The 144,179-nt window shown below is 39.6% G+C and overlaps 2 protein-coding genes across 4 annotated transcripts; both read right to left on the bottom strand.

The window, feature by feature from the left end:
- Positions 1–41,554: 41,554 nt before the first annotated feature.
- Positions 41,555–105,049, bottom strand: LOC143854471 (uncharacterized). 2 transcript variants are annotated; one of them, XM_077364465.1, is made up of 14 exons: positions 104,639–105,049; positions 75,860–75,938; positions 75,663–75,752; positions 75,540–75,584; positions 63,385–63,420; positions 61,952–61,987; positions 61,763–61,862; positions 61,441–61,505; positions 59,722–59,832; positions 59,443–59,582; positions 59,297–59,336; positions 51,909–51,971; positions 51,621–51,817; positions 41,555–42,237 (listed from the first exon to the last, which is right to left on the bottom strand). In XM_077364465.1, exons 1-14 carry the CDS (start codon positions 105,007–105,009, stop codon positions 41,745–41,747), a joined length of 1,866 nt encoding a protein of 621 aa, XP_077220580.1. In that variant the 5' UTR covers positions 105,010–105,049; the 3' UTR covers positions 41,555–41,744. The 2 variants fall into 2 exon arrangements, with proteins under 2 accessions (XP_077220580.1, XP_077220581.1); XM_077364466.1 differs by having other exon boundaries at positions 61,763–61,859.
- A 4,251-nt stretch (positions 105,050–109,300) lies between these two features.
- LOC143854389 (uncharacterized) lies at positions 109,301–132,213 on the bottom strand. 2 transcript variants are annotated; one of them, XM_077364341.1, is made up of 8 exons: positions 131,632–132,212; positions 129,390–129,468; positions 129,187–129,276; positions 129,064–129,108; positions 110,133–110,285; positions 109,978–110,049; positions 109,649–109,873; positions 109,301–109,544 (listed from the first exon to the last, which is right to left on the bottom strand). In XM_077364341.1, exons 1-8 carry the CDS (start codon positions 132,036–132,038, stop codon positions 109,521–109,523), a joined length of 1,095 nt encoding a protein of 364 aa, XP_077220456.1. In that variant the 5' UTR covers positions 132,039–132,212; the 3' UTR covers positions 109,301–109,520. The 2 variants fall into 2 exon arrangements, with proteins under 2 accessions (XP_077220456.1, XP_077220457.1); XM_077364342.1 differs by lacking the exon at positions 109,301–109,544 and having other exon boundaries at positions 109,674–109,836; positions 131,632–132,213.
- Between the last annotated feature and the right edge of the window lie 11,966 nt (positions 132,214–144,179).

The following is a 144,179-nucleotide window of genomic DNA, read 5'->3' as shown; positions in this document are numbered from 1 at the left end:
GGAACCCTTGGGCTAGCATTATCAAATACATTAATGAGAAGAAACAAATATTAAAGCACAAACTCTAACAGGACAAAAAAACTAACCTTTCTCTCCATTCTTTTTGTTTCACGCATTAATGGGGAATGGTGAAGTGAGAGGGGAGGTCAACATGGTGGGTGGAAAAAGGAAGAGAAAAGGTTTTCTTGTTTACCGTGTCCTTTTTGGATGGAGGGGTATTTAGGTAAAGTGAAATGTCAGGAAAAGTAAAATGGACCAATTCCACAAGTTTTAAAAGTGGTGTCCCTATTTCACCTATTTTTTGTCCCCATATGGCAATTTTTCCTTATTTTATTGGCTGTCGTTCCTCTAACCTGAGAAATTATACGACCTTATGGACACGTAAAAGTGGTAGGGTAAAGGTACCACCCTTGATATTTGATCCAACAGCAGCTCCTCAAAAAGTGAGCTGTTGTTGGATCAAATATCAAGGATGGGATGATTACGTGTTCATAGGCCCCTTCGTCATATAATTTCTCGCTCTAACAATCCATTCAATTGTTCACCTTGGTTGATAATGTAGATAGGAGCTCCATCAACAAGGGATGGAGATTACCAAAGATGAGTGCTATTTGTACACTTAAAAGATCATGATTTTTATTGTTATCAAGGCGAGATCCTCCTACTAGTTGATCTCTTTTTTGGATATTTGTCATAAACCCATTGTATACATGTCAGATTAACAACTTTCCAAAAAAAACATTTAGGGCACATCATGCCCAAAAATTTGATCCAATGCCCAAAAATTACTAGGAAAGTAATATGATCCTATATTGTATTGTGAGAAAAATAAAAATTGAAGAGAAAGGGATGAGAAATAGGCAATAGAGGGGCTAGGCCTCCTTAGTTCAAAACGTTTCATTCACTGAATTTCTCTCTACAGCCAAGTCCAATCAATATAACAACTAACGGTAATGAAAAAACATAACTACTAGCTAGTAAGGATAGAAAGATAACTAAGATAAGGATAAAGATAATTATAAAGTAGGTTAACTTCATAGAATGGCCCCCCTACTGATTCAACCGGTCGGGGAGGCAGCTTCAGGATCAGAGGTGGGGGATCCATCAGAGTGAGAATCTCTCTACGGACGGCGTTGATCTGGGGCGAGGTAGGAGGGTTTTTTTGGTTTATCCTTATCCGACAAATCATCAACTTTGATAGGGCCGGAGAAGTCTCAGCTGTCTCCGGTTGATCGACAGCAGGTACTCTCCCACTTCCTGAACCGATTGACTTCTCCTTCCGGTCAGGTCGAGACACTGCTTTCGAATCCATTGATTCCCAACCCGTAGCTGCTGTGCCATAGTTGATCCCAGTCGCCTTGTTCTTGGCCCCCTCCTCCTGACCGGCAGCATCTCCGACCTTTCTCATTGAAACATCTCGGCAGCACCTAAAAAAGTGAGATGCTATTGGATCAAATATTAAGGATGGGATGATGAGCACGTGTTCATAAGGCCCTTCATCATATAATTTATCCCTCTTAACAATCCATTCAATTGTTTGCTTTGGTTGATCGTGTGGATGGGCTCTCCATTAGCAAGGGATGGAGATCACCAAATATGAGTGCTACTTGTACGCTAAAAGATCATGATTTTTATTGTTATCAAGGCGAGACCCTCCTACTAGTGATCTCTTTGTTAGATATTTGTCATAAACCCATTGTATAACATGTGCATGTGAGGTTAACAACTTTCCAAAAAACAAATTAGGGCTTATCTTGCCCAATAATCTGATCCAATGCCCAAAAATTACTAGGAAAGTAATATGATCCAAGATTGTATTGTGAAAAAAATAAAAATTGAAGATAAAGGGATGAGAAATAGACAATAGAGGGGCTAGTTTCTCCTTAGTTTAGGGCCTTCTTAGTTTAAAACACTTCATTCACTGAATTTCTCTTTACAGCAAGTCCAATAAATATAATAACTAACGGTAATGAAAAAAGATAACTACTAGCTACTAAGGATAAAGATAACTAAGATAAGGATAAAGATAACTATAAACTAAGCTAATAAAACAACTAATTAGCAGGTGAATGGATAGCCGTGTTGACAGAGGACGCTGAAAAGTAGAGTCGTATCATTCCCCGTCCTTGAAAACACCCTTGTCCTCAAGGGTTGAAGTTGGGAAACCTGGACAGTCTCCTTGTAATCCTCCCGGTCTTGAGGGTCGACTGCTTGATTTGAATTGTTACCGCTCTCACTGTCTTCTTATGCGTGCCCGATTACTATGGTAAGATGTGCCTTACACTGTGACCCGACCTTTATTATTCGTCGCAATTATAGCAAAGCCCTTTTCTTCTACGTTCGTCCATCTTGGCCAGCGTCATTCATTGAATTGGAGGGGTCTCATCTTTTACTGTAGAATTAGATGGACTACCAATAAACTTTGGTACACTTGGATGATTAAAACAACGTTGTGCAGATATGGCTTCTTCATGCAATGTGGCTAGTTGGAAGGCTTGTTTTAGAGTAGTCGGCTGTGAAATTCTTACACCTGCACAGATATCTTTTCAAAGACCGGATATGAAACACCGTACCAAAAATGATTCTAGTAAGCGCGAGGTGCAATTCGCCATGTGTTCGAACTATGACTAATAGGCTCGAACCATCGAAGTTTGCTTGAGTTTCGCAAGTTCCCCACTTGGATCTTCCTATTCACTCGCCCCGAACCGCGTGCATAGAGCATGAGCTGAATTTTTTCTATTTCATCTTGCCAATACTGTGTCGCATCGACTGGTACCAAGGGATGGCATCACCGGTGAGATTGATTGTAGCCAGATCTATCGTCTAATCACCCATAATATTGTTAAGATCTATGATTTGTTCAGCATTGAAAACCCATCCAGATGGATCATATTTTATCGAATCATAGAAAATCGAGTTTAACTGACCGATGATATGGGGTTGGCCGAGGTGGTCCATCAATTTTGTTAGCGTTTTGGCTAACTCTACCATGCAGGTTGTGATCATGATCGGTTGCTTCAAGGGAGGCTGATCATGATTGATTCTTTGGAGAATCAATTTCTTCATTGACAGATGTCACTAATTGATAAATCGTGTTAGCCCAAGGGTTCAATAAGTACTCCTATTGATATGTTTCGATGATTAACAAACCCAACTTGTCATAAAATAGTTTTATGTATGTAGACACCCCATTTTGACCTAGCCCAAATTTCCCAAATCGAATAAATTCCCGAGACCAAATAAAATTCCGATTCCCAAATATCCCGAAACTTGAGTCTTAAAGTCAACCTCAGAATCTCCCGAAAGCCAAGTTTCAAATTCCAAAATCCGCAAAGAATCAAACCCAAATGCGAAGGAACCCCAAAGTTATGTTGGGCCCCGGTGCTCCGTAATTTATACAAATTTTCCCAGGGTGGTTAACCTCTCCGAGGGTGTCCCTACAAATTTTAGAAGAGTTGGACAAGAAATGGAAGAAAGGACAAACAGGTTAGTGCGGCTATCAAAGCATGGTAGTGTTGATGCTATCTCCCTTTATTGCAAAAGAGGGGGTGAACTAGCATAACAAAGGTGCCCATTGATAGGAACAAAAGGCCAGTAGAGCCTAAGGGTAGGAGGGTGTAAAATCACCTTGTCCTAGGTGTATTTTAATAAAATGAGTGTCACTTCCTTTGCAAGCAATAAACATGGGCTGTAGGATAAAAAAAAAAGTGAAGTGTAGGGCTTGGATTAGATTAGAGCCTTCTAGATTTTTAGGGTTTCTAAAAGGGCACTAAGGCTAGCAGAAGAAAAGGGATGGCTGAGATGAGAAGGCAGCAAATGGAGTGTAGGGATTAGAGTAAGAAAAATCATGAGTATAAAATACAAGAGAGCTCGTGAGAAAGGGGAGGAGGGTTCTTCATTTTTCTAAAAAGCTTGCAGAAAGAGAGGGAAAAAAGAAAACGGAGAGCTGGTTGCCACCTTATTGCCGCCGACCGAACCACCATCTTCGTCTTCCCCGACGATCCTCGTCAGAATCCGGCAAGCCCCATCACTTCTGACCAACTCCTCCCCACCCAGATTTATCCCCCTCTAATCCAAACCCTCTCCACCACCACCGAGCCGCCATTACAACCCAGATCTCTCCAACCCATATCCAGCAGGGCCTAAACCCACCTCATTTCTAAATCCCATTCTATTCCTCTTCTCCGGTAACCTTGCCGGAATCTGGCAAGCCTCCTCCATAGAAATCCACCTCATCTTCTTCACCCTCTTCTCAAACCACCATCTCTCCACCATCCTTAAACCCATTTCACCCTCACCTCTGCAATTTTCCCCCAACCGCCAGCCATCTCCGACCAAACGGCCATGAATCCGACCCAATCCGGAATCTGTGAAACCCATTCACCTCTACACCATAAAAATCAAATAGTAAAAATCCAAATACAACATAAAATCTCAGGGTGTCCAAGTCTTTATATTGTTCTATTGCCGTGACCGTTGGATCCCATGAGTCTGGGAAGCATCTCAAGAGTCTTTGGACCAATTCATAATTTGTATATGTCTTTTCTAAAGCATTCAACTCATTTACAATATTACTAAACCTTGTGAACATGTTGGAGATAGACTCTCCTTCATGCATCTCATAGACTCTCTCTCTCTCTCTCTCTCCAGTAGTAGTTCTCTATTGAATACATAAATCCACAATTTTATTTTCTGCTAAATTTTATACAATCATCCTTTTTCTCCGTTTTTAATCCTAACTACATAAATAGATATAATTGAAGACAAAAGAGATCATATCAATGTTTAAAAATGCAGATGGGTCAAAATGCAGCCAAGAAAAATCATGTCAACTCAGCACGGACGTGGTAAAGAACGTGTGGTTGACGAGGTCACAACTCGAGAGAGTCAAAGGAGCTTTTATTGACTCTATAGGGCAAAATGCGGAACCCGGCCAAGGGAAAAGGGAGTCGCTCGACTCGGGCTGGAGTCCCAGATGACGAAGGGGGGGGAGTTCTATATGGGTTAGATGATAAAAAAATAAACCATTGAAGAGAGCATCTCCTAACATGATGTGTTCAATCAAAAGAGCATGAGATACCCATGAACCATCGTAATGAAAGGTGATAATTGAATTTCTGTCTCTCTACCATTTGATCATGGGTGTAGGTGAGGAAGTGATCACCCCACATGCTTGGGTGATACACTTCTGATTTAGGGTTGGGTTGTGGCTTCTCATCTTCCAGTGGATCGAAGTAAGAACCAAAATAAGAGGTTGGAATTACAAGATCCATAGGAATGGAAAGGGTGTGAAATTAGACAAAGGAAGACAAGGGAGGTATTGTATTTTGGGATGGAGAGGCACATGAATCATTATTTATAGGCATGAAAAGGAGGCCTGCTATATTTAAACATAAAAATGGTAGAGAAATAAGATAATGACATCGACTATACACATGACCTAACAAATAAGAAAAGAAAATGAGAGGGCGAGAAAGACTAACGTGACCAGAAAATAAATATTTTATACGTGTTCTAGTTGATTCCCCTTACACCTTTTAGATACTTGACTTCATTCACGTGAAAGACATTTGGTTAGATTTTTTTTTTTAAACCTGGAATTAAAGGCCCTGGGACGCACCAAATATATTGATAATATGGCTGAAATGGGGGGACAAGCCACCTAAAATGGCCAAAACAAGGTGACTACAGCCCCTAGACATAAATGAGTATGCAAACCATATGCACTAGAGTATTGCGGTAAACTGATAAAAGGGAGACCGTGAGCATAGTCCATAACAAGAGGGATCATCCCTGCAGAATTCCACGCACATTTTCACATATCCATGCAGAATTACACCCACATTTTCCCCATACAACTGCTTAGATATACAACCGAATATGTACAAATCAAATATAAATATTGAAAAACGTGTTTGTCAAGTGCATGGAAGTTTTAACTATGGCGACAATAATAGATAATCTATACCATTCATTTTTGTGGTCCACATAATACGTAGGCAGTTGGGGAAAAAAGGTGGATCATAAGAGTATCTAACCCTTTAAGTGAAAGACATGTGCTTACATATGTATAAATAGTGATAAATTAACCCCCTCTAGTATAAATTCACCCCCCCTCTCCCTTCCACAACCGGTCCACGATAGTACAACCAGTACCCTTTCTTACTCTCTCCAACTTGAACACTTGGCGGGGCCAACAATTGATTTGTTTAAATCTTTGGGCAAGGTAGGCCCTTTGATGGACTGTGTGCCACCCACACCATGGGATGATCCAAACCATCCATTTGATGTCCTGCAACGTAAATACGGTGTGCCCCAAAAAATCATTTTCATGCATGTTACAAGCCCTCGATATATATATATATATATATATATATATATATATATATAGAGAGAGAGAGAGAGAGAGAGAGAGAGAAACTGTGTAATATGGAGTGACCGTGCATCTATTATCCCTCTTAACGCTATTACATGTTACATACAACAGTAATAAGATAATCAATATTGCTTTATTCAAGCACATCTAAACCTTAAAAATAAGTAAACCGCATCTATTCTTAAAAGGCAATCGGATCAACAAACAATGAGGTGATACGCTCTTTGGTCTTGCCATTGGAAAAGGTGTATCCATCTTCATCTTTGTATAGTACTTCCATAACACGTGCGAGATTGACGATTCTCATAAGAAGAGTAAGGGAGACAGGATGGCCAAGGCATGCTTGATTTATGTCTTTCCATGCAATCACTACCAATTCTCGAAGCTTATCGCATGCCCCCTGCTCTAAGATGCCATGCTCCTTGACAAAAAATTGGATTGATGATGCAACATGCCCTCGTTCTTGTTCAAACTTCAAATGTCAATAATACATAAAAATAATGTTAAACTCAATAAAAAGTAATTACATATTTTATCATCTTATTGTAACTTCGATAGGTGATGCTTGCATTATGATTTTTTGCTTCTTTTTTTTTGGTAAAAAGGCTATTTTTAAATGATAACCTAATGGCTGGACATAAAACACGACATAAAACACATTCTGACAAAGATATAGGCCACAACCCTAAGTTTTTTTTTTAGTTGGATTAGTTTATTAACTTTAGTAGGTTTAGCAATCTCTTAAGAAATAAGTGGTAGTTAGTTGGTTTGGATAAGTAAGTTCTTTTATTGAGAAAGTTGTTAGTCATTAAAATTGTCATTGTCACACTCCGGCCCCACTGTGTATGTCACGCCCCGACCACACTGTGTATGTCACGCCCCGACCACACTGTGTAGATATTGTCCGGTTCTGGGTCATCTACCCTCCCCGGTTTTGTTTTCCAGCAGCACTAACCGTGCCCGACCCACTCCGCGGAGCCTGCCCCTTAGAGATGCTGAAAACACATCTACACAGGGAGAGGGGAAATCCACATATATAGCCCAGTAACTTTTCCTCCCTTTCCGATGTGGGATCTCACAATCCACCCCCCTTAGGGTCCAGCGTCCTCGCTGGCACACCGTACTGGATGGGAGGTCCCGCTCTGATACCATTATGTCACACCCCGACCCCACTGTGTAGATATTGTCTGGTTCTGGGTCATCTACCCTCCCCGATTTTGTTTTCCAGCAAGGGCGGGCCCCACGGAGTGGGTCGGGCACGATTATTGCTGCTGGAAAACAAAACCTGGGAGGGTAGATGACCCAGAACCGGACAATATCTACACAATGGGGTTAGGGTGTGACATAATGGTATCAGAGCAGGATCTCCCATCCAGTACGGTGTGCCAGCAGGACACTGGGTCCTAAGGGGGGTGGATTGAAAGATCCCACATCGGAAAGGGAGGAAAAGTTACTTGGCTATATATGTGGATTTCTCCTCTTCCTATGTAGACACATTTTTAGCATCTCCAAGGGGTGGGTCCTACAGAGTGGGTCGAGCACGATTAGTGCTGCAGGGAAACAAAACCTGGGAGGGTAGATGACCAAGAACCGGACAATATCTACACAGTGGGGTCGGGGCGTGGAAATAACTTTTGTTTTCCAACAGCACTAACCGTGCCCGACCCACTTCGCGGGGCCCACTCCTTGGAGATGCTGAAAACGCATCTACATAGGAAGAAGAGAAATCCACATATATAGCCAAGTAACTTTTTCCTCCCTTTCCGATGTGGGATCTCAAATAGAGGGTGTGAAATCAGACAAAGGAAGACAAGGGAGGTATTGTATTTTGGGATGGTGAGTCACGTGAATCGTTATTTATAGGCATCAAAAGGAGGCCTGCTATATTTAAACATAAAAATGGTATAGAAAGAAGATAATGACATCGACTATACACATGAACTGACAAATAAGAAAAGAAAATGAGAGGGTGAGAAAGAGTAACGTGACCAGAAAATAAATATTTTCTACATGTTCGGGTTGATGCCTCGTACACCTTCTAGATACTTGACTTCATTCACGTGAAAGGCATTTGCATAGATTTTATTTTTTTAAAACCTGGAATTAAAGGCCCCGAGGCGCACCTAATGATAATATGGATGAAATGGGGGGACAAGCCAACTAAAATGGCCAAAACAAGGTGACTATAGCCCCTAGACATAAATAAGTATGCAAACCATATGCACTAGAGTATTGCGGTAAACTGATAAAAGGGAGACCATGAGCATAGTCCATAACAGGAGTGATCATCCCTGCAGAATTCCACGCACATTTTCACATATCCATGGAGAATTACACCCACATTTTCCCCATACAACTGCTTAGATATACAACCGGATATGTACAAATCAAATATAAATATTGAAAAACGTGTTTGTCAAGTACATGGAAGTTTTAACTATGGCGACAATAGTAGATAATCTATACCATTCATTTTTGTGGTCCACATAATACGTAGGCAGTTGGGGAAAAAAGGTGGATCATAAGATTATCTAACCCTTTAACTGAAAGACGTGTGCTTATATATGTATAAATAGTGATAAATTAACCCCCTTCAAGTATAAATTCACCCCCTCCCTCTTAACTGCTGGCTGTGAAGCCACAACCGGTCCACGATAGTACAACCAGTACCCCTTTCTTACTCTCTCCAACTTGAACACTTGGCGGGGCCAACAATTGATTTGTTTAAATCTTTGGGCAAGGTAGGCCCTTTGATGGACTGTGTGCCACCCACACCATGGGATGATCCAAACCATCCATTTGATGGGCTGCAACGTAAATGTGTTGTGCCTCAAAAAATCATTTCCATAGCATGTTACAAGCCCTCGATCAATAGAGAAACTGCGTAATATGGAAACCACTATAGATCGGAGAATTGGGATCATCCTATGGAAATGATTCTTGGGGCACAACCAATTTACATTGTGGCCCATCAAATGGACGTTTTGGATCATCCTATGGTGTGGGACGTGTAAAGCCCATTTTGAAAACACATGAGTGTTGGAAATTTTCAAAAATGTTTTGGGTTAAGTCAAAATACTTGAAAGTGTTTTATCAAAATAAAAGAGAAAATTAAAACAAATTTTCAGACAGGGCAGGTCGACAGGATTCCTGGGCGACCGCGGATTGGAATCTGGAAATGTATGTGATTTCAAGAAAGATATGGCCAGTCGACCACGGTTCATTGGATCGTAAAAATAAAATGAACAAAAACATGCCGACGGGCGACCGCAGTAGCCCGGTCAATCACGACTATTTGAAAATCTATTCGTTGGGAGAAAATAGACGTGGCTTTTTACTTATGTTTTTCAACCTTTCTACATGTCTTTTGCTTCCCAACAGTCATGGATGATTTTCAAACACAAGGGACACCTTGTGGATGATCCAAAACTTTTAAATCGCAAAGAGGAGCGATCGAATGGTTATTATTCAAAGCATCCCAGAGGTGTTTTGAAGGGATGTTTTCCTTAATGAATAGACATCTAATACTCTATAAAAAGAGAAGAAAATCTAAAAATCTTCCTTTTTATAGTTAGTTATTGCTGGACTTTTCTCTCATGATATTCCCCTATTTTCTTGTTTAAATCTCTTGTTTTAGAAGATTGAGTTTTATACAAAATTGTACACTAAAAATTGTTTTACTGCAGAAACAGTTTTAGTGAATTTCTCTAAGGCTTGTAATTCTTAAAGGGTGTTTTGGGTTTGATTCAGCTTGTGCAAAGCGTCGTCGGACATTTGTAGGACATTTCTACAAGGCTTCATTGTATCTTGGAGGCAGTTCGCGGATCCATGTTGCACACTTCTGGTGGGGGTGAATATTGTCTTAAGGAAAGCAAATACGCGCCTTGAAGCATCATTACTTTTTTATCTTAAATCTCCATCAGCCACAAATACCACCAACAATGACTATACCGGCTAACACAATATACAACTCGATTGTCACAACCATAGTTAGCAAAATGACGTTTTAAACTACGTTTTTTCATAATAAAAACATGTTTTAATGGTTTACCATTTCTTACTCAGTTTAAAACTTTTATTGTCTGGCTTTTTAGGAAAACACTATAGACACGTTGAAAATGTATTTTGTTGTGTTTCCATTTTGTTTACCACTTTTTTTTTAACCAATACCACATTAAAATCAAACCTTTACCATCTTTTTTTTTGTTCGAATCACGTTTTTGCTAATTATGTTCACAACTCTCTCTCTCTCCCTCTCTCCCTCTCTCTCTCTCTCTCTCCCTCTCTCCCTCTCTCCCTCTGTCTGAACACGAAACCTTAGTGGGGCCTAGCAATTAATGGTTTAGATCTTTGAAGAAGTTTGACAACATAAACATGTATTTCTACTAAAAAAAATCACTTGGTCTTACTTATGTTTGAAGATCCAAGCCATTCATTTGTTCCGACCCAATGTCAAAAGGCCATATCCCAAAAAAATATCCCTAGGATATCCTAAAACTTCAATCGAAGGAGATACATACATATGTATGGTGTCGTCGTATTAGATTGGAGGTCTATGATCATCGAGATGAGTTTTGGGGCACATGCTATTTACATTGAAGCACAACAAATGAATGGTTTGGAACTTCGAACAAAGTGGCTCAGTGAATTTTCTAAAAAATATGGCGGGGTGGGCCCAGTGTAAACTGCGTTTGTTGTTGTGCCTTAATGTTTCTAGAATGTGCCTCAAAAATCAGCTCGATCGTGCCCTTTTAATAATTACATAAACTACACCATATAGAAAAATCTACACATCGAAGAGCTTGGATCATCCAAAGGAGATGATTTTCATGGTACGATCATTTAATTTAGGGCCCACCAACTAAATGGTTTAGATCTTTGTACAAGGTGGTGAATAATGAAAGGGTGGGATGATGCATGAAAAGATAGGGAAAAAAGTTTCTTGTTTAAAATAAGATTTTTTTTTCATCATTTTCCCATTACTGAAATACAGGTGTGACAACCCAAGAGAGGAGGTGAATTGGTCAATTAAAAATTCTCCGCTTAATTAGGTGGATTATTAAAGTTAATTTTCTAATTAAGCATCAATTAGTCAAACCCTTGTTCAAATAATCAATATAATGAAATCTAGGGTTTAGATGTTACTTTAAACCTATATACTCTAACATTTGTTTTAATAAAGCATAAATACAAGAAAATGGTAGAGTTTACCAATCACCACAATGTGCAAAGGAAAGGAGGAGAAAAAGCATCCACAAGGCGTAAGATTTATAGTGGTTCGGTCTATCACAAGACCTACTCCACTCTTCCAAGTTTACCTCCTTGGGACGCTCCACTAAAACAATGAGATTCTTCAAAGGGCGAATCTCGAAGCCGTACAACCAACTCCTCCAATCTCCAAAAGGAACAAACCCTTTTTGCACTAAGCCTTGCCGAAGGGTCACATCCTCTTACAATGTCTTCACTTTTGTTAACGGGCCGAAGAGTAGACCCTCGAGTACAATGAAGAAAATAAAAAAATAAAAGAACTCTCTTGCCTCTTGATAGGCAGATTACAAACTTTGTTGCTCACAAACACTCCAAGGTAAGATACAAATGTAAATCCTAAGGAGTTCCTCTTGATAAAATGTAAATATCAAGTTAAAAAAGGTTTAGCTTTTGATAGAAGGTTTTAGCTCAAAGGAAAATGAGATTTGATCTTTCTAAACTGTTCAAAAGCTTGATTAGATAGGTTTATATGATGTAGATATAGTGTATTTGAAAATAGGACCATTTGAGGGTAAAACTATAAAAAACGGGGTTGAAAAATTCAACATGCACAAGCCTCAACGGCTAGTTTGCCCGACCGTCGCCCGCCCCTATTGGGCGCCCTTTTTTATTTTCAAATTTCTTACCGTCGCGGTCAATCGGCCCATGGCGGTTGCCCGGCGAGGGCTACTTGTTTGCTCAAAAATTTGGCTCATAAACCTATCCGCGGTCGACCGACCCATGGCGGTCGCCCGACCCAAATCATGCTAGAATAGTTTTGTTTCAACAGAACTCATTCCGCGGTCGCCAGTCCCACTATTTTTCCGCAAGTGCTGGAATTCAAGCAAGCTTGCCGCGGTGGCTCGGTATACCCCGGTCGACCGGCCCCGTGTAAAATTCCATTTTAACTTTAAAAGTCAGGGGCTTTTGGGCCTGGTCTTTGGGCTTAAGTCATAGGTTTTCAAACACATTTTTGGGTGTTTTGATTATTTCCAAAGAAGTAAAAATTTAGGTATGAAAATTATTTGAAAACCTATTGAAAGTGCAATTTTACATAAAATCAAGAGGACTATAAATACATTATAAAAATGATACCGTTGAGTCTTCCTGGAATGTATCGGCTCCATTGCACTTCCTTAGACTTCTTCGGCTTGAGTGAACATTTTGAACTTGTCTTGGCTCTTGTGACTCCCTCCAATCTTCAATGTATGTTGAATGGTTCATGAGTTGTCACCGTGACATGTTCAACTCCAAGCTCCTTCTTGACACTTGCTAGGAACTTGTGGGATCTTCATATTCGAGCTTCTTGACTGAACATCTTCAAATAAGAATGTCTTCACTGTAGGTGCAGGCTCTTGGTTCTTTTGCTTCTTGATCCACAAGTCATGTGTTGAAATGAGTTGTGTAGGCTATTATGACATGAAAATCCTGTATATAACACAACACTTCAAAGCAACACATTAGTCGATAAATGCTAAATAATTTGGTTTGCTAGCATCAAAACAAGAAGGCAAGGTGAATGATTAGACCCATGAGAACCCTTGGGCATACATTCTCCCCCTTTTTTATGATGGCAAACAAATTGATTAGGAGGGCAGGAGATATTAAACAAATAATGAATAAGCATTTAAATACTATAAACAATGAAGCAATGCTCCCCCTCACTATATGCACAAGTGTAATGCATGAATGTAAAGCATATGGTGCATACAAAATATGGACTACCTAATCAATTCCCAAAACTCTCCCCCTTTTGGCAACAGGAAAAAGGTAGAGATATGCAAGTGAAAGTGCAAGTGGGGTGTCAAGATGCTTAATAGCTTATCTAAGTTATGTATGGATGGCGATTGCCAGGTCACTCGAAGCCCTCTTTTCATTCCATTTCCAGTTTTCATCGTGGTTTTCCGGTTTTCATCGATTTTCTGACGTTTTATCGGGTTTTGGGACGGGCGATGACGTAGCGTGGTCCCTTCATAGGGATTGTCCTCGCTGAGCCCAACGATATGGTCATGACGATCGCGAGACTTGTCCGATCTTCAGCAGATTAGGATCGCTGGGCTTGATTCCTTTTGAATCGCCCTCTGAGCCTATCGTGTGTTCCATTTTCTTTTTCCTGACAGTTTTTGGTTTTCGCATACCGATAGTTTTCTGATTCTTTTCTTTTCTTGCATCTTTTAGCTTGTCGTGTGCTTGCCTCAGATTTCTTATGCATCCCTTCTAGTTTGTTTGCTTCTCAAGCACGCGATTGTTTGTTATGTTCTTAGCCTTATCTCTCGCATAGGTTCGCATGTTAGTGTGATTACTTTACTGCTTTGGTTGCTTAGCTATATCGTTTATTCATTTGTCTTATCTTGATTATTTGTCTAAACTTAGATATTTGCTTTCCTTATCTCATTATATCTATCGTTATCTGCTTAGCTGTAGCTATGCATGCGATTGTTTATTGCTTTCTTAGATGTGATGAGTTAGGATTTGGATGTTCATTTTCTTCGCCCATTCCCGGGTCATGCATGCTTAGATAGACATTTTCTCGGAGATGATTGTTCCCATTTCACATGATTTTTGCCCAAGGCTCTTCAAAGTTAATTAAAAATGGCATAAGAGACCAAGTGCTTGTACTTGGGCGAATTGGGGGTGCTCTTCAGATCTTCCTCATTCGTCACCAGGCACGGACCTTTGCATCTCTGGTTATCCTTTGTAACAGAGTATTTTATGGGGTTCCAGGGCCAGCTCCCCTGGATGGCGACTCTGAGTTATTTTAGGTGCGTCTTGGTTTTGAGGCTCCTGTCTCCGGATCAAGAGGTATCTCATACATATACATCGCCACCCATGCTGTGAGTGGCATCGTTTCGAGAGTTCCTTGGTAGAGCTCTCCTTCACATTGTGGAGGTCCCAGAGGGTTGACGGGGGATCTCGCGTCCCTCGCTCACCATCCTCGGGATCAGGGGTCCACAATGTACTAACGATCTTCTATGTCTAAGTGAATGTTTCAAGCATTAGTACCTTCAAGATTGCACAATCAAGGATCAATTCATTCAAGCTCTAAGTGAAATCAAAGACATGAAGAAGGCATCAACAACACAAAGGCATCTTCAATGCAAGGTCATTCAAAGGCAAGATCAAAATCAAGCCCATCATGATGGAAATCAACTCAAAGGCAAAAGCTATGCTCAAGCATCAATGGAGTTGATAAAAGACAAGTCAAAGCTCCTTCAAAGTGCCAACAAGATCGAAGATCAAGCTAAAATTAGGTTGTATAGGGTCAATCATGAATCACTAGGTTAAAGGCACAAAAGAGAGATTAAAACCAACCCATAATTGAACTTAATTGGTTAGTGAATGATCATGGTGGTGCCCGTACATATTTGGACCCACATAACATTCCATTTAACAAGATACAAGTGAATTCGGAAGGCCCAAAGAAAATCAGTAACCAAAACTTGAAACATTGCTGAAATAGCCTTCTCGAAATTCCGAGAAAAAAGCTTGGAATTCTGAGAAAGTTTCTCGGAACTCTGAGAAAGTCCCTGTTTGAAAAAATTTAACACATAACGGTCAACTCGGAATTCCGAGCGACAACTCCGAGATGACCGTTGTGGAGTCAAAAAAAGGCATATATTTGTGTCCCCTATATATATAGACTCTTGGGCCTTAAGGAAAATACTTAATGACTAAACCTAACATTCCTTGAGCATTTATAAGGATATTTACTACATTCTAACAAGGAAATCACTCTACTATTCTCTCTTGTCCTTAATCTTTGCTAGTTCTTTAAAGACCTTAGGAATCTAACTTGTTTATTTTTTCTTGAGTGAGAGTGAGTGTGATTTGCATGTCATTAGCCTCTTAAGAGGCAACTGTGCTACATTACTTCTTCTCTACATTGTACTTGGTAACGAAGGGCGCCACAGTTAAGACCCTTGGAGCTTTGGAGCTCAAATTGTACTTGGTGGAAGGAACGCCTTATTTAAGTTCCTTGGAAGAAGATAGTAGAATCCTCAAGAAGACTAACTTGAGAAGAGTGGAGTAGGTCTTGGGTTTAAGACCGAACCACTATAAGAACCCTTGTGTCAATCTTCTTGTCTCTTCCTCTCTTCTCTTGTGGTAAGTGCATAACTCTTATCTTTGAACTTTAGTTTTAATTTTCTAATCAAATTAAAACTAGTACAAACTAAGTTCCTAAATCCTTAAAATTTCAAAAGACACCCAATTCACCCCTTTCTTGGGTTGCTAAGTGGAATTTCACTTGGTATGAGAGCTTAGGCTCTTACATAGAATTTCTCTTGAAAACCTACAACGGAAAAATCCAAATGGCAACCTATTATCAAAGTAGTGAGGGGCAATCCACTACTAGACTTCCCTTCTTCAATGGCTTAAATTATCCCTATTGGAAAGCTAGGGTGAGTCTTTTTAAAATCCTTAGATTTTGAAGTATGGAGAAGCATTCAAAATGGATATAAGGAACCTAGCATTGACATGGAACTATGGGATGACAATGAAAAGAAAGAATCTACCATTAATGCTAAAGCCATGAATACCTCGATTTGTGCCTTATCTACCGAGGAGTTCAACCGAGTTTCTACTTTTGAAACAGCTAAGGAGATTTGGGATATGCTAGAAGTAGCTCATGAAGGGACAAATCAAGTCAAAGAGTCCAAGATGAATCTTCTCTTTAGGGAATATGAACTCTTTATGATGAACTCTAATGAAACCATTGCGGAAATGCACATTGGGTTCACAAACATAGCCAATTGTTTGAAATCCTTAGGTAAACAAATGTCGAACAAGGAATTACTTACTAAAATACTTAGGTCACTACCTAAATATTGGGATCATAAGGACACCGCCATTGAAGAAGCAAAAGGTGTATCAAAGATGGGCTTAGAAGACTTAATAGGATCTTTGATAACGTTTGAAATGGTTTTAAAAGGAAGAGAAACTTTAAACAAACAAAAAGAAGATACTAAAAAGAAAGGGATAGCTTTCAAAGCAAGAGTTTAGAGCGAAGAAGAGAGTGAAGAAGACACACAAGATGATGATAATCTTGCTCTCTTCACGAAAAGATTCAAGAAATTTCTCAAGTACAAGAAAGGAGGCAACTCTAACCAAGGAAGAAATAGACCTTCAAGCAGAGAGGAGATGAGATGCTACAATTGCAAGAAGGTAGGACACGTAAGGCCAAATTGCCGACTCAATAAGAATGATGACAAATACAAGAAAGGTAGAAGAAATGGCAAGAAGGCTTTGTGTGTGGCGGCTTGGGATGAAGGGAGTGCTTTATCCGGAAATGAATCAAATGAAAAAGAGGAAGATGACCTTTGCTTCATGGGACTTGCCGAGATGACAAATGACATCTCCATTTCCGAGGTAAATGATCTTGATGGTATTTCTCATGAATTTTCAAATGAAGAATTGTTGATTGCATGTGAAAAACTTCATGAAAACTTGGATTTGCAACTTGCCAAAAACAAAACAATGAAAAAGCCCTTACATGATATAACTAGAGATTTTGGATTTTTGAAAAAGGAATTTGATTTACAAACCTTTGAATGAAGAAGTTGACAAATTAATTCTTGAAAACAAGAGCTTGAAAGAGAAAAATGAAAAACTTGTTTTGAAATGCAAGGAACTAGATCTATCATTTAGAAAATTCTTATGTGGAAAAAGCAAGTTGGATGAATTTCTTGAGAACAAGCTTGTCTCTTTAGAAAAAGTTGGTCTTGGATACCAACCATTTTCCCAAAGAAGAAGCCTCATTCAAGAATAACTGTAAGCCCAAGGGTTTCCATGGGTTAATCATTCACCTTACCTTCTTGTATTGATGCTAGAAAACTAAATTGATTAGAATTTATGGACTGATGTGTTGCTTTGAGGTATTGTGTTATATACAGGAATTTCATGTCATAATCGTCATTACACAACTTCACAACACATGGCTTGTGGATCAAGGAGCAAAGGACCCAAGAGCTTGCACCTACAGTGAAGACATCCTCATTTGAAGATGTTCAAATCAAGAAATTCATCATGAAGATTCCACAAGTTCCTAAGCAAGTGTAAAGAAGAAGGAGCTTGGAGTTGAACTAGCCATTGGTGACACCTCATGGACCTCAACATGCATTGAAGATTAGAGAAAAAGTCACAAGAGCCAAGACAAGGTCAAGATGTTCACCCAAGTAGAAGAAGTCCAAGAAAGTGCAAAGCAGCCAAGACATTGCAAGAAGACTCAAGGTTCTTCTTTTTAGAATGTATTTGGAGTCCTCTTTATTTTATGTTTAAATGAACTTTCAAAAGGTTTTCAAATAGTTTTCATGCTTAACTTTTTACATCTTTGAAAACCATACACACACCCTAAAATGTGTTTGAAAACCCAGGACTTAAGCCCAAGACCATGGCCCAAAAGCTCCTGAAATGGAATTTCACACAGGGCCGGTCGACCTGGCTTTACCGGGCGACCGCGAGCTGGAACCTGGAAGTCCAAGACATCTCGAAATTCATCGGGCCGGTCGACCGGGCCAATCTGGTTGACCGCGGATTGATTTTCTGGAAATCCAGACAAACATCCAGGTTGGGCTTGGCGGACGACCGCGGATAGGTTTTTTACCGAATTTTTGAGCTAACGGCTTAGCCTCGCTGGACGACCGCCATGGGGCCGGTTGACCGCGACAGTAAGAAATTTGAAAATATAAAAGGGCGCTTGATAGGGGCGGGCGACTGCGGTGGCTCGGTAGACCGCGACAGTCAAGCAAACTAGCTGTTGGGGCATTTTCAGCTTGACTCTTTCAAGCCAGTTATTTACAGTTTTACCCCAAACGGTCATATTTGTAAAGACACTATATATACATGATTAAAACCTATCTCTAGCAGCTTTTGAATATTTTTTAAAAGATCAAATCCCATTTCTTTGAGCTAAAACCTTTCTATCAAAAGCTAAACCTCTTTGATCTTGCATTTGCACATTCTATCAAGGGGTACTCCATAGGCTTTACATTTTATCTTTCCTTGGAGTGTTGGTGAGCTATTAAAGTTTGTAATCTGCCTATCTAAAGAGGAATTGAGAATTTTTCATTTATTTCTTCATTTGTATTTGAGGGTCTTCTCTTCGGCCCGGTAACAAAGGTGAAGACGTTGTGTGGGTCTACTCTTCGGCCCGTTAAGAAAGGAGAAGACATTGTAAGAGGGTGTGATCCCTCATCAAGGCTTCGTGCGAAAAAGGGTGTGTTCGCTTTGGAGTTGAAGGAGTTGGTGTACGGCTTGGAGATTCGCCCGTTGAAGAATCTTATATTTTAGTGGAGATCCCAAGGAGGTAAACTTGGAAGAGTGGAGTAGTCATAGTAGTTTATTTTGGAATGCATGTGTCCAAGGTGTTTATCACTTGATATTCTCTTGAAATCCTTGGATTATTATCTACTGTTCTAAATGAATATTTTCTTCCAATTTATGAAACTCAGTTGAGTGAAATTAAAAATGTCATAGGAATCTAGTATCATTGTTGGGCACTAACACATTATGGTGGTTGACATACAATGCATTGTGATGGGAACACTTGTCTCCCATACATTTTGATTTTCCATGGGATTATGCACTTAGTGATTAATACCCTACTTTTATATGGTGGTTTGTAGAAGTAAGCATAGTTGTTTGGACCATGAAACTTATGAGTCATGTCACTTGGGTCCAAACATTGTAGACTATCCATGGAGGCTTAAAATGTCATATCTTGCTCATGTTTACTCATAAGTGATATATTATCACTTGCATAAGCAATGGATGTCTCTCTCAGACATAATCCTTTATAATCTACCTTTCATTTGTCTGAGTCCTATAGATTTATGCTAAATAGACATATGTATATAATCTATAGTTAATTCCCCTTATGTGGCATTAGCTACATGGTAAAGATGGCAAACCTAAAGTAAAAAATCACTCAATTGGTACTCTTAGTCCTCTTACCTAGTAAGATGGAGAGTGTACACTCACTTTAATTAAAACATTTAATCTCTTTGGCTTTTAGCCAACATCTTCACCATGACAAGCCATATGTGCATTGAAGTGTCTATATATATGATATATATATATATATATATGTGCACATAATTAGGGGGTGCATGATCTGCTAGGCTATCATTTCTTTTGGTATTACTTGAGTACTCCTAGCTATCATGCATTTGTAGCCCAAGGGTTGTTTATCAATCATTCACCCCAAAATCCCTTGGTGCTTGTGGTTAGGACAGCCCTTTGGATTCATACCTTGTATGAGTCTCTAACAAAGGGGGAGCTATATATGTAATATTTGTCCTATACATCTTATCATATGTAGTTTGATATAGGTATCACACTACATGTGATGAGTTCACTCATATGAAGCTTTATTGCTTCATATGTGTGGTAGTTGGGATTTGTCTTATGCTTACATTTTGAGATCATCTCTCATTTTTGACAAAATCCCTTAGCCTGTGCTTCAGTGCCATATATTCTTTGGCTTTATACTTATCTTGGATATATTCTTATTGTTTCATCATTGCTAATGATAAGTATCATGTTCTAGAGTTTCAAAAATCTCTAGAACTATCCTTTATAGGATAGTGCTTGAGCTGTTCATCTCATTGCCAATGAAGTGTGTCTCTTATCATAAGTTTTTGAAGGAAAACATATCATTCATCATGATAAGATCCAATGGCTATACTTTTACAGTTATAACTATAACCATTCTGTATTGGCATGCCTTACCTTATAGGTTCTATCAAAGGCCAATGACAAATTCTTGGGAGAAAGTATATTCTTTGAGCTGATAAAGTATTAAAAATAATTTTGAGCTTATCATGTCTCATCATCTCTTCTAAGATTTTAGCTTTGAAGGACTAAAGTTGATTGATTTCAGATAATCAGTCATTCATAGCTTGTCTAAAGTACTTGTCTCCTTCTATCTGCCAGATGTAATAAGATGGTAGATGTACATAATTTTCCTCTGTCCAATCCTGTATCCACGGTGAAGGATGAACAGAGACTAAGAAAATTGAAGATTCATAGCTGGCATGTGCATATCCTGAATCCTACCATCGATAATCTTTTGATGAAAGATAAGATTTAAGACAAGTACTTAATCTCTCAATCCGAAAAGATTTGTCAAAAGATGCTCCCTTACATGGAAGAAAGGGTCAAGCATTGATCTAAGCTCTTCTAAACATTCATTTGTAGAAGAGTTCCGAATAGAAGAAAAGAAGTTTAGTTTTACTTCTTTCGAGAGATTTCTAAATACATCTTTTATCATTTCTCGAAGTGATAAAAGAAATGTGGTATTAATCTTCCATTTTGATCATGTATATTGAGCTTTATGGTTCTTATCTATGTATACATGATCTAGGGCTGGCAATTTCACCCGGGAAAGCGGGGATCCGCCCCGCTTGGGGAGGGGATTCCCCGATTTGAGTGGGGAAGGGGAAGGGGATTTAAAAAATTCCCCGGTGCGGGGAAGGGGAGGAGAAGGGGATGGAGTTGGCCCCGCCCCGCATTAATGCCATTTTTTTCTTGTATTTTTTAAGTGTTTTTTTTTTTGGGAAAACTACTAGAAACCCCTTTGAATCAAAACATATCTACAAGATTCCACCAGAATTTTCATAATTTCCATTACTACAGTTTTGTCCCTGAAATAGCTTTTTATGTTTTCTTTTACCCATAATCCATTGGGCATTGTCCCTCATTATATTAGTATATTATCCTTAGAAATCCCTAAAATCTCTCCATCGAACCATCACTGTAAGGCAACATTAAATTCTTTGAAAATCTCCCTCCCCCAAATAAAGGCAACATCTCTCTGATGAGTGATGAGATTTTATATGGTGTGTGCTCGTATAGTCCATTATTTTTCAAAAAGTAATGTATGGGCTACGCCATAGGATGATCCAAACCGTCCATTTGATAGGCTACAATTTAAAAGTACTTTACAGGCCACACCATAGATCATCCAAACCGTCCATTTGATGGGCCACAATGTAAATAAATTGCGGCCCAAAAATCATTTCCATAGGATGATTGCAACCCTCCGATCTATAGAAGGTACCATAATATGGAATTCCTCTATAGATCAGATGGTTGGGATTATCATATGGAAATGATTTTTGGGCCACAACCTAGTTACGTTGCGGCCCATCAAATGGACAGTTTGGATCATCCTACAATGTGCCCATCAAGTGGAAGGTTTGGATCATCCTATGCTTATGGTAGTATGGTGTGCCCATCAAATGGACGGTTTGGATATTCCTATGGTGTGGCACGTACAGTACTTTTTAGCAAGTGGGATTGGGAATTAGGGATCTGCTAGGGACTATTGATCAATTAAATGAATCTGAGAGCAACCAACTTTGTCCCCAGGTTAATAAAATGAATATGACAAAATCTTAGCCTATGTGTGAGTTGTGTGGCTACTCTCACATGCAATAGCCAAGCCACAACATGCCTGAAGTGATTGTCCCTAGCAAATCTTTAGTTTTAAACCTAACATTTAACAAAGTAAAGTGAGAAAGTAAAGTGATTGTCCCCGAAGGATGCAGGGCAGGGAAGGGGAGGGGATGGGGATTAGATATTCCCCGTGGGGAGGGGAGGGGGATTCCCCACCATCCCCGCAGTGGGGAGGGGAAGGGGAGGGGGAAAATTCCCCGCAAAGGGGAAGGAGTAGGGGACCCCAACATCCGGCCCCGACCCGCCCCGTTGCCAGCCCTAACATGATCTTTTGGTTGCCATGGATATGTACCTCATTGATTTCATTCTTGTATCTATGTGTTTATTAGACTATATTCTCTTCATTGCCATATCTCATGTCTAATAATCATCCATTCCAATTCATATGTGACTATCAATTGAATGGAGCAACTCAAAATGGTTAAAGGTGATTAGACTTGAATCAAGGGCTTATGTGCTAGAACTCTAACATTTATATTAGACGCACACAGTCAGGGGGAGCTTTCATTTTGATATGTGTAAATCTCTATGAGCACGAAACAAGTCATCTCAAAAAGGTTATATTATAGTTCAGAGTATATCAATGCTCTAGAAGAGACTTGTCTGCTTATTGTCAAGAGATCCCCTACATGATGCAACTTGTGAACTTGAAAGGTTAGGTCATAGATCTGAGCATATCGTTGCTCAGGTAGATATTTATCTGCTTCAACAGTTACAAATGTAGCCCAAGTGCTCAAATCTCTCACCTTTTCAACCATTATGCCTTGTCATGATCTGAGCATATCCTTGCTCATGTAGATATTCACCTAGGGCTAATGACAAATACATAGGGGGAGAGCCAAATGGTTTCATATTCATATTTATATAAATCATTGTGATATACTCACAAAATCTATTGCCCCCATAGTTGTGCTTAACTTACAAATCTTTTAGATTAAAAAAAGAAAAAGAAAAAAGAGGCTTATCATGCACTCTAGTTTGTTTTCTATTTTGATAAGCATTCTATGAGCATAAATGTTATATCATATACCATATATATAGCTTATATAAGCTATCATTTATCTTGACACCCCACTTGTACTTTCACATGCATATCCTTCCTTTTTGTTGTTGCCAAAAGGGGAGAGTATTTGGGAATTAATTAGGTAGTCCAGATTTTGTATGCACCACATGCTTTACATTATCCTTTTAAATTTGTGCATATAATGAGGGGGAGCATTGTTTCATTGTTTATAGTATTTAATGCTAATTCATCTATTTGTTTAAAATCTCCTACCTCCCTAATCAATTTGTTTGCCATCATAAAAAAGGAGGAGAATGTAAGCCCAAGGATTTCCATGAGTTAATCATTCACCTTACCTTCTTGTTTTGATGCTAGCAAACCAAATTGATTAGCATTTATAGATTGATGTGTTGCTTTGAGGTGTTGTGTTGTATACAGGAATTTCATGTCATAATTGCCATTACACAACTCTTCACAACACATGGCTTGTGGATCAAGGAGCAAAGGAACCAAGATCTTGCACTTACAGTGAATACATCCTCATTTGAAGATGTTCAAATCAAGAAGCTCATCGTGAAGATTCCACAAGTTCCTAAGCAAGTGTCAAGAAGGAGCTTGGAGTTGAACTAGCCATTGGTGACACCTCATGGACCTCAACATGCATTGAAGATTGGAGGAAAAGTCACAAGAGCCAAGACAAGGTCAAGATGTTCACTCAAGTAGAAGAAGTCCAAGAAAGTGCAAAGGAGCCAAGACATTGCAAGAAGCCTCAAGCTTCTTATTTTTAGACTGTATTTGGAGTCCTCTTGATTTTATGTTTAAATGCACTTTCAAAAGATTTTCAAATGGTTTTCATACTTAACTTTTTACATCTTCGAAAACCATACACACACCCTAAAATGTGTTTGAAAACTCAGGACTTAAGCCCAAGACCATGCCCAAAAGCCCCTGATTTTTAAAGTTAAAAATGGAATTTCACACAGGGCCGGTCGACCGGGCTTTGCCGGGCGACCACGAGATGGAACCTGGACTTGTCTATCAAAAGCTAAACCTCTTTGATCTTGCATTTGCACATTCTATCAAGGGGTACTCCATAAGCTTTACATTTTATCTTTTCTTGGAGTGTTGGTGAGCTATTAAAGTTTGTAATCCGCCTATCTAAAGAGGCATTAAGAGTTTTCCATTTATTTCTTCATTTGTATTTGAGGGTCTTCTCTTCGGCCCAGTAACAAAGGTGAAGACGTTGTGAGGGTCTACTATTCAGCCTGTTAAGAAAGGAGAAGACATTGTAAGAGGGTGTGATCCCTCATCAAGGCTTCGTACGAAAAAGGGTGTGTCCCCTTTGGAGTTGAAGGAGATGGTGTACGGCTTGGAGATTCGCCCGTTGAAGAATCTCATATTTTAGTGGAGATCCCAAGGAGGTAAACTTGGAAGAGTGGAGTAGGTCTTGTGATAGACCGAACTACTATAAATCGTATGTTCCTTGTGGTTGCTTCTCTTCTCCTTCATCTCTTGCACTTTGTGGTGATTGGTAAACTCAACCCTTTCTTGTATTTATATTTTATTAAAACAAGGGTTAGGGTAAATAGGCTTAAAGTAATATCTAAACCCTAAATTTCATTATCTTGAAGATGTGAAGAAGGGTTAGATTGATAAGTGCTTAATTAGTAAATTAATTTTAATAATCCATTTAATTAAGCCCAAAATTTTTAATTGCCCAATTCACCCCCCTCTTGGGTTGTGACACCCGTATTTCAATAAGTTTGTAAAATATTCTTCTCACTGGCATGCTAGTTCTAGCTCATTTGTTCCTACTTGTCAGTATTGTGGTAGAGTAGGACAGTTAAGATTTGTATGTAATGTTAAGAAATCAAAAGCATCTTACTTTGCTTGGATTAGAAACGATGAACTTTATGATGTTGCTAACCTTAAACGACCCAAGAAAAGGTGGGTACCTAAAGCTTCAACATGAGTTTTGACTCTTATAGGTATGCTTGAAAGGGAAGCCCTCAAAGGACAAATGGTTTTTGGATAGTGGTTGCTCAAGGCATATGACGGGAGACGTAACCAAGTTCGCCTCCGTCACCATGAGCCACCAAGGAAATGTCACCTTTGAGGACGACACAAGAAGCAAAATCATCGGTGAAGGTACCACTAAAATTAGGGGTGCAGCTCGGGTTGGGTAGGGTTGAGGCCAACCCGACCCAACCCAAGGAACCCATTTTTCCAACCCAACCCGATTTCCAACCCTGCTGGGTTCAACCCGACCCAACCCGATTTGCAATTTCCTCAACCTGGCCCAACCCGACCCAACCTGATTTCCAATTCGGGTTGGGTTGGGTTGGGCCGGGTTGGTCGGGTTGACTCGATTTGAAAAGGAAAATGCTATCTGCATTACTATATTTTGATGATCACACTCCTCACTTTATTAAAGTACGGTATGACCCGCACCATAGGATTATCCAAACTGTCCATTGTGGACTGTGGAGACTATTTGAATGTTGAAAAAGAAAAACACGAGAATTTATATGATGGGTGGCTGTGAAAACACGTGAAGTGTGGAAAGTATGGTACGGCCCACTCCATATGATGATCCAAACTGTCCATCTATTAGGTCAGAACTTAAATAGGTTGTGCCTCAAAAATAATTTTCATAGGATGATCCTAACCCTCTGATCAGTAGAAGATCCATAAATGATTTTTGGGACAGTACATATACAGATCGGAGGGCTGGGCTCATCCTATGGAAATGATTTTTGTGGCACCACCTATTTAAGCTCTGGCCTAATAGATGAACGGTTTGGATCATCATGGGTCGTACCATACTTTCCAGACTTCACGTGTTTTCACGGCCACCCATCATATAATTTCTCAGAAAAACACATACAAAACTTATTCAGATGGAACCCAAATTCGGGTTTCGAGTCAGGTCGGGTTGCCCGGCACCCCAACCCGATTTCCAATTCGGGTTGATTTTTCCCAACCCAACCCAACCTGATTTGCGAAAAAGCTTAACCCAACCCAACCCAAATTGGTTGAACCCGACCCGAGTTGCACCCCTAATTAAAATTAAAGATATTAAAGCTTAACATGTTTTGCTTGTTGATGGTCTTTCCTTTAATTTGATAAGCATTAGTGAACTATGCGATCTTGGTCACAAAGTTCTTTTTGAAAAAGATAGATGCAAGATTTTGAATGCTAAGAACAATGAGGTAGAATTTACTGCCTATAGATATGGTAACATGTACTCATTGGCCTTAGAGGACCTTAAGAATCAAAACATCCAATGTCTCTCTGCCATGGAAGATAACCCTTAATTATGGCATAGAAGACTTGGTCATGCTCATATGGATTTGATCTCAAGATTGGCATCTAAGAACCTAGTGAGAGAGCTACCTAAGCTCAAGTATGTTAAAGATAAAGTTTTTAGTGCTTGCATTCATGGAAAACATACTAAAGACTCTTTCAAACCTATAAGTGTGATATCTACATCTTGTCCACTACAACTTCTTCACATGGACCTATTTAGTCCCATGAAGACTCGTAGTAGAGATGAAAGTAGATATGTGTATGTAATTGTTGATGATTATTCTAGATTTAATTGGGTGTTGTTTTTTAACTAGTAAAGATGAAACCTTCAAAAATTTTGTCAACTTGTGCAAAAGAATTCAAAATGAATAAGGGGTTTTTATAAATGAGATAAAAAGTGGTCATTGAACCGAGTTTGAGAACATTGAGTTTGATACCTTTTGTAATGAAAATGGAATCAAACACAATTTCTCGGCTCCAAAAACTCCCCAACAAAATGGGGTAGTTGAAAGGAAAAATAGATTACTCATTGAAACGGCTAGAACAATATTAAATGAGCACAATGTTCCAAGAAATTTTTAGGCGGAAGCCGTTCACACGGCTTACTATATTCTAAATAGAGTGCTCATTAGACCTCACCTTAACAAAACACCTTATGTACTATGGAGTGGAACACCCCCTAAAGTTATCTATTTCAAAGTTTTTGGATGTAAATGTTTTATTTTAAACATGAAAGATACTTTGCAGAAGTTTGATTCAAAATCCGATGAAGGTATCTTCTTAGGATATTCAACTCATAGTAAGGCTTATAGGGTTTATAACAAAAGAACTCAAATTGTTGAAGAGTCCGTGCATGTTAAATTTGATGAGTCATTTGAACCTCCTAAAGTCATTGATGAAGATGATGATGATGCCAATCTTTTAGAGCCTTCTAGTTAAGTAAATATCCTAGTTCAACCATTAGAAAATCTTGATCTAGAAGGTGAACAAATAGAAGTTGAAGTAGAAGGTCCTCTTAAACATAGTAGAATCATATCTAGTCATCCTTCTACACAAATCATAGGTGAAACCTCACAAGGAGTCAAGACAAGATCTCACTATAGGAATGTTTGTGCCAACATAGCATTTATCTCCCAAATAGAACCCAAGTCCATAAAAGAAGCCGAAAAGAATGAATTTTGGATGATTGCTATGCAAGAAGAACTAAACTAATTTGAAAAAAACAAAGTATGGAGATTAGTTCCTAGGCCTAGTGATCACCCGGTTATTGGAACCAAATGGGTGTTTAGAAACAAACTCGAAGAGCATAGAGATATTCAAAGAAACAATGCTAGATTAGTAGCCCAAGATTACAACCAAGAGGAAGGCACCGATTATTATGAGACCTTTGCTCTGGTTGCTAGATTGGAAGCCATAAGGATGCTTCTTGCATTTGCATGTCATAAGAACTTCATATTATATCAAATGGATGTGAAGAGCGCATTCCTTAATGGGTATATCATGGAGGAAGTTTATGTTGAACAACCTCCCGATTTTGAAGATTTTAAATACCCTAATCATGTATGTAGGTTGGATAAAGCCCTATATGGTCTAAAGCAAGCTCCTAGACCTTGGTATGAAAGGCTTAGCTCCTTCCTATTAGAGAGTGGCTTTCAAATGGGAAAGGTTGACAAAACCTTGTTCATTAAAAGAAAAGGAAAAGATATGCTTATTGTTCAAATTTATGTGGATGATACCATATTTGGAGCTACTAGTGATAAGATTTGTGAAGAATTTGCTCACTCCATGCAAAAGAGTTTGAAATGAGTATGATGGGAGAGCTTACCTATTTCCTAGGACTTCAAATCAAACAATGTAAAAATGAAATTTTCATCAATCAAGAGAAATACACTAGGGAACTCCTAAAGAAATTTGGAATGCATAGCTCTCAAGTCAAGCCTACACCAATGAGCACATCCACCAAATTAGAAAATGATGAAATTGGAAAACCGGTTGATGAAAAGAAGTTTAGAGGGATGATAAGTAACCAATTATATTTGACCGCTAGGAGGCCGGATATAATGTTTAGTGTGTGTATTTGTGCTAGATTCCAATCGGCTCCAAAAGAGTCCCTTTGAGTGCGATTAAGAGGATATTCAAGGATCTCAAAGGAACTCCTTCTCTAGGTTTGTGGTATGAAAGATCTAATGAGTTCAACCTAGTAGGGTATTCAGTTGCCGATTTTGCCGGATGTAGGATAGATAGAAAAAGCATAAGTGGCACATGTGAATTCTTAGGAAGATCTCTTGTGTCTTGGTTTAGCAAGAAACAAAACTCTGTCGCCATATCTACTACCGAAGCCGAATACATTGCAGCCGGAGCTTGTTGTGCACAAATCCTATGGATAAAGAACACTCTCATGGATTACAATCTTGAATTTAGTAATGTTCCCATCTATTGTAATAACACAAGTGCCATTAGCTTGACAAATAATCCAATTCAACATTCTAGAACCAAGCACATAGAGGTAAGGCATCATTTTCTAAGAGATCATTCTAAAAAAGGGAACATATCTATTAAGTATATCCACACAAATGATCAATTGATGGATATCTTCACAAAACCCCTAAATGAGGATAGATATTGTGACATTAGGAGTGGACTCAACATTTGGAGTTTGGATCAAGTTAAAGAGTTTGAAAATGATGTATGAGTGGATGAAAATGTTCTCTCTATGTATGTGTATATATGTATCTTTATCACCCTTGTTTTGATAGTGACTACATGATTCAAGATGATCAAACCTTAAATCTAAAACTCACTCAATTGGTGCCCATAGCCCACTTTGTTCAAAAGAGGCAGTCGGTACTGTCACTCTAATCAAGACACTTAATACTTTGACCATGTGCCATCATCTAAATCATGGTTAAGTCATATGTGAAAATCAGACTTTAAATTTGTGTGAATATGTATTATTTTTATTGGTAATATATGAGTATTGAATGAGCTTCACATTGCAAACATTCATGTTAAAAAAAATACACTAGTCGGAACTTCGAGAAAATTCTCGGAATTCCACAGAAGAATCAGAAACAAAAAAAAAAAACTCTCGGAACTCCAAGAATCGGTTCAGGCGCGTATACGACTCGATTTTTTTCATTTTCTGTCTTTATTTTCCTCCTGTCTCTCCCCTTTTCAAAACCCTGACTCATTTCACCCTTTTTCATTCAAATCCACTCCAAACCCAACCTAATCTACCTCCATCTATCAACCAAACCTTAGAAATTCGTCCTTTTTGCTAAAACCCCTAATTTCTCTTCATTTTCTCTTCCTATTCCTCAATTTCTTCCTATTTTTGTTCCTTTTCCTCCATTACAACCCTTTTTCTTCCATTTTCCCCATTTCCTTCGTCATTTCTTCCATTAGAATCACTTTTCTTCCATTTTCCTTTTCCCTTTTCCTATTTAGGGTTTCCCCTCTCTGTTTTTCCTTCAAAATCTTTGTTTTCCCTTTCATTAAACCCTCTCTTCTTCCATTTTCTCCATTTCCCTCATCTTTTTTTTCTTCCATCTAAGGCTCTAAAACCCTTGTTTTTCTCCAAACCCCTGTTTTTTCTTCCTTCTTCCTTCTTCCATTTCTTCTTCAAACCCTAACTTTGTAATCATGCCTAGGAGCAAACATCTCAATCTTGGAGGTTCTTCACAAGGTCAAGAAGATGAAGGGCCGTCAAGGAAGAGAGCCAACGCTAAGGCTCTGGTTCCGGAACCCGAGGTTATTCCAATTTATACTTCTCCTCCGCACAAGCCAAGAAGGCATGGCCGAAAATGGCTACTAGGGGCATCCTCACCAGCCGATACATCGAGCCGACGTTTTCAAACATTTTGACCTTCAAGTGCGCTTTGATGCCCTTGGATGGACCAATTTCTTCATCTCAAAGAGCTTGTCTACCCTAGGTTGGTACGTATTTTCTATACAAATCTCACTATCACCCCTTCTTACTTCCAAATTGAATCTCGTGTCAAGAAAACACACATCAAACTCAATATTCATTAACTTGTCGAGATTCTTGAGATTAGTTCTGAGGGCTTTGACCATTACTTTTGGCCAGAAAATGGGATCCATTCCCTTCAAGATCTTGATCACGACACTGTGTATGGCCGGATTACCAAGCGCTATAGGCCCAACATGCTTGTGAAAGCTTCTGTCCTCATGCCCGTTGCCAAAATGCCTCACAACTTCATGTTCAACAACTTCACCCCTCGTGGTGGCATGACTTATGCTCTACGGCCCCTCGAGGCCTACATCATATATTGTATCCTTAAGGGTCGCAGGATTTGTCTACCCTACATCATCTTTCGCTTCATGTTCCAGACTCTTAGTCGATATAAAGCTTCACTGCCATATGGCATGCTCCTTACCTGTGTATTCTGCCACTTCGGTATCGCTCTGGATGGTGAGGCAACCGACACTCTCACCGCTCCATTTGATGATCGGACATTCCGACGCATGGCATTAGCCAAAGAAGTTGTTGCAGTTGACTCTGATGAAGAAGTCGCAGAAGATGAAGAAGAGGAAGAAGAAGAAGAAGATGATGAGGACCAGGATACTCAGGCACCTGAGGCACCACAGCCATCTCAGGATTTCTCTCAGGGCTTCGCAGCCATGCAGGAGACGCTTGAGCGATCCATCACTACACAGTTTGAGCAGCTCACTACTCATGTTGACATGGAGATGTCTACTCGATTCCAGACACTTACTACTCACGTGGATTACCAGTTCACTGCCCTTTACCAGTACCTCTCCGGAGGTCAGGGGAGTCAGCACCCTGGCAGTTCATCCTACCATCCACCACCTCCTCCAGAGCAGTAGCTGGATTATCTTCTCTGATGTTTATGGGCATCTCTATGATGATTACGCTATCTAATGATCTAGCTCTAGGCTATCTGATGTATTAGGATTATATATATTTGATGGTTTGGCTTGCTATGTTGTTGTCTGCTATGCTGTGGTTATCATTGCACTTGGACAGATGATGTATTAGGATTGTCTCTATGATTGGTTTGGATATTTTTGGATGTTATTTACTCTTCCATGTATCAGGGTTGTATCTCTGCAGCTGTGTCTTGCTATGTACTTGGATGTTGTTTTTGGATGATGGTCTGCACTTGTAAAGACTCTATGTATGGTCTCTTCGTATATCTATATATATGGCTTGTCGTTTGCTTTGAGTTTGTGCTTCACTGTTCTATCTTCTTTTGCTCACATGCATTGGGTTGTGATTACTCTCTCTATTGCACTGCTCTTCATTTGTATACTTGGTTCCCTTATACCTTCTTTCCTTTTGTTCCACCTTTTTTGGTGATGCCAAAAGGGGGAGAATATTTGAGCTCCCAAGTCATAATAATATGCATTGATTGAGGGGGAGGAAAGCTCCATGTTTATAATTTTATTATCATATTTCATCATTGAAATTAATGCTTGAAATGGTCAATTAAAATATACTCTTAGAGGGAGCATTAATTGTTCTATTCATCCCATAAGGGGGAGCTCATACCCTAAGGTAAATTGTGTTTGTCATCATAAAAAAGGGGGGAGATTGTTAGCCCAAGGGTTCAACAAGTACTCCTATTGATATGTTTCGAGGATTAACAAACCCAAATTGTCATAAAATGGTTTTATGTAGTACTGATCTTCTATGTCTAAGTGAATGTGTTTCAAGCATTAGTACCTTCAAAATTACGCAATCAAGGATCAATTCATTCAAGCTCTAAGTGAAATCAAAGACATGAAGAAGGCATCAACAACACTAAGGCATCATCAAGGCAAGGTCATTCAAAGGCAAGATCGAAATCAAGCCCATTATGATGGAAATCAACTCAAAGGCAAAAGCTATGCTAAAGCATCAATGGAGTTGATAAAAGACAAGTCAAAGCTCCTTCAAAGCGCCAACAAGATCGAAGATCAAGCTAAAATTAGATTGTATATAGTCAATCATGAATAGCTAGGTTAAAGGCACAAAAGAGAGATTAAAACCAACCCATAATTGAACCTGATTGGTTAGTGAATGATCATGGTGGTGCCCTCAAATATTTGGACCCACATGAGATTCCATTTGACAAGATACAAGTGAATTCCGAAGGCCCAAAGAAAATCAGCAACCAAAACTTGAAACATTGCTGAAATAGCCTTCTCGGAATTCTGAGAAAATTTCTCGGAACTCCAAGAAAGTCCCTGTTTGAAAAAATTTAACACATAACGGTCAACTCGGAATTCTGAGCGACAACTCCGAGAAGACTATTAGGGAGTCTAAAAAAGGCATATCTTTGTCTCCCCTATATATATGGACTCTTGGGCCTTAAGGAAAATACTTAATGACTAAACCTAACATTCCTTGAGAATTTATAAGGATATTTACTACATTCTAACAAGGAAACCACTCTCCCATTCTCTCTTGTGCCTTAATCTTTGCTAGTTCTTGAGAGACCTTAAGAATCCAACTTGTTTATTTTTCCTTGAGTAAGAGTGAGTGTGATTTACATGTCATTAGCCTACTAAAAGGCAAGTGTGCTACATTGCTTCTTCTCTACATTGTACTTGTCAACGAAGGGCACCTAGTCAAGATCCTTGGAGCTTTGGAGTTCTGATTGTACTTGGCGGAAGGAACGCTGTATTTAAGTTCCTTGGAAAAAGATAGTGGAATCCTCAAGGAGACTAACTTGAGAAGAGTAGAGTAGATCTTGGGTTTAAGACCAAACCACTATAAAAACTCCTGTGTCAATCTTCTTGTCTCTTCCTCTCTTCTCTTGTGGTAAGTGCTTAACTCTTATCTTTGAACTTTAGTTTTAATTTTCTAATCAAATTAAAACTAGTGCAAACTAAGTTTTCAAATCCTTAAAATTTCAAAAGACACCCAATTCACCCCCCTCTTGGGTTGCTAAGTGGAATTTCAAATCGTTTGATAATTTCAGCAAACTACTATCGTAGTTGGATGATGTCCTGTGCTAATTCAACATTGGTGGGCATTGTGCTAGCTCTGATACCAAATCATAGGATCCTAGATCATGTTATTATAAAAATAAATATTGAACAAGAGAAAGGGATGAGAAATAGCCAATAGAGTGGCTAGGGCCTCCTTAGTTCAAAACGTTTCATTTACTGAATTTGTCTTTTCTCTTTACAATCAAGTCCAATAAATATAACAACTGACAGTAAGGAAAAATATATATAACAACTAAAGTAATGAAAAAGGATAACTACTAGCTAATAAGGATAAAGATAACTAAGATAAGGATAAAGATAACTAACTATAAAGTAAGCTAATAAAATAACTAATTATCATGTGAATGGATAGAGCCGTGCGGAGACAGGATGTTGGAAAGTAGAGTCGAATCATTCCCGTCTTTAAAAACACAATTGTCCTCTAAGGGTTGAAGTTGAAAACTGTAAAAATATTCTCATTAGCTTGTCACCCATAAAAGGGTAAAAACTCCCTTGAAGATGATAAGACGTAAAGATAGAGAAGAGGAGAGAGAGGCATGGAGACTAAACTCAGCTTCCTTCATTAATTTCAAAAGTAGTGTTTAGAATCCAGACCTTCATTATCAATTCCGTTCTGGTGGTCATTTCGTTGTTCTTCTAGATTGGGACGTTCTCTTGTTCTATTCCGGAAAAGACACAACGACAGGTTGGAAATTTGTTGCACGAGAAATGTGAAAATGTGAGGGTTTGACGTGTTTTGACCCTCACATTCATTTAGGGAGGTTAAAAGCATGGTTTTAAATTTCGACCGAAATCCGAGGTCAATACCGAAGCCGAAACGACCGAATCCAAAATTCCTGAAATGTACAAAGTTTCGGTCGAAATTAATTCCAAAAAAAAAAAATTAATTTTTATTCTTTTACAAAATTTAAGCCGAAATTACCAAAATTTCGGCCAAAAAAACCATCATTTCACGCGTCTTTACCGAATTTCGGCTGAAAATTCGGTTTTGGCTAGGTCCAAAATATATTCCGAAACCAAAATTTCAAACCATGGTTAAAAGTCAACAAATACCTCTCCAACCACTAGCAAACAGCCACTAAAAAATGAAAATTCCAAAACACAGCCAAAAAAGAAAATTGAAAATTGAAAATTGGCTAGAATGGCTGAAACAGAAAGGAGCCACAGTTGCATACTAGAATTCCACCCGAAAAATTTATTTTGCAGTTTTGTTCCATGTACTAGAACAAAATGTTCTAGTCATTCCAATAGGATGGAAACAAAATTGATAACTGATGTTTAAATAGATACTTTTACAAAATATAGTCAAATGGGATGGAGCCTCTAACTCGATGGCCAAGGCTTTGTTATTTGACCTAGAGGTCGGGGGTTAATCCCAGCTAGCTTACCCAAAACAATCATGCAGTCAAACGACCGTCTACCCCAATCTCATAATTTGCAAATTTTCAACACCCCCTCCAACTGAAATGTTCCATGGAGTATCTTCAACTTGTCAATCAAATAGTTATGCTGATCAGCTATGAGCAATGTTTTAAACTTCGACTGAAACCGATAAAGAATAGCTGAAATGTTTCCGTTTTCATCCCCATCAAAATACATATCTCGACAAAAATTCTAAGTGTGTTAATTGTATATTATACCAGTATGTGTTACATAATTACCATTCAAAAAAAGTAGGTGTTACATAATTACCATTCAAAAAAAGTATGTGTTACATAATTATATTTATAAGAATTGCACATGGTATTAGAAGTGAAATGTGGTGTCATATTAGGTCCTTTGCTAGGCAGGACTATGTAACAGCAATTTATGTAAAGTACTCTTCATATGAAAATAAAAAAGATCTGACACTAAAATTTCAGATATATCATTTTTTAATGGTGAATTTTTATTAAAGCGAGGGATGAAGTACAACAAGCTAAGTTGAGAAGAAAAAACAGAAGGAAAAGAAAGATAAAATAGTAAGTTAGATGGGTTAGAAAGAATCGTAGCAAAAGTCATCTATTGTAGGATCTTCAACTCAAATGGTGTTGCGGCAAAAAACCGCAGCTAGAAATCCGATTTCCAGTAACCACTCAAAGCAAACAATAACAAATGACTACCAGTAACCCATGGAATTAGCCCAAACGAGTATGTGCAACAACTCAAGTATGTAGTGAAATAAAGAAATAATACAGGTAAACACGAGACACAAGATTTAAGTGGTTTGGCACTTGGCTTACTCCATGGACAATCCGGCAAGTAGAAATTCACTATGAACAATGGGAAATTACAAATAAGGGTTAAAACCCATACCTCTCCAACAATGGTGAAAACCCCACCAACACCCACTTCTTACAGTCTTCACAACCCCCAAAACACCATAAAAGAAAATCCAATAACACCTTTGATCCAAGCTCTTCCAAGAGAAGAAGAAGAACACTTGGAGAAAGAAACCCTCTTTTGTTTGTAGAGAAGCCCTAATTCAACACTCTTTAGAATAAAGTCCCCACTAAAGATAAAAGCCCTATTTAGTAGACTTAAAAATCACATTCCAAGAATGCCCCTTAAGGAAGTTATCTCAAATGATTCTATATCACTAATCCAACAATCTCCACATTGATAGAAAATCAACACTTGCCATTGCCAAAATCACCGAACTCACCTTCGCATAATGCAGAGAGAAGTAAACCAGCACTCCAACTTCTCTCCTCGAACCACCTTAGTGAGCATATCCGCCACATTTTCCTTGGTTCCCAATTACAACAATAGGATCCTTCCGTCTTCAATGACTTCTCGAATGTAGTGATTTTAAACTGATATGTGTTTGGACCTTTTGTGATTAACCAGATTCTTGGCCAAATAAATGCCACTAATGTGATCAAAAAATAAATCCATGGGTTTTGACTCAATGCCAATCACACACATCAAATCTTGAAGCCAAACCGCTTCCGTGCAAGCTTTCGTTGCCGCCATGTACTCGGCCTCGGTGGTTGATAATGCCACCGTTGTTTGAAGTTTAGACATCAAACTTGTCGAACTCATTTTGGAGAGTTTGGTCCCGAAATTTTGAGAAAAATTACAAGTATTAGCTCTTACAAAGAGCAAGCCGAACTCATTTTGGAGCATTGGGCCCGAAATTTCGCGAAAAATTACAAGTATTAGCTCGTACAATGAGCCCGCCGAACTCATTTTTGAGGGGTTGGACCAAAAATTTGGCGAAAAATTACGAGTATTAGCTCCATATATAGAGCAGGCCAAACTCATTTTGGAGCGTTTGGGCCCAAAATGTCACAAAAAATTACAAATGTTAGCTCTTACAAAGAGCAAGCCAAACTCATTTTGGAGCGTTTGGGCCCGGAATTTCGCGAAAAATTACAAGTATTAGCTCATACTATGAGCCGATGGAACTCATTTTGAGTGGCTGAACCCGAAATTTCGCTAAAATATACGAGTCCTAGCTCTTACAAAGAGCAAGCCGAACTCATTTTGGAGCGTTTGGGCCCAAAATCTCATGGTCTAGTGCACACCATTAGAAACATTAAACTCCCAACAATACTTGCATAGGGAAAGCTAGCCATGACCTCCCTTTCTTCTTTTGTCTTTGGACTAGCATCGAAAGATAACTTGAAATGTGGTGCTAATAGAATTTTATCCGCCTTTGCCCTGCTCATGCCAAACTTGTCAAGCTCTTTCTCAAAAAATACCTTTTGTGTAAGTGACAAGGTTCTATGCCTCTTATCTGTTTGAATCTCAATGCCAAGGATATGCTCGCCTCGACCAAGATCCTTCATTTCAAACTTCTTGTTCAAATACCCCTTGAGCTCTTCAATCTAAGTCTTATCCCTAGACACTAAGAGCATATAATCCGCATATAAAACTAAGATAAGAAATGCACTATTATCAAAGAATTTCATATACATGCAATGATCATGCTCACTTCTTTGATAACCAAGACCCAATAAGAAAGAATCAAATAAGAACTTTTTCAACTTGCACACAAGCTCCACCTCACCCTGTTCCAACAAATCCTTCTGGTTGCCGCATGTACACCTCTTCTTGAAGATTACCATGTAAGAACACTGTCTTCACATCCATTTGCTCAAGCTCTAAGTCATGCATTACAATAAGCCCAAGCACTAATTGAATAGTGACAAACTTTACTACTGGAGCAAATATTTCAAAGAAATCAATGCCTTTCTTTTGTGCAAAGCCTTGGGCAACAAACCTTGCCCTATATCTTTCCACATTGCCATCTACCCCTTTCTTAAGCTTGTACACCCACTTGCAAATAATTGACTTATTATCTTTTGGCAACTCCATCAGATCACATGTCTTGTTCTTATGAAGTGCTTGCATTTCTTCTTCCAAAGCCTCTTTCCAACTTTGACCATCATTTCTATTAATGGCATCTCAAAATGAGCTTGGTTCTTCATCCAAGGCTATCAAAGCTCTAAGAGTACCTAGGTCAACATAATCTTTAAACTGTCTCGGTAAACAAGTCTCTTGAAGATCTTCTTTGCATAAGTTGCACTACTTCTTCAACATCAACCGGTTGCACTACTTCTTCAAAATCAACCGGTTCCTCATCTTGATTTTCCAATTTTATACCTTGATGACCAAAATCCATGGCAATATCTCCATTAGGAACACTCTCATTTGAAGAACTTGAAGGTTGAATTTGAAATTTACGGGAATCTTTGAAAATAGATTTTCCTTTCTCATGCTTCTTTCCAATCCCCTCATCAACACGGATGATTCATCAAAGTGCATATCACATCTTATGATGATCTTGTGGGAATTTGGATCCCAGAGCCAATACCCTTTTACATTCTTCCCATATCCCACAAAAATGTATTTCTTTGATTTTGGATCAAGTTTAGTTTAATGACAACTTGGAATTAAAGAATATGCATCACAACCAAATACTTTCAAATCGGAATAATAACAAGGAGTTCTAAACCATACCTCATTTGGTGTCTTTTCATCCAATGCCATGGAAGGAGACCTATTCATTAGTTAGCATGCTGTTGAAACGGCTTTGGCCCACAATCTTTGCTCTAAGCTAGCATTGCTCAACATAGCCTGAGCCGTCTTCATCAACGTTCTATTCATGCGTTCCACTATTCCGTTCCATTATCTATCCTTAACACCTTGATGCATTTTCCCGTTGTCTTCTCTACCTCGGTTTTGAAGTTCTTGAAAGTCATAAATACATCACCCTTAGACTTGAGCATTGTCACCCATACTTTACTTGAGAAATCGTCAATGAAAGTAACAAAATATTTAGCATCGCTATAAGACGCTTCCAAGGGACCACATACATCGGAATGTATGTAATTGTTGAAGAGTAAGGGTAGTTTAGGTATTATGTGTGTGGAGGGTACTGTAGTCTTTGTACAAGGTTGCCCTACTTTGGGCCTATATATACATCATATTACTGCATGGGAGAGCTTAGTGGAAAATCTCACCATCTTCTCTCTCACTTTTCTTCTTCTCCTCTCATTCTTATCTACTAACATGATATCAAAGCTAAGATCCTTAGGGAAAGGAAAAGAAGAGTTCTCCCATCCCCCTCTCTTTCATGTCTCTCTCCCCCTTGCCGTAAATGAGAGTCAATGACCCTGAAGACGAGATGAAACGAGTTGCGAGACAAGACGCCCCAATCCCACAATCTGAAGATGCAAAAAGACGAGACGAACCCTTTCTTTAGGGATTTTTCCTCAACCCTAATCCTAGCCGCCCACTCCAATCTATCTTGTTTTGGTTTTTTTTTTATCAATCTCTACTCTTGTTGGGATCCTTCCATGGTTTTAAATTTCGGCCGAAATGTTTCGTTTCGGCCGAAATATTTCAGTTTCGGCACGAATCGAAACAAAATTTACATGAGTAGTTTCTTTACAAGATTTTGCCGAAATTTTTCCGAAATTTCACCGAAATTCCAAAATGTCGTTGAAATTTCATTTTTGGATTTTTTTACAAATTTTCTACCGAAATTTAAAAAATGTACACCAAAATGTTATAATTTCCGCCGAAATTTATGAGATCTCCACCCAAATAGCCGAAATTTCAACCGAAATTGTCGAAATTGACACCGAAATTTTAGACATTTCGGTCGAAATTAAAAAATAAAAGAAATCATCATCATATTTTTACACGATTTCGGCTGAAATTTCGGCCCGAAACCAAAACGTTTCAGAGGTGGCCGAAACCGACACCGAAACCGAAATTTAAAACCTTGGATCCTTTTAGTTCCTCATCATTTCGTTCTTTATGGTTTAAATCCTTTCTTTCTCCCTTTTTGAGCCTCATCCCCCTCCAATCCATCCATCTTTTTCATTTCCTTATTTGTCTTAGTTTAGTTTATGGCGTTTTTGTTGATGCCAAAGGTGCACGCTAAGTGTTTGATGAAATGTCAAAGAGAGATGTGGTCCCTCTTTTCGTTGCAAGTTGAAGGCCTTCGGCCTCGACTTGAGGGGGAGTGTTGAATGATTCCATGGATGGATTGTTGTCTTGTTGTTCCCTTGTTGTTATCTTGTTGTTGTCTTGTTGTTCTCTTGTTATTTTCATGTTGTATTGTTGTCGTTTCCGCATGATGTAGTTTCGTGACTTTTGTCTTCTTTGTTGGTATGATTACTTTATGTAATTTGTTGGTCGGTTGGTTTCTTCTTCGTGTTGTTTGTTGTTTCCTTCCGCTTGGTGTTTGTTGTTGTCTCGTTGGAGGCTCTGGGTTGATGCAGGTGACCCCTTTTGTTGGTAGTTCATTGGTGGCTTATTTGTGCATTGATGGTGGTTTGTTGTTGGTGGTGATTTGGTGTTGGCGTATGTGGTTGTTATTGGTGATGATTGGTTGTTGGTGGCGTTTATAGTGGGTTTGTAGTTGGTAATGGAGGTGGCACGCTGTTGGTGGATGATTCGTTGCGTTGTTGGTTGCTTCATTGTTGTTGGTGCCATTTTGTTGGTTGTATCGTAGGTGGATGATTGGTGTTGTCGGTATTGGACGTTGTTGGTGATTTCTTGATGATGTGTTGTTTGGTTGGTTAGTTGTGGTTGGTTTGTTGGTTGGGTTGATCGTGGTTGTGATCCTCGTTGTTGTAGTTGGTTGTTGGTTTGTTGGTTGTAGTTGACCTTTCTCTCCACAATTCCAACAAGCATGTTTGTCATACCGGCCACTTAATTTTGATCGGTACTTGGACTTGCTTATTGAAGTCCCTTTTGATGAGCTACTACGCTCACTTAATATCCCTCTTATCATAAGAGCTTCATTTTCTACTTGTCCCGAACTCTCCAATGATGCATTTCTCCAAAGTTCATCGGCAGGCAATGCACTATATACATGATCCAAGCTAAGGGAATCATCCTTGGAACAACTCAAAGTTGTAACAAAGTTTTAAATTTCGACAGAATTCCAAAATTTCAGACCGAAACCGAAACGTTCCGAAATCGAAATTTTTGCTAAAATATTTTTTTTTTATTCCTTTACCAAATTTAAGCTGAAATTACCGAAATTTGGGCCCAAAAAAATAACATTTCATGAAAAATTTTGGTTTCGGCTAACCTCAAAATTACCTCCTAAACTGAAATGTAAAACCTTGGTTGTAACCAAGTTTTTATAACTATCCGGCAATGTACCCAACAATGTAATCGCCTTATCTTCATCACCCATCTTCACACCAACACTTTAAATATATTGGTGTCTTCTTTCATTCTCAAAGAATATAGCTTCCTCTTTAGGAAAATCCGACTGGTGAGGGACTTTCTTTGATACAAACCTTCCAACTTTGCCCACAAATCGGCGGCCGTCGTTTTTCCCGCCGCTAGACATAACGGGAGTAGTAGACCTTACCTTCAAATCCAATTCCTCCCAATCGTCACTTGGCATGGATTCCAGCTTCTTATCTTTTCCAAGCAAAGCTTTATGTTGCCCATGTTCAGTTAACAAGTCATGGATTTTAATTTTCCACAACTCTTTTTCTTTTTCCCATCAAACTTCTCCACCTCAAACCTGGGACTAGCCAACTTCTCAAACTTTATCTCTCACAAACAATTTCACAAACACCTTGTGTGCAAAACCCGGTTGTTCTGATACCTCTTGTAGAGATCCAGGTAGAACTCACCTTTAAAAGCTAGCCGTCAAGGGAAGACACATTAACTACATACATTAACTAGTATTGATGTTGATCTACAAGTAAAATACTGACAATCTGGTGAGAAATATTAACTAAATACATTCAAAACTACAGATATCACTAACTTGAAGCATTATATGCTGTTTTACATGAGCAATTACAGTTTGTAGTATAGAAGAACAATCCAAGTCCCTGAACTGAGGCAAAACAAAATCTAATGCCAATAAATTACCTTCTCAGCAAGTGTTCAGGGGAGGAATGGCCAGAATTAATGTTCAGAGCGGACAAAAAGTTGTAATTTGTTCTCACTTATGCAACCAAGTAAACCAGAGTCACTGGAAGACACATATTTCATATCAAGGATTGGACTCTGTTGCGGTTTAAGATGCTGAACGACCCCTAAGGATGGCAATTCACGCACACACAATCCACGGGTTATTTCATCTCCAAATGCAAACAAGGTGTTGTTATCCTCTATGTTTATAATTGCCGATTTTGGCATTCGAACTTCACTGACATTGGATGGTGTAAACCGACAATTCTGATAAGAGTTTACACCCACTCTCTTGAGTAGAACATGAGAACCCAATATTGTCGGTCCAGAGATAGTGGGTGAAGCTGAAACTAAAGGCTGAGAAGCTTCAAAATCAACGGGAATCTGAACTCTGGGTCGGAAGGTAGCAACCATATCATCATTGGACCCACAACAAGCAAGTGAAATACATATGCCTTGATTCTCCATTTGAGGAATCAGAATTGGCCTACAATTAAGGTAAGTAGAAGAAATATTAGTAATGCCCATCACTCAGCAATGAATAATAGAATGCAAATTTTTTCCAACTTATTATTTTCGCAGGCGAAAATTACTTTGAATGATTTTGTGCCAAACAAAATCTGACTGAGTGCCCATCAATTACGAAGAAAACTACTGATTCACTCGAACAACAAGTAGTAACAATACTTTTAAGTTCCTATGGTTGCCAAAAGCAAATTCTAGACAGAATGTTTTCATTTTCATCAAATTGAATTTTTAAAATTTTTAAGAGAAGTTCTCAAATGCTTCATTAGGTAGCTGAAAATCAGCATGTTGTATCAGATAAAGCAGAAACAATGAACCAGTCTTCTTAATCAAAGTACACATTTTATTTTGGCAATAGCATCCCAAAAGAAGCACAAAAGACATTAGTTCAGTTTCTGCAGGCTTTGGTATTTTTTTTATGGACGGATGCCCATAGAAAGAAATACTTGTTACATGTTCTAGTACAGTGTAACTTATTGTATATGCCGGATTAGTCATTAATTCATGTCATTTAAGTTCATATTTATGTCATTGTGAAATAAGTCATTTAACTGAATAAAGTAGGATATGCCCAATGAAGGGGTTCACACAGTCATTCCATGATATTTCTTCTTGTTCTTCTTCTTATTCTTCAAGAAGTCAATGAGGGGTTCATACGCTTAATTGATGATTGGTGGATGAAGATCATTTACAATGTATTGATAAAAACAAAATTCTCTAAGTGTCAGGACTCAGGACTGTTTGAAGAGCTATTGTAAAGATTTAAAAACGTCACGTTTCTGAAATTTGAAAGGACGGATCTGGAAGTCTGATCTGGTCTCTTCATAGAAGAAATTTTTCAAATGGGGAATTCAATGTCACAAAATCTTTTTTATGGTGATTGCTCGGGATGGTCTCTTTGCTTCTGCTGCACATGCTCCGGCAACACGACCTCCGGAAGACGAGCTAGATTGTCATTTTCTTCGGGATCCAACCACCGTGGCGTAGATGAACAAGCTACACGAGGAACAAGTCCCCTATTAGTAAGGCCACGGAATTCGCCTTGCATGCGTAGTAAACTCCGCTCTTGCTCACTCTAGGGAAGGCGATGCACTCAGTAAACTCGTATCAAGTACTCGCCTTCTTAGCTTTGAACTTCTAGCCGCTTTTAAGAAGACCCTTTAAGCAGAAGGGCAGAGAATCTGCACTGACGGTATCGCGTATATGATCACTGAATGTGTCTCCTACCAATTGTCAGCATCAGTGCAAAAGACCTTGTTAATGTATAAAAGATAAATAACGCCTTTCTCCAACAGCTTAAGCTTTCAAAGAAGTTGGAAAGTTAACATGGTATCAGAGCCAAAAGGTCTCGAGTTCAAACCTCCCGGATAGAAAAAATGCACATGCGATGGTCGGCCCAAAGTGAGACCACATGTGCCACATGTTTGCCAAGTGAGCCACACGTGCGGGGGAGTGTTAAAGTATAAAAGATAAATACTACCTTTCTCCAACAGCTTAAGCTTTTGGAGAAGTTGGTAAGTTAACAGACCTAATGAAGAAGGAGGTCAATCAAAAAAGAGATTTTACTCAATCAAAGGTCCAACTGATCGCCGCTCTTTTTGGACTTCTTCCCCACATTGGAAGTACAGGCCTTGTTCTTCCCATCAGTATACTTCTTCAGGTGTTCTCTTCGAATTCGGATGATCAGCCACACTGGGACTGAGACACGGCCCAGACTCCCACGGGGGGCAGCAGTGGGGAATCTTGGACAGTGGGCGAAATCCCGATCCCGGTTGCACGAGCATATTTGGCTCCTCCCGGGTAAGAGGTGCTGCTTAAGTGAGTTAAGATCATTGGGCCAAGCAGGCTCTCCATTCACCATCTCCCTTCTTATAGATTCTTGGCGTACTAGAGATGAGGATTTATTCATATAGTCAGTTCCACGACTCATACAAACCTGGAATTCATTTCGAAGTAACATTCTCCAAAAAAGGTACTGTCAATAATCCCGTTGGCACTGAAACCATTTAAAGAATACCCAAGAACTTATTGGGTACTGTACAGAGGATTTGAAAGACAACTCGTCGATCTTCGTCTTTATAGAAGTCCCTGTCCTCCTTGTCTGCTAAACACAGGAGCTTACTGTAGCCATTGCTTGCTTCGATTTGCAAGATAGCTGCTTGCTGTTAAAGAACAGAGGCACCGTCAAAGTACATTTCCCATGGGGCTAGGGCTAACATATGCCAACCCAGGGCGAAGGGAAGCAGGCCACCAAGCAACGATTAAGCGCTAGAATGGATCTCAGTAGGTTACCGGTCAACCAGCCCCGCACCTACTCGGAGAACATGACTGTCAGATTGGATGGTCAAACTATCTTGAATGATTATAATCTGCGAAGATGCTTATTGTTTTTTTTGGAGGGGGGGGTGGGGGGATCCAAATTAGGTATAGAAATGGATAGATATAAGAAACGAAGGAAGATAATCCGAACTATGAGAGATGAGAATATGAGAATCTTACAGTGATGTCATAGTTGTTACAAAAGAAGTTTAAGGGTGTAACAACGGAAGGAGGAAAAGAAGAGAAGAAAGAAGAGAAGACAATGGAAATGTTGGCATAGGATGCAAATGGTCAGAAGGGCCCAACGCCGTAGTGAGGAGATCAGTCAGCTGTTGGCAAGATGGAACGAATGGACTACAGATGATGTTGGCCCAAACCTTCTCTCACATGAAATGAATGCTGAGCTCAATGTGATTCGTAAAATCATGAAACACAGAATCAGAAGCAATATGGTTGGAAAAATGGATGTCACAATTGACAGAACTAGGAGAAATATAAGGAAAACCAAAGTCTGACAGGAGAGAGTGTAACTACATAATCTCACAGATGCCATGGGCCATGGCTGGTTACTCTGCTTCGACACTTGAATTTAAGACAGCTACTTGTTTTTACTCCTCCAGGTGACTATGATTTGTCCCACGTACGATAAATGGCAGCCTCGACCAAATCATCATCACAATTACTAGAGATAGCAAGGTGGCAATTCAAGGAGTATCGGAGTGCCCTTCCAGAAGAGGGCTCTAGATAGTAAAGGATAGGATGAATAGTAGCCAAATACGGAGCACAAGAAGCATGAAGAAACTGGCTACCAACACTTGCAACAAAGTTGGGATCTCGTTTGTGAAATTTCAGGTTTGTAGGATTTGGAAGAGCAAGATCTCATATCTGCAAGGTTTCAAGGTTGTAAGATTTGGAAGAGCAATATTTCATGTTTGCAAGATTTGGTGGAGAAAGATTTTAGGTTTCCAAGAACACATTCAGGTTAGCAAGATTTGGAAGAGCAATATTTTGAAAATAAGATTTCAGGTTTGTAAGATTGGGAATGACAATATTTCAGGTTTGTAAGCTTTAGGAGAGCAAGATCACATGCAGGTTTGCAAGATTTGGAAAAGAAAGATTTCAGGTTTGCAAGAACACATTCAAGTTTGTATGATTTGGAAGAACAAGATTTCAGGCTTGTGAGATTGGGAAGAGAAAGATTTCAGGTTTGCAAGATTTCATATTTGCAAGGTTTGAAAGAGTAAGATTTGGAAGACAAGATTTCATGCTTGTAAGATTTGGAAGAGCAAAATTTCAGGTTTGTAAGATTGGGAAGAGCAAGATTTAGAAGACAAGATTTCAAGTTTGTAGGATTTGGAGAAGCAAGATTTCAGGTTTGTAAGATTGAGAAGCGCAAGATTACAGGTATTAAGATTTGGAAGAGCAAGATTTCAGGTTTGTAAGACTTGGAGGGGCAAGATTTCAGGTTTGCACGACTTGGAAGAAAAGATTTCAGGTTTGCAAGATCACATTCAGGTTTGCAATATTTGGAAGACAAGATTTCAGGTTTGTAAGATTGGGAAGAGCATGATTTCATGTTTGGAAGAACAAATTTAGATTCTTCGGAGAGAGAAGGGTTTGCCCTGGGGCTTGTTTTGTGACCATGGAAAAGCCGCATATTATCATCAAGGATCCAGAGTCACTAATTCACAAAACTGATTTATTTATACAAAAAGTGGAGATTGGATTAAAGAATCCATAGAAAACCGTGTCTAGGGAGTCGGCAATCTACCTCGATGAGGAAGATGTTCGAAAGGCATCTGAGCCTTTCAGGTTTATCTTTATTGCGAAATGTTCTTAGGGTAGGCTCTCAATTCATAAGATCAAGAAGAAAATAATGGAGGTTTCTCATTTTCAGAAAGATTTCATGGTTAGTGTGATTGATTATAGACATATGTTAATTAGTTTCAGTAAAGAATGAGGTTTTTTAATTTTATGGTTAAAGAAACATCTGTATGTTAAGGATTTCTTGTTTCGTTTTATGATATGGAATCCTTTGATCAAGTTCAGTCATGAAAATCCCATTGTTCTGGTGTGGGTTAGCCTTCCATCTATTCCCCTGATCTTGTACAACGAGGAATTATTGAGAGCAGTAGGAAGGCTCATAGGAAATGTTCTTAAGATTGCCTTCCCCACTCTCAATGGATGTAGTATGGACGTTGATAGTGTCTGTGTTGAGGCAGATTTGCTCAAGGATCTTTCGAAAGAGTATTTCTGGGTATATCCAAAGGGGTGGGTGTTTGGCAGCCAATCATATAGGAAAAACTACCCTTTTACTGTATTCAGTGTTTCAAGATTGGTCATAGTAGAGACAATGGCGAAATGAAAAGGGAAAAGGACATGAAAGGAAATCAGGAGAGTATGCAGTCCAAATCTGCATGAATTTCTAAAGGAAAGGAGTCTACGATGGTGATGGAATCTGGATTACCTTATGTGGAACATTTATTATTGTGAAAGGCAGAATTCTCACTTGTAGTATGAATTTGGACTAGATAACCAGTGGTTTCTGTGAGATTCTCAGTTTCACTAACGCTTAGTGACTTTGCCCAGAAATCGGAGAGAAGAATGACGCTTCATACGAAAGCTATAATGGTCGTAACTCAGAGAAAGACGGAATGAGGAGTCGAGTGGTTACCGAGGTTACAAACATTTTGGATTCCTCCCCAAGTCCACTGAGAATAAGCAGCACTTTATCAGGATCATAAAGGGGCTTTTGTATAGCAGCCAGTTGATCGTAGAGAGCCTTGAATCGATTGAGGTAGTCAGAAACTGATGACAGCCATTCCCATTAGCCCGAACCTCTAGCAACTACTTTAGCCTTCCGGTTCTTCAAATCGAGTAGGTTGGGTGAGGTTTCCTTATTAAGAGATTTCACCTATTGGTAGTGTTAACGCCTTACAGCGTGTCAATGCCTTATTAGGTCAAGAGGCATCACTCCCTCCCCTCAATAAATTTATCCATTTAAATTGATGAAGGGGCGTGGCGCTTTGTGGAGCGAATCAAAGCTTTCATCACCAGGCCATTATAGTAGTTCAACGGTTCTGGATGCGGGATTATCTTTATGATCAATCAATGGGACCTGGCCGGAAAGTCTTCTTGCCTCTATCATTAGCTCGGGGAGTCCTTGTTTCTGGTGTTTCTGTCACCTTTCCTTCGAAGACTTGCTGACGATCATCTTTCCTAGGGTATTTATGTGATTCTTATGGGTCATGTCATTGGGGCATTCACCCTTTTCCCTTTTCACATTACTAATAGGGGGCTATGGGAGTCGAACCCAACTAGTCCCATATCTCTTAAAGCCCTCCACGAATCGATGACGACAGGCCACAACCCTACTTGGACAGGGGGTGTTAGTAAAAGCAGTTGGGCTTTTAGGGGCCAGTTCGGAGAGAACGAGAACTTCGAATACCAACCTTCACCAATAATGGATCGAACAATCGGATAGGAGTTCTTAATAATATCAAAGGGAATTGAGGTTGAATTTCAAATTGGAGCATCACTTGCTTCGCTCGAATTAAAGACTAGTGTCGCAACGGAACCCTTTTATCGAGATGAAGCTCTCGCGCCTCAAAGACTTGAGCTATCGTTCCTCGAAGACCAGCGGCTATCGCTCCTCAAAGACCAGCGCTATCGCATTCACACTAACAGTGCACCGCAATATGGTAACTGTTCTTATTTTGTTCATTCTATCGGTATGCTCCCAGGTACCTGTAATTGTGATCCGTTTGCTAGAACCAAGGGGTCTTTCTGCAGAAACCTCCATGATTTGTTGTTGAAAATGTAGATGTCGAATGCGAAGAGAGCTCCTGCGATGGATCAGATGGATCAGAGGAGTGAGACTTGGGGGACTGACTCTTCTTCGTGAGAGGGGTGTGAGAAGGGCTAATAGGGGGCTTCAATTTTGAGATCTTTAGATTCGTAGAACTTCTTTGAGATATGTAGATTCGTAAGATCTCAGCAGAGTGATGACGAAGGCAACAAGATGAGTTAGTTAGCTCTGATTCCCTGCTTGATGAGATTATCAACCGTTTTCAACTGTCAAGCCACCCAAGGTTTGAAGGCGTGCTTAGGGATGCAACATTTGGTCCAGACAAATTGAGTCCAAACAAGAGTTGAATGGTGATGTCTAACAAGTGACTGATGACTGACAGCGCTACGAAGAGCAAGTGGTTCCTCAACATTTCTAATAATATGCCCCCAGAAAAAACGACGGCCGAGCGCGTAAAGCAACAAGTTCTTGTGAGCAGGAGTTTGAAAAAAAAATTGAACTTCATACAGAGCATCTCGAAGGAACCGTCTGCTTGAACCCTTTTGCTACTAATCTGGCCTTACACTTGTCCAATGATCCATCAGCTTGTATTTTCTCCAAAAGGTTCGCATCTTGGTGGTACGTCTACCTGAATCCGGGCCAGGAAAAAGGTGACCTTTTTTTTCTCTTGTATATGATACTTTCCTAATTTCATCTTAATGCGGTGTGGATTGATGGAAACAGTTATTGGACTAACCCCGCTTCTGTATCTGAAAGAGTAGTTCGAAATTTGATAAGGGACGGATAAGCTTGAGTTGATGGAGCTCCCCTCCGAGACACACTGGGACACATCTCAATTTATATTCTTCTGTTGATTGGCCACCTCGCCCATCTACGCCCTTCAGTTTCTCAGGAAGATTCAATTCATCTGATTTTGATGGAGCGTGTCAAGCTCATTCTTCATTGCTTGTTGCCAGCAAGCAGATAGAAGAGATATTGAAAAATATAGATATGCTTTAAAGATCACATTAGGAAGGAAGTTACATTTGAATGTGTTTAATACAGAAAAGTGGTTTGACATTCTCGAACCTATCCATTAAGTCAAGGGAAGAGATATTGAGTTGCGGCTCCTTGCCCCTGCATGAGTGGTACCGGGGAATTCTACCATACTCTGTGCAGCTCTGCAGAGCCTACCCAAAGGTTCAGGCCGGATTGTAGGGAAGTGGGTAGGTCCGTTCGCTTACACTCACTGCTCCGCTCATCCATTCAATCCTTTCTTTTCGACATAACATTCCCTTATTCCCGCCAGTAAACTACCCCACTCCTTGCTTGGATAAATGCAACAACCATTCCATTCTGTTCTATTTCCCAAGCTTACTTATCGACCTTTATGCCCACCCCTTCGCCCTCATAGGCATATAAATCCATGCCATTGTTTTTGTGGGCCTGAACACATTTTTTGGATTTTTTTTTCTTTTTTTTGTTTAACTTAAACGTTGAAGTTAAGTCAAGGGGAGTCATATAAGACCTATTTCATATTCTAAAATAACCCACTTGATGGTTTTAGAGAGTTTTGAGGTTTTAGTGAGTTTGTTTCCCAGTACTTCATAAAAACGTGGAAACAATATGATTTGCAACTTACGAAGATGCTGGGGGGAACTGCTCTCGAACCCCTGCTTAGGGTGGCTGACAGCCATCAAAGACATGCGGACCTTCAGGCCCATATTATAATTGTAGGGGTGCCATAAGAGTATAAAAGGGATGGAATTCGAGGCATAAATAAAAAATTTATGTCTTTTCTATATTTTGTAGTAATTTTCTATTTATATTTACTTCTCATTAAAATTTCAAAAAAAAACCGTAAAGGGAAAAACTGCCTCGCCTTAAGCCTCCACCTATGAAAACATTGCTGACAATATATTATATAAAGTAATATTATATGATATTATAATGTTTTAAAATTAAAAAACATGATATTATAATGTATTATTTATGGCAAAATGATACTCGAACTCCCTCTTTGTGATAATTGTACTCATTTTAGTTAACTTTTTTTCTAATTAGTAGCCTGTTAAAGTATAAAAAGAATAAATAACGCCTGCTCCAACAGCTTAAGCTTTTGGAGTAACTGTTTGTTTCACATGGTATCAGAGCAAAGGTCCTGAGTTCAAACCTCCTTGATAGCAAAAAGCCACATGCAATGGCCAAAACCCAAACGAGGGGCCACATGTGCCACGTGTATGCCAACCCTAGAAAGAGGGGCCACACGTGAGGGGGAGGTTTAAAGTATAAAAAGAATAAATAACGCCTTCTCCAACAGCTTAAGCTTTTGGAGTAACTAGTTGTTTCACAGAGCAAATAGATTTTTGGGAATTGTAATATCCTTTACCATCTAATTTGAAAAGTACAAAAGAAAGAGAGAAGTGCAATTATTATATCAAGAGAATTAGAATGCAGATATCATTTCCCTATACTATATTATATTACATATATAGGTGGACATGGATGTTCTCATTACACTACTAAGGAGTAATTGTTTTGAATGATGGCCCAAACACCCATTGCTCAAGCCTCTAGCTACAAAAAAGATGTTATAGCCAGGTAAAGATACCCAGTAAGAAACCATAGGGAAGTCCTAGGCTGACACTATTTCTAGCCATGCCTTTAAAAATGTGAAGTGTTTTTGCAATGAACTATGTAAAAATCTATAGGGGGGAAAGTTTCTAGAAGAGGATGAATGAAATTTTGTTGATTATTTAAAGGAATTTGCTAGCGTCCAACGCAAAAAGCATTTTGCAGATGGTCTGTTGCGTGTGAGAGCAGCCACCTCATGAATGACGACAAAATCTGCTAAAAAGTGAGCCTGTGTGGCTGTTCTCACATGCAACAGACCATCCGTGAAATGCCTTTTGCGATGGACGCTAGCAAATCCCTTATTTAAATAGAAAAAACGGGTCAATGATGGAACATTCAAAACTAATCTAATGCAGTGAAAGTGAGACAATGAAAGATAAGGAATGATACATAAAAAGTTGTGAACCACTATTAAACAAACAATGTATGTCAAGTAAGAGAAAATTCTTTTAATAGCACCATTGAGAACAAAAGAGAACAAAATAATGAAAAATATTAGACTGCCTGAAACCTGAATGTCTTGGCAATTTTCCTGCTTTAATTAAACAATAATAACTAAAAATACAAGCAAAACAATGCTAGACATGTATATAATTTAGACCAACCTTTCTCCAACACCAATATTCCATTGACATGGACCAATGGATGAAGCGCTTAAGATTGTTCTAACACCATAAGGTAGACTGTGAACTCCGTTATCCACAAGAGAGTGGATGGTATGAACTGGGTGGCTAGTCAAACCATTTAGGGATTCCATGGGCTGTGCAGTTTGACGCAAGTCAAACACCATAAGCATGCCATTCTGCACAAAGGAATAGAAAACTAATGGAAATTATGGTACACGGCATATTAATAATCTTATAATAGAAAAATAATGGAAATTATGGTTTGACCTGTAATCCAGCATAAACATGATGCAGACTGTTGACATCCCATGAACATGACCAAGCGGGACCCTGGAAGCGTATGATGTTAATTAACAAGATTATTGAGTCAAGGAATTATGATTGAACATCTTGTCAAGAGAATATACAGTTATCATTCTTCAAGATGTTAAACACTATTATAATTTCTTAGCAAAAAATAGAAGGAAAAGAGTCTATTATTAAATGTTCCATATAATCTTCTATAAATATAAGGTTTAAGTAGGGAAAAAGGCAAGAAATGAAATAGAAACTATATACACATGTGTACTAATTGGGAGACCAATATGCACTAGAGAGAGAGTATCAAGTCACAATCTTGCACTAAAGAGAATCAGCCAGTTTATAGTTGTGTTCCTCAAGGTTTCAACACTAAAAAAATGAAAATGAATCTAGGACTGGTCATATTAGAAAACAAAATATAAGAAAATAGAAATCCAAAATAACATAAGAAATGATAAAAAAAGAAAAGAAAATGAAGTGGAGATAAGAAGTAAAGTTTATCAAAAAGACTTCATTTTATCAAATAATTCTTTGCCTTCTGAAACACAATGATTTGAAGATACAAAAGGCTGTTTTTTTTTTTCTTTTCTAATTTTTTTGCAGAATAAAATAGTTATTATTCCTGTACAATTATAACCAAAATCCACCAAAAGATATTGTTGTTCATGTGTAAAATAAGAACATCCATATCCAGTAATTCTCGGAGAGAGATCTTTCCTATTTTCATCCAAACGGTAATAGTCTTAATGAAGCCTCACTGAATAACCAACCTATGAAACCCAAGGTTTTAAATTTCGGTTTCGGCATGAATTTCGGTCCTATCCGAAACCAAAATTTCCACTGAAATCCAGAAATTTCGGGCGAAATTTGGTAGAAAGTCGAAATATGTCGCTTTTTTGGGCCAAAATTTCGGTAATTTCAACTGAAATTTTGTAAGCAAATAAAAAAATATATTTTAGCTAATATAAGGTTATGGTTCAGTTATGGCCCATTTACCATTAGGGTATGAGTTAATTACAGGATTTCTATTTTTAAGAGATTTTTTAGGGAAAGTGGGCCCACTTGTTTGTAATAGATATCCCAAATTAAATAGAATTTAGATTTGACTAGGATATTAGTCTTTAAATAAAGGTAGATAGCTTACTTCTTCTTTTTACCAATCACAATAGAAATAAAATAGAAAGAGATAAGTCCTAATTGGGAAAGAAAAGAGAGAGGAAAGCTTTTATAAGTGATTCACATTTTCTCTCCTAGGAGAAAACATGCGCACAACTAAGCAGAGGAAAAAACAAGAGATGGAGAGAGACAAAGAAAGAAAGAAAGAAAGAAAAGGAAGAACGGAAGAAAACGAGGAAGGAAGAAAGGAAAAGAGAAGAAGGAGAATCTGTGGGTTTCGTCGTGATTCAAGTATTTGGAATTTTAAGTTTTTCGTTTAAAGAAATTTAAGTAGAATTTTTGGATTTTAATCAAATCATATGAACAAGTGTTTGGATCTAGGGTTTCAAATATAAAAGTTTAAACTTAATATTTTGCTTAGATTAGGAACCTTTCAAATCCAAAATTTCTTTTGAATATTGTTCAAGAAGAAATGAGAGAGCAAAAAGTGAGTTAGGGAGAACTCCCCCACTTATGTATTTATATTAAAGCAAATAATGTACATAGACAATTATACCTCTAGTAGAACTATCTATTCTTACACTCCCTCTCAAGCTGGAATGTATATATCATACTGTTGCAGATAGTAGGCCAAATAAGTGGCATATATGCCCATTAGTATTTATTTACATATTTTTAGTTTTCCATGTGTAGACACCCAATTTTGTCAAGGCGGTACTAATGATAGGTGTTGCGAGGAAGAACCTTATGAAGAGTCCCAGAGCACCTGTTAGGTTTCTCTCAAATCTCTCTTTAGGATCTTTTCAGAAGAAAGTGATTCCGAAAGCCATTTTTAAAACCAGAAAGCGTGTTTTAACAAAGCACCCGCCTTTTTCGACAAACCAAAAGCCTGTTTTACACGTCACTCGCCTTTTACGGCATAAACCGGTACGCAAGGTTTTAAATCTCGGTTTACCGAAACCGAAACATTTTGGTTTCAGTACGAAATTTCGGACGAAATCTTGTAAAAATTTCACCGAAATTTCGGAAATTTCTGATACGTTTCACCGAAATTTCACCGAAACGAAATGTTTCGGCCAAAATTTCTGAAACGTTTCGGCGAAGTTTGGTACTTTTTCGACTCATTGTGAATTTCGTTTCGTTTTCCACCGAAACCGAAATATTTCGGCCAAAACGAAATATTTCGGCACGTTTCGGCCGAAATTTAAAACCATGCCGGTAAGCCCGTTCGCACACGGCATTTCTATCAGTAAGTTAACTTTGGTACGGAAACTTCAGTTTTCACTCAAAGGACACTTTGTTTCCCCGAAAGCGTACGATATTAGGTTCATTGGAAAGCCCCCAGAACGAGGAATCCAACAGATCTGACCACGTGTGAATCGGAATTCAATCGGAAGAGTTACAAACATTCGAAACTAACTGATAAAAGACAAAAAATAGCATTTTTCGAGAACCGTAAAAGACGAAACATCGCGCCAAACAGGGATGATGTCATCTAGATGACATCACCAATTTCGTTGGATTTCGCCCAAGGCGAGATTAGTTTGAATGACAAAATATTACTCCTCTCTCTCTCTCTCCTCTCTCTTCGTGTATACACACCCCTTCGGTGTATTTCTAGCCCCGAACCCCTGCAGAAATCCAAAAAACCCTAGTCTATTTCATTTCTAAAAGACAGAAAGTAGAGAAACTCTAGGTAGCTCACACTGAGAGTCGGCGTTCTACCGAAATTCCGAAGGTTCGGAGCGGCTCCTTTTTTACGCCGTTGTTTTGCCAGATTTCGCAGAACTACGAGCTACTTTTTAATAGGAGCGTCGTTGTTCTGCGAAATTTCAACAAAGTCGAAGTCCTTTCGGCCACATAGCGTCGTTACGCTACTGAAATCTCAACGATTTCGGAGACCTCGACTCCCAAACAGTATCGTTACGCCGCCGAAATTTTGGAAACTTCTGAACGCCTCCTTCCAAACAAGCGCAGTTACGCTGCCCAAATCTCTGCTGGTGAAATTACATTTATTTAAACCACTTTAATGTAATTTCCTTTACAAAGTAAGGTAAGAGGTGGTGACATAAGATCTCCGGCTCCTACGGCCCTCAAATCTAATGATATAAACCCCTCTACCTTTCTTTTACTTTTCGCAATTTCCTTTGCTTTCTGCAATTTCCTTTACAAAGTAAGGTATGAGGTGGTGACATAAGATCTCCGGCTTGTACAGCCCTCAGATCTAATGATATAAACCCCTCTGCCTTTCTTTTACTTTCTGCACTGTCTTTTTCCGTTTATGTTAAGTTAACCTGATCTGAGTAGTTGCGAGTTCTTTCGAGAGCCGTACACAACTTACGTTGCGAGTTCTTTTGAGAGCCGTATACAACTTACAACGTTGATTAGGATAACTATCGCTAATTTTCGGGCTTTTTGTAAATTCATCTTTATTTACATCCTGGAATTAAGCATAACCTAAATAAAGGATAAAAAAATAAGCTATCATGTTTCAAATTCTTCGAAAAATGCCAATCTAAGTTAAGAGACCAGATTCGTCCGGGCAAAAGGGGTACCTAACACCTTCCCCGATTGTAACCATAACCCTTACCCAGATATCTGTAAGGACCATGCCTTAAGCAAACAGAGCAAAATATAAGGTTCAAAAGCCCAGAGCAAAAGAACCCCTTCGGTTACTGCTCTTCCAACGAAATTCGAGTATCACTACTCATTTTATTGGAAGAACAGACTAACCTAGGTAGCGACTCTGAGTTTCTCTATCTTGCGAAGTTAGGACCAGTATCCCAAGTCCAAAAGTAGCGCAGATCAAATAAACACTCCCTTGAGAACCCAATGTGGTGATCCCCTGCCGCTCTACGCGCACGGGAAAAAACCGGCTCCCACACCATGTTATTTAGTTTCTAGGATTTTATTTTTCATGTTATTTTTAGGGCTTTTATTTCCATGGACAAATTTGTCTCTTGGTTTGGACAAATTAGACCTTGGGCTGAGAAGTGCGCTCCTTGGGTACTTTTGAAGCCATAAGGGGTGTATAGGTGCTACAACCTTCGCTTGCAGAAGGTTTATATTTTTACTAATGTCAGTTTCTTTGCGACATCTTTCTTTTCTAATCCTACAATTGATCACCTCTTGGACCTTACGATCCGTCTTCCTCTTTCATCTCCGCCTTTGGCTCCAACCACTTCTCATGTGCAAGTGTACAGGTCGTGCCACTCGCAGGATCATGCGGCCATCTTGTGTTAGGAGCCCTCCATCCGACCTTCTCGATTGCACGTTTGACAGACCGCTATTGGCTCCCCAGGTATCTGATCTTCCATCTACTAGTGTTGCTTCACCTATTGCCTCTCGTACTCGTTCTCACACTATTGCTCATCTGATCACTTATTTGGTTTCCTACGACGGGTTTCTCCTACCATTCAAAAAAAAAAACAATCAGATTTCTCCTGTTTATAGTACCTTTCTATCTGCTTTATCTTTCATTACTTTGCCTCATTCTGTTGCAAATGCCTTAGCCCACCCAAGATGGCATGTTGCCATGGATGCTGAGATGATTGCTCTTCACTCGAATGGTACTTGGCAGTTGGTTCATGTGCCTCTATGTGCTCAACCTGTCGGATGTCGTTGGGTATTCTCGGTTAAATATCTTCCACATGGATCATTTGAACTTTGGCAAGCCTCTATACCAGTCGGATGTGAAAAATGAGTTTCTTCATGGTGACATCTACATGGAGCAACCTCTTGGGTATGTTGCTTAGGGGGAAATGAGCCTCTCTATATGTCGTCTATGTAAGGCATTGTATTGACTTAAACAGTCTTCTAGAGCATGGTCATTGGTTTGGAAGGTTTAGTGAAGCAATTATACGTTTTGGTATGAGGCAGTGTGCAGTTGACCATTCGGTTTTCAGTATGCAGTCTGATGGTGGATACATCTTCCTGGCCGTATATGTAGATGATATTGTTCTCATAGGGAGCCACGGGGAAGGCCTACAAAAGTTAAAAGACTTCCTTCAGAAAGAATTTAGTAACAATGACCTGGGTCGCCTCAGATACTTCCTTGGGGTTGTGGTTGCATATTTTCATAGCGGCCTATTACTATGTCAGAGAAAGTGTCTTGGATATATGGGAGGTGACAGGATCTTTAGGGGTGAGACCAGCTGAGGTCCCCATGGATCCTAATGTCCGGCTGCTTCCTGATCAAGAAAATTTATTAGAAGACTCGGGCAGATACAGGAGATCTGTTGGCAAGTTGATCTATTTGACCGTGACTCAACCATATATCTCATATGCAGTTGGTGTAGTGAGTCAGTTCATGAGCTCGCCACCTACCTCTCATTGGGCAGCAGTTTTTAAGATAGTGAGATACCTGAATAAGGCTCTTGGAAAAGGCTTGTTCCTTAGAAGGAACAATCATATGAACTTAGAGGGGTACACTGATGTAGACTCGGCCGGTTCTCCAGCAGACAGCCGATTCTCCAGCAAACAGGAGATCAACTACAGGTTATTGTACCTTCATTGGAGGAAACTTAGTCTCTTGGAAAAGCAAAAAGCAGGATGGCTAGATCCAGTGCTAAAGCAGAGTAAAGAGCTATGGCTCATACATGTGGGGAATTGACGTGGTTGAGGTCATTTTTGTCTGAGATTGGCTTGCCTTCTTCATCTCCAGCATTGTTATATTGCGATAAATAAGTCAGCCGTCCATATTGACTCAAATCCAGTCTTTCATGAGAGGACGAAGGACATTAAGGTGGATTGCCACTTCATTTGTCAAAAGATTCATAAAGGGAAAATACATATTGTGTTCACTAGATTAGGAGTCCAAGTGACTGGTGTATTTACCAAACCACTATGCGGAGCTAGGTTGAATGATATGTGTCCCAAGTTGGGTTGTATGATATATACACTCCAGCTTGAGGGGGGGTGTTAGAAGGTGTGGTAATTTACATACCCGGTTAGGGGTATTTTTGATATTTTAACATGTAACCCTAGTCACTCATATATAATATACTATATGAGAGGGAGAGCTATTCTTTTCTCTCCTCTTTTCGTCCTCTCTTCTCCTTCTCTTCTCCATCTCTCCAATGGAACCTCGGATATGGCGAACAATAGTGTTTATGGAGTCGCCTTCTACCCATGATACAGAATTAATGCCTACCCACTATCTCTCTGACATAAAAGAAGGCTTAAAATAGCTAGAAAGAATACGAGGCATACCTTGTGTTCGTATGAACCCCCACAGACAATATTACCAGAAAATCCTACGTTGCGAGCAGCACTGAGACATTTTTTTTGTTAGTTTTCATGTTAGTATGAAAGGAAACGGGGGATAGAGAAAAGAAGAAAAATGTAGAACATTGAACCCTGGATGCATGCTCTGATGCCATGTTAGGATCTAGGGTTCAATAATAAAGAAGAAAAGATGGAGAGAGAGAGAGAGAGAGAGAGAGAGAGAGAGATGGGAATCATAAAAAAAGTGAAGTCAAAATTTCTGCCCATGTGTGCGCGCTTTACAATACAAACGGATATGGTCAAAACAACACTGCATAAAATAATGTATTTCAATACCTTGCAGAACTCAGGTTGTCTAGGAAGAGCCCCAAGATGGCTGACTCAACCTCAATTACGATGGTATGAGTATAGTATTGGGTGATCCTTCTGCCACCATCAGAGTGGTCAGAATCGTCAGATAGAAGAGAGCCATCTCAAACCTTAATGGAAGGGTAATCTTTGCCAATGCAGGTTCTTATTGTGAAGATCAAGCAATTGATTCTGAAATGAAAGCAACTTGGCTTGGGTTTAGTCCTTGTAATAATGAAGTTATAACTTATACGGGGTGAGATACTAGAGTTGTAATTAATTCTTTTCCCTTTTTTCCACTCTTTATTGTTTTGGTTTTGGGTCTCTGTGCGGCTCTGTTAGCCTTTGTTTGTTGATTTAAGGAATTATTTGTTCCAAAACAAAAAAAAAAAAAGGAACGAAATCTGTCAATTCAAGTATATCTTAGCATTAACCTAAAGCATTTCATATTGATCATCAAAAACCAACTAGAAAATATAATTATTAACATAAATGATGGATTATGAAGGTTTAGCACCCTCATGAGGACATCATTTCACATGAAACATAATGAAAGTTTATTTAAATAAAGTACGATGAGAAGGCATGTGAAGCAAAAGACTAAATCTGAACTTCCTTTAGCAGCAAATATGAATTCCATAGAAAATGTAAAATAATTTTTTTACCGGCAGGTCATATGTGAGGACAATATTGTTGTTTTCCATGCTGACAACAATGTAACAGACACAATCAAACACATACAGTAAGAAAGAGTAACAATAATACTAATCATATTGGGAAAGAACTACTTTCAATAACAAGAGTAGCACACCTTAAAATTGACAATTTTTTCCCCACCGAAGCAAGAAGTGCAAGTCTTCCAGGATTATGGGAAATGCATAGGTCACGAACAGCCCTGTAACTAGATGGAAGGGATATAGTCTCACTTTCATATGGAAATAACAAGCTAATCTGCAAGAACCGGTTAACAATAAGTAAACTTGAGAGTGGGAGATTTCAACATTAAAAAAATAGAGAATGGGAAATTAATCTCAATTAAACTAATCAATGCAAGGAAATTATATCGACGTGTATGACCAAATAACTATACTTTGGTGAGCACATGTACTCCATCCATTCCTGATGGTCTCCGGGACACAATCATAATTTGATTGGAAGCATCCATATCAAAAACCCGAGCACCGTCTACCCCAAACTCTTCCTGTGAACAAGAAAACGATTGGGTGAGGGCAATGAGTAATAACCAGTATGAGTAAACTCATGGCGAAAAAAAGCAAACAATTCAAAATACAAACCAGAACATAAGAAAGCATAGTGCGAACATAGTAGAAACCAAGGTTTAAATTTCGGTTTCAGAATGCGTTTCGGTCCTCACCGAAACCGGAATTTCGATATTTAGGACGAAATCAGACGAAACCAATAAATCAGTATTTTATCTCGTCCTAAAATTTCGGTAATTTCAGCTGAAATTTCGGGAGAATATTAAAAAATGTTAAAATTCCAGATTTTTGGGACTTTCCTCAAATTTCGGACCGAAATTTCGGAAAAACGAAATTTCGATCGAAATTTAGGTCGAAATTTTGTAACGTTTCCAGTTTACACGATTTCGGTTTCGTTCTCCACCGAAACAAAAAATTTTGGATTTCGGTCGAAATTTAAAACCTTGGTAGAAACAATAATTGGCATAGAACAAGAACATCAACCAAAGGATCACTTTAAAATGAAATTATTGAAATTGTCCGAGGGAGTCCCACATAGGTGGCATAAAGACAAAAAAATTAATGGATCTCACTTGTATACTAATCAATAATCGAATGGGGTATGTAGGGCCCAACGACAGAAAAATAAATGGGCTCACATATAGTATTGAATTATACACGAGAGACTGCTACATGAAGGGCCTAACGGCCAAAAAATAATAGACCCCACACTTAACATCAATCAATGACCTACTGGTGGGGCTTAAGATGTAGGGCCCGTCATGGTTTTAAATTTCGACAGAAATTGAGGGGCCCTACATCTTAAGACCGAAACCGAAATGCACCGAAACCATGATGGGTCAAGACCAAGGTTTTAAATTTCGGTTTCGGAATGCGTTTCGGTCCTCACCGAAACCGAAATTTCGAAATTTAGGATGAAATCAGATGAAACCAATAAATCAGTATTTTATCTCGTCCTAAAATTTCGGGAATATTAAAAAATGTTAAAATTCCAGATTTTTTGGGATTTTCTTTAAATTTGAAAAACGAAATTTCAATCGAAATTTCGAAATTTTGTAACATTTCAATTCGTTCTCCACCGAAACCCGAAATTCCGGATTTCGGTCGAAGTTAAAACCTTGGTCAAGACCGAAACCGAAATTCCCGAAATTTACCAACTTTCAGTCGTAATTTCGATCTCATTAAAATATTATTTTATTATTATTTTACCGAATTTCACTAATTGTCAAAACCCAATGGACCCCACTGGTCCAGATGTACCCAACATTTCTTTCAAGACAGAGAGGAAAGTCGCATCCAAGTTTTTAAGAAGACAGATGAAAAATTGGTGTTTTCCTTTCCAGAGAAAGGTCTTTCAACCTTGGAAACCCTTTCCTTGAGCAACAAAGAAATGGAAAGTATTATAAAAAAACAAAGAAATGGAAAGTGGTGAACACTTGGAAAGACTTTTCCATTCCACCACTTCCATTTGCTTTCCTGCCAACCAAACAGGCCCCCAAAGAAAAATGTATGTATTGTAAAAAATTTAAAAAAAAAAAAAAAATATATATATATATATATATATATATATATATATATCAGAACCACACCTTCAAGACAAAGCTGCAACGTGAGGATCCTCTTCCTTCAGAATTCTGTGAGCCAAAGCTATCTCCTGGAAAAGTTCATGACCAATCACTAGTTCCAAGAACTCCACAACCAAGACCAAGAATAGAAAATGCATGCTACATTATTACAATGACTTCTCACGATCAAGCATAACCTAAACTTGAGAAAACTAGCTCAACTATGAAAAAAACCCATATGATGATAGGGTATGCCTCAACTATGCACAAAGAAAAAAGCAAAAACAAGTGAATAAGATAAAACGAGTGCTGAAGGACAGGTTTTTTTTATAGAAAGAAAGATTACCCAAGAACATTGATTCTTCATAACCTCTTATGTCACCATCAAATTCATATCGCATCCTAATTCTCTCTCCTAATGACACATCCTCTAAGCATGCTGCCTTCTACAAAGCCCAAGGTTGAAGCCAAAGCTAAAAATGAATATTGAACAAATGTAAAATAAAATATAAAAGGAGAACAAATGAATTGCCACCTGTTTTGCACATAGTTCTCCATCCATTGAACGTTTCTGCAACCCATAAAGAATAAATTCTGAAGTGAAGAATTTAAATATTGAAGACTAACATTTAACTAGAGAATTCTTAATTTATCCCTAAAAAGAAGGATTTAAATATTGAAGACTAACATTTAACTAGAGAAATCTTGATTTATCCCTAAAAATTGAAACAATAGAACAACAAATGAACATTAGAATCCATGATGCAGGAATAGAAATCCATGTGTAGCCAATATATCGTACATTAGCATAAAAAAGAGAGAAACGATAAAAGTGGTTAATGACATAGACATGGAAAATAGGGGCACCAAAAGGGGCACACACCCAAGTACAAAGTATTAATTCTGAAAGGAAAAAAACAGAATGGTCTGAGAGAGAATTAGTGATGTAGGACTGGGAAGAGAAATAGAAGAAAGAGGAGAAAGAGGAAGAGAAGAAGAAGAGAAGAAGAAGAATAGAGGAGAAAGAGGAAGGGGGAAGAAAGGGGAAGAAGAAGAAATCCGGGGGAGAAGAAGAGAGGAAATTAGAGAGGAGAATCTTGATCAATCTTTATTCATCAAAACTGAAAATCACTACTACAAAAGGCCTATTTATAGGCAATGGAAATAAATAAAAGCGCTAAAAACTAAAAAAAACATGAAAATAAAATCCTAGAAACTAAATAACATGTAAATAAAGCCTAATGGCAAATATGCCTCTCATTGGGCCTACAATATGTATCAATTAGACTTCACCATCATTATCAGTATCACCTACCAGGACCCGAAAAATTCATGTTCACAATTACTATGAACCATAAACATATTATGAGTAGCACCTAGATAAAATAGGAAGAATTAAATCATGGCTTGTGTAAAATGGCATTTTGGATAGGTCAGCAACCATATAAGGTGGACCCACTGTGCAATGATCCAAAGTATACATCTGGTGGGACCCACTGTGGATGGGCTATGCTGTAAAAAAATCTCCCATCAAAAGAAGCTAATTGTTTGATCATGGCATGAAAATGGAAACTTAAGAAATATAGCCATTAGTCCACATTCAACGGGAATAAGTCAATGGATCACATGCCTAACTGTTTGATAATGGCGTGAAAATGGAAACTTAAGAAATATAGCTTTATAGCCATTAATCCACATTCAATGGGAATAAGTCCATGGATCACATGGCAAGTATCTAATGGGACAGACTCCTGGCACAAGGCCCATCCATGGTGGGGCCCACAAAATGAATGGTTCAGACAACCGAATGATGCATCCCACCTGTGTGGTTGCTGACACAATAAAAAACACAGTCGTGCTCTGATCGAGCATTATGTAATTCCTCCACATAAAATACAGGCAAATGTCCACAGAACTTAGCAAGAAAAAGAAATTGATCTAGAAACATAGAAGACAAATTCTCTGTACCTTGAGCAGGCGTACTTCCTTGAGCAATGAAGCTTCCTGCACACTCAATTTGGAAGGAATTAAAAAACTGGTCTAGCTGCTGAAAAGCAGTAAGGAAAACTGGACATGTACTAATCAAATAGTAAGTTTATTTGCTTGCTTCCTCAAAAGATAGGAAATGGTAAATGGCAATCCAACGAGAAAAATGGTTAAAGCTCAAGATCCAACACAAAGGTGAGGGTCGTGAGACTACCAAGGTAGCTTTACCTAATGTGGTTCACTTCTGTAGATTTATTTCATTTAGGCCTAATGCAACAAGGAATTAGATAATACACATTAACAATCATTTATAAAAATCATTTACATAAAATGAAATTCAATGAGAACCATGAAGCAATTATTAATCAATCAAAGACTACCTTGAGACCAAATGCTATACTTACAGAAATCAAACCGACAAGATACTACTGTGGGCATAGAAAGATTCGTGTACATAAATACCATAAGATGAAAATGCGTAAAATTTTCTGAAAAAAACAAGGACAATTGAGAAGCAATTATGGAAACCGAGAATTCTTACCCAAAACCAAATATCACAGTCCTACTACAAACAGTTTGCATCTAAGAAAATCACCTTTTCTATTTGTTCAGTAAAAGAAAAATGTTATTAAGCTACTGCATTAACTGATAGTATAGGCAATCTGATAATGGATCTTTTTTTTTTCCTCGTACAATCTGAAAATGGACCAACATTTCCGTAACCGTTAATGGGACAGGTGAATGATTTCTTAAAACCCCTAAGTTTTAAATCTCAGAATTCCTTCGTCTATGAATAGAACATGAAAAAAATGAGAATTCTAATATAGAAAATGGGTGGAAGCATTGTGAGCAAAAATGAGAATTCTAGAACTGGAAAGTGGACTTTTTATCGTTTTAGAATTTGGTCTTGAAACTATTTCTAATAAATTCAAATGCATGGTATTCCTTTATTTACATGTAAATAGTAAGTAAATGGACATTTACTTAAATGACTTTAAATGTAAAGACTAAGAAGAGGAAAGGAGAAGAGGAGATCCAAGAAGAAATTTACAACTAGGATGTAAACTCGGTGACTCGTACAAGTCTTAAGATTTCGAGTCAACTCGCTCTGACTCGTATGAGTCTTCAACACTTACGAGTCACCCAGGAGAGTTGACTCGAAATACTAATGACTGGATACGACTCGCGAGTCGACTTGTACGAGTTCAATAACTATGGATGGAGATTGAATACGGTGGGATTTACGGAGGTTGATGAAGGGTGTTGACGGTAAATATGGGCAGGATGGGGAACATGGACGAGCGGTATGGGCAATTTTATAAGGTGTCCTGGTGGTTTTCTCAAACTCTCAGCTGAGATAAAGCTATACAGCCCTATTTGGTTGCTCAAATAATCGGCATTCATTGGAGTTTCAAATGCCAATGAACTTGCAGTGAATGCCGATTCATGTTTGGTTGCCAAATTGGCATTGAAACTCCATTTGACTCCCAGAAATGTTAGGGACATCATCATTGCCTTTTTTCCTACGTGGAGCCATGTGGTGCTAATGTTCCCTCCCCTCATCTTTAAACCAAATTTTACCAAAATGGAGAAATTTGGGTAGAAGAGTGGAAAAGGTCTTGTCTTTTTTCTTTTTCTCTCTTTCTGTCTCTTCCCTGTCTCTCTCTACCAATCTCTATATTGGTAATGACACCCGTACTTTTCTACTACTCTTCGAGAGGGTTGCCGCACAACCAAACACTACTTACCAATTACCACTATTCCACTATTCTTCGAGTGGAAATTCTAGACATCTTCCAAGCCTGTCTACTCCCTTTTGACTACTTATTCCACAACTCTCCAAGACACCTTCGAGCAACCAAACAGGGCCATGGGAAAAGAGGGCTGCGATTAGATGTTGCAAAGCAAATGTTGGGATGAGGAGAGGTTTCATGACAAACATGTGAATGTTCTAGTGTGCAAGCTTTGGAGAAGATGATCCGGGCTTGATTGTGTGCAGTGATCTTCAGCTTTGGGCGTGGGTTAGGTTGTCCGCTGGGCATTGTGCTCGGTCGGCGAGGAGGCTGGTTTTTTTCTTACGGTTTTGGGAGGGCATGATTGTGGTAGGAGACTTGGATCCTTCGCTCTAATACCATTTGATGCAGGCCAGGAAAAGAGAGAGAAGAATGAGGGACAAAAGAGAAGAAGAGAAGAAGAAGAAAGGGAAATGGAAGGAGAGAAAGAGGGATGTTGAATAATGTACAAGGGTAGTTTAGTCATCAATCTTAGGATAGAGGGTATTGTAGTCATTGTACATCACTTGCCCTATTTGGGTTATATATGCATCATATTCATGAGGAGCTCCCAAGTGGAGACTCTCCATCATCTTCACTCCTCTTCTTCTTCCTCTCTTCTAACCCTAATCTCATTTCTAACATGGTATCAGAGCTAACATCCTAGGGAAGGAAAGAAGGAGAAAGAAGAGTCCATCCACGTTTCCCATCTCTCTTTCTCGCAATCTCTCATCTCTCGTATGTCTCTCTCTCGTATCTCATCTCTGTGTTGTTTCCGTTTTTTCAGAAAACCTCGCTTGCAATTTCTGTTTTACGGCAAACCCAATATGGGTTTTGCACAAAACAGATCTACAAACCCCTTTTTCCTCACCTTGAATATGGGTTTTGCGCTAAAGATCCTCCCCTCTTTTCCTCCTTCCACTCCCAAATCCCTAAAATATCTCCATATCTCTCTCTCCCGATATTTTCTCCGTCTTTTCTTTCCGTTTTGCGCAGACCCCCCTCGTTTTTATCTGTCTCCTTTGCGTGTAGCCTCCCAAATGTGATCGTAACACTTCTCTTTTTTAAACTGCAACACCCATCCTCCCCTCATTCTCTGCATATGCGTATTTGCGCACAACGGGTCGCCGTAGACCATGTTTGCCGTAAATCACAAAACACAATATATATATATATATACAATCTCTCTCCCTCTCTCTCTCTCGCACATGTTGGTTTGCCGTAAATCTACTCCCACAAGAAAAAAAATAACAAAATCTCCCTCCTCGAACCCATTTTTGGGTTCTCCACTCAAAAATCTCCATTCCAACCCCAAATCTTTCCTTTCTTTCTCTTTTGAATTCAAATCTCAACCTAAAATCTCTTTATTTTCTCTCTTCTATATTTTTTTGGCCTCTTTGGCCCTCAACTCAAAACCCCAAATCTGAACTCACAATCCCAAATCCCCTTCTAGACCATACTTTCTCACCACCATCCCATTCGGGGAAGCCAAATAGCTCCCAATACACCCAATCTCACCTCCAAATCTCTTTTTTTCCTCTTTTCTATATTGTTTGGCTTCTATGCCTTTGTATTTGTGGATCTACTTCCCCTAAAAAAAGTGTTGTCTTGTATTGTTTTCTTAAGGTTCTCTTGTTCTTGTCTTGTTGTAATCTCTTTCTTTTTCTCTTTCTTTTTCTTGGCTTTCAAGGCCTTTGTGTTGTTCTTCAAGGTGCACACCAAGTGTTCGATGCAATGTTCTAGAGAGGTATTATTGTGCCTTATTTGTCTTCGTTTTCGTTGCAAGTTGAAGGTGAGGGGGAGCGGGCTCATGTAGTCTCGCCCGAGGGGGAGTATTGTAGTGATTCCTTTATGTTCTTGTTGGGTGTTCTCCCCATTCAGTCTTGTTGTCTTATATTGGCGTAGTTTTATGCATTAGTCTCCTGCTTTATGCCTTATCTCTCTTTTCCGGGCAATGGCTTCCATATCCATCGTTGGTCGGCCCTCTTACAGGCGACAGTCATTTCCTGTCGACCTCTCTTTTTCCGGGCGATGGTGTCTGTTAGAAGTAATCTAGGGTTAGAGAAGAGAGGAAGAAGAAGAGGAGTGAAGGTTGGAAAGACTCCACTAGGGAGCTCCTCATGAATATGATGTATATATAGGCCCAAACTAGGGCAACAACATACAATGACTACAATACCCCTAACTAATACAAGTAATGTCTAAACTAACCTAATACATTATTCAACACTCCCCCTCAAGCTGGAGTGTATATACTATGAAGCTCCAGCTTGCTACAAAGAACTACAACAACTAAAAAAGTACAAGAAGCTCATGCACATCCAGCTTGGTATAACACTCATCCTCAAGCTGGTGTGGTACATACATAATGAAAAACATAAACAAAAAAACAAAGGCCACCATGAGCAGCATCGAGATCAATGTCCATCAAAAGAGTAGCTCCCCTGAAGTAGCACAACAACAAGAGCGATCAAATAGGGCCTCTCCCTGAATGAGAGCACGACGAACATATCCGCATATCGAGGGCAATGGAGGCGCCACGGCAAGAACAGCTACAATTCAGCAAGCAAAAGAGGCACACCAAAGGTGCGCACAACGAACATTGGCGAAGCAGCACAACGCCAAGTGAAGAGGATAGCAACTGATGGGGAAACCATCGAAGACAGGGTCGACGGAGAAACTGTTGCCTGGAGAGAAGGGATAGAGAGAAAGAGGATAACCAACCAACGATGGGGAAACCATCATCTGGAGACTAGGTTGACGGCATGAACATCGTCACCTGAAATGATAAGAAGATAGGAAGAGGATAACCAACCAGCGATGGGGAAACCATCGTCTGGTGACAACGTCGACGGCATGAACATCGTCGCCTGAAGATAAGAAGAGGAAGATAACCAACCAAGGATGGGGACATCATCGCCTGGAGACAAGGTTGACGGCATGAACATCGTCGCCTGAAAAGAGCATACCAACGATGGGGAAACCATCGCCCGGAAAGGAGAGGTCAACGGGAAAAGACAGTCGCTTGTAAGAGAGCCGACCAACGATGGATATGGAAGCCATTGCCCGGAAAAGGAGGAAGAAGATAACATGAAGGGATAAGGCAAAAGGCCGAACAACACGAAGAGACATGAAAAACAAGACATGAAAACAAGACAACATCCCTCAAGAAGACAAAGACAACACTAACAACACTCCCCCTCAAGAAAAGACAACAAAGTGGACAACACTCCTAAGAAAAGACACAAAGAACTACATGAAAACACTCCCCCTCAAGTTGAAGGTCAAATACCTTCAACTTGCAATGAAAAGAATACAAACAAGGCACAACACCGCTTTCGGACATTTGATCAAACACTTGGTGTGCGCCGTAGAGAAGAAGACAAAGGAAAGATGACAAACAAGGCACCACACCTCTCTTAGACATTTTATCAAATACTTGGTGCGCGCCTTGAAGAACTACATAAAAGACATAGAAGGTAATAGAAAGAAAGAGATGATAGGAAGACGACAACAAGACAAGCACAAGAGAACAACAAGAAACAATACAAGACAACACTCCCCCTCAAGTTGAGGCCAAAGGCCTTCAACTTGAAACAAAAAGAACACTTTCGAGGCACAAAATCCCTTTAAGACATTTCATCAAACACTTGGGGTGCACCTTGAAGATGAGATGAGAAAGACAAAGGCCATAGGCCAAAAAAGCTATAGAGAAGAGAAAATAAAGAGAGCTTTGGAGTGGAGGAGAACCCAAAATGGGTTTACACAAGTAATACAAACATGATTTTTGTTTTGTTTTGAGATATACGATAGAGGGAATGGGTTAAAAACGAAATGGGTTTGACGAAATGAAAGAGAGAGTGAGATTTCTATGGTATAGAAATGGTTTTTTTTTTTTTTTTATTTGGGTATTGTAGCAGGTTACTGTGGCGATTTACTGTAGCGGGTACTGTAGCGGTTTACTGTAGCGGTACTGTAGCGGGAGGAGGAGGAGGAGGAGAAGAATTGAGGGAGAAACTATAGAGAGATAAAGAGAGAAAAACGAGATACGAGAGAGATACGAGAGAAAGGGATGATGGCATGGAGGGAGATACTCTTCTTCTTTCCTTCTTGAAGGATCAGCCCATTGGCTCTGATACTATGTTAGAAGTAATCTAGGGTTAGAGAAGAGAGGAAGAAGAAGAGGAGTGAAGGTTGGAAAGACTCCACTAGGGAGCTCCTCATGAATATGATGTATATATAGGCCCAAACTAGGGCAGCAACATACAATGACTACAATACCCCTAACTAATACAAGTAATGTCTAAACTAACCTAATACATTATTCAACAGTGTCCTCATCGTTGGTCGCCTCCTTTTCAGGCGACGATGTTCATGCCGTCGACCTTGTATCCAAACGATGGTTTCCTTGTCGTTGGTTGGTTATCTTCTCCCTCCTTTTCCAGGCGATGGCTTCCATATCCATCGTCGGTCGACTCTCTTACAGGCGACGGTCTTTTCCTGTCGACCTCTCTTTTTTTGAGCGATGGTGTCCCCATCGTTGGTTGGCTCCTTTTCAGGCAACGATGTTCATGCCGTCGACCTTGTCTCTAAACGATGGTGTCCCAACGTTGGTTGGTTATCCTCTCTTTCCTTTTCTCCCTATCTTTAGGCGACGATGTTCATGCCGTCGACCTTGTCACCAGACGATGGTTTCCCCATCATTGGTTGGTTATCCTCTTCTTCTCTTCTTATCATCAGGCGACGATTGACCTTGTCTCCGATGGTTTCCCCGTTGGTGGTTCTCTTCTATTGGTGTAGTGCTGCTTAGCCGATGTTCCTACTCGTGGTGCTTCGCCGTTGCTCATGTGCGCACCTTTGGTGTTCTGTTTTTTGCTCGGTGGATCGTTGTTATTTCCCTGCCGAGGTGCACGGTTCGATCCTTCGTAGTTCTTGACTTATTTGTCAGGTTCTCATTCAGAGGGAGACTAAATGGAGACCTGGTTGTGACTGCTCTCGCCGTAGTGCTGCTTCAGGGGTAGCTGTTCCTTTTTTTAGTGGCCGCTAATCTCGACGAACGTACTCTCATGGTGGCTGTTATCTGTTGCTATGCTTTCCTTATGTATGCACCACACCAGCTTGAGCGTGAGTGTTATACCAAGCTGGATGTGTGTATGAGCTTTTTATACTTTTTGTTGTGTTTTCTAGTTGTTTGTTGTAGTTCTTTGTGGCAAGCTGGAGTTTCATAATGTATACACTCCAGCTTGAGGGGGAGTGTTGAATAATGTACAAGGGTAGTTTAGTCATCAGTCTTAGGATAGAGGGTATTGTAGTCATTGTACATCACTTGCCCTATTTGGGCTTATATATACATCATATTCATGAGGAGATCCCTAGTGGAGACTCTCCATCATATTCACTCTTCTTCTTCCTCTCTTCTAACCCTAATCTCATTTCTAACAAGGAAAAAAATATTAAGGGAGAATCTGTAATCAATATTATTCCAAAACTACTAAAATCCCATACACCAAGCTTATAAAAGCAACAAATAAAATAAAAGAAGACAAATAAAAGTAAACTTCCTAAAAAAAAAACTAAAAATAAAATAAAATCTAAAGTGGCAACTAAAATAAATCTAAAGGGCAACTATGCCACTCATTGGGCCCCCACGGGTGCAACCCCGCCTAAAGTAGCATCTACAATCCTCATCACATATGTGTCTAAACAGGGATTGTGCATTATGTGGGTCCCCAAACAAATCTTTATCACATATCTTTGTCTGATGCCCTTGGTCCCTCCATCAATGGAGCTTTTTCTTCGGCATATTTCAGATCAACACTATTCATGAATGCTTTGAATCTGTCTTGGGTTATTGGCATTGGTGTTGCCACCATCTTAGGAATAATAAACTTCAATGTCTTTGAAAAATCCTTTGTCCTTCTTGTATTTGGCTGGCCAATCTAGAAAGAAAAAAACGATCGCAAATTCAATCATAACGCTAAATTTATTGGCCAATTAAGTAATGCAATAATTGTGAAAGCTTCAAAATGGGCTTCTACGACAAATTGTACTTGATTGTCAATTTTCATGATATCATATCTTTTTGGACCACAGTTATTAACAACTACTCCTCGCTCAAGCTTCCTGATATTTGGTCTGCACTACCCCCCCCCCCCCCCTCCACACACACCCCCATGCCTCTCCCCTTTTTTGGGTAGCTCAAGCTCAACTTCTATGGTAGTAGTAAAGTGGCGAAGAGAGTTGGAGTAGGGGAGGTTGGGTGCAAAGGAGTGCTCCCGGACTCTAACGGTAATACTATCCTAGCTTTTGCAAGTCCTTATAGTGAATCTCATGTTATTGACGCAAAGTAAAGGCACATTGGTCAGGCATCTCTCTCTCTCTCTCTCTCTCTCTCTCTCTCTCTCTCTCTCTCTCTCGGCATATCTCTCTCTCTATCAGGAAAGAATCATTCAGAACCTATGGATTGGAGGTGATGCCCTCAACATGATCTGATAGCTTAACAAGTAATCTTGTGCACCTTGGAAATTCCGAACTCTCTATCGCGATTCATGATCACATATTCACATGGAAGAGAATAGTCTAGCTGAAAGGTTAGCAATTCATGGTGTGAAATGATATGCCTCTGATATAATTGATGGGGTTGCGACTTTGCTCAGCTGAACCCCTTTTTTTGTACAAGCTTTTGCCCTTTCTGGTTATATTAATGCGTATTTTTCTTATATATATATATATATAGAGAGAGAGAGAGAGAGGAAAGTGAAGCTACACCGCCGGCTTAAAATACAGTGGGCCCACATTGTTTTGGTGATCCAAACCATTCATTTGATTGGCCCTCACATAGATAGGGTGTCCACCAAAAATCAGCTCCATAGGATCATCCCAACCCTTCAAACTGTGGAGGCAAAAATGGACAAATTTGTGAAGGTTTTTACACGTTCATTTTTGCCTCCACAAATCGTAGGGTTGGGATGATCCTATGGAGCTGATTTTTGGTGGACACCCTATCTATGTGAGGGCCAATCAAATGAATTCTTTGGATCACCAAAACAATGTGGGCCCATTGTATTTTAAGCCGGCGGTGTAGCTTCACTTTCCTCATATATATATATATATATAAGCTGGATGGAAAAGAAGAGAATTTTTTGATTTTTTTGAAAATTCTATGACAATTACACATCACTTTTTTTGACTTTTTTTAACAAATGCACCCATTCAACTCACATATTTTCAATCCTACCCCCTCCTTTATGCTTTTAACAAAGGCACCCATTAAAGCCATATAATTTCAATCTTACCCCCCTCCTTTATGGTTTTTTAATAAAAAATCTATAGGGTGATCTTAACCATCCGATTTAAGAGGAATCTTACCCCCCTCCTTTATGATTTTTTAATAAAAAATCTATAGGGTGATCTTAACCATCCGATTTAAGAGGAATTATGGAAACATCTATAGATTGGAGGGCTAGGATCAGCTTACGGAAATGATTTTTGGGGCACAACCTATTTATGTTGTGCTCCATCACATGGACAGTTTGGATCAACTTATGACGTGGTCCATACAGTTTTTTGTCGGCCGTGCATCGTACGCACCCATTAAAGCCACATAGTTTCAATCTTACCTCCCTCCTTTATGGTTTTTTAATAAAAAATCTATAGGGTGATCTTAACCATCCGATTTAAGGGGAATTATGGAAACCTCTATAGATTGGACGGCTAGGATCAGCCTATGGAAATGATTTTTGGGGCACAACCTATTTATGTTGTGTTCCATCACATGGACGGTTTGGATCAACCTATGACGTGGTTCGTACAGTTCTTTGCCGGCCCGTGCATCGCACGGGTATATATATATATATATATATATATATATATATATATATATATATATATATATATATATATATATATATATATATATATTTTCTCCGTAGATTTCCAAATCTATTTAACAAAATTAACAAGCATATAGAATCATATCGTAAAATAAAAGTTTGGGACTAATCAAAACTAAAAAATTGATCATCTACTTGACATAGGATTTTACTTTGGGTCCTTGGAATATTTTTTTAAATGCGGATTCATTATTCAAAAAAAGAAAAAGAGATGTAGAGGGGGGAGAACAAAATACAAGAATGGCTCAAGCTATGATTTGTGGACACGGACATCAAGTGTCCGAGCCCTAAAATCCAAAAACGAGGACACGACTGATCATGATACTTCCATTCTGTAATTAATATTAAAATATACACAGATTAATATTAAAATATGCTGACCATTAATAAAAAAGATCATTTTGTTTGAGCAATACTAGCCACTCGACAGCTGAATATCCATATCACCAGCCTAACTTGTTTGGCATCCTTTGTTGTTCTCAAAGTTCTCCAATGGCACTTACATAATTTGGACTATTAATAGTAAGATCACTTTGTTTGAGCAATGCTAGCCACCCGACGGCTGAATCCATATTATCAGCCTAACTTTTTTGACATCATTTGTACTTTTCAAAGTTCTCCAATTAGATGAGATGAATAGGAATGTCTAGCAGCTATATTTTTTTGATATATGCCCCATACAGATGAACAGCTAAGATCAATGTTGTTGAAGTGATAACTTCACCGAAATGGAAATATAAAAAAAAACAGAGAGGGAGGAGCGTAGAGCAGCCCATTAGAGGAGGAAGTTGAAGAAAAATCTAGAAAGAAGAGGAAGACAGAAAAGAGAGAGAAAGGAAAAAATATAGAAAATGATAAGAAATGAGAAAACTATAGTAGACGATTAGAGAATAAGAAGAAAAAAGAAGATAGAGAAAGCTATAGCAGCCGCAGAACTTTCTCCATCCATGGAAAGCCTCTGCAAGGGTTCTCCTGCTATCCCGCTTCAACTGCGTCGAGCTCCTTGGCCTCTACCTCAAACCTTGTCCTCGATTTCTCTCCAAGAGACATAATAACCTATAACAACGATCTGACATCCTATCTCATCTCTGGTGTCAACAGCAACAACTTCGTCTCGACCCTCCATCCGATAGATCCCACGAACCCTCGCTCGCAATCTCCTTAGTCTTTTCTTCTTTCGATACACCCTCTCCTTACCTTTTTTTTACTGACTCACTGCAAGACTGGAACTAGATGTGTCTCCATCCATGTGACACCTGTCTAAAGCTGTGCCAATGCTGACTCTATAGAAGCCCAAGCTAAAGAAAAAAGAAACTACAGAACCAAGGTGAAAGTTTTCAAGCTGTCATGTTCATTAGGGCTGAGTCTATTAGAAAACCTAGAATTTTGGTAATGTTATGCAACGAGAAGCGAAAGTTTCCGCTAGAAATCTTAGTTAAGTTCACCTATCAACCAATCAATCTTTATTTGCTTCCTTTCGCTCATTTTCCAACAAGATCTACTAGGCTACTGTCACAACAAGTCAAAAAAAGCTAGTGTGACATTCAAATCAGATTCTACAGAAGTATAATAATGTATAATCCCTACTTAGCTTCTTATATCCCTTCAATCATTCCATCATTTTTCCTCGAAATTTCTCGTTCTCTTCCTGGCCTTTCTCTTTGCATCTAGCTGCATGCTAGCAGTGAAGTTTTTAGGACGTGACGATCGACTCAATAAAAAAGGACACTTTATTATCTTCTTTTCAAGAAGGCATCTTTTAACCTCTTCCCAGTAAAAGTTTAATGTTGATTATCAATAAGCATTGATCTCGCAGATAGGGTCTTGGTGTGACAAAACTTAAACCCACTACATCAATGGGTTGGCCAACAAGATGAACTAATCAGTGAGCATCTGCGTCACAAGTATGATTGGCAAGATTGTCATTAAAAGCTCGTGGAGATAACCATCAGCATAGCAGAACCCACTTAACAGTAAGGTTAGCAACTAATCAAGTCCTCGAATGAGAAATTATTTATGGAAACAGTGGTGTGTCCACGGGCCAATCCAAGACCAAGGCCAAGTTTAACACAACAAGGTGGATATCAGAGTTTGAATTTTCACACCCATAAGCATTAGAGTCATCATAATCTAATTATCAAAAGGCTCTTCTCTTGAAGAAATAATGCTTCATCAATTCAATTATACTCATCTCTCTACATTCTTTTTTCATTCTATGGAATACGTTCTTTATTACTAATATATTTAATTCATGTCTCTAATAGAAACAAAAAAGAAAGAATTAAATCTTTGGGTGGCATGTTCTGAAGTTTGATCAACAAAATTGACATGCACGTTAATCATTTATCATATAAAAATCACTAAAAATTCCAACGACAGATGGAAAGCATTTTACTAAGAAACCCACACTTAGCAACCAACCAATTCAAAAATGAAAAAGAAAACAATATTCCTTACTACTAAATAGCCATACCTGCATCTTAAGAAATTCATTTCCACCCCGAAGAGAAAACACTTCCTGCAGACAAACCAAGCACATTTAATCGAAATGTAAATGGTAACATTTGAAAAATCATTGAGTGGAGCAGAAAGAAACCTTCTGCAGATCTTCGTTAACCACAACTACTTTTGGTGCATAAATATCTATAATATCCTTCAACTTACACTTCTCATTGCATTGAGGACACTACAAAAGACAAATAGATAAGCAAATAAGGAAGAGATGGCACTATATATCTTTCCCGAGAAAAAGAAGTAATCAACAAAGTGACAATGGTAAGACAAAACAAATACCTTTGCAATATTTCTTCTGCATTGCCGAATCCATCTCTGTATGCAAGACTTACCATATAAGTGTCCACAAAGAAGACAACTGCAAGCCACAAATATGAAAATCGGCCTATCAGAATGCAGCCTCTAAAAATTGTGAAAGAGAATCTTCAAGATGATGAACTGAAGTGGTAAAAAATTATTAGTTTCATTGAAGTAAAAGAAAAGAAGAAACTACTTGGAGAAGACTACCCAATTCATCGACATTGAGGAAGAGAAAGAGGGAAGATGGAAATAAGATAATATGAATAAAGGAAAGTAGGGGATTCATGGGACATGAAGTCTAAACCCATGACTCCCATAAGGCTTCTTTATACATATGCTCAAACAAATATAACAACTACACCATACTATGAAGCACGAATACGGGTGCGGGTGCGGGGTGCAGGTACGACACGATACGGGTACGAGGATACGTTATTTTTTTATTTTTTTATTTTTTTAAAGGATACGGCTAGAAGGGTATGCTGAATATAATATACTTTTATATTTTATTATATATTTATAAAAATTAAAAAATTCAAACAATTTAATTGGAGAAAAATAAAAAAGACAATAACATCACCAAAATCCAATATTACTTCATATTTCATAAGTTCTAGTTCAATGGGGGTACGCTGAATATAATATACAACTCAACTAAGCCTTTGTCCCAAACTAGTCGGGGTTGGCTAATGAATCCTTTACTTTAGAAAATTTTCATTAAGAAGGTGAAAGGATCTACCCGGCTCAAATTGACTAAGCCTTTGTCCCAAACTAGTCGAGGTCGGGTTCGTCTATATGGATCATTTTCTTCCATTCTATCCTATCCAGGGTCATGTTCTCTGTTATGTTCCTAGCCCTCAAGTCTTTCCTCACTGTTTCTACCCAAGTTGTTTTCGGTCTGCCCCTACCTCTTTTTACTCCATCAACTTGGCACAAGTCACTTCTCCACACTAGAGCATCCAAAGGCCTACGTTGGATATGCCCAAACCATCTTAAGCGGTACTCTCTCATCTTCTTCAAAATTGGTGCCACCCCCACCTTTTTCCGGATGTCTTTATTTTTAATTTGATCTAATGTTGTGTGGCCGCACATCTATCTAAGCATTTGCATCTCCCCTACACTCATCTTATGCACATGCTGCTTCTTGGTGGCTTAACATTCTGAGCCGTACAGCATGGCTGGCTGACAACTGTCTTATAAAATTTTCCCTTCAACTTGGTAGGTATTTTACGATCGCACAAAACTCTTGAAGCATGCTTCCACTTCAACTAACCTGATCTTATTATGTAGTTAACATCCTCTTCAATCTCTCCTTCCTTATGTAGGATTGAACCAAGATAATGAAAGATATCCCTCTTAGGTACCTCCTGTCTAGTCATGTTTACTACATCCTCGCCCCGCCTCCTTACATTACTAAAGTCGCACTCCATATACTCTGTCTTAGTCCTGCTCAGTCTAAAACCTTTGGATTCCAAAGTAGTTCTCCATTACTCTAACTCAGCATTAACTTATGCTTTGGTCTCATCAATTAATACTATGTCATCTGCAAATAACATACACCACAACACCTCGTCCTGGATACCCTCCGTAAGTTCATCCATAACTAGAGTAAAAAGATAAGGGCTTAGAGCTGATCCTTGGTGCAGTCCTATTGTAATTGGAAACTCACTAGACGTGCCATCCGTAGTTCTGACACTAGTTACTACTCCATCGTACATATCCTTAATCATATCAACATATTTAGTACGCGTTTTTTTCTTTTCAAGGACTCACCACACAACACTCCTTGGAACCCTATCATACGCTTTCTCCAAATCAATAAAAACATATGAAGGTCCTTTTTATTTTCTCTAAATCTCTCCATTAAACGCTGAATATAATATATTTCTATATTTTATTATATATTTATAAAAATTAAAAAATTCAATATTTTGTTAAAAAATTCAAACAATTTAATTGGAGAACAATCAAATAACAATAACATCACCAAAATCCAATATTACTTCATGTTTCATAAGTTCTAGCTCAAGTACATGATTGCATCAATCATTAAATACAACTTCCGTCGCCTCAGCATCTCCATCATCCTCAGCATCATCTGTAAAAACTACGACCTCCAACTCGATCATCCAGTGAAAGACTAGCAACTTCAAGTATCCCAACATCCCCAAACGAATCAAATGAATCTCCACCTATATCCCAAATCTTTGTCTCTCCTTGTTGATACTGTGGAGATCTTCTTGATAAAAGACGAAGATTGCTACGAACAAAAACTAAGTCATGCGCTCGTTGTGAAGTTATCTTGTTCCTTTTCAGCGAATGCACAAAGGAGGAAGTGCTCCAATTCCTCTCAACACAAGAAGAAAAAGGCTGAAGCTTCAAAGCTAAGGTTTGAAGTATAGAAGCATATGTACCATGGACAGCTCACCAATCATGAGGTTCTAAAGTAGCCCGATCATTAATAGAATCAACGTCATTAAATAATTCAGTCTTCATAGATAAGTGGGCAAACTCCACATTAGCCTTCATGCGATCCGCTGAATTGGGAAAATACTTTTTGAGGCACTTTACCTTTTCTGTATATATCTCAGCATCCTGTGTAAAGGAACTCCATTTGAACCCACATTAAGCCATTCTTCGCTATAATACCTTTAATAATAGAAAAAAATAACTTAGTTTGAAGTTAGAAATAAGGTTCATAATATGTTAGGATACTAATCCAAAAAAATACTAAAGTCACTTTGGATTCAATGAATGTGCCAAGCAATGAAGTAGAGTGTTGCTCTTGTTCCAATGATTAACAAAAATTTGATGCACCACTTCATAAAAGCTAGATGACTCTTCTTTCCTATTTCCTTTCTGCCTATATATTGCCGTTTTCACTTTCTCAATCATTGTGTCCAACATATCATAAATCAAGCAAAGACAAGGCTTATCTGTGTCAAACTCTCTAAGCATGTCATACATAGGAGATGTAAAGAAAAGTATGGACTCGATAGAATCCCACCAAATGTCATCTAACACCTTCTTCACAAACCTTGCTTTTCCCACATCATCCTCCCGATAGCAAGACCTTTGTCACTAATAACCATGGATTGAAGATCTTGTTTCAAGAATTTAAATCGCTTAAGCATCACAATCACACTCGCAAAGCGTATCTCCGCAACGGAAAGCAACTTCAAACTATTAAATTCATTGTATATGGCCAATCTCATTGAATAATTCATGATGAAATTCTTGATTACCAATACATCTCCCGCAATATCCGAAATCCAACCACATGCTTCATAAACATGTTGATTATTTTCCATATTCTTTGCCGCACAAATATTCTTCAAAGCAAGGTTGAGTGTGTGCACCACACGCTCTGTCCAAAAATTGGAAGGAAATTGAGTTTCAACAAGGTGTCCGGCCGCTTTGCAATTTGGGCATTATCGGTAATTACTTGGACAACATTATCATGCACAACCTCATTAATTACCTCCAACAAATTAGAAATGAAATATTTGTCTTTTGTTTCCCCCCAACAATTTATCGCCTTAAGAAACATGGGCCCACCTTCCGTTACAGCCAGGAAATTAATGAGAGGCCTCATTTGTGAATCGCTCTATCCATCACTAACAATGCTCACACATTTCTCCTTCCATGTATCTCTAATAGGTTGCAACAACCTATCAATATTAGCCCTGTCTTTGTAGAGTTGTCCTTAACAAATTGTATCCCGGAGGCAAAAAACCCGAAATTGCATTATTGGCGGCAAAAGTGTATGAACTTACATAGTATGGGTTCCTTGCTAGGTGAAATGGCACCCACGGGAATAAAACATCCTAGCAATCTCCACATGTAATTAAGCACGGGCCACAATGTTGAATGTCTTTACAATTGCACTCAAACTTCCACTTGCATTTATCTTTCGCTTCTTCAAATCATAACTTGGAGGGACAAACTTGTACAACCCAATGAGCAACTACTAGATGATTACAACAATGGCACTTTCTTCGGAGCATTTTGCTTCATAATCTCCTCGGCTTCTTCCTCCAACTTTTGCATTGCAACGAACTCACTCATTTTGACTTTAGGACAAGCTTCGATTCCTTGTACATGTATCTTTAACAAGTGAGCCCTAACCCTTGTGTATGAGCTACTAATAGTCTTGTGACAATAATTGCATTGCCACCTAACATTTCCACCACCCTTAAGATCTCCATCATATCTAGTCACATGCTTCCATACATCTTCATCACCAGAAGGTTTATGTGCGGCGTTGGCAATAGCACTAGTCAAGGTTGGTGTCGGTTTCGACCACCACCGAAACCGAAACATTTCGGTTTTGGTGGAAATTTCGGCCAAAATCATGTAAAAATTTGACAAAAATTTCAGTTTTCTTAAAATGTCCACCGAAAACTACAAAAAATAGGTGGAAATTTAGGCCATTTCGGTGGAAATCTTTACATTTCGGTGGAAATCTTTTACATTTCGATAGAAATTTTGTAAATAAGGGTGAAAACAAAATTTCGGTTGAAATTGCGACCGAAATTTCGTACTTCGGTGAAATTTCGGAGAAATTTTGGGGAAATCATGTAAAAATCCAATTCAATGTAATTTTGGTTTCGTTCCAAGCCGAAACCGAAATATTGTGGCCGAAATTTCAAATTTCAGCCGAAATTTAAAACTATGGCACCAGTTGAAGCAGGGCTGCACAAAAAACCGACCAAACCGATAAATCGAACCGAACCGGGCCATTCGGTTTGGTTTGGTTCGGTTCGGTTTTTCTAGGTATTAGTTCGGTCACGGTTAAGACTTTTACAGAACCGATGGGATCGAGTCGGTTCACGATTTTTGAGTTTTAATCTAAAAATGAACCGAACCGAACCGATGGGAAACTGTAGACACCCCATTTTGGCCACCCCCTGTCAGGGCCGGAGCCAGGAATTGGCAATGGGGGCAAATAATGGTTATATATATATATATAGTCTTTTTTAACCACGATTTTTTTAGAAACCCAAGGCAAACACCTTAAATTTTACTGATTTAAGAAGAAGGTACAAGAGAGGAACATAATGTTTGATACATAATAATCATTAAACAATTACAAAGTCAAAAAATCAAAACACAACACAAATTACGCAATGAATACAAGCAATTTCCTTTTTATTCTCTAATTGGAGTTTTTACATGTTGTCTGCTAATTAAGACTATTTTATAAAATGATGGGCCCTCATTATTCGATGAACCAAGCCATTCATAAGATGTGCCCAATGTAAATGAGTTTTGCCTCAAAAATCATCTCTATTAGATGATCCTAACCCTAGATGTACGGTACAATAAAGAAACTTTCACAGATTAGAGGGTTAGGATCCCTGCAGAGATGATTTTTTAGGCATGCCAATTTGCATTGGCGCCCAAGAAATGGATGATTTGGATCATCGAATAATATGAAGCTCCATTATATTTTTTGAAAGTATACCTAGGGACAAAATATAAAAAATCCTGCAATTATTTAATTAAAGGCCACAAATGGGAGGGTAATCCAAGTATAAATTATCCAATGGCTTATACAAGATAAAATTACCCACGGCAGCCAATTCACTCCATACCTAGTAAAAGGCTCTCTCTCTCTCTCTCTCAGCAGGTTTTGACACCCACGACAGCAACACGAAGGGACGGTTTTGGAGAAATCCTTGAAAAAAATCCATAAAAATCTGGGGCAAATTTTTCATCCCAAAAAAGAAACCCTTAAAATCAAGATTGTTGCAGGCTTTGGTTTTGGAAAAACCCATGTTTTCCCTTACTACCCTTTTGAGAAGAAACGGACTTCAGGGGGTTTGCCCCAACCCTCAGTGAAAATAAAGGGGGGCAAAGGATAATTTTCGTATTTTTGAAAGCTAGGAATTTTTATTTTTTTTTAGACTTTTTAGAGGGGCAATTCCACCCCCCCCCCCCCCATTGGTTCTATCCTTGCCCCCCTGTAGACGCCCATTTTTTGCCGCCCCCCTTAACTCAAAATTACACCTCCTTTCTTTTGTCTTCTTATTAGAGGGCATTTTTGCCATTTTGGGTAGTCTATCGGTAATTCTGTCATTGTAGTCATCCTAAGGGTATCAACTCTTGAGTAACGTAATTATTTTCTTGTAAGATTTGAGGAGAAAGGGTTGATTCATGGTATAATTAATTGTAACTTAACTCTTACGTTTATTTTTCAGAAAATATCTATGGATTTGAGGAGAAAGGATGCAAGTTGATGGCTGGATTGAGTTACTTTATTTCTATTAAACTTATTTATGACTGTGTTGTGTTGATGATTTGATTTGGATACGTTCTAAAGTTGATGGCTGATCTGGATAGATAAACCTTTTATTTAGGGAAGTGATATATCCGCCCCTTTTGATCACCAGGAACACCCCCTGTGAGTGTTTGTGGCAATTAGGGGCATTGAATTTTTCTGACATAAGTACAGCAGCCCCTCTTTAGTCATTGATACACTGACAGGGGGTGTTCCTGGTGATCAAAAGGGGCGGATATATCACTACCCTTTTATTTATAGATAAACTTATTTAACTACTTGATTTGGATGTGTATTAAGCTGAACCAAAAACAGGATAAACCATGAACCGAACCAAACCGAACAGGTCAAAATCAGTTCGGTTATACCCCCCATCGGTTCGGTTACGGTTTGGATTTTTTCCAAACCGATGGGGATCAGTTTGGTTTAAAAAACCTCCCTAAACCGAACCGTGTGCAACCCTAAGTTGAAGACATTCTTAAATTAAATCTATTAAAAGAAACACAATAATTTTAGTAAGCAAACCCAACAATTGTAATTACAAGTCAAAAGGCAAGGCAATGCAATAAATTAACCCTAAACCTATTATTGGACTTCAATTTAAGGCCCTGTTCATTTGGGATTGTCCCAACTCCGAACCGAATGTGAGCCCCAAACAGATTATTGGACTCTAAATTAAACATAATTTTGACTCCAATAATCAGTTTTTGGCTCTCACGCAGTTGTCACTGCCAGTGTCACAATCTCAAATGAACAAGGCCTAAATGTAATTTTGAGCCCAAATGTGAGCCCCAAAGTCCCAAACAAATTATTGGACTCAAAATTAAACATAATTTTGACTCCAATAATCAGTTTTGGGCTCTCACCCGATTGTCACAATTTCAAATGAGAGAGAGAGAGAGTCGTAGAGAGAGAGAGGGTCGGAGAAAGACAGAGAGTCGTAGAGAGAGAGAGTTACCTGAGAGAGTCGTCGCCGTGAGAAAGGAGAGAGAGTCGTAGAGAGAGGGAACAAGAAAACCCTAAAAGTCGACTTTTAGTTTTTTATTTTTTATTTTTGTTTATTTCAACACCCCCACCCCCCCACCCCCCCACGCCCCACCGCCTTTTTATTCGGGACAACCCCCTTTTTCTGTGTTTTTTCAACACCCCCAAATACGAACCGAGTGCACACCCCAAGCGCACCCAATACGCACCCGAGCCCACAAAAGGGTTTTTTTGTTTATGTTTGGGTGCGTACCGCGCACCCGCACCCGATACTGGTGCATGGGCTTCCGGAGAGTACCCATGCTTCCTTGACACCATACTATGATAGACCCAATCCTAACTACACATGAACAACACCAATATAAAACAAGTTGAACTACACTGTCTCTTAACATTACCCCTCAAGCCGGTGCATAGATATCACCCATGCCCACCTTGAAACAAATAATACCAAATTAACTACAACCAAGTGCCTTCATAACTATTTATGACAAGTGATCTGATCTATAGACCTCACATGGAGTAAAATAACAATGTACATCGATGTGCTTAGCTCACTCGTGGAATACTGGATTCCTACCAACTTATGTAGTTGTCTGGTTATCATAGTGGCGGCATTGACTTGCCAAGCACAAAACCTATTTCTTTGGCAATTCTTCAACCACATCGATTCACATTCATTGTGTGGCATTGCACTAAATGAGCAACCCAAATGTTCCTTTTTCAGAAATTGTAAAATAATAAGTACATCATCATTACGATGGACCCAATCCTAACTACACATGAACAACATAAATGAAACCAATATAAGACTATTTGAACCAAGGGAGCAGGAAACGCCCTTAGGAATGGGGAATCGTGTTTCCCCGTAATGTGTTTACGAAATGGAAGAGGAGAGGATTCCCCAAAAATGGGGAAGAACGTACCCGAAGCGTGGGAATCATGTTTCCAAAATTGGGGAATCGAGTTTCCACAAATGGGGAATCGTGGTTTTATTTGCTGGGTCGGTACAGGGAACTAGGCATTTACATGTAAAGTCATGGTGGGTACATGGAACTAGGTATTTACATGTAATTCATTTAAGTAAATGTCCATCTACTTAAGATTTACAGGTAAATAGGAGAATACCCACCATTTGGATTTATTAAAAATAGTTTCAAGACCAAATTCTAAAGGGATAAAAATTCTACTTTCCAGTTCTAGTACAAAATCCGACCCTTCGGTCATTTTGGGAGGATCAAAATCTTAACTTCCAAAAGATTGGGTATTTTGCCAATTTTAAAAATTCATAAAATCTTTCATGTCCAAACATTATTAAATCCCAAAAGTCCGGTAAAAAATCTCATAATTTTTTTTTTGAAAAAAAAAATCTCATAATTTGGTCTCTAAAATTTTTTCATTTAGTTAGGCACCTGTCAATACAGACATTTCGGCTGACAATTATTTTTCTTTAAATAAATGTTGGATCTTTACAACCATAAATATTTGGTTCATTTTCTTTTTTGAATGATCTAAATATTTTTATGTATTAAATATTTGGTTCATATAATTGTTTCTTATTTTTTTCGTAATTTTTTATTTTTTGGATTTTTTTAAAAATTTTAACTACCTTAATGTTTCCCGCTTAACACCTTCCCGCTTTCGCCTCCCACACTGGCAAACTTGATTTGAACTACACTATCTCTTAACACTCCCCCTCAAGCCGGTGCATAGATATCATCCATGCCCACCTTGAAACAAATAATACCAAATTGCCTACAACCAAGTGCCTTCCTAAGTCCTAACTATATCTGCCAACTAATCTATAGACCTCACATGGAGTAAAATTGCAAACTATGTCATGTGCTTAGCTCTCTTAACACTCTGCTTGATGCCACTGACAATGATGACGTGAATCTGATTAAGCCACCTCACAAGTACAATGTAGTGAAAGAAAGTAGTCATCTTGTCCTCTTTACATGAACCATTTAAATCTAGATACCTTCTTGACCTCTTCTTTAAGCCCTTTCCTTTGATCCTAACTCATGTCGAAAGATCTATATGTTCCTCTTTTTTATCAATATCAAAACTCCCTTCCAAAATTTGACTTTTCTTGTCCACAACAGAAGATATTGGTAGGAGAAGAACCCAACCCAGTATTGTTAAAAAAAAGGAGGAAGCAGGACCAGATCGAGTTGATATGGATCAACCCCTTCTTACGCCAAAGCATTCCTGTGTCCATTTTTTTTATTTTATGCTTAACAGGATTTACTTTGACAACCTATATAGGTCCATGAAACCATCCCCAAGAAGAGTTCCACTATACCTTTTCTAAAGCCTTTGGTTCCTCTAAACACTTTGGTGGTACCCATTGTTGCAACTTCAAATATAGCCATACTGGACATTGATCTACTTCTTTTTTCTTTTCTTTTTTGGAATGGTATACTAGACATTAATCTAATATCAACTTTTGACAAGTTGTTTGGAATATCAAGAAAGTGAGCAACCCAACCCAAGTAAAAACCTAAGGGAGACATAACCTAGTCCTCTTGATTGTTGGACCAAGTGACTTGATCCAGTACTAGCTCTGGGAGAGCATTCCAGAATATATCTAAAAATGATCAATCTAACCCTAGCATTAGAAACCCATCTAGGTAATAAGTCCTCTTGATTGCTGGGCTTTGTAAATTGAGGACACCTCCCCCTCTGTATCTAATAGTTGGTGCCTTCCAACAAATTCAAAAACATACACTCATATTACAAGTTATTCTCAAGCTTCCTCCCTTTTCGTGCCATCAAGGGCAGTAAAAGTGTCCAGCCATGCATCAAAAGATTCACCCATGGATCTACACTCAACCCGTCAACCAATGGTTTTAAACATCGAACGTAAAGTTTATGTACCCTTTGTGCATCTTCAGGTTGAGACACACTTGGGGGCAGAATATGGAAGTTATTCATATAGGTTGCTAGTTTTAGTCTGCCAAGCACAAGGGATGGCTTGTTATCCGGCATAAGCTAGTCTATTCGTGTGGATGTTTCGGCAAGGTGCCACAACAACTCTGACAGGGAGATATTTCATGTTTTTGAACACCAGGATAGCTGTGTAGAACTATAAAAGGTTTCGACCCCAAGTTTGTGCACTTCTATAATCTCATTATTGCATGGGAAAGGGAATAAACATAAAGGGCATGTTTGTTACACTGATAACAATTCGGGGGTTAAATTCGCTCCCAAATCCTGCTCACCACCGAATCCCACTTACCCTCAAATGGGAGTGCGTCTCACTGCAGCTATCATGCATAAAAGGAGTGGATAAGCGGAAAAATTGGGTTGAGTGAAATCCATATTCCAGCTCTACTTGCCCACACAAACAGTCGATGAGTAGCGAATCTAGGAATGAGCTTCATTCTATGGCCCCAGAGGAATTGTCTAGGTATGGAGGACCTGAGTGGGGGCCTTCCTAGGAATGGAACTAGATGGGACCCATCCCGGTATGGGATAGGTTTAAAGGGCCTTGCCTAACGCCTTCCATTAGAAATGGAGCTTTTGGTGTACTGCTTAGGTACTTAACATTTGGGGCATGTTTGGCTACCTTTTTTTTTTTCATGATAAACTAGTGTCTCCAAGTGGCAAGAGAGGGGTAGGGTGGGTGAAGCGGGTACAAATCAGGAAACAAAAAACCAGAAAACTAATGTCTCCAAGGGGCGAGAAGTGGCTAAAAATCAGGAAACAAAAAACTCTACTCAAAATAGGATCGACTTTTTCCCGATTTTTAGTCACATTTCACCATCATCTCAATCGTGCCCTCTCAAATCTCTCTCCTTCTCCCACCAGCCCTACCCGTCTCTCACCATTTGGAGACACTAATTTAACATGAAAAATAATTCCTAGCCGCGAAACATGGCCTTGGTATCAGAGCAACCACCAGGTCCCATGTTCAAGTCACGGAAGGGGCGACCACGTCAAAGTATAGTTGTCAAGTAGTGGGTCGCTGTGGCTATGGAAAGGGCTACCTGGAAAAAAGACCAGAGTGAAAGCCGTCACAAAGTAAGAGTGGCCCATCGAGGACGGTTGATGCAGATATTAGGATTTATTTCCGCATTATTTAGCTTCTAGTGTTTTTATTTCCATGTTATTAGTTTCTAGGATTTTAACATTATTTTTAGGAATTCTTATTTTAGTAGGTTTCTATCTTTTAGGTTGTTTATTTGCATATATATATAGGCCTCTTTACAGCTTATTTTGAAACTTTGGATGATTTATTGAATTGATATTTCTCCCCTCTAAAGATTTCTATTCTTCCCTCTCTTCTCTTCTCATCTTCTTCTTCTACTTCTCTTCTCCTATTCTTCCCTCTCTTCTTCTTCTTCTTCCCCTATTCTCTTCTTCTTCTTCCCGTATTCTTCTTCTATTCTTCTCTTATTTTCTCATCTATTCTCTTCTTCTCCTCTATTCCCCCCTTTCCTCAAATTTTCTTGACGGTGCTGCATCAATTTGGTATCAAAGCGAAGGATCCAAGCCTCCGAAGCGAATCACCATTAACTCTTAATTTTCAGCCTAAAAGGTATTTTTCCTTCTTCTCTTAATCCCAACCCGTAATTCATCCATGTTGAGAGAAAGAATTAGAGAAGAAAAGTGAGCTAGAGAGATGATCTCCCCCTCACTAATATATTTATTAATAATGGAGAAGCATAATTACATCTATGCCCTCAGGCTTATTACATATATCCAACTATATCCAACACTCCCCCTCAAGCTGGAATTTAGATACTGTACATTCCTAGCTTGCTACAAATATCATTCAACTTTGACTTAGGCAAGGGTTTCGTAAATATGTCAGCTAACTGGTCCACAGATCGAGTAAAAGAAACCTGTATCTCTCCTTTATTAATTTTCTGACGAATAAAGTGGCAATCCACCTCTATATGCTTGGTTCTCTCATGGAAAACAGGATTGGTGGCTATGTAAATTGCAGCTTTATTATCACAATAAAGCTGCGCTGAAGAAGAACAAGGAAAACCAATCTCCGCCATGAGGGAACGTAACCAAAGGAGCTCCCCACTAGTATAGGACATAGCTCAATATTCTGCCTCAGCACTTGACTTCGAAACAACTTCTTGCTTTTTACTTTTCCAACACACCAGATTGCCCCCAACAAATGTACAGTAGCCAGTGGTTGATCTCCTATCTGTTGGAGATCCTGCCCAATCTGCATCACAATAGCCTTCTATTCTGACATGTCCATTTTTCTTGAATAATAGTCCTTTCCCTGGTGCTCCTTTCAAATAATGGAGAATCTGAACTACTGTCGCCCGGTGAGAAGTACGAGGAGCACTCGTGAACTGACTGACTACTCCAACTGCATAGGAGATATCTGGACGAGTAACTGTAAGATATATGAGCTTGCAAACTAGTCGTCTATATCTGCCAGGGTCTTCCAACAGATCTCCTTCCTCTGGAATAAGTTTCACACTAGGATCCATAGGCAGAGATATAGACTTTACTCTAAGATTTCATGTTTCTTCTAGTAGGTCTAACACATACTTTCTCTGTGATAGAGATATTCCTTGAGAAGAATAGGCCACCTCTATCCCTAGAAAGTATCTAAGTCGACCTAAATCTTTTGTAGCAAACTCTGTCTGTAAGAAACTCTTCAACCTTTGAATTCCTCCTGAGTTGTTTCCTGTAATAATGATGTCATCAACATACACAATCAGAAGGATGCATCCTGCAGAGGATTTATGACTGAATACTGAATGGTCTATTGCACACTGTCTAAGACCAAAGCGAATAACGGCCTCACTAAAGCGACCAAACCATGCTCTTGGAGATTGTTTCAAGCTATATAAGGATTTCTTAAGGGGACAAACAGAGGACATCTCCCCCTGAGCAGCATACACTGGCAGCTGCTCCAAGTAAACCTCCTCCTGTAGATCGCCATGCAGAAAGGCATTCTTCACATCAAGTTGATGCAGAGGCCAACCATGATTAGCTGCCATGGATAAAATGACACGAACTGAAGGAATCTTGGCTACAGGGGAGAAAGTCTCATCATAGTCAACCCCAAAGGTCTGAGTGTACCCCTTAGCAACCAAACGAGCTTTTCAACCGTTCAACCTTGCCATCAGGTAAATACTTAATGGAGAAGACCCAACGACAACCAACTGGTCGAGTCCCAGCTGGAAGAGAAACAAGTTCCCATGTTTGGTTGGATCGAAGTGCCCCCATTTCCAGATCCATAGCAGCTCGCCAGCCAGGATGTTCAAGAGCCTCCTGTAATGATTCGGGTAACTCGACAGAGGACAAGGAAGAAACAAAGGCTTGAAAAGAAGGCGTTAGTCGATCATAAGAAACAAACTGAGAAATAGGATGGGCTGTAGAATGAGACCGAGTACGATAAGCAATGGGAGAATCAGAAGTAATAGCAGATGATGGTAAAGAAGATACCTCAGTAGGCATGAGTGGGACCTCGACTGTAGCAGACGATGGAGGATGAGAAAGAGGTGGAGGCCTCGTCAGCTGCACCCATCGCTGATATTCTTTTGTAACGGGTGCACGAACCACTGGAACTGAAGAAGAGGGTGCCGGTTCTGAGTATGGCGCAGGCTGGAGTCGTACCTGGACAGGGTCAGCAAGCGAAGGAAGAAACAAGGGTACCTCATCTGGGATGGAACTAGGAGCAGGAGGAGTCGAAGGCCCAAAAAAAGGTTCTGATTCAAAGAATGTTACGTCGGCGGAGACAAACATCATCGTAAACGAGGACTATAACAGCGATAACCTTTCTGAGTCCTAGAATAACCCAGAAAGACACAACGCTCTGACCGAGGATCAAGTATGTCCCTACTAGGTCCAAGAAGGTGAACGAAACAGACACACCCAAAGACGCGAGGGAGGAGAGGAAACGGCTCATGTTGAGGATACAACAGACGAAAAGGAGAGGAACCACGAAGGACAGAAGATGGGAGACAATTTACAAGAAAACATGACATCAACACGGCCTCTCCCCAAAAAGATTTAGGGACTCGCATTTGAAACAAGAGCGTGCAAGTAACTTCAAGTAGGTATCTCAATTTTCTTTCGGCGACACCATTTTGTTGCGACGTGTAGGCACATGAAGATTGATAAATAATTCCATGACCTGTAAGATAATCCTCAAAACCATGTGTAGAAGAGAAATATTCGCGAGCATTATCAGTACAGAGACATTTGATATTGCAATTAAACTAGTTATTTATTTCAACATGAAATTTCTGAAAAGCACTGAAGACCTAGGAGCGGTCTTTCAACAAATAGATCCATGTCATACGTGAATAATCATCAATAAAAACAACGAAATACCTAAAACCATTATTGGACGCGACCCTAGAGGGCCCCCATACATCAGAATGAACTAAACTAAAAGGACTATCGACACGACTGAGGACTCGGGAAGGAAAGGACACCCGGTGATGCTTCCCAAGTTCACACGACTCGCACTGGAATGAAAAAATAGAAGATGGAACATAAGACGACTGCTGAAGGCGCTGAAGGGACAGATGACCAAGACGATAGTGCCACTGAAAGGCATCGACGGATGTATGCAGGACTGGAGGAGAACGACTGCAGTCAAGGTGGTAGAGACCATCCACCTCACGACCCGATCCAATCGTCTTGCCAGTCGAAAGATTCTGAAAAATACAATACGATGGATAAAATGAGATGGAGCACTGAAGATTTTTCGTTAATTGGCTAACAGACAATAAGCTAAAAGGAGATTTTGGAACACATAAAACAGATGATAAAGAAATATTAGGTGAAGGACAAATTGTGCCAATACCAGTGACGGGAGAAGTGGACCCATCAGCAAGAGTAATGGTCTGAGTTTCTGTCGGAATGGAATGAAAAGAAGCAAGCTGAGAAGAGTTACCACTAATGTGATTGGAGGCTCCCGAGTCAATAATCCAGGACCCGGAGCTAGAAAGTAAGGTCGTGGGTGAGCTACCTGGCTGAGCAAACCCAGCAGTATGATGGGAGGCATTCTGTCTGAACCGCTGCAGCTCCTCATAATCTGATCTCGTGAATGTGAAAGGTTCATCAGCAGAAATAGAGACAGGCAAAGAGGTCACACTGTCAGACGAACCGGGCACAGTGAGATGAGCTGACCGGCCTATGCAAAGCTCTGTATCTAGTGTGTAGCATGTCTCAATCTGGTGGCCATCCCTATAACAATGAGTACAATAAGGACGACAACGGCCAGCACCAACACCGCCACGGCCACGAGCCCGAGTAGAGTAGCCACCTCCTCTAGGTGGTCGAGACCCACCAGAACTGTCAGAAGAAACTAGAGCTGCACTCTCGGACGGAAGGCTGGGAGATGGATCATCAAGACACTGTTGTGCTCGTAAATAAGTCTCCCGTAAGGAGGGAATAGTACCCGAGCCATGAACCTGCTGACGGAAGGAAGCAAACTCAAGGCCTAAGCTCTCAAGATAGTGAACAACCCGGATCTGCTTACGCTAGCGGCGAAGAACATTGATATAAGACGTGAGGGGTAAGTAGATGTCAAGCTGCTGACATAAGGACAGAAACTGGCCATAATGTGTCTCTAGGGACAGATCACCACGACGAAGACGCATCCACTCAGAGTAAGTAGAGCAAATACATCAGAGATTCTTAACCCCAGAGTAAGTGTCAGCGGTATGATCCCAAATCTCCTTCGCAGTGGGAAGGAGAATCATCGTGGATGAAATGGCAGGCGTCATGCTCTGCCATAGAAGACTACGAATCAAGGCATCTTCCATTTCCCAATAGGTGAAGGACGGGTCAGTACGTGGAGGGGGGTCCTGACGAAGAAAACTGACCTTACCTCTACCAAGGAGATAGGTCTCAATTGCAACTTTCCAGGGAAGGTAGTTAGTTCCATCAAACTTGGCCATATTCAACTGTGGGTATGAACCCTCCACAGGTGTCAAGGAAGGGGGAGACGATGAAGAAGGAACCGACGGTGTGGTAGAAGCATGAGTCTCAGTGGTCATGCCAAGAGATGGATCAACGATGACAGGAGGATCCATCAAGACAACAAAGATCAAGAAACAAAGAAACCACAACCAAGGGCTCCAACGGGGAGACGTAGAGAAGAGGAAGAAGAACTAACTAATCCACCAGGAAGGTCATAGAAAAAGCGCACAAGAAAGGACCAAGTACATAGAGAGACCCATATAGAGACTAGGAAGATGCCGAAGACGGAGTAAGAAGAGAGAAATCTAACACATCAAAGAAAGAGGGAAAGAAATAAGGCTTTTAACAAAGAAATCCAAACACGGCTTGGGTTTTCAGGGGAGCGAGTGGGTTTCAGGGGTGGCAAAACGCGGACTATTTGGGTTTTCAGGGGGCGCGAGTGGGTTTCAAGGGAGGTAAAACGCAGATTGTTTGGGTTTTCAGGGAGGGCGCGAGTGGGTTTGAGGGGGCCCAAAAATATGAAATATGTTTTGGACATGGGGAAGGTTTAGGACTTGGGAGAGATGAAGATTAGAATGAGGAAGGGGTTAGGGAGAGATAAAGAGGAGGATGAGGAAAGGGGTTAGGGTTAGGGTTAGGGTTGAGGAATGGAGAAGATGGAGGCTAAGGGGTTTCCCTAGGGATCAAAAACCCTAGGGCTCTGATACCATGTTGAGAGAAAGAATTAGAGAAGAAAAGTGAGTTAGAGAGATGATCTCCCCCTCACTAATATATTTATTAATAATGGAGAAGCATAATTACATTTATGCCCTCAGGCTTATTACATATATCCAACTATATCCAACAATCCCAAACAGCCCCCATCAGCCTAAAAGCACACTTAAAACCATAACTAAACCCATCTCATCTTTGCATCCCATCTTTCCCTCAACCACAACCTATCAATTTCAGCCCCCCAAATACTCCATTCTCAGCCTTGTTATTAGTCGAACCTACCTTCCAAAATTTCCCACAAACCCTTATTCTCCATCTCAACAGCACCACCACCTATATAACCCATCTTTCCCTTCTAATCTCAGCCCTTAGCATCCGTAAACCCTATTTTGCAGCCACCATACCACTTCCCAAAACAGTCCATTAGTTACACGATTCTTCTAATCTAAACCTCCAGTTTGCTATTGTTTCCGGCACCCATCTACATCGTGCATTGCAAGGAAACTCAGACTCAGACGAGTGTTGTGTACCCAAGAAAGAAAGAAGCCAAATTGTAATCTTTACTTTGGGTAACTTGCAGCACAAGTAAGGTGACCTGTAGTCACAGGTTACCAACCAAAAAGTCAAGTGTCTTTACTTACGACTTTTAACCATCCACTTGCTTTTTTTTGTGCTTCAAGTGACCTCTCAGTCACGTGATTGAATCTCAGAGACCAACCCAAAATAAACTAAAAAGCTTGTACAAAAAGTAACTTGCACAGTACATTGCATTCAAGAAAGGCAAGTACAAGTCACTTTTAGCAAGTTACCACAAATATCAGTCAAAATTAAAAAAAGAAGAAGAAAGAGTCACATCACTGTGACTAAAGTTGATTAGTCACTTTTAGAAAGACAACTTTCCAAGCCTCCTTTTTCCCTAGGCCGCCCCTCCTTTATGTTTTGACTTTTGTTTTCTGTAACTCGTTCTTTAATTCACACCCCAATTTTCCTTTAGTGCAACCCCACCTTCTTTAAGTGATATTCACCGCCCCTTCTTTCCCCGTGGCCACCCCCTTCTTTTAGGAAAGAGCAATTTGCCCCCTCCTCTTTTATCTTTAGGCACACCCCCAAAAAAAATCAGAAAATCAGAAAAAAAATAAACATAAATAGCTTTTTTTCTTCTCTCTCTACACTTTCTCTTTCCTCTCTCCATTAGTTTTTCTCTCTCCTTGGTTGGGCTATTTATGCTCAAAATTGGCCCTCGACCTCAATACGAAAGTTGTTCGTGACAACTTTTAGAGCGCATCTAGCCTATTTACAGCAACGGACAGCAGTCTTCAGCACAATTTCAGGAGTAATCTCAACCGTCGCTTACGTGCCATCATCCGATCAACACCTTTCCGCCATCCGATTTGAGATCCGAGACAGGCGTTGTATTCCTTTCGACCTGACAAACAGATCAGACAATTGATTTCAGTTTTTGACGCCGATCCCAATGGCTCCACCATATGTTCCATATTTTCAAGGTTACGACGATCACTATTTCCAAGACCACACTCCTTATAGTTATTATGAGACTGTATGTCTATGGTGGATCAATGCTCTGGATGCATATCATGAGTACTACGGTTATGATCACCGAGCTACCATCTACTGAGCCAGAGAAATTGTACGACGACAAGCCGAGAGGTTATGGATAAGTCGAATCATGGACCGTCATCGCAGTTCTTTTTTCCGTCGATGGGAGGATGTCCGTGATGAGTTTATGGGTTATTTATGCAATAAGGGCATATCGATATGAAAGACAATTGATGCGTGAAGCTGCTTAACGAGAAGAAGCAGCTCGACGTGAACAAGAAGTCGCAGCCCACAGTGAGAGAAAAGTTGCAGCCCGTCGTGCGAGAAGCTAAAATTGAAGCTGAGAATTTACAGCGTCGCATGCGTGAGTCAGATTTGCAGAGCCGCTCCACTACTTCATCTGTCTTACCCGTTGCTGATATTCTTACAGGTCCAGATGCTAGTATTGATGAGATCATTGATGTTGAGCCTTTGATTCCATCAGATTCAGATTCTAAGATGGACGATCCAGAGTTAAAGACTCAGTTGATTGTTGATATCGACATCGTTGCGCATGATGCTTCTGAGACTTCCCCAGCACTAGTTGCCAAGCATCTAGAGAGACAGCTTGCCACTTCCACAGTCGAGGCAGATATTGTGATCGAGCCATGTGAGGTTGTTCCATTGACAAAGTTGACCGAGCACCGTAATGATTCAGCGACGAGTGCCTTGCTTGATGAGCCATTACTTGAGATGGATGTTCGAGAGCATATTGTTGAGGATTGCACTATTTTTGAGCCGGCTGAGCAGATTGTCGAGATTTGTGCTGACACAAAGACGCTTGTTACGCAGATTGATCAGGAGGATTGCCCTTCTGATATCACTATGCCGGATACGATTCTAGCAGATAACTTTGTTGTTGATTCCATTGCACCTGATGTGATACCAATAGATGATGCCCTTATTGAGACTAGTTATGGATTGGTACTGCCCATTGCTGTTATGCCGATCCCACCGATCCAGGAGGAGTACGTTGCCATTTTCCCCGCTACACTACTTGTCAGGAGAGGTTTGCGCATTTAGGGTTCTACATGGGCGATTTCTTCCCTCTCACTCCGTCGGCATTTCAGACACTTCTCACCGTTGTTACAAGCATTACACATCAAGAGTGACGCCGAAAGATTGCGACTCATGCTGCTTGAGTGGATCATCTACGTATTTGATCTAGGGCGAGTTCTTTTCAAGCGGGGGAGAATGATGCAGATATTAGAATTTATTTCCGCATTATTTAGCTTCTAGTATTTTTATTTTTATGTTATTAGTTTCTAGGATTTTAATGTTATTTTTAGGAATTCTTATTTTAGTAGGTTTCTATCTTTTAGGTTGTTTATTTGCCTATATATAGGCCTCTTTACAGCTTTATTTGAAACTTTGGATGATTTATTGAAGTAATATCTCTCCCCTCTAAAGATTTCTATTCTTCCCTTTGTTCTCCTCTTCTCATCTTCTTCTTCTACTTCTCTTCTCCTATTCTTCCCTCTCTTCTTCTTCTTCTTCCCCTATTCTTCTTCTATTCTTCTCTTATTTTCTCATCTATTCTTCTCTTATTTTCTCATCTATTCTCTTCTTCTCCTCTTTTCACCCCCTTTCCTAAAATTTTCTTCACGGTGCTGCATCAACGGCGCTTTGACAGAAGCAGAAGCATAATAGAATGTTATGGTTCTTAGTCAGGGCCTGCCTAAGTATGAGACTACGTGGGACCAAGCCTGGTATGCGACAGGTTTAAAGGGCTTAGCCTAAAGCATTCCATCAGCTCCCAAGCTTATGGCGTAATTTGTTTTTGGTAGGTAAGCAGGGATCGAACTTCCGACCGTTGAGGAACAAATGAGCTGGATGCTCAATCCCTCTTTTGGCGTATTTGTAAGTGTTGGGGGTAAAATCGATATACCCGTTACCGACCCTCAGACCAAACCTTAACACGCAACCTGGTCAACATAAACTCGTACAAGGAACTATCGACACCTACTCACGAGAAGGCGCCACAACGTTTCCCCTTGGACCAGCACCGACCCTCAAGAGAAGCGAGATAAGATCACAGGAATCTCGTCATTAAGCGATCAATATGGGCAACCGTTACGCATAAGGCTCTTCATTCAAATTCAAAACATCCCGCCAAGGCCACTTTCCACGATCTCTGCCCATAATTCTAGGAAATCATATCTCCGCGATCTTATCCTCCACCCATCCGCCCCACGTAGGCTAAATCAAAGGCCTGATTTGCGCCATGGACATCATAGGCCTCCCCTCCTATAAAAAGGTACCCCCACGCTCAAAGGGGATCATCTTCCTCTACGCCAAAAACGCTCTCTTTCTCTCTTAGTATTTTGCTTAGATACTGTTGACGCCGATTTCTGACTTGAGCTTCAGAGGGTGCCCCCGGAGTTCCCCTCCGGGGGCCCTTCTAACGTTTTCTGTGAGCACAGGCACACACAGATCAGAGCCCTACCGACCCGAACAGCCAGATCCATCTACAACGCTCATCCGATTCTCAGGTACGAATTTTGGCGTCATCAGATTGGCGTCATCCATGGGACTCGAAATAAATAATAAAAAAAAAATCTAAGCATGACACTAATTCCAAAGAAGGGCATGCTGGGGGCAAGAGATCGAACACCTCTCTTGGATCTCCATCCGGAAAAGCATTGGGGGGCAAGACGTGAAACCCGCACGACAAATCTACACCGTGATGGAGCAATCTCGTTGTCGATTTTACGCTGTGCCGAAAACCTCTCCCAAATCGCTCATCGTCAAAGCCAAGAGCCAGTCGGAATCCTACGACTCGGATGATAAGATTTAAGATTGGATCCATCACCCGCGAAGAGCGTAAGGATTTGTTCAAAGATATTTGGGGAAACCAGGTTCCATCTTTCCTTCCCTCTATATATTCTTTATCAATGGTATATATTTCTAATAAAGGAATAACATAAGAGGAGATCAACTCGCCGGAACCCAGGGAGTAGTTTCCGTGGCAATTTCCGGCCACCGGTGCCTTTCCGGAAGGAGACCGAACCCCAGACTTCATCGGCCGAAGGCGCAACATCCTTGAATGGAATGTCGTGCACCCGAGGTGAGTGCTTGTTTGGAAGCCACCCTGTTTTTCCGTCGTCCAGAAGAAGAGGACAACTTTGTGACTGAAATCACCTTTCAATAACCACGGCACCCCCTTTCGTTGATACTTGCACCCCCTTTTTATAGATCAAAAAGTTATTTGCTGGCATGTGTTAAAATTTAAAAGAATATCTTTGTGGGCCATTTGGTTCAAGATGTGCTTTTGATAAAACCACATAGACTCTTCATATACTGCTAAAGCACTCGTTGTCTTATCTTGTCTCCATGCATTTGGAGGAGACAAGAGCTCATATTGGCAGAGAGTAAAAAAGAAAAAAAAAAGTAATTAACTCTCTGCCAATAATAGCAAGGGTTGAGGAGAGATTTTAGGGATATGGCATTGTGATTTTAGAGATATAGTAGGAAAATTAAATGTAAAGAAGGGTTTGATTAGCTAAAATTAAAGGAGCCATTATTCAAGGATGATATTAGGAAATCCTTTTTTTTTTTTAAACTAGAAATCTAGTGGCTAATTTGTAGGGATATAAATGACCAGGCTGGATTTCCTAAATATTAGCCAATTTTGCAAAGCATGCTGCATAGCTCTATTCTATTAAGAGCTTGGACGTACAAGATCTTTTCCAAAATCTCCATAACTATAAACGATTAAGGTAGCATTGGATATGTAAGAGTCCATAATAAAAGGCCCGCTTGAAATTAGCTTAGTTGTTGCCATTTGCATATGCAACGGTCATGCATATTTATATTTTATTCAACTGTTAAACAGTAGGATGAAAGTTGCTTTTCATAAAATTCCAAATGTGATATGAGTTGTCCCTCGTAAATAAAGCAAAGAAGCGAGAATGAGAAAAAGAGAAAAGCAAGAGGACGACCATGTGGAATTTTAGCAAAAAATGCCTAGGGGCTTCAATTTGCAAGAGTGTATGTATAAGAGATTACATGTTTAGAGAACCATTCTCATTACAATATTCACATTATTCCCCATGGATCAACGTCCGCAGGCATGCCTACGATTGCGCCAATGCCCACTAACATGCTCCGCCAAAGACGATCTAAAAAGAATAACGTGGTGGGGAAGATCATCAACTTCAACTGTGGCATCACTAGTATCTCTACCGATCCTTCTCAACGCCACTCTCTTTTCACATTCAACATGAAGGGGTCCAATCAGAACATCAAAGCTATACTAAGGCCAAGCTTAAAAGTTCCAAAGATGAGCTACAAAGCTCTAAGCCGAGCTTCGCCGCTTAGATCTGGCCTAGCCAAGGGTTACGTCCAAACTCGAGCTTCACCTCGAGATTCTTATAAAGAACCACCGACCCTCGCCAAGGATCTCCTTCAAAACCGAGCTTTTCCAACAAGATCCGACCAATGTCCTCTCTGGAAATCGAACTTCGCCTACAAGCTCTATACCAACCCTCACCAAGGATCTCCTTCAAGGTCGAGCTTCAAAGTTCCGCCAAGGAAAAGTTGAAAAGCTCTAGACGATACCTCGCCAAGGATCTCCTTCAAGGCTGAGCTTTCCCAGCAAGATCCGACCAATGTCCTCTCCGGAAATCGAGCTTCGCCGACAAGCTCTATACCGACCCTCACCAAGGATCTCCTTCAAGGCCGAGCTTCAAAGCTCCGCCAAGGACAAGTTGAAAAGCTCTAGACCGAACCTCGCCAACGATCTCCTTCAAGGCCGAGTTTTCCCAACAAGATCCGACCAATGTCCTCTCCGGAAATCGAGCTTCGCCGACAAGCTCTATACTGACCCTCACCAAGGATCTCCTTCAGGGTCGAGCTTCAAAGCTCCGCCAAGGACAATTTGAAAACCTCTAGACCGACTCTCGCCAAGGATTTCCTTCAAAGACTAACTTCCCTTACATGGTCCGACAGAGCCAATATTCTCCCCTAAAATCGAGCTTCGCCGATATGATCCAGCCGAGCTAAAGGAAATCCCTTCCGAGGTTGAAGCTTCACCCATCAAAAGCAGCAAAATTATTCAGGACAGCGGTATCATTTTCCTTTTTATTCCGTTTAACTTTCCTTTTTTGCAGGAAATTATTATTTACACCCCCACTCTCATTCTAAAAGAAACACTCTTCTTTTATTAAAAGCTTGGGGGTTAGTTTGGATGTTAGGCTTAATCCATTTGAAGTGTGTTTTTTGTGTGAAAGATTTTTCAGCTTGCAGATCTGGAAAACGATATCTCCATCTATTAGGATTCCACCCAGCATAATAAAGAAGCTACGCCGATAAACTCCGCCGTTGAGCAAAAAAGCATCGGGCAATTATCTCCAAGGGTGGATCGACCATAAACCCAAGGGACGCCTTGAGGTAGACGGTCACCAACCCTCATCATCGTTGACCATCTCCGTACCTCGGACGACCCGAGTAAGGGCGGATCGACCATACACCCAAGAGGTAAAAGGTCACCGACCCCATCTCCAACGTTTCTCCGGGTATCTACAAGGGCGGATCGACCATACACCCAACGGGTAAACGGTCACCGACCCCATCCCCAATGTTTCTCCGAGTATCTACAAGGGCAGATCGACCAGACACCCAACGGGTAAACGGTCACCGACCCCATCCCCAATGTTTCTCCGGGTATCTACAAGGGCGGATCGACCATACACCCAACGGGTAAACGGTCAACTACCCCATCTCCAATGTTTCTCCGGGTATCACCAAGGGCGGTTCGATCATAAACCCAAGAGGTAGAAGGTCACCGACCCTAGTTAACCTCTTAAGGTTGACGCCCATCGGACAAGCTCTTAGCATCTCCAGTGTTTACTCGCCAAATTATAAACCTCTAGATCGAACGAACCGGTAGTTAACTTTATATAAAGAAGTTAACGCCCACTGGATGGGCCCCAGGGCCATCCGAATAAAAGGGTTCCCTGAGATGATATGTGCGTGACCGGGTCTGATCCCCCGGAAATCACCACAAAACATCATGGGTAAAAGTCTCGTTCTGAGTCAAGGCGAGTAGGTCTGTTACTTCCGAGCAGATCACTCGAGAGAACAACGACCGACGTGCCGAAGAACTAAAGGTGAGACCAAAAATCAATGCCCCTTGACGCTCGGTAAAGGGTCTACCTACACAAATTCTCCGGCAAAAGGTGAGACCAAAAACCGACGCCCCTTGAGGCTCGGTAAAGGGTCTACCTACACCAAATTCTCCGACAAAAGGAGAGACCAAAAACCGACGCCCCTTGAGGCTCGGTAAAGGGTCTACCTACACCAAATTCTCATGCAAAAGGTGAGACCAAAAACCGACGCCCCTTGAGGCTCAGTAAAGGGTCTACCTACACCAAATTCTTCGGCAAAAGGTAAGACAAAAAACCAACGCCACTTGAGGCTCGGTAAAGGGTCTACCTACACAAATTCTCCGGCAAAAGGTGAGACAAAAAATCGACGCCCCTTGAGGCTCGGTAAAAGGTCTACCTATACCAAATTCTCCCGCAAAAGGAGAGACCAAAAACCGACATCCCTTGAGGCTCGGTAAAGGGTCTACCTACATCAAATTCTCCGGCAAAAGGTGGGACAAAAAACCGACGCCCCTTGAGGCTCGGTAAAGGGTCTACCTACACCAAATTCTCCGGCAAAAGGTGGGACCAAAAACCAACGCCCCTTGAGGCTCGGTAAAGGGTCTACTTGCACCAAATTCTTTGGCAAAAGGTGAGACCAAAAACCGACGCCCCTTGAGGCTCGGTAAAGGGTCTACCCACACCAATTTCTCCAACGTAAGGTACACTCTAAAACCGACGCCCTACGAGGCTCGGTAGAGTGTCTACCATCGCCGAATTTCTCCAACGTAAGGTACACTCTAAAACTGACGCCCTACGAGGCTCGGTAGAGTGTCTACCATCGCCAAATTTTTCCAACGTAAGGTACGCTCTAAAACCGATGCCCTACGAGGCTCGGTAGAGTGTCTGCCATCGCCGAATTTCTCCAACGAAAGGTACGCTCTAAAACCGACGCCCTACGAGGTTCGGTAGAGTGTCTACCATCGCCGAATTTTTCCAACGTAAGATACACTCTAAAACCGACGCCCTACAAGGCTCGGTAGAGTGTCTGCCATCGCCGAATTTCTCCAACGAAAGGTACGCTCTAAAACCGACGCCCCGAGAGGCTCGGTAGAGTGTCTACCTTATCCAAATTCTCCAACGTTAGGTACACTCGAAAATCGACGCCCTGAGAGGCTCGGTAGAGTGTCTACCTTCTCCAAATTCTCCAACGTTAGGTCCACTCGAAATCCGACGCCCCGAGAGGATCGGTAGAGTGTCTACCGTCTCCAAATTCTCCAACGTTAGGTGCACTCGGAATCCGACGCCCCGAGAGGATCGGTAGAGTGTCTACCTTCTCCAAATTCTTCAACAAAAGGTACACCCAAAAAAAAAAAAAAAATCCGTAGCCCTGAGTGGGCTCGATAGAGCGTCTACCTTCTCCATCATCGATGGCCCCTCCTCAAAGCCATCCAACCTCCAAAGGTCGAAGGAGACAACTTGGACTCCAACAAAGGATCTCCGCCAGGCTTCTCATAGCTCGGATACACCAAGGATAGACTCCATAACTTCAGTAAGCTCGACCGAGCATCTAAAAGAACCTTATGAAAGGTCGGTACCGAAAGATCTTAAAAGATCTCCAAAGCCTGGAGCTACTTCCTCGACCCGAAAACGGCTCAAGGAAGTGTGAACGATACGACGCTTTAAATTTATTTCAAGTTTCCACCAAGGACGCCTCAACTCCATTATCACCAAGCAGTTAATAGCAAGTAGGTCAGTACCGGGCTACCTCTCAAAAGCTTAACTACTTCCTTAACTCGCATAACGGGACAAGCAAGGAAGTAGGGGGCAGTATGTTGGGGGTAAAATCGGTATACCCGGCACCGACCCTCAGACCAAACCTTAACACATAACCGGGTCAACATAAACTCGTACAAGGAACTATCGACACCTACTCGCGAGAAGGCGCCACAATGTTTTCCCTCGGACCGGCACCAACCCTCAAGAGAAGCCAGATAAGATCGTGTGAATCCCGTCATTAAGTGATCAATCCGGGCAACCGTTACGCATAAGGCGCTTCATTCAAATTCAAAACATCCCGCCAAGGCCACTTTCCACGATCTCCGCCCATAATTCTAGGAAATCATATCTCCACGATCTTATCCACCATCCATCACGCCCCATGTGGGCTAAATCAAAGGCCTGATTGGAGCCATGGACATCATGAGCCTCCCCTCCTATAAAAAGGTACCCCCACGCTCCAAGGGGATCATCTTCCTCTACCCTCAAAACACTCTCTTTCTCTCTTAGTATTTTGCTTAGATATTGTTGACGCCGATTTCTGACTTGAGCGTCGGAGGGTGCCCCTGGAGTTCTCCCTCCGAGGGCCCCTCTAACGTTGTTTTCTGTGAGCGCAGGCACACACAGATCGGAGCCCTACCAACCCGAACAGCTGAATCTGTCTACAACGCTCATCTGATTCTCAGGTACGAATTTTGGCGTCATCAGTTAGGTACCTAACACTGACTGCCCTCGCGAATGATTCGAGAAATGAGGGAAAAACACAAAACCATAAGGCCATGTTTGGATTGCAGGAAAAACATTTTTGATGGAAAAGTTTCCTTGAGAATTTTTTTCTTTCTACAATTTAGATGTAGTTAATGTTAGAGAATAAAATCAGATCTCTCAAGATCTTAGATTGATTAGGCATAGTTTAGGCATACTGATTTGAATAGGTAATTAGATTAGATTATGTTTATCTCTTTCCGTTCTTATCAGTATCTCTTTCTATGTTTATCCCATGAGTGTTCTATATAAACACTCTTTGGGCTCTTTGTAATGTATCCAAGAATTAGTGAAATCCTAAATTTATCATGGTATCAGAGCCACCGATCTTGGAGTGACCACAAGACAAATAGCTGCTCTCTCGGGCGGACGGCCGATCTAGCCGTCCGCCCGGCCACCATTGCTCCCACATTCTCTTTCTCAAATTAACACCACTAGTAGTGCCTTCCTTACCAGCTTCATTAGTTTCAATCTCCTTGCATCCTTAGCATTCTTGCTCAATCTCCTTGCATTCTTTTCCCATCTAATTTTCAAGACTTTCTTGGTTGCCTTCAATAACCCCTTATCTTCTTGAATGCGCCCCTCTCTTCATCTTGTACAAATTACACAGTCTCCTTATTTTGCTGTCAACACCTTTACAAAAAAAGAAAAAAAAAAAGGAATTTGCATTTTCAAAACACATATTTGATATTTGCACACTTTTTCCCAATGTCCAATTTTTAGTCAATAATTGTTGCCACCATTCCTAGTCGCTATTTGTCGCTTTCCCTTCTATTTCTTTTCTCTCTTCTTTATATTTTTGTCTTTCGCCTATTTCGGTTGAGGTACCTCTTTGTGGTGCGTGCCTGAAATAGGAGCTCTACTCAGTTGAGGGGCTTCTCTCCTTGAGGTTCGTGCCTGAGAGAGCAATTTCTCTCTTTCATAAGGATCGGTATCTCAAGCTGACCTGTGAAGTCTGCCCATTGAGGCTTTCTTTTGCCCATAGAGGCCATTTCTTGCTCATTCCGGCATTTGTCCATTGTGACTCATTTCTTGCCCATTCTGGCTTCGTCCATTGTGACCCATTTTCAGAAGGTTCGATATTCTAATCGGCCTAATGACTCGCCCATTCAGGCTTGATTTCAATCAAGTTCATTGAAGCCTTTGGCGGCTCACCTTTTTAATGCGACACATTCTTCAACAACAGGCTGCCAACATCCATCATCTTCAACAATATTGGCAACATACATCAAGCAGATATCAATCGTGACAACTTGCAACAAAATTGGCAAAATTTTTACATTTCTTGGGGGATATTCATTGTAATCAAACGTATATCTATTTTCAATCCATATACGTTTGAGGGGGCATGTTAGAGAATAAAATCAGATCTCTCAAGATCTTAGATTGATTAGGCATAGTTTAGGCATACTGATTTGAATAGGTAATTAGATTAGATTATGTTCATCTCTTTCCTTTCTTATCGGTATCTCTTTCTATGTTTATCCCATGAGTGTTCTATATAAACACTCTTTGGGCTCTTTGTAATGTATCCAAGAATTAGTGAAATCCTAAATTTATCACATAATTAGAGGGATATCATCATAAACTGAAGGTTTCTCTAAATAAAAATTGAATAGGGATGGTTGAACGTACCAGATACGATGAGGGCCTTGGGAGGACCAGGGTTCCATACAAATCGTGCAAGACGCAGAGTCAGAGTCCGTCACATCGACGGTAGTAGCGATTGCGTTCCCTACAGAATCATCATTATCTTCTCCTCCTCTTCCCTCCTCTTCTTCTTCTTGTTCTGAATTAGGTGAAATCCCACCAGAAGACCATTCTTCTCCTCCATCATCATCAGTATCTTCATCCACATCTTGGACTAGAGGGGGATGTGCAAAACCAGGACGACGATCCAGTCGAGCCCTTACTGCTATAGGAAGGCGGTCCAACAGCTCTTCGTATTCTTCTTCGTAGTCGTCATCATTCAGAAGAATATGCCAAGGGTTACTACCGCTAGCCATTGGAGAAACAAAGATGAGGGGAGAGAGTTTCAAAAGCAATGGTGGGAGGGAACCCTTTCTTCTATACGGACTGTGGAGTATAGGGTTCTAATATTGGCACTACTATTTTTTAATAATCGCACAAACTCATCTTGTCTTCTGTTCTTTAATTGACTCGCTTTTTGGGAACCGTAATAATAAGCTTTGACAGTTGTTTAAATAATAAACGACAAGATGATTTGGTGTAATTACCAAAACAGTGTAGTGCCAATATCAGTATTTTAGTGTAACGTTTTTGGGCTGCGTTTGGAATTCTCGGATAGGGAACTTATCAATACATTGTAGTGTCAATATTAGTATTCTAAGAATAACGTTTTTCGGGCTGCGTTTGGACTGCCTGGATAAGGAACTTATCAAAACATTGTAGTGCCAGCATCAGTATTCTAAGTATAAGGTTTTTGGGCTGCCTTTGGACTGCTCGGATAGGGAACCCCTCCGCATCATATTCACATTCCTATTCCGATTCTCCCTTGAGCGGAATAGGAAAAGAAACTAAAAATAATATTGTTAGAGATCCGTAATGGATTTCACAGATGGGATGTTGCATGTGAGAGGAGCCACACTGGCTCACTTTTCAGCAGATTTTGTCTTCATTCATGATGTGGCTGCTCTCACATGCAACATGCCATCTGCAGTATGCCTTCTGCTATGGATGCTTGCAAATCCCATATTTTTAATTTAGAATTTTATAATGAAAATTTCATTTAGGTCGAATCAAAATATCCCTCATCTTGGGGCAGAAAACAGATTCTGGCATTTTACCCTTCTAATTCACCCTAGTGTCAGTTTTGCCGCCTTGATTCCTTACTCTTTTATTTAAACAAATGTCAGAATCGTGTGGAATTAGAATGAGATCCCGATTCCCACTCCTGATTCCTACAATCCGAACACAGCCTTAGAACTGTCAATCTAGATGACAAGGGCTGGAGAGAGGAATTTGAGAGTGAGTAAGGAAGGCATGAAAAAGGGTCGCAAACCGGGGGAATATCTAAGTAGCCTATTTTTTTCCTTATTTTTTAGGACTTCTCATGCACCTCTCACTCCTCTCAAGTCTCCTTTTCTATTTACACCCATTTTTTAACTTGACATAATTCACGCGCGAGAGCGGCGAGACCGACCCAATCGGCAGGTGCTTGGATGTTAGAGTCAAAGGATTTGCATGCCAGCTGTCATTTTCCAGAAGATACAGGCTGCAATTTCATGAAACAAGGGAACATGTGAGAATTGGAAGCGGAAGTGGGAGGTTATTACAAGTTCCCTCTCTCAAGGATCAAGGAATGTGAGAAGAATGTGAGACAATGGTGAGCCGTTACGGGCGAAAGGCTGTAAAAAGGAGCGACTGCCTCAGAAGGAGGGGACTCAAAACCAAACATAAAAAAATGTCTTGGCATTTATCAATTATCCTTTACTTGTCCTGTACTGGCATTTACTTTCGTAGTTTTAGCTTGTCCTCTTGAACTAAAGACATGACATGTTAAGAACCCGATCCAGTTCGCAACGGATTTGATCTTCTCTAAGGGAAGATCAGCCTCTTGACCCGCTTCGAGGGAAGGGTCGGTCCCCCTTTGTGCTCAAATACACACTTTTCTTGAATAAAGTTTCTAATGCCGTTTTCTTCTCATTCATTACGTTAAATACAAATTACATAAATCGTTCAACACCACAAAACTAGGACAAGTCTCTCATCTAATATAGAATCCTACCCTATTAAGACTCCACAGACTAATGAAATAAAAGACAAATAAAACTGATAATTCTAATCTAACTAATAGATAGAAAGATAATCCTATTCATAATCCTACCAATGGCTAAAATCTAGATAATTTATTCAGGCCAAGTGAAACCCATGTACGCACTTAACATGACATAATGGATTCACCTTCTCCAGGGGGCATTCCTCTTTAATTCCTTACCCCTCGCACTATGTCTATTTGTGTCATTTTGTTAGCGAGTTACTCGGATATCTATCGATAATGAGAGTCATTTGTACTATACGTGAATCAATGGCGTCGTCTGCGCTCAATGCGCATCAGCATTTACCACAAGTTGTTCACATTATGTGTGTCGACATTATAATTTGGTATCACGCCATTCTACAGAAGTCCTTTCTGTCGAGAAAGGCATTAGAGACCAAGGAAGAAGTGGCATTCGCCTTTTCTTCCCAATCGCCTAAAATCCAATCCCAGAGGATGCAAATTCGGTCATCGACACCCTCGAATTGATTTTTGAATTGTTCATTACAATTGGCATGCCCACACATCACCACAGACCACAGAACCACTCGCACGGATCGACCACGCCGATGGCTTTCAACTGAAACACTTTCTCACAAACTGGCGTCACAAATATTCCATGGATTTTTTTTATGTTTGCCAAGCATGCCCTTGGGGGTAGGTTTGACTGCTATGAAAAAAAATCATAGAACCCTTGAGAACCTGGTGTGAGAAAGGGGCACGCAAAAGAAAGACTTTAGGAGATGGTGACTGAGGAGAGCATGAGATGTGCATTAAAAACAAAGGAAAAAAAACCTAATCTAAAGAGCGTGTATAGTAGGGGGCTTAGCCAATGCCTGCAACTGTCTTGTCTACGTGGCACCCATAACTTGAGTGCATTGCTTGTCCTGCCCTTGCATAAGCTGCACATGTTTTTCCACACCACCTCCATGTTAGAATATGTCAGATCTCACTGTCAGATTGGGTCGAAATACCACCGTTGGATCATCACAGTGGTAGATTAAGCAAGTTGGTTAAAGGGTAACCTTGCTAGATTAGGCACCTAGATTAAACTAGTAACTAGGTTAGATTAGAATATTCTACTCTTATCTCTTCCCGTGTTTACCATGATCTTCTTTCTATATTCATCATGTAAGTGCTCTATATAAGGGCAATGGATTCTACTTGTAATTCATCCAAGAATAAGTAGAAAATCAGAATTTTACACTCCAGAGCCACAGTATAGTGTTTTCACCTCTCTCTCTCTCTCTCTCTCTCTCTCTCTCTCTCACTAGGATTTTTTTTCTTGTGTACTTCTTTACTAGTTCATTTTCTTCTATTCAATTTTTATTGAAATTGAAATGTACTTGCTGATTTTGCTTCTTTCTTGGTTAACATTACAAACAATTGAGATTGGTTTCTATTTGAAACCCAAATGCATTAATTTTTCTACCTTCCTATTTTATTTTGGTTCAAATTTCTCGAGATCGAGATGGGTTTTTATCAGCCATGTTTTTTTAATGTGTGTGGAGTGGGGTATGTACTCTCCATGCACATCTGATTTCAAATTTGTTTGGAATTATGCTATAATACAACTGGAATTGTAGTTGTTTGATGCATTTTGTGTGTACACATTTTTGCATTGTTTGACCTTCCTGGTGGCTTTTTTACCTCTTAATTTTTTCGCATTGTAAGCTTTGCCAGTAACGAAAGTCTTGACTCTAAGTGGTCTCTCCCAAGTAGGAGATTGTTGGGGTCAGAATTGGCAACATGTAACAGGATCTGACATAGGCACGACGGCAGCACGCCAATGGATCCCCGTGCTCCTTCTCGCCTATTTTTTTTTTAAAGTTGACATATTTCATTAATATTAAGATAGCAATCGGGACCAGTAGTCCCATCCTGCATTACAAAATATTAAAGTGGACTGGGACTACATTCCAGCACCAGTCCAAAAGATAAACGAAGTGTTGACAGCGGTTTATACACACCCCTGTTCTTCACAAAACTGTATTCTTTACAACATCTTCCGACCCCCTAATGTGTACCACCTATGAGAAACTATGCCACTACTCACTATCTGGCCATCAGCCTAGATCCTTGAGAGCATCGACTTGCAAGACTGAGAGCCTAGTCCTTCTCGCCTATGAAACCACGACACACGGGCCATACACTAAAGGACGGTGTACAAACTCCACTCCCTACAAAAGCCCCTACTATGCTCGAAGAAACAAGGACCACTGGTAGAAATCCCCTGAGATCTCCCCATCGTCTTCAACCCCGAAACCCCAAAATGCCCAGCGAAAAAAAAAACACACAATTATAGAGTACATGTATTTAAGAAAGAAAAGAAATTACCCTAATCTCTGCAAATCAAAGGCCCAAGTCATTGCTCATGTAATCAATCACCAAAAGAATAAGAAGAATAAACGAAATTCAAATCCATAGAAATAATTGATAGTTACTTAACTGTCAATCGTATTGGAGCATTTGGAGATGGTAATTGACTCTTCATTTGCAAGATATTTGAGCACGAGATCGAGAGAGAAACGGAAATATATTTAATGCATTGAAAGTAAATAAGTTTGATTACTAGAAAAAAAAAAAAAGGTTCATGAATATACCACCAAGACATCAAAGCGTCAAAGCAAACTAACATACGAACATAATAGAAAAGGTTAATGAAATCCAAAACACAGACCATACATCAACATAGAAGCTAAAATAATCTTTTTAAAAAAAAACGAAGGAAAGAGCGACTCAAGTCCTTCGGGCTGGTTTAACCTGAAAACAAAGTAAACCAAAAAAAGAAAAGAAAAAATAATAAGTAAACTAGTTGATAAGATAAGCATAATGGAACAAAAAAACTATGTAGATCATTCACTTACTAAGAAAGTGGGCCAAGCAACAGGTGCTCCTAAAGCGTCTATGATAGTTCTCAGGTTTTCGGATGGCCTTATCAGAGGTTCGTCTGGCACCTCTGCAACCGTGATCTGAACCAGAGAGAAATGATCTCCTATTGTTTCATCATCAACTTCTGCTTCTGGATCTTCGCTCAGAAGAATACCACGTGCCACTGTAAACCCCTTTTGGCGAATGCTCAGTAAAACAACCTTAGGACAAGCCAAATCAAAAGAAAGAGGCGCGAATTTCGACAGTTATTTATGGCGTCAATATTCAACATACAATTTAGACCGAAAGGTAACGACATTTATACCTGATCAGGCGAGTGATCTCCGTGGCTGTCAGAGGGTGCATGTGCTCGTGAGGGAGCAATGTCGTCGATAGTCTAACATAAAATTAGATAGATACATAAATTAATATATGAAATGAATAATTATGTAGTGATAACTCACAAAACTAAAGACTTACATGGCTGAGGTTTGAACCATGAAAATAAGATAAGATTTCAGCCACCGTTTGATCCATCTGCATATGCTTCTCTGTCATCTCGGCCAACTTTCTTTCAAGTATCTCGACCTTTTGTTGTAACGTCCCACAGCTGAACGATACGCCGCATGCACCCTAAATAATTGATTAAAACCAGTAATAATATGGATAATAAAAACCCTAAAAAATCATCTATTGAAGCCTTTTTCTGTTTTGTCACCAAAGAACTAAAAACCCCTAATCTATTGAAGCCTGAAGATCAAAAACCAAATAAAAGAACATAATTAATGAACAGAAAGGACTTTCAAAACCCTAAAATCCCACCCAAAATGAAATATCACCACAAACTAATGAACAGATGCAGTACCAATCAAGAAACCCCCGATTCGAATTCGTGGAAATCGTCAGTTGCAGCCCAGCCGAAATAAATATATATTTTTATAATATACGGCCAATATATTTTTTAGATAATATTGCAGAGATTTTCAACCTTAAACAGCATTAAGCAACTCACACAATTGACCAAAAACTTAGTTTAAAACAAATCAAGAATCTAACTACCACCAAAATACATATCTAGCACTTACGAATTTTTCTCCAAACAATCACAAAGTTATATACAGAGAGCTCTTCACCAAATTAGGAAGAATCCTCCATAAATGGAAGAAGGAAAATAAAGGAAAAAGATGTAATAAAATCAAATCCCTGAGGCCCTGTTTGGATTGCAACAAAAACATTTCGTATGGAAACTAACCCTAACAGATAGAGGGGGGAAAATTGTCATACGATTTTTTTTTCCATTTCAACAATTTAGAGAGAAATGATATGGTTGTGACTTATTTGATGGGAACTAAAAGATAGATGGAAAAAAGGAATAAAACCCTAACATACTGGCTGGAAAGATGGATATGGAATATTAAGAATGGAGGAAATAAACTAACCCTAACAAGGGAGGGAAAATGAAACCCTTAGAGATGGATATGAAACCCTAACCATAAAAGAGATGGATATGCAAATAAAAAATCATTTACCTCTTCTTTCCTTTTTTTTCCTCCTCCCCTTCTTTTTCTTCTCCTCCTCGGAAAAAACAGGTAGGATTTGAAAATGGTAGCCGGAAATGAAGATCTCCCGATTTAGGCTCACCGGAGATGAAGAATGCACGAGTAGTGGCGCGAATGGGGAAAGAGGGGAAAATGAGGGGAAAAAAGAAGAACAAGTGTTCTGGCGCGAGTAGGGTTTTTCATATATATACTTAAAATTTACCGGCGGTCATAAGAGCGCCGCTGATTTACCTTGATGATATTTAGTCAGTGGAAAACGATTTATACCGGCGTTTGAATTGTGAAGGCCGGTTAAACATTAGATTTAGGGGCAGTTTTGAGCACCGGTGAAAATTTTCGCCAATTTCCAAGCTGGAACAGATTGGCACGGTTATATAGCGGCGCTTTATAAAAGAACGCCGGTATATGCTGGCATATAGGGGCTGTTTTAATGAACGCCGGTAATAGTCACATTTTTTGTAGTGAATCTACAAGACCAAGATGTTACCACACTCCCACTAACCTTATACATAAGAGTTTCATCCAAGTTTTGCAAGAATCGAAATGTTTGGACGGTCTCATCAAAATGAATGTTCTGTGAGAAACTTGCTCTAAGCTGTAAATTGATCTCACAAATTTGCACACTTTACCAGGATTGGTAGATACAAAACCCTATGACCGGGCCATTCAATTTTTTTTGGTAAAATATTTTCATCCGGAAATGCAATACATCCATTTGCCAGATCTCATAATCATAATGCGTGACAATTTTAGAAAAAAATTCTTATGGAATTTAGTATGACTACATCGGAGAATGTTTCTTTATAATAAATTACATTCTTTTCATTATAACCTTCGACGGTGGCCTAGCCTTGAAGGTCTCTACGATCCATACTTCCTCTATAAATCTACTTGCATCTAATGGATTTAATCCCTTTGGGTGAATTTACGAGAGGCCAGACTTCTTTGGAATACATCGAACCCATCTTTGATCTCATGGCTTCAAATTACCGGCGCATCAAAACAAAACATCATCTTCTTATATATGACTGGATCATTCTCAAACTCCCCCAAAATAATAAACCTAACCTAGTATACTAATCTCTCATAAGCTCTAATGATCCTAGTGCTGCGACGAAGGGGAGGTGTACTAGTAGGTTTAGAGGTTATGGGTTCTTGCCTAGCAATGCTCTCGTGTTCTTCTGTCAGATCTTTAGATTTCTCTTCAAGAACAATCACATCCCTAATGCCATGGTTGAGTATGTAATTCTCTTCAAAGAAAATGACATTCCTGCTAACAAAATACCTTTGTTTCGGAAGAAGATAAAATTAATGTCTCATTGTTTTCTTAGGATATCGTGCATCCATAGGGATTAGTTCTTCCCTAAAATGGGGCGGGGATACCCTATGTCAACAAAAAAAACTGTTTTCTTAGGATATCCGATGACGAAGCGCCTCTCAGTCCTTGGCTTTCTTCCATCCCAAATTTCATGTGGTGTTTGAGGGATAAATTTAGTTCCTACCCTGTTGAGTAGGTAAATTACAGTCTCTAAACCAAAATCCAAAAAGAAAGCGAGCAAAATAATGAAGGTAATCATTGAATAGACAATATCTAATAAAATCAAGTTTATTCTTTCAGAAACTCCATTATATCGTCGTGTCGCAGGGGAAGTCTATTGAGATAAATATTTCATGAGATTTTAGATAGTCCTTGAACTCATCTACAGGGATTATCTACCTCTGTTGGAGTGAAGTCATGATATTCTTATGATTTTGCTTTTCTACATTATTCGTGAATATTTAAACTTCTCAAAGGATTCAAACTTATGCCTAAGTAGGTACACCTAGTCATATTTGGAAAGATCATTCATGAAAGTAGTGAAGTAGATATAGACTCCTCTCTGGTTCAAAGGACCACACATATTGTTATGCACTAAATCTAATATATCTATGACACTGATATCTCTTCCCATAAATGAAAATCAAATCATTTTCCCTAATAAACAGGGCTCACATTCACTTGGAATGAACTCAGTGAACCATCATTAATCAGTGCATTGATCCCGATCCTCTCTACATTGACATGACCTAATCTTAAGTGCTGCATACACGTAAGATTTACTGAAACTCTACTCCTTTTAAAGGGAGTTTGATTCTCTGATGTATTATTCTCAATGTTGTAAACATCATTTGTTATAGAATCAATTAGATAAATACTATTTACTAATGTGCCAAAAGCAATAAATTTACCGTCAAGCTTAGCAATGAATTTGTTTCAAAACTAGCATGAATAACCATCAAGCATATGGAAATCAATTTTTCCCATCACGGGCACGTTTAATCGGTCTTTTGAAATCAAAGTCCGTTCTCTATAGAATTGAAAAATATTACTATTTTTATAATATTCCTATCAAAATAACATTAACTCTTTCATTCTTGTTATTTTCCCCATCAACAGGAAGCTTTCCTGAAATCACTATAACAAAACAAAGATATGTGAGGTGGCAATTAAAACCACTCTCTCTCTCAAACTCAACTCAAAAAAGCCTTTGTCCCAAACTAGTTGTGGTCGGCTAAATGAATCCTTTAGAAAAATTTCATGAAGAATGCGAAAGGAATCTATTCGGCTCTAATTCTAGCTCTAGTTGGGTTCTTCTACGTGGATCATTTCCTTCCATTCTATCCTATCCAAGGTCATGTTCTCTGTTATGTTCCTACCTCTTTTTATTCCAAACCATCTTAAGCAGTGTTTAAAAACGCGGATGTGACGCGGAACGCGGCCGAAGAGAAACCTTGTTGACTCGGCGCGGACGCGGTTGATGCGGCCAAGTTATATGTTTTTTAAAGTGTTAAAAATATAAAAAGATTTAAAAATAATTTTTCTTACTAAACTTTTGTAGAAAATTCATGCACTTTCAAATTGGGCATTGGATTTAGGCGAACGATATCAGCCCAACCAATGTTTAGTAATTGCACAAATTCAGCTTGTCCTCTATTTTTAATTGACTTGTAAGAGCTTTATGGGAACTATAGTATCATTTTATACTTATTTAAATACTAAAAGACAAGACGATTCTGCAAAAAAGTCAAAGTAGGCTGCCATAGTAGTGATGAGTTTATGCCTGTCATTCAAGCTAGGCTGTGATGACAAGATATACCCACCGTATATTACATTGCTTGTCCTTTCACTGTACATCACTCTGCACAAGAAATTTAAAAGGGGTAAGATAAGTATTATCCCCTAGTGTATCTATAATTATTTTATACTTTTACTGGGGCTGTCCCTATAGAAAAGAAGGGTGAAAATATCATTTCTCCACCTTCTTCTTCGTGAGATAGGGTTTCAGGAGGTTTTTTATGTGAAAATGGGCAGAAAGTTAGCTTGGTGTTTCAGATGGCATAGAGTACTCAGCCAAAACTCGCCGAGTCAGGGGCTCCCAAATGCGGCCGCCACAGATCCGCGTCGACTCGGCCGAGTTCCGAGCCGAGTCAGCGAGTTTTAAAACACTGATCTTAAGTGGTGTTCTCTCATCTTCTCCTCAATCGGTGCCTCCCCACCTTTTTACAAATGTCTTCATTTTTAATTCTAACGAACCTTGTGTGGCCGCACATCCATCTAAGCATTCACATCTCTGCTACACCATCTTATGCACATGCTGCTTCTTGGTGGCCCAACATTGTGAGCCGTACAACATGGCTGGTCTGACAGCTGTCTTATAAAACTTTCCCTTCAACTTGGGAGGGATTTTACGGTCACACAGAACTCCTGAGGCAAGCTTCAACTTGGTAGGGATTTTACGGTCACACAGAACTCCTGAGGCAAGCTTCCACTTCAACCAACCTGCTCTTATTCTATGGTTAACATCCTCTTCAATCTCTCCTTCCTTATGTAGAATTGAACCAAGATAGCGAAAGATATCCCTCTTACTCTTCTTCAAACATATTGGTTTCAATGACGAAGGATTCAGAAATACCTTGTGAAGGCTTGTTACTCTCCTTCAAGCTTGTAAGGTACATCAACGGTTACGTTTCTAGTATTCTGATTTTCACAATAGAAACACCCACCTTTGTTCTTTACAAACCTTTCATAAGTACCACTTCCCTCCACCACTAGCATTGCCAGCTTAGTCTTCTTTAATACAAAGTAGTTGAAGTACTTCGAGAGTGAATAAGATAGCATCGATTTGAGTCTTACCGTCTATTTCTACACCTAACAAGTCAAGCTCATTGATAAAGGCAATCAACTTCTAGATATGGTCCTGAATCAGTATCCCACTCACCATAGTATTGAACATAAGGCCTTTCATAGCTTGTTACCTTGCTACGTGCCTGTGTTCCACACATATCTCTCAAAGATCAGCCATCATATCCCTGGCCATGTGTAAGAACTCATTTTGCTTCGAAAGAATAGTAGCACTTGGCCATTTGATCATCTCGATGCTACTTATCAAAAGTGTTATTGAGGAGAAGAAGAAGGGAGAATATGGAGTCTCCTTAAGGAGCTCCCACAAATAAGATGTGTGTATATATATATATACATGTGTGTGTGTGTGAAAAGACCAAAATACCCTCTAACACTTCCCCTTAACCTGGAGGGTAGATATGATACATTCCCAGCTTGTTACAAGTATCACACAACTTTGCTTGCCCCGATGGTTTAGTAAACATATCCGCTAGCTGATCTCCCGATAGAGCAAACACAATGCATATCTCGCCCTTCTGAATCCTTTGACGAATGAAGTGGCAGTCCAATTCGATGTACCTAGTTCGCTCATGAAAGACTGGGTTAGTAGCGATGTGGATTGCAACTTTATTGTCACAAATGCTGGAGATCCTGCCCATTCTTCGTGCTGGAGACGAAGAATTTTTTTTCTGAAAAAGAGATGGAGACAATGAAATACATATTTCTGATAAAAGAAAGCGCAGCCAAATCCGCTCTCCACAAGTAAGAGCTATAGCTCGATACTCAGCCTCAGCACTCGACCTAACCACTACATCTTGTTTCTTGCTTCGCCACGACACCAAATTACCTCCAAATGTGCAATATCCAGTAGTTGATCTCCTGTTTGCTGGAGATCCTGCCCAATCTGCATCAGAGGACCCCCTCTAGTCTTATGTGACCATGTTTCTTGAACAAAAGACCTTTCCCTGGAGTGCCTTTCAAGTATCTAATAATCTGAGTCACAGTTGCCCAGTAGGAAGTACATGGCGAGCTCTTGAACTGGCTGACTACTCCTACAATAAACAGAAAGTTAGGGCGAGTGACAATCAGATAGATCAACTTCCCAACCAACCTCCTGTACTTGCCGGGGTCATCTAATAGGTCTCCCTGATCTGGAAGAAGCTTTACATTTGGGTCCATAGGCATGGTAGCAGGTTTCACTCCCAAGAAGTTGAGCGCGAGGAGACAGCCATAATGGAGGCGCCTCAGAAGGGAAACAACAACGAATCACCAACAAAGAAGCAAGCCAAAGCACACCAATGGCAAGCACAATACCGATAGGGGCATACAATCAACAACGACGAAGTACCACAAGGAGAAATCAGCTGAACAACACCTGTCCGATGGAACGCAACGAAGAGAACAACTGACGACGATGCAAAAGCAGACAGCACAAAGCAACCCAAATCAACTACAGAAAATTACTCGGCTCCAGAGCGGAAAAAAAAGCCGAACACAGAAGCAACCAACCCTCCATGAAGAACAGGTATCAAACACATCAGCCCGGGAGATAAAAGTAAACAATCACCCAAGCGCAATCAAGGCTCTCAACAGAGAATGGAGAGGTACCACAGAAACAGAAGGGGATATCATCCTCAACCAATGACAAGGAATGCGTAAATCAACGCGAAGCAGCTACACACATTACGCGGCTTCGGAGGACTACCAAACACCAAGCAAGCATAGAAGCGACCAACCAACAAGGAATGCTCAACAACATCAGCCTGAGCCGCTGACAACACAGAATAGGGAGAAAGAAGTAGCTCAAACCATAAAGAAAGGGATTAGGGCGGGTGGAAAGAACCCAACAAGGGTCGTACGTCAAGGTGAATGAGTGGTAGCGGTTATGGGATGGTGGATTAGGGATTTAGGAAAGTGGTAGTTGTTATGGGATGGCGGATTAGGGAATGGAAAATTGAAGGAAAGCTAGGGTTTGGGATTAGGATGGGTGATATTGGGGTTTGCGATTTGGGGTTAGGGATTGAGAGTTGGGGTTATGGTTAGGGATTGGTGACTTTCAATGGCGGTGGTTATGGGATGGTGCATTAGGAATGGAGAATTGAAGGAAAGCTACGGTTTGGGGTTAGGATTGGGGATACTGTGGTTTGGGATTAGAATTGGGATTAGTTTATGAATGTTTTGTGCGTGAAAGGAACTCTATGTACTGGAAGCCAGATTTCATAAGGAATTTTTTGGTAGAGAATTAGACTCTGTGTCGCACTTTTTAGAGCTAATTAAAGAGTGCTACATAAAATTGACTGGGTGAGACAAAAGAGTATGGGATTCATTAGGTGTTTTTTCTTTTAAATCCTTTTATTTCCATTTAGTGCCTTGTGATGTATCCTCTATTTCAGCCAAAGTGTGGAAGTTTCATGTTTCTCCCAAAGTATGTGATGTAGGCTGGGAAGGAGAAATAGAAGAAGAGGAAGAAAGAAAAAGAAGAAGAAGAAGAAGAAGAAGAAGATGAGAAGTAGAGGTGAATTCGGAGGAGAATTCGGAGTAGAAGAGAAGAAACTTAGGTTAGGGAAGAAAAAAGCACTCAATCAGTCTCAGTTTAATTAATCATTCAAAGGTAAACAAAAGAGTTGTAGCTTTGCCTATAAATAGGCAATTAACAATCCATAAAAGAAAGAAACTTAATTAAGAGTTTCTAAAAGACTAAAACACTCAAAAGACTAAAATAACCCTAATAAATCAAATATGCCCCAAAATACCCCCTAATAACACTAAAAATAACAAAAAGATCCCTAAGGGGCACAAATAACGATAAAAAGATCTCTACAGGGCTCCTCGAGGAAGGCCCCGCAGAGAATAAACTCACAAGGGATGTCGATCTCCATCATTTCCCCTGTGCTGAAAAGAACTCTCCTCCGGAGAGTGAAGAGTGTGGTACTGCTCCAAGATGTCGGGGTCCAATCGGCGAAGCTCCTCCTCTGTAAGCCAAGTAGCGTCGGAATCTGGACGATGACGCCACTTGACAAGATAGCGCTAAAAACCACCATGGCGTGAGGAAACGATCTCATCGGAAAGTACTGCATCAATCTGGTCGGCAGGAAATGGTGGTACTGGTGGAACCACTGGTATTGAGGCTGGAACAAAAGAGCTAGCCTTCCGACTTGTAGAAACATCTGTCAGAATAGTAGGAGGCTCGAAGGTACATCGATAAGTGATAAGATCTTCGATATTGAATACAGGACTAATATTCATATCAGCAGGTAAGTCTATTAAAAATGCATTAGGGCCATACTTACGAAGGATACGAAAAGGTCCAATGGCTCGAGCATGTAACTTTTCGAAAGAATGGCGAGGGTAGCGCTCAGGACGAACACGAACCATTACATAGTCGCCTTCATTAAATTCGAGATTCTTACGATGTACATCAGCGGCTAGTTTGTAGTCAACATTACTTGTAGCAATCCTACGACGTATATAAGCATGTAGGTCACGGATGTGCTAGGAAAAAGAATCGGCTAATTGAGAGGAACGGGCATCAGGGGGTAATGGTATAAGAGCAACAGGTTGAGGAAGGTTGACGCCATGAACACTCTCAAAGGGGCTCTTTCCAGTGGTCCTATTAACGGAACTATTGTACGCGAACTCGGCAGTCGGTAACAAAAGATCCCATGTACCTGGATGGTCTCCTACCAAACATTGCAATAAATCACCCAAACTACGATTAACAACCTCAGTCTGACCATCAATCTGTGGATGAAAAGCTGATGAAAACTTCAATTGGGTTCCAAAGAGTTTCCAAAGTGTCCTCCAAAAATAGCTAACGAACTTGACATCTTTGTCAGACACAATGGATTTGGTAGCCCGTGAAGTTTGATGACCTCTTTAAAGAACAGCTTAGCAACCTGAACGGCGTCAACTGTCTTGCTACACGGAATAAAGTGAACCACCCGTGAGAATCGGTCTACCACAACTAGGATAGAGTCGAGCTGTCCTAGGCAGTCCAAGGACAAAGTCCATGCTAACATCTTGCCATGGAGAGTGGGGAATAGGCAATGGCGTGTATAAGCTAGTGTTTTGCTTTTTAGCCTTTCCCAATTGGCAGGTGCGACATTGGGACACAATTCGCGCTACGTCTTTCTTTAAATATGGCCAGTAAAATCGATCATCGACTAACACGATTGTCTTATCCCTGCCGAAGTGTCATGCTAGGCCTCCAGCATATAATTCCCAAACTAAGAAATCACGAAGTGGAGTTCAGGGAATACATAGCCTAGATCCTCGAAATAGATAACCTCCTTGTATTAAGAAATCAACATGATCTCGACGGTTACCATCATGAACATCTTGAAAGATGATGCCAAAATCAGGACACGTGGCATACTCGTCTTTCAGCCTATCAAATCGATGACCTTGACACTCATAGACTGTAAGACCATAACCACACGACTCAAGGCATCGGTGACTTTATTTTCGACTCCGGCCCGATGATTGAGGACGAATGTATATTCTTGTAGAAATTCTATCCATTTAGAGTGCCTTTGATTTAATTTCTTTTGGGAATGAAGATATTTCAACGCTTCGTGGTCAGAATACAAGACAAACTCCTTAGGTAATAAGTAATACCTCCAATGAAACAATGCATGTATAACAACGTACAACTCCTTATCATACGTAGAATATCGTTGTTTAGCCTCATTAAGTTTCCCGCTAAAATAAGCTACATGATGTCCTTCTTGACTTAATACACCTCCTATCCCCACTCCTGACGCATCACAGGAAATCTCAAAGACTTTGGAAAAGTCAGGATGAGCTAGGACAGGAGCCTCAATCATCTTCTGTTTGATACTATGGAAAGCGCGAGTAGCTGCAGGGGTCCAACGGAACTCTCCTTTATTCATGCATTCTGTCATGGGAGCCATAAGGGTACTGAAACCCTTAACAAACCTGTGATAAAATGTGACCAATCCATGAAAACTTCAAACCTCAGATAGTGTCTTGAGAATCGGCCACTCATTAATCGCTCTTACTTTTTCAGGGTCGGCAGAAACACCCTTTTCTGAGACAATAAAACCAAGGAATATCACCTGTGTCTGCATAAACGAGCACTTCTTGAGATTGGCATAAAATTTGGCTTCGCGAAGTATCTCAAGAACTTGCCTAAGGTGATCCAGATGTACTCCTTTTGATCGACTAAAAATCAAAATATCGTCAAAGTATACCACCACAAATTTGCCTAAAAACGGACGTAAGATTTGAGTCATTACCCTCATGAATGTGCTCAGAGCGTTAGATAACCCAAAGGGCATGACTAACCATTCGAACAAGCCGTCTGGTGTTTTAAAGGCAGTTTTCCATTCGTCACCTGGACGAATTCGTATTTGGTGGTATCCACTTCGTAAGTCGATCTTACTGTACCAACGAGACCCTCCTAAAAGATCCATCATATCCTCAAGACGGGGTATTGGAAAGCGATACTTGATTGTGGTTTTATTTATGGCGACTGTCAACGCACATTCTCCATGACCCGTCTTTCTTTGGTATTAGCAACAAGGGCTAAGACTATCTTGGATCACACCCCGCTGTAGTAATTCCTCGACCTATCGGTGTAACTCAGCTCGCTCAAGGGGATTCATATGGTAGTGTGGAAGGTTGGGCAATTGAGAACCTGGGATCAGGTCAATCGCATGTTGAACATCCCTCATGGGTGGTAATTCTGCAGGAAGCTCATCAGGAATCACATCGTTGAATTCCTATAATAATTGGTTGACCTCAGGTGGTAGGTCAACTGGTTGTTCTGATGAGAGCTGAAGAGCTCATTCATCCACTAATGCCAACATATGTCCTGTCTCATGACTGGCGCCTTCAAATACTTTATGGTTCAAAATATGGAGACCATTTTGTTTGGTTGGCTTGGAGGATGAAGTAAGCTTGGAACCCTTAACTCTATCCGTAGGTTTTGCGGGTTTCAACTTAATTGTTTTACCACGATGTTTAAAAACATAGGTATTTTCTTGCCCATAATGAACTATTCCGTATCATAAATCCAAGGGCGGCCAAGTAGGACATAGGCAGCATCCATGGGGAGGACATAACACCATATCTTATCTGAATAATCTCCCATTTTGATGGGGACAAGACGCCTCTGTGAAACAGGTAAGGATGTCTTATCAACCCAAGCGACCTTGTACAGTTGCGGGTGTGGTTCAGGTTTGAGTTTCATTTTAGAAACACATGCTTGGGAGACTACATTCATGGAACTACCACCGTCAATGACGATTTTACACACTATGCCTCCGCAGTCGAGATAAATGTGAAAATGTTAGTGCGCTGACAATCATCTTTTGCGGCAAGCATAGACAAAATGCAACGCACTACACCAACACGTGTGCCATCATGTACGCCATCAAAGTCATCCTCATCTGTTGAGTCGACAGGATCAAGAGGCTCTAGTTCTTGATCGTCGTCTTGGTCCTCGAAGGGATCACCATGCTCCTCATCTATAGTAAGGGTGCGATGTGGACAACAGGAGGCAATGTGACCTTTCTGGTGACAATTAAAATACTCAGGACCTTGGGGTACTTGTCGGGAATTTGAAGTTGCAGGTCCTTGACGAGAAGTAGAAGTTACTGGTCCTCTACCCCGATTAGTGCTAGCTGCAGGACCAAAGTTGTTACTTCCTCTAGAGACATTGGTGTTGTTTCTAGAAGCAACTGGGCCTGACTGGACAACTCTACCAGTCTACTGTGAGGACCACGATCTAGTCGTTTGGGTCTCCCTCATTTGGGACGTCCCACCTCTAGGGTTGGGGTACTTGAGATATTTTTCAAAGGCAAGAGCCTTATGATAGGCGTCCTCCATGGTCTCAGGAGAAGGGAGTTCGACTTCTCGCTTAATCTCAGGTCGCAAGCCATTTATGAACTTATGGATAGTCATGGAAAGCTAGTTAGTGACATCACATCTCAGAAAAAGCTCTTCAAACTTAGACAAGTACTGAGTGACTGTAAAGTTCGACTGCGTCAAATTTAGCAATTCGTCCAGCAGTTGATGTTTATAGAAGGTGGGTACGTACTTATCCGTTAACCTCGTCTTCATCTCATCCCAGGTGAATTCGTATGACTGTCCAAAACACACTAAGTTCTTCTGAACAGTTTGTCAATGCCGTTTGGTAGATCCCACTAACTTAACCTGACAAAACTGCACAGGATTAAAATCATCCATTTTATACCACGCAAAGTAGGCTTCCAAGTCTGCTAATCAATCGAGGAAAGCATTGGAATCCAACTTACCATCAAAACTAGGAACCTCAAGTTTGACCTTTTTAGTTATATCCATATGATCAGTATGGTGACGATCTGGACCCTATCTCTGAGGTCGAGTAGCAAAATGCCTATCTGGATACCTAGCCTGGGTACTCGACATAATTCTCTGGGTTGTCTTCCTGAAATTGTTACTCGTTAACAAATCCCTCATGGTAGGGATGGCCAACATGGTGATTTCTCCTATCATTGCCCTGCATATGACTTTCCCTAGCCTGGGTAGGTGACTGGACATAATTCTCTGGGTCGTCTTCCTGAAATTGTTCCTCGTTAACAAGTCCCTCATGGTAGGGATGGCCAACATGGTGATTTCTCCTATCATTGCCCTGCATATGACTTTCCCTAGCAGAGGTTTCTCTAGCAATGGGACAAGTCTCAGAGGAGTGGGGAGAAGGCCTCCTGGACCGTCACGATGTCCAACAGCATTGCCGGATTGGCCTGCCTGAAGCCCAAGTCCATCCACGTGAGTGGTAAACCTGTCACCCAAATGACTCTCAACAAGGTGTTTGCCCATCGATGTGGTCAACTGCGTAAGGCGCTCTTCGAGTTGTTCTATTTATCCTTCAATTTGTTGTACTGTTCCCATAAGAGTGTTCACGACCCCTTCCAAGGCGTGGACTCGGTCTTCCATTTTGGTTTGTGAACGTGTTTGCATGCTCATGAACTACGGGTAAGGAAAGAATGGGTTTTTTTTTGCTGATATATGACGCAAATAACTAAAAGTAATGCAACTAAACTAGGCTAATGTAATGCAAGGAAACAAGTGCGTAATAAAGGAAACTACCTAAGGTTGGTGTAAAAAAATGGGGTTCAAAAAATCAAGGTAAAAGGGGTTTTTAATGTAGAGGAAATAAGGGTCTGATGAAAACAAGGTTGAAGTGGGCCCTTTTGCAAATTTAACAGCGTAACTACCAAAATAAATATTGAATCACGAATTCGATAATGAAGATGCGCGTACCTTGGTAGCCTACTAATAGCCGAAGAAGTCCTGGTGGTCTTCCTGACAACTGCTCTGTCGCGGATCGTCGATCGGATGACGGAAAGATGCTGATCGAATGGTAGAACGTAATCGACGACTGAGATTGCTTCTGAAATTGTGCTGAAAAATCACTGCCTGCTACGGAAACTGATACATGTGTGCTCTACTAATCATGGTTTAAAATTACAATTTCAGTACTGGTTTCGGACTTCTCAAAAATCGAAATTCCGAAATTTAGACCGAAATTCCGAAATTTAGGTCGAAATTTGGTAATAATTTAAAAAGAAGATTTAATTGATTTCGAAATTTCGGCCGAAATTTTGTAATATATATATATATATATATATATAGAGGAAATTGTTGTGAGCTTAAGCGCCCCAATCACATGGGTCCCACATTTTCTGTGGTGATCCAAACCATTCATTTGCAAGGCCCTATCATAGATAGGGTGTGTACCAAAAATCAGCTCCATAGGATCATCCTAACCCTTCCATTTGTGGAGGACAAAAATGGGCAGATTTGTGGACAAATAATGTCTGTCCATTTTGACCTCCACAAATGGATGGGTTAGGATGATCCTATGGAGCTGATTTTTGGTACACACCCCATCTATGTAAGGGCCTTTCAAATGAATGCTTTGGATCATCCTAACAAAGTAGGCCCCAATGTGATTGGGCGCTTAAGCTCACCATAAGTTTGGTGAGCTTAAGCTCACCAACACTTTCCTCATATATATATATATATATATATATATATATATATATATATATTAAAGATTTCAATTTCTCAAAATTTTGGACCAAAATTCCGAAAATTCTCGAAATTCCAAAATTTCGGACTGAAATTCCAATAAAGGCCGAAATTCAGAATTTCGAAAAATTTCGGTTTCAGTCTCCACCGAAATCCAAAATTTAAAACCATGCTACTAATCAAGTACTTCAACTTTCGTGTTCAAGTCGTGGGCCAATTTCGAGCGAAAATAGCCCGAATGATGAGAGAAAACTAGAAAGGATGGAAAAATGGAGAGAGAAAGAAAAAAGAGTTTTTTTTTGAATTTTTTTTTGGGGGGTGCCTGGGAAAAAGAGGGGGGTGAAACTCGTTGTTACTTTAATAGAAAGGGGTTCCACCGGAAGAATGGGGTGAAGTAAACTTAAGTAGGGGATGAGAAAGGGAAAATTGGGGGGTATATGTATTCGTTAAATTATAAGGTATTTAATGACTTTAAAGAAGGGGGGTGGTCTGGGTAGAAATAAGGGGATAATCTCTCCCTTTCTTTTTAATTTATCGAACAGAACCCAAATGGGTTTCTATTCATTGACAGAAAAGCGAGAGAGGAAAGAGGGAGAGAGAGATGGAGAGACGCGGCTCACTCTCGAGGTATGAATCCGGCGGGAGAAGCTCCGGCAGGAGGTGGGTCTGATGGGAGAAGCTCCGGCGGGAGATGGGTCCGAGAAGCTCCGGCAGGGGAAAGAAGATAGAAGTGTCTTCTTTTCTTTTCTTTTCTTTTCTCCCTCTGGTTGGGGTTTGGTTGAAGATGGAGATGGTGGTGAAATCTGTTGGGTGGCTCGAATTAGGGTTTAGGGTTCAGATTAGGGTCGGATTAAGTGTTAGGGTTTGGGTTTGCTGTGGGCTGGATGATTGGATTGGTGGTGATTTGAAAATATAGTGTACAGCTAGGGTTTGGGCTTTTGGTTGCTGTTGGAACAGTAAGGTTTTAATCGGGATTTTCAATGGCAAGGGTGGTGGTTGTTCGAGTAGGAGATGAAGTTAGGGCTTTGTGGTGCTCGGAAAGTGGCTGATTTAGGGGTTCGGGACTGGTTGTGGGTGGAAGGAGTTAGGTTTGGATATTTTCGGAAACTCGGTAGCAACTTTCAGCGGATTTTTGGATGAGTTGCAGCTTGTTCTTCGGAGATTGATCTTCTGCAACTTGGATATTTAGCTCTGATACCAATTTGATGTAGGCTGGGAAGGAGAAATAGAATAAGAGGAAGAAAGAAGAAGAAGAAGAAGACGAGAAGTAGAGGAGAATTAGGAGTAGAAGAGAAGAAACTTAGGTTAGGGAAGAAAGAAGCACTCAATCAATCTCAATTTAATTAATCATTCAAAGGTAAACAAAAGAGCCGTAGCTTTGCCTATAAATAGGCAATTAACAATCCATAAAAGAAAGAAACTTGCTTAATTAAGAGTTTCTAAAAGACTAAAACACCCAAAAGACTAAAATAACCCTAATAAATCAAATATGCCCCAAAATACCCCTAATAACACTAAAAATAACAAAAAGATCCCTAAGGGGCACAAATAACAATAAAAAGATCCCTACGAGGCTCTCGAGGGCGGCCCCGCCGAGAATAAACCTGCAAGGGACGTCGATTTTCATCAGTATGCTTTTTGGGGTGTGCGGCAAGCCGTGGTCGTATCCAAACGATCAATTGTCCTCAGAAACGTGGTATGTGGCCGATGGATCATTGCCCTTTGTGCTTGGAAGATGGTGAATCTGTAGCCCATTTATTCATCCATCGCTAAGTAGCAAGAGATATATGGGATTATATTCTTTCAAGATTTGGCATTTGCTAGGTTTTCCCATTTACACTACCTGACTTGATTTTGAGTTGGAAGATTGCGCCATTTAAGAGGAAAGGGAAGGTTCTTTGGAGAATCTGCCTTCTTGCTACTTGGTTGGTTATATGGAAAGAGAGAAACTCCAGAGTATTCAAAGGGACTGCTAAATCACCCTATTATCTTTATATTAAAGTAATGTCACTATCTATTACTTGGGCAAGAAGCCTACCTCTTTTTCGCTTTATATCGGCCTTTGACCTATGCGACGCGTGGCGGAGGTATGCTTTAGTAGGGAGAGACGACCGCAAATTGTGCAAAGTTGGGAGGCCCCGCCTGATGGTTTGTTCAAGCTCAACTATGATGGTTCGAGCTTGGGTAACTTGGGACCTGCTGGTATTGGAGGTCTTTTTCGTAATTCTAGTGGCTCTATCATATGGGCTTATTCGGGGGGCCCTATAGGTATTTGTGATGCTAGTGAGGTCGAGGTCATCGTGGTTTATCAAGGCATAAAACAACTAGACAGAGATCTGCACGACAAAGTTATTGTGGAAGGTGATTCGAAAAAAGTGGTGAGATGGCTATGTGGGTCGGTGGTTCCACCATGGAGATTTACATCTATTTCGATGAGATCTTTGATCTAACTTCTGGATCGTTTATTTTTTTCAGACATGTCAGAAGATCAGCTAATGGTGCAGCAAATTCTTTAGCTAGGTCTGGGGTTGATAGAGTGGGGTTGGAGTGGTTTGATTTTTTACCACCTTGATTGTATTGTATTTGTTTCTATCTTTTTATCCATCTTGTACAATTGGTAGACGATCTTGGTCTTCCTCCATCTAATAAATTCTTTCACCTTCTAAAAAAAAAGGAATTGGGAGTTGGGGTTAGGGTTAGGGATTGACGACTTCTAGTGGCCGTGGTTATGGAGGAAGGAGGATGGGGAATGGATGGGGGAGACACGATAGTGTTTACCCAACTCACAGGACTCATAGTATACGGATGTAACAGAACCCGATAGAAGGCCAGATTTGAGCAACTTATCAACAGAGGGATGCCCTAAACGATAACGCAACTGAAAGGCATCAACCTAGGCACGTAAAGCAACAGAGTGCATCGCCTGATCCAGATAATATAGGCCGTTCACCTCACGACCCAAACTGATCGTCCTACCAGTCGCCAGATCCTGAAAGAAACACGAAGGAGAAAAAGGAACGGAACAATGAAGATCCTTAGTCAACTGACTAATAGAAAGTAACTTACTAGGAAAACTAGGAACGCATAAGACAAATGATAAGGAGAGCCTGGGGGAAACAGAGACGACCCCAATTCCCGAGACAGTAGAGGCAGCCCCATTAGCTAAAGTAACAGAATGAACGGATGAAGAAGATCGAAGAATGAATACCAGTCAATAGTCATATGATGGGAGGGTTTACGGTAATGCGCACAAGAGAATGGTGGGTGGGGATACGCGGGAGAGAGAGAGAGAGAGATGCACGAGTGGAGGGACAGAATGCGTGAGGGTTCTCTTCATTTTTTTATTTTTTTATTTGTTATTATTGGATCAGATCAGCTTTGATACCATGTTATTGAGAAGAAGAGTGAGGGAGAAGATGGGGTCTCCTTAAGGAGCTCCCACAAATAAGGTGTGTGTGTGTATGTTTGCATAAAAGACCAAAATACCCTCTAACAATAAGTCATAGCTTCTTCCATAGTCGCAATAGGGCTCAAATAATGTGAAGAATGTGGTGGTCGAAGGGGACTACTTAAATGTGATAAAGTGGATCAAAGGGGATCAAAAGCACTCATGGAGATTTGATAAGTTCTTTGATGAGATTTGATACAACAGAGACCCAAGGTTTTAAATGTCGGTTCGGTGTCGGTTTCGACCACCACCGACACCAAAATATTTCGGTTTTGGTGGAAATTTCGGCCGAAATCATGTAAAATTTTGACAAAAATTTTGGTTTTCTTAAAATTTCCACCGAAAAGTACAAAATCTCGGTGGAAATTTCGGTGGAAATCTTTACATTTTGGTGGAAATTTTGTAAATATGGGTGAAAAAAATCCGATTCAATGTAATTTCGGTTTCGGTCCAAACCCAAACCAAAACCGAAATATTTCAGCCGAAATTTAAAACCATGCCGAGACCCACTATGTAAATGGGTTGGCCCAGAAGATAACATGATCAGTGATAGTGATCACCTATGTCACATGTAGGCTGGGCAAGCATGACATCAAAAGCTCATGGTGATAACAATCACTATAGTAGAATCCACTTGAAAGTAAGGTTGGCAACTAATCAAGTTCTCGAATGAGAAATCATTTATGGAAAAAATGGAGAGGTTAAATTAGTTCAGAGCATGTCCACAGGCCAATCCAAGACTAAGGCCAAGTTTAACACAACAAGGAGGATATCCGAGTTTAAATTTTCACACCCTGTAAGTATCAAACGTAGTCATAGTACCAAAGATCTCTTCTCTCGAAGAAATAAAGTTCCATCAATTATACTTTCTCTAATTCTTTTTTCCTTTTATTTTTTTTTATTTTTTTTTGTAATTATATGGAATAGGTGATTTCTAACTAATATATTTCATCCATGTCTATAATAAAAACAAAAAGGATTGAAGAAAATCTTTGAGCGGCTTGAAATTAGATTGACAAAAAGGAAATGCACTTTATCCATTAATCACATAAAAATCACAAAAACCCAACAAGAAGTCGAAAACCATAATTTTCAAAAAAAAAAAACAAGTGGAAAACCATTTACTTAGAAACCCATACTTAGCATGCAACCAATTTAAAAAGGAACAAGAAACCAAAGTTCCTTGCTACTAAATAACCATACCTTCATCTTAAGAAATTCATTTTCAGCCCGAAGAGAAATAACTTCCTGCAGGCAAGACAAGCTCATTCAATCAAAATGAAAATCATGACATTGTAAAATCATTAAGTGAAACAAAAATGTAACCTTATGCAGATCATCGTCTACCACAACTACTTGTGGTGCATAAATATCTATAATATCCTTCAACTTACACTTCTCATTGCATTGAGGGCACTGCAAAAGACAAATAGAAAAGTAAATAAGGAAGAAATAGTAGCAGATATCTTTCCCTAGAAAAAGAAGAAATAATCAACCAAGTGATGATATTAAGACAAGAAAATAAATACCTTCCCAATGTTGTTTCTGCATCGTCGAATCCATTTCTCTATGCAATGCCTACCATATAAGTGTCCACAAAGGAGAGAACTGCAATCCTCAAATATGAAAATCAGCCTATCAGAATGTGGCCTCTAAAAATAAATATTATGAAAGATAATCTTTAAAATGATATATGATGAGGAAACAAATTATTAGTTTCATTGAAGGAAGAAGAAGCTACTTGGAGAAGACTATTCAATTCAAGGAGAATGAGGAAGAGAAGAAGAAGGAAGAAGGAAATAAGGAAAACGGGAATACAGGAAAGTAGGGAATCTGTGAGGGGTGAAGTCTAAACTGACTCCCATAAGGCTTCTTTATATATGCTCAAATAAAGAATTACAAGTATATTGTCACTGTAATGGACCCCAAAGAATTACAAGTATACTGTCACTGTAATGGGCCCGATCGTAAGTCCTAACTAAACATGAACTACATATTTAAAACCAATATAAGACTATATGAATTTTGAACTATGACATCTCTTAACACTCCCCCCTAATGCTAGTGCATAGATAGATATCATACATGCCCACCTTGAAACAAATAATGCCAAATTGACTACAACCAAGCACCTTCGTAACTATATCTGCCAACTGATCTATAGATCTCAGATAGAGTAAATTGAGAATCTACATCGATGTGCTTAGCTCTCATGAAATAATGGATTCCTAGCAACATAAGTAGTTGTCTGGCGCCATTTCAAAAAAAAAAAAAAAAAGTAGTTGTCTGGCTATCATAGAGCATCGTCATTGCCTTGCCAACCAAAAAGCCCATCTCTTTGGCAATTCTTTGTCCACATCGACTTACATTCTAAACGAGCAACCCAAGTACTGCATTTTAAGAAACAGTTTTTTCATATATTCCTTTGACAAAAAGTCATCCTTAACCAATTATACTACCACCACTTGTTTCAAATATTGTTTTTTAACAAAAATAAAAACTATTTAAATAACTAAGCTTACTAGGATGTGTGAGATGGTCATAATACAATCAAAACCAAAGCAAAACAACACTAGAAAAATTGAACCGGACTACGAAGGTAATTGAATACCCACTACCAAGCGATCTTGACTGACACATTCCTTAGCTAATGCATTTTCAACCTCATTTGCCTTTCGTAATACCTGATGCAATGATACATCCATGGAGGCACAAATAATGCTCTTTTATTTCTTCCTCCTCTAAATTTCGATTCCATGCCTTCTAAACTATTTTGGTAAAGGCTAACATTTTCTGAAATGAGATTTGGTTAAGATTACCAAACCAAATCACATCTAGCTTCAATTTTGCATGAGTCCTCTGTCAAGCGTAGGTTTCTAACTTCTATCGATACAGGTAATAGATTTGACCTTTATCACTACATTATGCTTGATGTCATTGATAATGATTATGTGAATTTGATTAAGCCACCTCACAATTACAATGGTGTGAAAGAAAGAAGTCTTCTTGTTCTCTTTTCATGAACCATGTAACTCTAGGCACCTTCTTGACCTCTTCTTTAAGTCTCCTTCATTTGATTGTAACTCATGTTGAAAGATCTACATGTTTCTATTTTTTATCAACATCAAAACTCCCTTCCAAAATTTCATTTTTCTTTTCCTTAACAAGTGATATTGGTAGAAGAAGAACCCGACTTGGTATTGTTAAAAAAAGGGAGGAGGCAGAACCAAGTCAAGATGATATGGATCAACCCCTTCTTCTTGCACCAAAGCATTCCCGCTTCCATTCTTTTATATTATCCTAAACAAGATTTAGCTTAAGAAACAAAATAGGTCCACTCAATGCTCTCCTCCCCCCCCCCCCCCCCCCGTCTCCTCTTCACGGCCAACACAACCTTGTCTAAAAACTTTGGTCCCTCTAAACAAGTTGGTCGTCCCCATTGTCGCAATTTCAAATATAGCCATACTTTGACGAGTTTTCCAACATACCAGGAAATTGAGCACGCCAACCCAAGTAAAAACCTAAGGGAGACATAACCTAGTCCTCTTGATTGTTGGACTATCTGAGTCCATCCAATACCAGCTCGAGCAATGTAATGTTAGGTACCTAACCAATACTCCAAAATATACCTAAAAAATGATCAATCTAATGTTAGGTACCTAACCAATACGCCAAATGATTATCTACAGCCCAATTGATTATCTGTGTCTCCTAAGGAAAAACACCTAACGAAAAGGGGAAAAAAGAAACATTTTTTTTTGTTGAACGCACCAGATACGATGAGGACCTTGAGAGGACCAGGGCTCCATGCAAATAGGGCAAGAAGCAATATCAGAGTCCTTCCCATCCACAGTAACGGTTGCCAATCTCTTCTGCGAAGAAATACCCACTACGAAATCCCCATTATCTTCTCGTCCTCTGCCTTGTGCTTCTTCTGCATTAGGTGAAATCCCATTAGAAGACGCCTCTTCTCCTTCTTCTTCCTCTCCATTGTCTTCATCCTCATCTTCGTCCTCTTCTTCTTCTTCGTTTTCCTCTTCATCCTCGTATACCTCTTCTTCTTCGTTTTCCTCTTCATCCTCGTATACCTCTTCTTCTTCGTACTCGTATTCATCTTCTTCGTAGTCGTCGTTGTTATTGTCCACAAGAATATGAGAAGGGTTACTGGCGCTGTCCATGGGAGAAGCAAACGTGAGAGGGGAGAGGGTTTCAAAAGGAAGGGTGGGAGGGATCACTTACTCTACGGACTGGTAAAACGAATGAGGCCCGACTCGTTTCTCGGAGTTTTAATCCCAGTCCTTCTTCCCAAAAAGAGTTCACTTATTAATCGCTGAGGAAGGTGAAATGGTCTCGTAATTCGGAATCAAGTATATGCACTTATTAGTGCACTAGACCAAGCAAAAAGTGACCACGCGAAAGTGCTTGGGACTCTATTCACTCTCAAAAGTGCTTGGGACTCTATTCGAGTGAAAAATCCTAAACCCCCTTGGTATTCCCTGGTATGGTTCAGAGGTAACACTCCGAAGGAAGCCTTAGTTGTGTGGAAAGCTCTTCAAAATAGGCTTCTAACCAGAGACAGGCTTCCCTTCCATGTGAATGAAAAAACCTGCCCGTTGTGCTCTGCTTCCTTGGAAACATTGAATCACTTGTTTTTCGCTTGTGGGTACTCTGCTTGGATTTGGAGGTCTCTGCTTTGGAGAGTGGGTTGGCGTAGAAAGACATTCAGAACTCTCTCAAAGGAGGGCAGTTGGATCCAAGATAAGTTCAAGGAAAATGGTCAGTTATCTACTGTCATTAGAATGGGTTTCCACGCTGCCATTTATCAGATTTGGAAGGAGAGAAACTTTCGAATCTTTGAAAGCAAATCAACTCACAAAACTCAAATTTTGAAGAGGATTCTGGGAGATATTTGCTTCAAGATGAATCAGCTAACGGCGTGCAGGGAAACTCCCCATGCCAGAGCAATCGAGGCAGCAAAGCTCTTTGGGTATAAGTTTTCCGATATGGTTCGAACTGTACATCACTGCAGTTGGGCTAAGCCTCAAAAGGATGAAGTTAAAATAAACTCGGATGCTTCGCTTGAGTCCCATTGCGCCAGCATTGGGGGCCTTATTAGAGATGACCTCGGAATGAGCCTTGCTATGTTCTCTGTCGATACTGATATGGAAGATATCTATGTCTTGGAGCTAAAAGCGATCTTCCAAGGGATCATATTGGCAAAGGCCAAAAGCTACTCGAAGATTTGGATCGAATCAGACTCCCAATTCGCAGTGAATATTATCTTGAAGCAAGAAAGCACTCCGTGGAACTGCTGGAACCTAGTTTCAGACATATTCACTACTCTGGAAGGCTTCGTATCCTGGAAAATCACTCACTCTTGGCGGGAGGGAAACAGTCCCGCTGATCTGCTTTCGAAATCAAGCTACCCATTCAAGGGGCTAGACATACCGGTGGAGCACTCTACGGCCCAGCTCCTTCACCTCATTGAGGAAGACCGAAATGAAGTAAAATATGCCCGGGTTTATCGCCGCTGATTTGTATTCTTGTATTGTGACCAGTCTGTGTATTTTTCTTCAGATTTGGTGCTGGTGGTGTAAGTGGGAGCTTGTTCCCATTCTGTTGGCCTTTGATCCCCCTTAAAATGTTGATCTCCATTTTATTTAAATGATATCTGGTGGGGGTCCTGCCTAACCCCAGCTTACTTATCAAAAAAAAAAGTGACCACGCGCGGGTCGGGTCACTAAATTAGTGACCCGTTGAAATATCACCCAGCCCATATCACTAAACTACGGGCCGGACCGCGTAAACCCGCGGGTGTCCGTAAAAACCCAAATGATCGAGATTTTATATGGTGTAAGCCCTTACAGTCCCGTATTTTTCATAAAGTACTCTACGGACATCATCTAAAACATCCACGTGATGGAACACAACATATTTCCGTAGGATGATCCTAGCCCTCCGATCTATAGAGGTTTCCATAAATAATAATATGCATTTCCTCCATAGATCATAGGGCTAGGATCATCCTATGGAAATGATATTTTGGGCACAACCTATTTACGTTATGGACCATCACATCGAAGGTTTGGATCATACTATAGTGTGAGAATAAAAACAGCAAAAATTTTTTTTGGGTGACTCGCAGGTCCACCCCGCCCATACGGTGGGATCCAAGTTCAAAAAATAGTGACCCATAAGATTCTGGGTCATTTGTGACCCGGCCCACACCACCTGGACCCGTACGGGTTGGGTGAAACCCGGTCTGGCCCCCCGTTTGCTAGGTCTACTTAATAGTAGTGAGGGAGGTGAAATGGTTTCGTGATACAATATAAGTAGAGGAATGATAGTTTCAGCAAAAGTCAAAGTTGTTTCCATTTTCCTTGCGCCATCCACTTTTTTCGGAGCCATCTTAAATGCACTTTGATGAAACTAACTAATGGGGGAGCACTTGAAAGTGGTTTTTGCACGGTGTAGTACCCGATCCGGGAGGAGATCCCTTCACGACCCACGGAGGTGGCTTGGATTTGAATTGCTCTTTACTGGTTTATGAGTTTTTATTAAAGTATTTCTTTTTTGTGAACTTAGGACTATAAAGACAATCTGAATTTCACATAAAAGAGATGATTAGAGTCGCCACCCAGGTAAGGAACCTAGGACCCATAAGTGACACTGCAATGATCTGCGATCCTAGAAGTCTAGATCCGTTACCTGATTACGAGAATGAAAGGTATGATGAATACACCATATGCATCTTTCTCGCCCAGTAATCCGGTCTTCAATTTCAAAGATTAACTCACTTAAATTTCTTTTAAATGGCTCATTTAAACTCTCTTAATATGCGAACTATAGGACATGCATCCTAAATAATCTAATTTCAATATGGTTCCTAGATGCGTCTTTTGATTATCTTAATGATTCAATCTATGTGAAGGTCCTTCTAAAATCTAATGTGGAAAAATCCTAGATGATTCATTTGATTTATTTAATTAATTTAGGGTTCGAAAATGATCAAAAAATAAAATACAATCGTAAAACCCTACTAAAATGTGTGTAGGGTTAACCTGATCTTGGAATGCCATCCAAGTTGCCTATATACCCAAGCCTCACTGGGATCAAGGTCAACGTAGTTGGTGGCCTAAACTAAGCTATATAGGCCTAACTCATATAGGACACCGATCTAAACTAGACTCAACTGTTTCAACAGTTTATGAGAGATTAATTAATTCAAGTTGATTACGTTTTCTTATCCTAAGACTCCATCTAAGATGATATATGATCTTATCTAAATGCAAGACACTCCCTAGACTAATGTAGGTGGGCCCTACATCCTGGGTTTACCTAGGCTTATCCTATGAGAAAAAGGGTTGACTAAGTCAAACCTAGTCTAATGCTTGGTTACTAACTATAGCAACCAGCTGTGATGAGGCTTACCATACTCCTAACTCTAGAACTTCTTAAGACCTAGGACTCAACTGCGACCTAAGTTTTCCTAAAGGGGCTCTTCAGGGTTCCTACTAGGTGGACTTGACCAACAGTTCCATGTGGGTTTGACCAACCTAACTTATTAAGTTGGTAATTTTCATCTTTTAGGGGCGCTATCACCTAAAAATCAGGGCATTATAGGGCTCTAAGGGTAAATTCACCTAGGCTAAGATTTTGACCAAAACAGCAAGTTATGAAGACTCTTAGTGATTTTTAGGGATATTTACTTCAGTAACTTAAGGATAATGATGGTTCTGAAAATTTTGATGTTCTGAAATTTTTCAGGATTTTACAAATTATAGTTAATTTTTAATGATTTTTATCAATTTAGGCAATTTTTTGATATTCCAAAGCAACCTATACTAAATATAGTCCAATTCGGCCCAAAATAGTATTGAAGCATGCTCATAATAGTAGTAAGTTACAGTATAAATTTAAGGCATTTTTACCTTGATTTACTATTTTTTACAGATTAATCAAAATCAGGCTGATTTGAAAAGAAATTATTAAAATTATCTAATAACATCCAAAAATTCTGAAAACTTCATGGTATGCCAAGAAATGATCAATATATTTTACTACCAAATGTCAGCCTCAAAATATTTCTTTTTCAAAAGAATCATAATTTTTAGTTGAAAATCAGTTATTTTCTCTATCAACTTACTCATATTAATGAATAATAGGTGCTAAAACATCTCGGAAATCAACCAAAATTTTACTGGAATATTTCAGTAACATTCTTAGCATGTTCCAAGAGTCTCTAAAATTATTGGTTTTAATATCAAAATTCATCAACATGAGTAAATCAATATTTTGACTATAAATCCATGAAAACAACTAATTTTTTTGAATTCTAAAATATAAATCTACTAAGATATATAAGAAATTGATTTCTGGAAAGTTCTGAAAATTTTAAAGGTCTTTTGTTATTTTTAGTAATTAAAACACTTTTCAAGTAATTCATAAAAATACTAAATTAATCCGAAAATTCTTGAAAATTTTTGTATAGTCTTAAAACCTTAAAAAACTATTGGAAACAAATTTTCATCAATTTTGAACTTGTTTTGACATACTTTTGGATTTAATCTTTCGAAAAATATCCTTTTCTAGATAATTTTCGAATGATTAAAAAGCTAACCAAACATGTCAAATCTTGCTGAAAATCTTGATTTCCAATCCTTTTTAATGTGAGTTTGACTCAGGATTCGAAATATTCAGAAAAAATTGGAATTTTACAATACTTGCTTTGAAAAGTGGGTTTTAACCATCAATTTATTAAAATCAATTTTAATTAGTAAAAATAATTTTCCTTCAGCCAAAAAATAGATAATATCATATATTAGTTCTTTCCATAACATACTGAAATTTCACAAGAAAATTCAATCATATGCTTGATGGTTACATACAAAATCCTAAAATCTTAACCCTAGGCATGCTTCTAATTTTTATTCTAAAAGAGTTAGGGTACCAACCTTGAAATGCTATCCAAAGTCTCTAAGGCTTTTGATTCAAGATATTCGCTTTGAAAAACCTTTTAATTCGCAATAGAAAACCCAAATCGATGGAGGAGATAAACTGCTTCACGGATGATCGAAGAAAATATGAAGAATATGGAGTTTTATAGCCGAATTCTCCAAAAAAGAGGGGTTGAACGAATTATTTTTTTTTTGGAAAGGGAGGGCTGGACGAATTTTCAAGAGAGCCAAAAGGGTTGGCTTGATCCATTTTTATAAAGAAAACTAGGGCAAAAAGCAAGAATGGCAACTTCTCATGTGAGAGTTGCCATTCTAGCTCTCTTTCCAATTCTCTTTATTTACTTACTTTCCCTTTAAGTTTCCTAAATAATTATGTTTCTATATTCAATATAATTAGCTATTTTAATAACTAAGACATACTAATTATGTGAATAAGGAATATTGCATGCCCTTTCTAGAAAACTCCACATGGGAAAGAATCTTTTTAATTATGTTCATGAAATATTCCCTCTTGGGGAACGTCCAACATGTGGGGACCATAAGTTTGGATGCCCAACCCATGTGGTCGAACCACTCATGTGGTTCCCACATGGGCTTTGGCTGATGGGATTTTTTTTAGTTTATGGGCTTTTTTGGGTTCAAATTTTTGACTTTTATAAAAAACCATCCCTCTCAATTAAGATTTGAATTTTGTAATGATGGGCCCACACAATGTGACACACATGGTGGGTCCCACATACTTGGCCGAACCACTCTCCCCCCTAAAAAAATCATTTTTGACTAAAATGTCCTAATTTGATCTATTCACACCAAAAGTGACCAAAATACCCTTGAACTGGAATACCCCTTAAGGGTGAAGTTAAAAATGGAAAGTAAGTGACAGAAATTTTCAAAAATAGAAAGTATTGAAGTTCACTTGATATGGTGGATGACATCAAACATGATCATTTAGAACTCCCTGGAAATGCTCTTAGAACACAAAATTTCCAAGAAAGATAGAAACCCTGAGAAATTCTAAAAATAGCAGGTTTCCCAAAAATACTTGAAATCATTCATGATTTCTCAGCCAAACTTTCGGGATAATCCGGGACACATTAGAAATGACTAAAATTTCCCATAAGATGCTGAAAATGATAAAAAAGGAAAAAAAACTTGAGAAATTCTAAAAATAGCAGGTTTTCACACTTGATTGGAAACACAAGATATCATCATCTGGAGACTAATAGAACCCCCTGGAGACCTCCGGAATTGTGAATCAACACTGGAACACTTGAAATGAGATGAGCCTAAAACGCAAGAATGTATAAACTAATGCAAAGGGGGCTGACTTGGGACTTGGTGGGCTTATTGAACCTTTCGCTTTTTTAAGAGTGTCTACACACGGGCATCCTTCATTCTATCATTCCTTATATAAGTACAACCTTTGTTTGGATTGCAACAATCACTATCAGGAATAAGAATCGACATCATATCTCTTAAATAAAATACAAAACAGACCATTAAGATCCTAAGAAGTTGCTGCAAAACATAGTAGTTCCTTCATTCATATTGAAAGAATCACGCAAATAAGTCTCAAACACAAACCAATCCTAACTTCCTACTAATACCACTTCTATAACCCACTAACATGCAAAACTACTCCTTTATATGTCCTTAGACTTGAGGGGTCATATTGGTTTGTGTGGCCCTCTTCGTAGCTTTAAACTTTCCGACGGTGCTTCTGTTACAAGATCACTTTAGGAAAGTTCTAAGTCATAGGGTAACCCACGAGTTCAATAGGGATGCCCAACATGAAATCCTCCACCTCTGATTAAATAGGAGAGTCATTTACGGTTTCGATCTCAGTATTTGCCTTTAATATAAGTTTGGTTAGACGATTTGATAAAGTGTTTATCAAAAATATGTTTTTCAAAAACAATTGTTTACTTCTCAAAGGAATTTACAAATGCATTTGCAAGCCAAGGATGTTAGATTGAAAAATATACCTTTGGTAGACTCAGGGGATAATTAGTGTACACCCTTGTAGGACCCAGCCTGGTAAATGAGGATTAACGATATGATGCACATATCGGATATGATTAGGGGTATTTGGATGATCTGACCGTCATCTTCATGGTAATGTCCTGGTGGGGAACCACTTATCTAAATGTGACGTAGTATAACTACAGAGCAAGGTCGCAGTGGGGCTCTCTGATTCTTATGGGATAGGGAGTCAGATCCTTACGACGATCCCACTCATTACTCTCTTGACCATATAAGATTCTTGGAGAATCCTGGTCTTGGATTTGATTGATTGATTGGACAGATGAGATCACCTACATAAGATGTAGGGAGGAGATGCACCATAGTGTGGTGTATACACTTGAGTGCATGCACCTAGGCGGTAATTTGTGGTAATTAACTAATGAGATTAATTAGCTAATTCCTATTGGACGAACTTTCTAATTTCTAGCTTAATTAATTGCATGGGAAGCTTAGAGTTTTCATTTTTAGAATTAGAGAGAGAGAAAGAAGAACAAGATAAGTTTCCTTATTTAATATTTGGTATTTTGAAATGGTTTATAAAATTCAAATTGATGGAGTTTTTTTAGTACAAGCAACCCATGTGAGTTCGACGCCCAAGGAGACCTGGACGTCCAACCTTATGGAAGTTTTTCTTATTTAAATGGAAGTTAGTTTTGGGAAGTTTGTTTTGAAGCAAATTAGCTAAAAGAAAGTTGTATTATTTTAAAACTCTTTTATAATAAGTAGTTGATTGAAATAAGGAAACTTAGGAGGAAAGTTTGGGCAAGCATGGATGTCCAAAATGTTTTGGGCGCTCAAGCTCCCCTCTCCATATATACGTGGATGGAAGAGAGGAGAGAGGTTACACACAGTGACATTCATACACCATATTGAGAAAACATTTTGGTGCCCAAGCTCCCCTCTTCTCCTAAATCATTTTCTACTCTTCTCTCTCTCAAAATTCTCTTTTTCTTCTTCTTCCTATTGTTAATGGAGAAGAATTTCTTCAAGAAGGTTCCTCCATAAGTCCAAGAAATCGAAGGGAGTCATCAATCCAACTTTGTGTTTGAAAAGCGTTGACGCCAACGAGGAGTAGATCAAGCAGAGATTACTATTCGAGTAATCACTCTGGTATTGTTTGTTGTTTCTTTGTGATTTTTACTTTGATTACTAATGGAATCTAGTAACCAGGTATCCTGTAAATTCGATTAAGGGAGAAATTTTTTGTTTTATGTTGTTCCAAGGCATTCCGTTGCACCTTGATCTCTTAATCAGATCGGATTTTAACTAACAGTGTTGTCAGAGTCTAACTAGAGAACTAGATTAGGTGGTTTTGCAACCAAGGATAGAACATGCAGCAATCCACTATGAGCACAGAGCCCATTCTCGGTTATCGGAGTTTGTGGATCTTCTTGTATGCTTAATAGACATAGAAAGCTTTTGTTCGTTCATAATTTAGAATTAGATTCATGATGAAACTTTCTCTCTAAAAGGTTATTGATTCCGTCCAAATGATTGGATTCACCCCCCGATGTCGATTCCAATGAATCTGAAATGATAAAAAACTATTATAATGATTGATCATGTGAAAAAGAATGAATTGCATTTTTTTTTTTGTAAAATTTTAGAAAAATCTGTGAAGGGTTGAAAACCCAAGAATTTCCAAGTTTGGTTGATCGAGGGGTGTTCGGTCGACTGAACATTGGCTCGGTCAACCGAAATGAGCTCTCGGGAAAATTCAAGGTTTTTGGGATTTTTTTTCAAATTTGCAATATTTTATGAAAATTTTCGTACATGAAAAGTTCTAATTTGTTTATGAATGCATGAGGATGATGTTCTAACATCAATTTAGATGTCATGGGCTATTGGAAATTTTCTCTCCTTTATTTTAAATGAATGAATGGTTTATTTATTCATGTATCTCTTAGTCCATGAGGATTTATGGACGTTTACACGAATTATGATGGTTTTTTTAATAAAGAAGAAACAATAAGTAATTCCACTTAAGATTTATTTTGTGTCCCTACACTACTACTAGAGTAGGCTCCTTCTTCAACACTTTGGCTGAGGCCCGATCCTCATCAAGAGCTTTCTAGCAAAAAATTCTTATCTTTTGAAATCCTTGGGAGAAAGTTGTAGTGCCTATGATCTTTGAAGATTCATATTTTGAAATCCTAGTAGGGCAACCAAGAGGGGGTGAATTGGTTGGATATTAAAAAAAAATATTCTTTTAAAAACTTGTGCAATATTAGTTTTCAAAAACTTAAATGAATATCTTCTCTTAGACTTTTTGACAAACATTTGTTAGATGACTTTTGAAAACTCTAGTTGGTTATTTCCTTTTAATCTTTTTATTAAAACACTTGGTGGATGATTTAAGATTATAAATGAAATGCAAATCCCACAATAAGATAAGGAATAAGATGAATGGTTTCTTTGAGCCCTTTTATCAAACACTTGGTGGAACCCTAGTTGATTTACTCTCTTTAGTTCTTTTAAACCACACTTTGTGGATGATTCATGCAAGTAAAAAAATAAAGAACAAACACCAGAACAAGATAAAGTAGAGAGAGAGAGAGAGAGAGAGAGAGAGAGAGAGACATGTACCAAGAGACAAATGCATACAAGGTTTATAGTGGTTCGGTCTAAAACAAGACCTACTCCACTATTCTCAAGTTTTGCTCCTTGAGGGATTCCTCTATATGAAGTTTGATTCTTGATACAACGAAGAAGGCTCCGCGTCTTCAACACTTGCCCACGAAGATGGCTAGGCGTCTCCGAACACTCACCAATTCCAAGGGATTTAATATTGGTGCCCTTTCCACCTTTACAATGTATCCGACGGGGTTAATTACGGTGCCCTCTCCACCAACTCTCCACCAAGAGTTTCTTGAAGAATACAAGTGTGTGTGCCTTCTTCAAAGGCTAATACACTTAAATTTGAGTACAAAGCTTCTTCTTTATAAAGAGATATGCAAATAAGCTTGTGAATGCTTCTTGAAGATGATTGCACGATGAGGCTTGATGAAACTTGGCTTGTTGTTGATGATTTATAAGTTGAGCTTCAAGCTTGACCTTGTTGATGATGATGATAAGTTGAGCTTGAGTGATTCTTCTTCAAATAGATTGCAAGTAAGCTTAAGGAGATCTTATTCAAAGTAGATTGCAAGATTTAGAGCAAAGAAGAAGAACTTTTATAAAGAATGCTTGAAAATCTTAAATTACTATTAGGGCTCTTTTTTCAAGCTTGCAAAAGTCATTAAATGATGTTTTTAAACTCATAATATAGCCCCTTAGAAGATATAACAGTTGGAGGGCAAAATGGGTATTTTTGGGCTTTGAAATTTTAAAATAAGAACCAGCTGCAAGTCCTAACGGTAACATTTTTCCCGACACCAGACATCTGCCCAGACGTCTGGTTGCTTCCAGGAGCCAACCAGATGATTGGACAGACTTCTGCCGCAAGGTCTGGTTTGCAAGTTCCCCTATCAAATGAATGAGTTTTGCTCTGATTTTTTGTACACATTGGTATTAATATTATGGAAGATTATGGACCAAAATTTAGCACATTTGGAAAATGTTTGGGTCCATTTTATATCAACCAGATGGTCAAACCAGACTTTTACTGCATGGTCTGGTCTGCAAGTTTAGCTAGTAGATGAATGAGTTTTCTTCCCATTTTTTTGTACACATTATAATAGATATGAGAGAAAGTTATGGACAAAATTTTGGCTCAAGCGGAAAATATTTGGGTCCTTTCGTGATAGAAAAGCGAATGGTCTTAGTTATGATTTTCAAAGGATGTTTGGATTTTTGCTTTAAAATTATTTTGAAAACTCTTTGAAAACACTTGCAAACTTGATTTGAAGTTGATCTCCATTCAACATACTCTTGAATAATCCTCTTGAGTCTGGTGGTTGAGTGAGCATGGTTAGCCTTCCTTGTTCATGCTTGTTCTTTGGTCTTCAACTTGACTTAGCTCTTAATGACTCAATCTATATGTTGATTGCTCTTCTATAAGGTTCAACTTGATTTGTCTTTGTCCTTCTTGATTGACGGATCTTCCCTTTGCCTTTGATTGTCATGTTCTATCTCGTTGTCCATCTTGGTACTCTAAATTTCCTGTGTAAGCTTATCATGGTAAAATCATTAGTACCAACCTACTTTGATCAATTTGGGTTTGTTGTCATCAAAACAATGAGTAGGGCCATACATGGGAACCCTTGGGCCAACATATTTGCTCTTACGATTGTTTATGCAGCAAGAATTGTTGGATCCATGACTTAATCGAGCCATCTCTAGACTTAAAAAAAATCAATAAAAGAAAGTGCTTATGTGCCCACTTGAATCATGTGGTATTAATTTAACCGCTCAAAGAGAGTACAATTGCTTAGAAGAAGAGAAAGAATTGGAAAGGAAGAGAGCATACATTTATAAAATAAAATTCGTCTGTAATTATACCACAACAAATCTAAAAAGTAAATATTTATACATCATATGTATAAGAAATCATGTATCCAAAAAACTGATTAAAATTATTATGTTCTATCTATAATCCTCATTTATCCAATAAAAGAAATACAATAATTTTAAAAACTCTTTCCAAAATCAATAATATAATTCAAAGAATAACTTTTTTTTATTTCCAAGTTGTATCACAATAACATACATTACACTATAATCATGGATCTATAATAGAGTTAGATCCTTTTATAAAATAATATCCAACCAATTTGGAGAGAATCCAATATTAGGGATATTTTCCAAAATATTGAATAAATTCAAAATTTTCAAAAAATAATTAAAAATTTAGATAAAACAATATATGTCAAGCCTCCAAATCGAGATTCGGTCTAGCTACATAATAGTGCCACATTTTTATGACCACGACCACAAATATGTAAGGCATCACCATTAATTATGCAATAAACAGAGCATAACTAAACTAATAAAATCCATTAATTAACCATTAATCATTAGAGTATGAAATAACTAAGTTCAACTACTTGCCCCATGGGCTACAAGAATACCAAATAATCCAAATAAAACTAATCTCTGAAGTGAAATAATTGGAAGTAAACTACATCCTAAATCCTTCGGATTGCTCTCTCCCCCTGTCTGCAACACGAAATCTCCTAGTGATCAGTAAAACATAACTAAACACAAATGAGCTAACGCTCAATAATAGACAGTTCTAGTAATAAACATGAATATTAAGAATACTAAGCCTTGATAATTAATCATCTGTAACTGGCATATCCATGCAATCAACTGTAAGACTGAAATATCAGAACTAGCTCAAACTGGTGTAATAACTGGAGATGAATTCAACTGGCATCTCACGGTCCTAATGGTCTA

This window comes from Tasmannia lanceolata, unplaced genomic scaffold (assembly GCF_043159265.1).
Source record: "Tasmannia lanceolata isolate RefF3 unplaced genomic scaffold, GAP_Taslan_0.1 ptg000020l, whole genome shotgun sequence".
NCBI classification, from domain to species: domain Eukaryota; kingdom Viridiplantae; phylum Streptophyta; class Magnoliopsida; order Canellales; family Winteraceae; genus Tasmannia; species Tasmannia lanceolata.
The sequence above is the reverse complement of the archived record's forward strand: the minus strand, read 5'-3'. Positions and strand labels throughout refer to the sequence as shown.

Coding starts and splice junctions, on each gene's coding strand:
- LOC143854389 (XM_077364341.1), bottom strand. CDS start 132,038: ATGGACAGCGCCAGTAACCCTTCTCATATTCTTGTGGACAATAACAAC. Junction 129,469..131,631: donor CAAGGTCCTCATCGTATCTG/GTGCGTTCAACA, acceptor TGAGGATTGCAG/TTCTCTCCTTTGTGGACACT. Junction 110,286..129,063: donor ATGAATTTCTTAAGATGAAG/GTATGGTTATTT, acceptor TCAATTATTTAG/GGTGCATGCGGCGTATCGTT.
- LOC143854471 (XM_077364465.1), bottom strand. CDS start 105,009: ATGGCTAGCGGTAGTAACCCTTGGCATATTCTTCTGAATGATGACGAC. Junction 61,506..61,762: donor TGAAGAATCAATGTTCTTGG/GTAATCTTTCTT, acceptor GAACTTTTCCAG/GAGATAGCTTTGGCTCACAG. Junction 51,972..59,296: donor TCCTCACATATGACCTGCCG/GTAAAAAAATTA, acceptor ATACGCTTCCAG/GGTCCCGCTTGGTCATGTTC.